This window comes from Agelaius tricolor, unplaced genomic scaffold, assembly GCF_023055355.1.
Source record: "Agelaius tricolor isolate 1412-34295 unplaced genomic scaffold, bAgeTri1.0.p SCAF_35, whole genome shotgun sequence".
In the NCBI taxonomy this organism is placed as follows: domain Eukaryota; kingdom Metazoa; phylum Chordata; class Aves; order Passeriformes; family Icteridae; genus Agelaius; species Agelaius tricolor.
In genome coordinates, this window is record NW_027269295.1 from 2,395,880 (window position 1) to 2,540,058 (window position 144,179).

At 45.8% G+C, this 144,179-nt stretch overlaps 1 protein-coding gene across 1 annotated transcript; it reads left to right on the top strand.

Annotated features, from left to right (window-relative positions):
* Positions 1–17,542: 17,542 nt before the first annotated feature.
* On the top strand, positions 17,543–50,407 carry LOC139602714 (heparan sulfate glucosamine 3-O-sulfotransferase 3A1-like). Its single transcript, XM_071452802.1, has 2 exons — positions 17,543–18,368; positions 49,612–50,407. Exons 1-2 carry the CDS (start codon positions 17,815–17,817, stop codon positions 50,228–50,230), a joined length of 1,173 nt encoding a protein of 390 aa, XP_071308903.1. The 5' UTR covers positions 17,543–17,814; the 3' UTR covers positions 50,231–50,407.
* Positions 50,408–144,179: the final 93,772 nt, after the last annotated feature.

Sequence of the window (144,179 nt, forward strand, 5' to 3'; positions counted from 1 at the left end):
AAGAGGCGGTGGCTCCTTCTGCCAAGCCTGGAGAACACCTGGAGTGGTGCTGCTGGAAGGGCTTTGCTCCTTGCTGTCACCATGATGTTTTATGAAAAATTCCTTCGCCAGGATTTCTTCTCCTGGCAAGATGAGAAGCCTCAGCTTCTCCATGTTTTGCTGTTCTGGAATGTGGTTTAGAGATTGCTTACCCCAACATGTGAATTGTTTTTATTTAATGACCAATCACAGTCCAGCTGTGTCAGACTCTCTGAGTCTGTCATGAGTTTTTTATTATTCATTGTTGTTAAGCCTTCTAATGTCTCCTTTCTCTTTCTTTAGTATAGTTTTAGAATATAATATAATATAATAATATTATATCAGCCTTCTGAGAACTCAGACTCAATTCTCATCTCTCACCTCATCCTGGGGACCCTCACAACACCTTTCTCCTTTTGTTTCTCTGTTCCTGACTTCTGGAATGGCACCCAGAGCTTGCAGTGGGTGCTCAAAACACAAAGCCTCCAGAAGCATCACCAAAAATTTTCCAGGTGAAGCCTCCTGGGATCTACACAAGTTTCTGAGCCCATCAAAGTCTAAAGCTCATGGGAAGTTCAGGTTGGACACCAGGAAAGAATTCTTCCCTGAAAGAGCAACTGGCACTGGAATCATCTGCCTGGGGGGGTGGTGGAATCACCACCCCTGGAGGTGTTTAAAAAAGGCCTGGATGTGACACTCAGTGCCAGGGTATAGTTGATGAGGAGATGTTGAGTCGTAGGTTGCACTTGATGATCTCAAAGGTCTTTTCCAGCCTGTGGAATTAATGAATGAATTCTGTGATTCTGTGCAAGAAATCAGCCCCAGGTTCAGTTGAAACCTTGGTAAACCCAGGTTTAAGGTTTGTTTAGCCTCAGACACCTCATCCTGGGTGAGGCTCCTGATGTGTCTGGACCAGCTCAGGGCCATGCTGCCAGGCAGCAGCTGGGACCTGCTGGAGGATGGAGCAGCTGAGCCCTGGTTTATTTTATTTTATTTTATTTTATTTTATTTTATTTTATTTTGTTTTTCTTCTTTTTTTCTATTTTATTTTATTATATATATATATTTCTTCTTTTTTTCTATTTTATTTTGTTTTATATATATGTCTTCTTATTTTATTTTATTTTATATATATATTTCTTATTTTTTCTATTTTATTTTATATATATTTCTTCTTATTTTATTTTATTTTTTATATATATTTCTTCTTTTTTCTATTTTATTTTATATATATACTTCTTCTTTTTTTCTATTTTATTTTTTATATATATATGTCTTATTTTATTTTATATATATATTTCTTATTTATTTTATTTTATTTTATTTTATTTTATTTTATTTTATTTTATTTTATTTTCCTGCTGACCCACCAGTGAGTGCTCCACTGCCACGACCAGCATGTGCTCCCCAGGTCAGCCACTCACCGGGAACATCACCAGCAAAATAGCAAACAGATGTCATCCAAGATCATTCATAAATATTTGATAGCAGCCTGTGAGCCCTTTGCTGAAAGACAGAGACCTCAGCCCCGCTCCCAGCTAATTACTGAATGCCAACAAATGCTTTTAATTGGGTCTGTGGCAGTGACAATGTTACTGACAGCAGCAGACAGAACAGCCTGCTGGTGTGGATTTGCTTTGCTGAGGATACCCCTGGTAATAAAATGTAAATTGAGGGTGATGCATAGGACTTGGGAACTTCTGTTGTGTCTCACTGAATTACCACAGAAACCTAAGGAAGGATGGAGAGTGAGGGGATGCAGGGAACTGCTGGGAGGACACGGGCAGGAGTCACTTTGCATTTGGTGTTTGCAGCCAGCTGGAGCCAAGCAGGCACCATGGAGTGAGGAAAGGGATAATTTCCAGGATTCTGACCCATGTGCTGCCTGAGTGCACATCCTGAACCAACAGGGTGTTTTCCGAAAGGGATCCTGCTGCAATCACAGCCAAAATCCCATTTTCTTAACTCTTTCTCAGTGACAGAGATGTCAGCAAAGAGGAGATATGAAATGAAGGGGGAGAGGGTGCAGGATTCAAAGAGGCTTCTGTTCCTGGGCTCCATGTATTTGCCACACTCCACTCATTTCCAGAGGCTGCAGAGCTGTCCCCATGTCACCAGGGATGATGTGACACTTGATTTGTTGCTGCTTCCAGAGCATTTTGAGGTCTTTGTTTGAAAGGAGCTTTTATTAAACTTCCTGCATGCTAAGAACTGCCTAAAACTAATAAACAGGGTTTAAAGAAAGTGATTTGGGGACATGACAGCAGCTTGGTTCTGTGTGCTCCTGGGGGTGTGTGTGTGTGTGTGTGTGTGCAAGTGCCTGCAGCTCACAAATTCTCTTGAGAGCCCCCTCCTTTTGGAAGGAAAAGACTCCTACATGAACATAAGACTTGAAATGGCAATATTTGATATGCAAGCATTAATCCCCTCTTCAAGCAGCCCGTTTATGAAAGCCGGGCAAGTTTGGTTTTTGAAGGCGGTTTCTCAAGATGTCATTATCCTCCTGCTGCAGCAGATTAGCGGATTGCTGGGAGGATGCAATTTGAGCTCAATTAATTCTGCTTCAAGTCCCAATTCAGTGGTGCTAAATAGCTCTCAAGGCCTCTCATCAGGCTCTCCAGCACTGCAGGAATGCTGCCCTGGGACTGGGCTTGCACCCCATGCCAGGCACTGTTTGCACCATCACTCCCTCTTTTCTAGAGGGCTTTTTTGCTCAGTTACTCAACCTTGTGTCCAGGGAGCAAACACCGAGCTGGTCTTGCAAAATACCAACCTCAGCATTCGGTTTTTCTTTATTATTTTTTGGTATCACTTCCCTTAAGTCAGTGAAACTGTTGGCACAGTCACTCCCACGTCTGCTCGGATGCAGCGATGAGAGGGAATGGCAGAGCTAAGCAGATAAACTAAAAAGCAGTGAAATAAAAGTCATCACTTCACAAGCAGGGTTTGGTTTGTTGTTTTTTATTCCTTGGGTAAGACTTCTCCTGACTGACATAAGCAGGATTAATGCAGAGCACTGATTTAACCTGCCCTGCCCAGAGCCTGCAGATCCTCGCTCGTGTGCTGGGGTTTGTGTGAGTAGGAACTGGGGTCCTGGCATGTGTGAGGTGAAGAATGTGTGAATCCTTCCAGGCAGGAATTGTCATTTCTTTCTATGTCTTTGCAAAACTGTGGGAACCCAGAGCATCCCCCTGGCTGTCCAGGATGGCCAGGACCCTGCCAGGGGGCTCAGAGACCCTGGCACAGAGCCCAAAACACCTGGGGGTTTGATTATGACCCATGGAGCAAATTACCAACTTTAGGTGAAGATCTGCAAGCCAAAACAGTTTAGGTAGAATAATAGTGAGGTTATCATGGGGTGGAAAAGTAGATTCTGGGGTTTTTGGTATGGGGGTTCAGGGGGACAAGATGGAGGGATCTGGGCATGTCCAGCCTTTCTCCTTCTTCTTCTTGGCCTCCATCTTCTGCTGTGATGCTGGCACTTTTGGATTGGTTTAGAGTAGAAGCTCACTGTCTAACATAGGTGATAGGTATTGGGAAGTTATGGTAAATATTGTACAAGTAGTTTTTAGTGTAAAGACATAACACTGCCCAGGGGCAGGCACAGTGCCTCTGTCTGTCCTGCTGGATGGACCTGGGCAGGGCAGGAGAAAGAATTTTATAGATAAGATACAATAAACAACCTTGAGACTGAGAACTGAAGAGCCCTGACTCCTTCTTTGAGCATTGAGCTAAGAAAAGAGACTTTCCAACTTTCCCAGGGTCACTCTGACCGGCTGGAGATCCCAACACAAAACTTGTAAAACTGGGCCTGGAGCCAAGACTGCCCAAACCATTATTAATCCTGGCCTAGTTTACAAACAGGTATCAAGTCCATTTCCTTCACTCCTGTCCTTCCTCTCTCCTCCTTCCTTGCTCTCCCTCTTGTGCTCACAAACACATACTGCACATCCTCTCTCCTGCCTCCAGCCAGCATCATTACAATGAGCCCACCTTCTTTATTTATTTATTTATTTGTTTGTTTGTTCAATAGGAGTTCAGACCTTACCAGGATATTCAGCAGCCTCCCGGTGTGATGGATTTATTTTCACTGGATGAAAGGAAGAGAGGAGAATTTGGGTACCAGAAGGCCACTTCAAGCATCACCATCAGCGTGAATATGGAGTTGGTGACTCTTGCAGCTGCTTTATTTCTGAGCAGGGAGGATTTCTGCAATGCCTCTGAAGGGGAAGGAGCTGGGGCAGGTGGAGGGGATGGAGCTGTCTGAGGTCCCTTTGGGTTGCAGACTCATCACCCTCCTCTCTCCAAATGCCCAAACTGCTCTGTGACAAACCCAGAGGGGTAAAGCACTGGCTCTGGTTGCCTGGAGAAGCTGGGGCTGCCCCATTGCTGGAAGAATCCAAGGCCAGGGTGGACTTGGAACAACCTGGTCTAAAGGAAAGTGTCCCTGCCCATGGCACTGGATCACCTTTAAAAGCTATTTCAATTCAATCCATTCTGTGATTGCACAGAAATAAACTCTGAATTGTCAGGTGAGACCAGAGAGCCCAAACGATAAAACTTGTTAGGAGAAGTTTTATAGATTTATAGTTATATTTTATCACAATTAAAAGTCAAATATCATGTGTATATATATTAAGGAAGTTTTAAAGATGCATAGTTATTGTTGTATAGATTTAGAGTTATGTTTTATCCCAATTCAAAGGTAAATATTATGTATATATGTTAGGAGGAGTTTTACACATTTATAGTTATTGTTTTATAGATGTATAGTTATGTTTTGTCACAATTCAAAGGCAAATATCATGTATATATGTTAGGAAAAGTTTTATGGATTTATAGTTATGCTTTATCACAATTAAAAGGCAAAATTCATGTATAGATGTTAGGAGAAGTTTTATACATTTATAATTATGTTTTATCACAATTAAAAGGCAAATATCTTGTATAGATGTTAAGAGATGTATAGATTTATAGTTATTGTTTTATAGATTTATATTTATGTTTTATCACGATTAAATGGCAAATATCATGTATATATGTTGAGAAGTTGTACAGATTTATAGTTATTGTTTTATAGATTTATATTTATGTTTAATCACAATTAAAAGGCAAATATCATGTATATATGTTAAGAAAAGTTTTATAGATGTATAGTTACTGTTTTATAGATTTTTAGTTATGTTTTGTCACAACTAAAAGGCAATTATCATGGATATATGTTAGGAGGAGTTTTAGAGATTTCTAGTTGTGTTTTACCCCCCTTGTGTTGCTGTCAGGGGTGCCCTGGTTTGGGACATTTGGGAGGGTCAGATTGTCACTGTGGAACCCCTGAGCTCCAGTCAGGATTTAAGGAATGATCTCCACCCCTGGGCAGGGAAGGAGGAGCTGATGGAGAGAACTTTGGGAGGGGTTAAAGGGTTAAAAGGCAAAACCTGCATGGTGTGGGTGAGCGCATGGTGGGGAAAATCCTTTGCTCCTGGTGCCATAATATTTCCTCTATTCACTCTTCTGTTGTATTTTTGATAAGGTTTAACAACCCTTTTACATTTTTGGAAGTCAGTAGCGTCTCTCCCAGCCCAGATCAGCCCCCTCTGCCTGCAGGGTGCTCTCCATGGCTGGGGAGGTTTGCAGCCATCGATGAAGGGACTGGATCAATGCACAATCTGTCTCTCCTTTGCTGCTGGGAATCCTTCCAAAACCAGTTCAGTGCTGGGCCAGGCCCAAAGGAGGATGCTGCAGCTGGGGTTCATGACCCTGGCAGATGCCTGCTCCTCTCAGGCCACCCTGCCTGTCCCCAGTAACCCCAGGGGTGACTCCCAGCCCTTGGGAAGGATTGAGGGGCACAGCAGGGCTGGGATGCCAGCACAGGGATATCAGTTTACCATCCTGAGGCAGCACAGCCACCTGTACACACCCAGCAGCTCCAAACTGGAATAATCTTCACCCTCAGTGTGATCCCAGCCCCAAGCCCTTGAGAGGAACGGCAGATTTGTCTTTCCAATCCAGCTGCTGGTGGATAAACCAGCGCTGGGAGATAAAAGAAACAATGGGAAGGATTCCACTGAGTGGTGAATGGAAAAAGATATTTGTTTTTACAGATAAACTTTAGTTTTGCTGATAAATGAAACTGGATAGTGAAAGATGAACGAAACAATGAGGAAGAAAAACCTCTAAATTCCATAAGAATTAAAAATTAAAAGGGAGAGTTGTGCATTAGGGGGGAACCTCTGGTGTCAGGTGTTTTGGGAAGTCTGAACCTCTCAAGTACCTCAGCCAATGAAGGTATTAACCTTAACTCCACCAAACCCCTTAAACAGGAGGTTTTAACCCCTTAACTCCACCAAAACCCCTTAAACAGGGGGTTTTAACCCCTTTAACTCCACCAAACCCATTTAATAGGAGGTTTTAACCCCTTAACTCCACCAAAACCCCTTAAACAGGAGGTTCCAAAGGGCTCACCCAAGAGTTTTAACCCCTTAACTCCACCAAACCCCTTAAATAGGAGGTTTTAACCACTTTAGCTCCACCAAACCCCTTGAACTGGAGGTTTTAACCCCTTTAGCTCCACCAAACCCATTAAACAGGAGGTTTTAGCCCCTTATTTCCACCAAACCCTTGAATTGGAGGTTTTAACCCCTTAACTCCACCAAAACCCCCTAACCAGGGGGTTTTAACCCCTTTAGCTCCACCAAACCCATTAAACAGGAGATTTTAACCCCTTTAACTCCACCAAACCCCTTAAACTGAAGATTCCAAAGGGTTCACACAAGAGTGAGGATCGGCTGCACAGCACCATCCAGAAAGAAGAACTACCTGGCACATCTCTAGAGCGATTAAACCCCAAAAGAAGGTGATTTCCTAATGCTCTGGGTGTGTCTGGTTTGTGCAGAAGCTCGAGGGGCCACTGGTGGCCAGCTCTGTCCCACTGCTGGCCATGAGCTGTGCTCAGTGAATCCCTGGCCATGATTCTCATGCAAATGGGCCAGGCTGCAAGAACAGATGTGAAACGTTTGTTTCTGTTCTTGCTGGCTTGTAAAGAAATAATGCAACTGGAATGGGGTTAAAAAGGGGGCCAAGCAGGGTGTGGGGGAGAAAGTTTATAACAATGGTTCTCCCTTGGTGGCCCAAAGTGATGGAGTTTATGTCAGGCTGTGCCAAATTCCTATCTCTGAGTGAATTGGACCAGCCCAGCCGGGCTTTGAGGTAGGGGCAATACACAAATATTATAAATACAGGGAAGTGTGGAAGCTGTGTCATGTCCAGTGTGGAGCCATCAGTCATCCCCTTCCCATCCTCAGTTTATAAAGTGGTTTTTGATGGTGCTTAGGCAGTTTACAGCAGCTGTGTGGACAGGCTGGAAAAGCTGACTGCATGCTCCAAGTATTCCGTGTCTGCTCTTGGGGAGCAGCAGCAATGAGGTGCCCTGGCAGGTTTTGTTGATATTTGCAGCCAGAAAGAAGTAAAATCTATTGAAGCAAAGAGACAGGCAGCTGGAAAGCAGAGCTGACCTGATGGCACTCCTGAGGGGGGTGCCCATCACCTCCCTGCCACTGCATTGCTCAGGGCAGGGCTTGGGGAAACCAGGCTGAGGAGAAAAACCCCAGAGCTGCTGGGGTGGTGTTCACAGGGGTCCCAGGACGAGGGAAGAGATGAGAATGTTGACTCCATGTTTCAGAATATATATATATATATATATATATATATATATATATATATATATATATATTTAGTTATTTCATATATGTTTCAGAATATATATATATAATATATATCATATACATATGATATATAAATATATATCATAAATTTATTATTTATTTATATATATTATATACATTTATATATTACATTACATTATTTATATTATATTATATTATATTATATTATATTATATTATATTATATTATATTATATTATATTATATTATATTATATTATATTATATATTATATATAATATTATATATATAATATATTATATATATTATATATATTATATATTATATATATTATATATATTATATATTATATAAGCGATACTAAAAGAATAGAAGAAAGGTTTCATCAGAAGGCTTGAAAGGAAAGAAAAGGAATGATTGCAAAATCTTGTGACTGACTGGACAGTCCGAGACAGCTGGGCTGTGATTGGCCATTAATTAGAAACAACCAACGTGGACCAATCCCAGATGCACCTGTTGCATTCCACAGCAGCAGATAACCATTGGTTACATTTTCCTCTGAGGTTTCTCAGCTTCTTAGGAGAAAAATGCTGGCCAAAGGGATTTTTCAGAAAATATAATGGCTACAAAGAGTGACACGGTGTGTGGTGATGCTCCATCCTCTCTGAGATGTTCTTCATCGTGGAGCTGTAGTCACTGAGCTGCCCACTCAGATATAAACGTGTTTTCAATGAGAGTGAGGCTCTTTTTCTGCAGATATCCACACAGAGAAACCCCTGAAGAAGCAGAGCCCTCAGTGAGAACATGCCTGACGTGCTCAGAGCTCACACAGTGCAACCACGTGGGTGTCCCCCACAGCAAAACACACACCCACAGCTCTGCCTGTGCTCCTGAGTGCACTGGAACACAAATATTTACACAGAGAGAGGAGAATCCCTTGGCAGCACACATCCTGAGCTTCCCTTTTCCCATCCTGAGCTTCCCTTTTCCCATCTGAGCTTCCCTTTTCCATTCTTTGTCCAACCTGCTGGGAAGGGTTTTCCACCCAGGCATTGGTGCATCCCTGGCTGTTTTTTCCAGCCTTTTGGAAGCCTGATTCAGCCCTCAGTGCTCTCCAAGCGTGACCTGATACCAAATTAAATCCATTTAAAGACTGCCCTTAACTTCAGAGCTGCTTGGTTGAGGCTTCACAGAGAGACAAAGCATTTTATGGAGGAGCAAAGTGAAGCTGGGAGTCAGCAGCTCTCACCCCCATGCAGGGCACACCTTTCCAGTTGCTGGGGTAATTTTTCCAGCTGGAATGTCCATCCTGGCCTGGAGAGACCTTACCATGTATATATCTTCATCCAAGCCAACCCCAGTCCACAGAACACACCACTTTGCCCAAAAGCACATTTTTAACAGAACCAAAACATTTTATCAGCAGTTAGTAGCCAGCCTTCCCTGTGTGTTTAATGAAAAACCATAAATGCAGATTTAGGGTTTAATTTTCCTTGTATTGTTTTCATTGCCTGACTTGGATTTTTTGTTTTTTTTTTGTTTGGGTTTTTTTGGTTTTTTTTTTTGTTTTTTTTGGTTTTTTTTTAATGGAGAATAATATTAAAAAGCACAAAAGGCCTGGAAGGTATTTATTGTTGTTCCACTCACAAGTGTATCAACCCCAGCACAAGGAAGCACGCAGAGCACAAATAAAACGAGACACAAACAAAGGTAATAAAAGAGACAAGTATCTGTTTCCAGAGCACTGGAAGAGCAGCAGGAGTGTAACTACTTCATGTTCCAGCTAATATAGCTGTCTGCAGTGATCCCCAGCAAGCTGCACCAGGCAGCACTTCATAGGTTCCCCTTGGAGAGCTCCTGGAAATATTTGCCTGCAGTGGCTGAGGGTTTTTGGGAACATCCCAGGCTGCCAGCCCCACAACAACCCCACAGCTTGGGGTGTTCAGAGCAGGGGATCACCTTCAGCCAGCCACACCATTGTTTTCCAGTTGTTCAGTAACTGAGGGATCTCACAGCTTGCTTTCATTTCAATCTCACTTATAGTTTCTATATTCTCCAAATCTTTTGCCAGGCAATCATATTTGTGAGGCTTTTTATATTTCATATATATAATCATAATATATAATCATATATCTATACATCTATCTATATCTATATCTATATCTATATATCTAATATATCTATCTATCTATCTATATATATCTATATATCTATATCTATATTTATATATATGATTATTTATTATTTGTATTTATATTTATATTTATTATTTATATCTATATATATGAATATAATCATATATCTATACATCTATATCTATATCTATATATCTATCTAATATATCTATACATCTATATCTATATCTATATATCTATAGCTATATATGTCTATATCTATATATCTATATAGCTATAGATATAGATATATCTATATCTATAGATATAGATATAGAGATATAGAGATATAGAGATATATAGATATAGAAAGATAGAGATATAGAGATATATAGATATAGAGATATATAGATATAGATATAGATATATATACACACACATATATATATAAAATCATATTTATAAGGCTGTTTCATCTTCCCCAGCACAAGGCTGCCCTGCCTGGCTGTGCCACATGCACAGGGGGCCACCAAAGCCACAGCTGGGCTCAGTCAAGAGGGGAGAACACAGAACACAGACCATGGTCGGGCTGGCCCCAGGGCTCCATAGCCCTCTCCAGCCTTTGGGAAACTCTGCTGCTGGCATGGCAGGCTTAGCCCTCAGCCAGGCTCTGCCCTCCTGCATGGCACAGGTGTCCCCTGAGCAGGATGGGCACCTTGGGATGGGCACCTTGGGATGGGCACCTTGGGAAGGGCAGGAGCCCATCCACAGCAGCCAGACACTGTGTGGCTCCTGCCATGGCTCTGAGGCCAATCCAGCCTCCTCCTCTTTCTGGTTCTTATTAATTCATGCTCCTGCTCTGAGGCCTCCCAGATGTCCTCGTGCCCTGTGCCAGCTCTCTAATCAAGCTGGCCCAGTCCCAGCTGGCCAGGAGGTGTCAGGACAAGGTGCATTCACTCTGTGCCATGGCAGGCAGCAGGTACAGGGATAGGTGGCCCCCAGCCCCAGCAGGACTCAGATTTCACTGCCTTTCTGCTCACAGGCCTGCTTGCTTTTGGGCACAGGCATTGCAAATTACACAGCAGACCAAGTCATTCTGTCAGGTTAGGAGAAGGCAGAGTGAAAATAGTCTCTCAAAACTTTTCTTTTTTTCCCTGGTTTACATGGTATTTCCTGTGAGTACTTTTGTCCTTCCAAAAGAAAAAAAAATATTAAAAACCAAAGCAAAATCCCATCCCTACATTTTTAGTGTCTCTCCCTCAATATTTCAAGGTACCTTTCCAACAAAACTACCAGGCCTGGAGTTGATGATCAGGTCTCCATCACTTCTCCATCACCTGTCCCATCTGCTTGAACTCTGTGGATGCTCCTTGGGGATGCAGCTCCTGTTCCCAGTGCCCCCATGGCTCTGCTGCTGCCCTGAACACCCTCAGCACGTGCTGTGCCCAAGGAGCCCCTGCTGCCCCCTGTGCCCCCACAATTCCTATTTTTAATGATTTGGCAGCATTTGACTCTGCCAGGCTCTGGGCATCCACACCTTCTCTGCCCCTGCTGGAGCCCAGGACATCCCTCTGGCTGCCCTGGAGGACTCCAGACCCTGCCAGGGGGCTCAGAGACCCCAGCACAGAGCCCAAGACCCCTGTGCCTTTGATTTTGACCCATGGAAATAACTACCAACCTTATATGAGGATCTGCAAGCCATGAAAGTTCAAGTAGAATGACAGTTAGTTTATCACAGAGTGAAAAATAGATTTTTGAGGTTTTTAAAATGGCGGCTCGGGGTCCCATGATAGAGGAATCTGGGTGTGCCTTGTCCTTCTTTTTTCTTCTTCCTAGCCTCCATCTTTTGGGTGATGCTGGCACTTTTGGATTGGTTTAAGGTAGAAGCTCACTGTCTAACATAGGTGATAGGTATTGGGAAGTTATGGTAAATAAAGTACACGTAGCTTTTAGTATAAAAAGCCAACACCACTGTCACAGACATCTTTTATGAAAAGTCCTTTCCTTAGGATTTTTCCTCCTGAGAAGCTGAGAGGCCTCAGGAACAAAATGTAACCAATGGTTATCTGCTGCTGTGGAATGCAACAGGTGCATCTGGGATTGGCCTCATGTGGTTGTTTCTAATTAATGGCCAATCACAGCCCAGCTGGCTCGGACAGAGAGTCTGAGCCACAAACCTTTGTTATTCATTCTTTCTTTTTCTATTCTTAGCCAGCCTTCTGATGAAATCCTTTCCTCTATTCTTTTAGTATAGTTTTAACGTAATATAGATAATAAAATAATAAATCAGCCTTGTGAAACATGGAGTCAGATCCTCATCTCTTCCCTCACCCTCAGACCCTGTGAACACGGTCACACACCACCCCAAGGGCAGGGACTGTGCCACAACCCAACCTGCTGGACAGACCTCAGCAGGTCAGAGAAAGAATGTTATAGATAAGAAATAATAAACAACCTTGAGAATGAGAACAGAGGAATCCTGACTCCTTCTTCGACTGCCGGGCTGGGAAAAGAGACTTGTACCCATCTCAGGGTCACTCTGACCAAGAAAAAATCCGAGATGCCCCAAAAATCCCAGTGGGTTTGGAAGCCCCTTGGCAGCTCTGGGAGCAGGGCAGCAGCCAGGGTGTTCCTGCCAGCACTGGCAGCCCAGGGCTGGGGACACGGCAGGGCACAGCAGCAGCTCCCAGGGTTTGGGACATGGCAGGGCACAGCAGAAGCAGCTCCCAGGGTTTGGGACATGGCAGGGCACAGCAGAAGCAGCTCCCAGGGTTTGGGACATGGCAGGGCACAACAGCAGCTCCTCCCAGGGCTGGGGACATGGCAGGGCACAGCAGCAGCAGCTCCCAGGGCTGGGGACATGGCAGGGGACAGCAGCAGCAGCTCCTCCCAGGGTTTGGGGACATGGCAGGGCACAGCAGCAGCAGCTCCTCCCAGGCTGGGGACATGGCAGGGCACAGCAGCAGCTCCCAGGGTTTGGGACAGGGCAGGGCACAGCAGCAGCTCCCAGGGCTGGGGACATGGCAGGGCACAGCAGCAGCAGCTCCTTCCAGGGCTGGGGACATGGCAGGGGACAACAGCAGCAGCTCCCAGGGTTTGGGACACGGCAGGGCACAGCAGCAGCAGCTCCTCCCTGGCCTCAGCCTGCCCCAGGGCTCTCCCAGCACACCTCAATGGCTCTCCAGAACAATGTCTGTTCCTACAATCTGAAAGCAAAAAGCCCTTGAACTTTCTGTCTGATTTCAAGGGGGGGAAAGCCCAGGAGATTATTGGGATCAATGGAGGATTTGGGTGGAACGGGAGCTGTCATTGCCTCCTCCCTCTCCCCTGGCTCTCAGATCCGTGGCCACTGCTGGCCTGTCCCCGTTAGCCATTGTTCCTATTCATTTTAGATGAAGGGGCTTTTGTTGTGGGAGCCTATGTGGGGTCACATCACCCCCTGGTTATCAATCTGTTTCCCTCTGCTCTGTCCCATTCTCCATCTCCCCAGCACAAAGGGATGTTTTCTTCAGCAGCAGCTCCCTGACAGGCAGGGCTTCCCTTTCCCTTCAGACCCTATAATCACTTGTTAAGTTGCACTAGCCCCGGGCTCCCGGGCCCTTTTCCACCACAGTCCCAGTTTAACCCCTGATCCCATCTGTGCCACGGGTCACTGGGAAAGGGGAACAAATGCAGCAATCCCAGTGGGGCTGGCACGGGTGTCGGGTCTGTCTGTCTGTCTGTCTCTGCCCCGACACGGGTAAGGTGGTTCTTGGGTGGACGCGTTTCAAAGGACGAGTCTGGACTCTTCAGCTTTTCAATCTTCAGATTGTTTATTGTTTCTTATCTACAAAATTTTCTCTCTGCCCAACAGAGGTCTGATCTGCAAGGCAGCCAAGGGCACTCTGACCACCCACGGGGCGGTCATGTCTTTTTATACTAAAATCTACGTACATGATATTTACCTTTATTTTCCAATACTTTTCACCCATGTTGGCAAGTGCACCTTCACCATAAACCAATCCCCAAGTGCCAACATCACCACAGGACATGGAAGACAAGAAGAAGAAAGAAGGACAAGACACGCCCTGATCCCTCCATCTTGTCTCCATAACCCCCCTGTACCAAAAACCTTAAAGTTTATATTTCACCCTCTAAATGTGTCCCTTTTACACCCTTCACTCTAAAGTGATTCTCATGTCCTCAAGCTGCTGTCACTTCTGTGGATGGATCAAAATCAAGCCACCAAGCACTCTTGGCAACATTCCAGGATTTCCGAGGCCCCCAAGGGTTCTCCTGGCATCTCTGGACATCGGGAACGATGTGCTGAGTTCCCACACACGGGCTGCTCAGAGCCTCTGAGGTGCAAGCCTTTCCCTTTCCCAGCTGTGGGGAAGCACCTGGAAACGTCTGATGGTGGAAGAAAAGCCTTCAGCTCTGGTTTCCCAAGGGGGCAGAGAAGGTTTTGGTTGCTCAGTTGAAGCCAGAGGTCTCTCCTGGTGAGCAGGTGTGTGTTGTTTTCAGTGAAGGGCATCCCAAATCAGCCCATTTGGAGTAGGAAGCCTCGCTGCTGAAAGGAGGATTTTGGCACCAGCCAATGCCAGGAGAGGAGCCCCACTCACCCCCCTCAACACCCCAAAATGACTGGGGCAGGGTGGAGGCATTCCTGAGGGGGAGGCAGGAGTGCAGCGAGAAGCAATAAAATAAATGAATAAATAATAAAACTGCGAATAAAAATAAAAAAAATAATAAACCTGTAAATAGATAAAAGGAGAAAGGAGCAGGGCAAAGTAAGGAGCAAGTGGAAAGAGGAGCACAGAGGAGAGGGAGCCTGCCGTGGCAGCAGCAGGACTGGTGCCAGGGAGCTGAGTCACAGCCAGGGGCACACCCGGGGGTGGCCACAGTCCCCTCCGCCCTGCCAGCACTGTGGGCACAGTGGGGAGGGCCCATGGGGCCAGCACAGGGGGCAGAGCTGCCCTGGGATCCCCCCAGGCTGGCTCTGTGATGGGTGCAATGAGCAGCTCCGACAGAAATTCAAGGGGCAGAGAAAGAGGCTGCTCTGAAAATGTTAACTCGGTTGTGCAAGGGACTGAGTAAAATGAAAAGCAACTTTTGCTGCAAGCTCTAAGTGGTTCAAAACCCCTGAAGTGATCCCTGAGAAGGGTTATTTTTGCAGCAGGGCTAAAACAGATAAGAGGAGTAAGTTCTCAGCACTTGATGCCATGATCTCAGCCACATAATTTTTCTGGCTTTATAGTACACTGTTCATCAAATGCTCTCCGTAGCAAGAAAAACTCATCCAGAAATAAGGTCCAAAGCAGTCTGCTGCTAATAAAGAATCTCAGATTTGCAGCTGTACTAACAGAGCCCACAGCAATACGGGTGGAACTATTTCCCTGTATTGCCCTTTCTAAAGCATTAAGACACCTTCCTTCTTGGAGAGCTGTTCCTGGCTGCAGAATTACTGCTGCCTTCAGCCCCAGGAGGCAGAAACCATGAGTCAGGGTCTGTAAAAATATCACAAGTTTGCCTTAAATATCGTAGGGCTCTTTTAAATATAGATATATTTAGCTTATTGCTTTCTAGACACTGAAACTTTTTATACAGGCTCTGGTCATATTTTCCCCAGTCAGCTAGTGACTCTTTAAAGGAAAGCTGAGATTCACACAAATATTTCCAGGAAAAATGCTGCAAACATAAGGCTTGCAATGCAATCCCAGCAGATACACGCTCCAAGCTCTCTCACACCAATTTCCCTTATCTTTTCTGGTTTTCTCCATTTGAAATGACCATTTTTTTTCAAACAGAAAGCGTAGCACTGTTCTAAGTGTCCAGGAAAAAAGTATCAAAATGAGAATAATAAGAAGTGAAACCACTTTTACCCTTCTGCAGGGCCCAGTCCAAAGCCCATTGATGTCAGCAAAGCCTTTTCATTGATTTCAATGAGCTGGATCAGAGCACAGATTTATAAAGGCATTTAGGTTCCTAATGATGTAAGAAGTTGCCTAGAGGTGTTGGTGGCCTAACCTGCTTACAGCATTTTGTAAATCTGCTTATATATTGGAGCACTGAAATACCTGAAATGCTACAGTATCTTGAAATCACCAAACACACCAAAATCTAGTGGAGTAATTCACTGCAAATAGCATTTGTTATTAATTTTGGTCTGTTTACTATTTGGAAACACATTTTTATTAGCCAGCCAGCTCTGCAGATGGCTGATTATAATTCAGTGCAATTTTTCTCCCCTCTTTTCATTGCATAATTTGTGGATACACCAGCTTTATTTCCAAGCAGTTGAAGTTTAAGTCCTCAGCTAGGTCCACACCAAACAGAAGGAAAAAAAAAAGATCTAAGTCAAGTGTTTCATGTGCGAGTTTGTTTGAAAATTCTATAATCTATGACAAACATTTCAAATTAAGAGGGCATTCCCACAGGCAATGAAATAACGAAGCCCTTAGAATCAGGCAGCCGAGCCACGGAGCTGAGAGCTATTTCCACATTTTATGTACTCTCAAAGGAGAAGAGCAAATTCCAAGAGCAATATCGTGTTGCTTTTGTAGATATTTCTTACCAACCGTGGGCCAGATTCTGCAGCCAGCCCAGGGGCAGCTCGTGCAAATTAGCGGGGGAAAGTCTGATTTTGGGTGTTTCTGTGCTGTGTTCTGCATGGAGCTCAGTGGAGCTGTTGGTTGTGATACCATGAGAGTGTTTTACACCCCTCAGTGGCTTTGCTGAGCTTTAGGGGGGCTGTTCTACTGTGCAAAGGTATTGGTGTCTGTCAGGGTGGATTATTGGGCACATCAGGAATTTGTTCTCAGGTCCGGAGGGATGCGGGGGCGTTAATTAAAAATCTGAGTGGCCGGACAGGCAGGTGGACAGCACGGACAGCCAAAAGTCCTGCAGGGCTCGGCTGCCAAAAGAGGCTGCCCGTGGGCAGCAGGATGTCCCTGTCAGCACCGAGAGGAAAACTAGCAAAGAGTTCCCGGCTCTCCTCCCTGCCCCGCGGGATGGACTCAGGGGCATCCCTGCACCCTCCGCGATAGCTTCTGGGGCATCCCTGCATCCGTGTACCTCTGAACAGCCTCCGGGCCACCCAGGGCATCCCTGCACCCTCCGCGACAGCTTCTGGGGCATCCCCGCACCTCCCAGCACAGCCTCCGGGCCATCCCTGCATCCGTGTACCTCTGAACAGCCTCCGGGCCACCCAGGGCATCCCTGCACCCTCCGCGACAGCTTCTGGGGCATCCCCGCACCTCCCAGCACAGCCTCCGGGCCATCCCTGCATCCGTCTGCCTCCGGAACAACCTCCCGGCCACCCACGCATCCCCCGGCACGGCCTCCCGGGGGCTTCCCGCATCCCCCGGAGCATCCCCGGAGCATCCCCGGAGCATCCCCCGGAGCATCCCCACATCCCCCGGCAGAGACTCCCGAGGGGCTCCCGCATCCCCCGGAGCATCCCCGCATCCCCCGGCACGGCCTCCCTGGGGGTTTCCCGCATCCCCCGGAGCATCCCCCGGAGCATCCCCGCATCCCCCGGCACGGCCTCCCTGGGGGTTTCCCGCATCCCCCGGAGCATCCCCCGGAGCATCCCCGCATCCCCCGGGACAGCCTCCCGGACACCCCCGCTCCCCCCTAAAGGGTTCAGCAGCGGCTCCCCGGCGGGTCCGCCCGCTCCGGGCTTGGCTTCGCCCCCCGCCCCCGCCGCGCCATTGGCCCCGCCGCTGGCAGCGCTCCGCCCCGCTCCCGGTGATGCCTCGGCCGAAGTTTTCCGCGGCGGGCTCCGCACGTGGGAGCCCCGCGTCGAGCCCCGTTCCCGCATCCCCGCCGAGCCCTCCGGAGCGGCAGCGGCTCCCCCGTCCAGCCCCGCCGTCCCCCGCGGGGGATGCCGCCCTGAAGGCGCCGGGGATGCGGCAGCGCGCAGCCCCCCGGCCCCGCGGAGCGCAGCGCGGAGGGGCCGCGCCGCGGGGCGGCCGCGGAGCAGGAGCATGGCCCGGGCTCCCCGCAGCCCTCTCGGGGTAGCATGGCCGTGAGCGCGGCGGCCGCCGCCGAGCCGCTGCCCCGCAGCATCTTCAAGAAGTTCCTGGTGATGCTCTGCTCGCTCCTCATGTCCCTCTACGTCTTCTACTGCCTGGCCGACCGCTGCCAGACGCTGCCCGGACCCATCATCGCCGCCGGCGCCGCATCGGAGGAGGACGAGGGCGGCGGCGGGGAGTTCCTGGGCGGCTCGGCCGAGCTGCCCCCCTGGCAGGCGGCGGCGGCGCGGCGCAAGCGGCTCCTGCAGCGGCTGAAGCAGCGGCGGCGGCGGCAGGAGGCGGCACCGGGCGCGGAGGAGCCGGCGGGGGGCGGCGGGAGCCGGGCCGGGGGCTCGGGCGGCGGGGCGGGCACGGCCGGCACCCTGGCCCTGCTGCTGGGCGAGGGCAGCAAGCGGCTGCCGCAGGCCATCATCATCGGAGTGAAGAAGGGAGGGACGCGGGCGCTGCTGGAGTTCCTGCGGGTGCACCCCGACGTGCGCGCCGTGGGCGCCGAGCCGCACTTCTTCGACCGCAACTACGAGCGGGGACTCGCCTGGTACAGGTACGGCACGGGCGGCGGGACGGGGACGGGGATGGGGACGGGGATGGGGATGGGGACGGGGATGGGGATGGGGATGGGGATGCAGCGGTGGCCGAGCCGCCAGTGCCCCCCGCTGGCCGCCGCTCCTCGCTCCCGAGCCTTTCCTCAGCCCCGTTCTCATTCCTCCGCTCACGGAGCCCTCTTCCCCGCAGCCTCTCGCTCCACCCGTTCTTCCGTCCCTGCTCCCAAATCCTCCAGCTCTCCTTTGCCTGCTGTCCCCATTCCGGAGCGCCCCAGGACCACCAATGCTCCCGGGGTCCCTCCGGCGCTCCCCGCTGCAGCCCGGCTGTTGCCTGCTCGCAAATCCTCCAGCCCTCCTGTCCCCGCATCCCCTTCCCGGTTGTCCCCATTCCTGAGTGCCCCAGGACCCTCCTGTCCCCACATCCCTCTCCCCATTCCTGAGTGCCCCAGGTCCCTCCTGTCCCCGCATCCCTCTCCCCATTCCTGCGTGCCCCAGGACCCTCCTGTCCTCACATCCCTCTCCCCATTCCTGCGTGCCCCAGGACCCTCCTGTCCCCACATTCCTCTCCCCATTCCCGAGTGCCCCAGGACCCTCCTTTCCCCACATCCCTCTCCCCATTCCTGAGTGCCCCAGGACCCTCCTTTCCCCACATCCCTCTCCCCATTCCTGCGTGCCCCAGGACCCTCCTGTCCCCACATCCCTCTCCCCATTCCTGCGTGCCCCAGGTCCCTCCTGTCCCCGCATCCCTCTCCCCATTCCCGAGTGCCCCAGGACCCTCCTGTCCCCACATCCCTCTCCCCATTCCTGAGTGCCCCAGGTCCCTCCTGTCCCCACATCCCTCTCCCCATTCCTGAGTGCCCCAGGACCCTCCTGTCCCCACATCCCTCTCCCCATTCCTGAGTGCCCCAGGTCCCTCCTGTCCCCGCATCCCTCTCCCCATTCCTGAGTGCCCCAGGACCCTCCTGTCCCCGCATCCCCCTCCGGGCTGTCCCCATTCCTGAGTGCCCCAGGACCCTCCTGTCCCCACATCCCTCTCCCCATTCCTGAGTGCCCCAGGTCCCTCCTGTCCCCATATCCCTCTCCCCATTCCCGAGTGCCCCAGGACCCTCCTGTCCCCGGCGCTCCTGGGCTCTGCTGCTTGCCCCGGGGTCCGTGACACCGCAAAGGGAGAAGCGGTGGGTGCCCCGCTGGCCTGGGGACTGCACGGGGATGCTGAGGCACAGCTAAACCCTGCCGTGAAGAGCACAGCTTCTCGATATCTTTACACTCCCCCAGCTCTTTGCAAAACCTGTGGCTGACCGCTGAGTCTCAGCCGAGCCCCGGCTGCCTCCCCATCGCCTCCCGCAGCTCCCAGCCCAGCGCTGCAGAAGCCGCTTTTCCTGTAGTCAGTGTGGACAAAACCCCCCTATTTCCCACGGAAATATTTCAGTATCCCGCTAGTGACCAACCAAAAATGTCACTTTCAGCATGTGTCACCCCACATGCTCACCTTGCCTTTGAAATACTAACAAAGAGTTGATCGCGTGGTTCTTGCAATGAATTAACGTTTTGTTAAACGAGCCACTAAATGTTAAAGCTAAGAGGCTTCTCCCTGAAGTTGTTCAGGTCTTTTTTTGTCGTGTGTTTTAAAGTTAGAGGAGCGTTTTCCCGGCAGCTTGGTTAGGGTGAGAGCGAAACTGCTGTCTCCAGAAGTGTGTCCTGTGTTCGTGGCTTTCTTGAATGAACAAGCAAACAGGAGAGGGTTTGGGTACCCCTGGAGTTTTGTTTTACTTTCACATAAAGCCCGGCTGTTAGCAGAGAGAAGAGGATTTTGGCTCAGCTCGTGGTGACAGTATTGAAATGCGGAGTTGGGTGGTACTGGCAGTCCGAGTGTTGATGTAAAAGTCTTAACACGTGGAAGGGATGAGTTTGCTTGTGTATCTGCCAGTGTCAGAAACACCCTGGGTTCCTGCAGCCTGCAAAGTGTGACTTCTCTTGAGAGGAAAGATTTCCTTTCGTGTGGGCTGAAGCTGTCTACAAAATGATATTTTTAGTCCGTGCTTATCCGATTTCCACATGCTGACCCCGTGGCAGAAAGGAAACGTTAAAAATGAATCTGAACAACCTCAAGAACTCTAATCAGGTCTTGACTTTGAAAAATAAACACATGGCTGTGGGGTGGCATCTACTGAAATTCATGGTGGATATGCAGAAAAGCTCATTTATCAAAGATGCTCTGGAAGCTTTGAGGAGCAGATGGCAGTGGGATAGACCTGCCTCTGGAAGCAGCCCTGAGCCACGAGTGCAGACCTAGACAGAGGAGGAGCCACAGGCATTTAGGGCATAGTGCAGCCCTCGGTGTTGGGGGTATCATTTTCCAGAGGTTTGGTCTTGATCTTGCAACTCTTTTTCACTGGCTGTGCTGCCCCGTGTGCTGTTTGTGCAATCATTATGTTTTAGCAGTTGGCACATGAGCTGTCCCATTAATTGCTGCACTTTGTTTGTTCTGGTATTTGATGTGCTGAGTTGAGTTTCATCTTTTTTTTTCTTTTCCTTTTTTTTTTTTTTTTTTTTTTTTTTTTTTTTTTTTGCTTTATTAGCCCTGTGGAGGCTGAGGTACAGTGAATTCTTTGTGTGGGATTATTCCTTTGAGACCTAATCTTGCTGGCTTTGCTTGTATGAGTAATCTTTGCTCGCACAGGATGGCAGAGCCGTGGTGCCAGCACGCTGGTCACCACTCACAAATACTCATTTACAAACCTACCTGTCTGTCTGCAGGCTTTGTTGTGCTCTTTGATGAGGGTTCAGGGCTGGGGAAATGGCCAGATGTTTGCCAGAGGTCCCCATTCCTTATCTTTGCCATCAGAGGCTTAGGTTTCATGTGTGCTGCTGTTTCCCAGCAGTCAGACTAAACAGGTTTAGGGTCATTACAAGGTATAAACACTTGGGTTTGTTTTCAGTGCCCCAGGAAGGCAGCCAGTGCCCAGGGAACAAAAAGCTGGTGGCTGTTGCAGAGATTGAAGGGGCAGCCAGCCTGTGGAGCTGTCACAGGCACACAGAGGTGGCCGTGGCGTTTTGGGCATCAGGAAAGCCCTGATTTTCCCTGGAAATAAAAGAGCTGCTCCCCTAGCAGCTGCTGTGAGCAGGGGGAATGGCTGGGCTGTGCCTGCAGCAGGGGGGGACGCTCCTGGAGCAGCCAGCCAGGTGCACCTGTGAGGCTTTGTGGTGCTGTTCACAGGGGTCTTATGTTGAGGGAGGAGATGAGGATCTGACTCCATGTTTCACAAGGCTGATTTATTATTTTATGATATATATTGCATTAAAACTATACTAAAAGAATAGAAGAAAAGGTTTCATCAGAAGGCTGGCTGAGAATAGACAAGAATGAATAACCAAGGCAGCTCTCTCAGACTCTCTCTCCGAGCCAGCTGGGCTGTGATTGGCCGTTAATTAGAAACATCCAAGATGGGCCAATCCCAGCTGCACCTGTTGCATTCCACAGCAGCAGATAACCATTGGTTACACTTTGTTCCTGAGGCCTCTCAGCTTCTCAGGAGGAAACAATCCCAAGGAAAGGATTTTTTTATAAAAGGATTTTTTTATAAAAGGATTTTTTATAAAAGGATTTTTTATAAAAGGATTTTTTATAAAAGTTGCCTGCGACGAGGTTTGGTGCCATGCAGGTCACCCGCTGGGGTGCGTGGAAACATCACCCAGGAAAGGAACGGAGCAACAGCGCAGCCCCTGGTCCCCTGGAGAAGCTGACTCTGTAAAAACCATCTGTGGGATTTCCTTTGGTGAGTGTGACACCCCCGTGTGTGGGTTGGACATCAAGGGCAGCTGTGTGCCCAAAGGAGCTTTTTCTGGTTTGGGTTGGAGTCCCCTCGTGCACAAAGGGAGGGAGGGGGCAGCCCACAATGCTGGCATTGACTTCAGTGCTGAGCTTGCTGCCGCAGCCCTGAACAAGGCTATTGAGCCAGCAGGGTTCAGTAGCAGGTGAGCACGGGCTTTAATAGAGTTCAACTGCCAGCCCCCACCCCAAAATGGCTGCACAGCCTGGGGAAAACTCCCAGGAACAGGGGCTGAGCCAGGCATGTAAAAAAAAACCTCTGGATTAAAAGGAAATATCTGTGTTTGAGGGTGATACTGCAAACGTGGCTCTTTCCCTCTGATCTTTTGTTAGTCTGCACTGATTGAGCTGCCTGTTGGAATGCCATTATACTGTCACTCAGCCCAGGAACATTTATTTCATATGTTTTAATCTCCCTGCCTCTGTAGCACCAATGCCACTTTCGCTAGAGTGAAGCCAAGTTAATGTCATTAGATTACATCTGATGCAGGGGAAGATGAAAGATAATTCAAAGTTACTCCGTCAGGTTGGGAGTTGAAATATCTCTCCTCCTCAGTGCTTCCAGAGCTGGGGAGTTCTGACTCCTAATTAATGTCCTCTTGGGATTTATTTCCAGGGGTTTTTTTTGTGGGTTGTTTTTTTTTTTTTGCTTCTTTGTAATCTAGATAATGACATTTCTGAGTCAAAGGGAACAGAGAACATCTCAGGTGCTGAGGGGGTCTGAGATGGAGGAAAAGGGGGATTTTGGGGAGGGGAGATGCTCCCAGCAGGAACAGAGAACATCTGAAGGGGTCTGAGATGAAGGAAAAGGGGGATTTTTGGGAGGGGAGATGCTCCCAGCAGGAACACAGAACATCTCAGGTACTGAAGAGGTCTGAGATGGAGGAGAAGGGGGATTTTGGGGAGGGGAGATGCTCCCAGCAGCTGTGAGCAGCTGCATCCCTCCTCGAGCTGTGTCCCATCCTCTGTGCCTCAAACCAGGGTGGAATCAGAGCCTGATGGGGATGGAGGAGTCAGGCTGCTCCTGGGGCAGGGGTTTTGAGGCCTTTGTAATCCAGCAGAGCGTTCTGTGACTGAATAAGTGTGGGAGGGAGGGGAGCAGTGCGTGGGTGATGTTGGAGGGACATCAGGGCAGTCAATGCAATTTATGGAAGGTGCAGCAGGACTGGGTGGCCTTCAGGAGGAAAAGCCCTTGTTCAAACCCCCTGTGTGAGGGAGATGCTGTAGCAGGAGTTGCCTTGAAGTGCTCATCTCCCCACCTTCCTTCTGCAAGCAGCAGCAGCCCTGTGGCTGTGTTCAGGGTGTGCCCAGCACAGAGTGTGGCTTATGGGATTGCACATTCAACCAGTTTGGGTTTTCCACTCCCTGCTGCAGGTGGGGCTGGTTTAGCAGTGCCTTCTCCTTGTCCTGGGAACATCTCATCTCATCTCCCAAACACATTTGACTCACTAATAGCACCAAGCACAGCCTGAAGCAGTTTCCCTGGAAATTGCAGCCTTGGACAGCCAGATGCTGAAGAGGATCAAGGTCCTTGTTTATTTATTAGCTGTGTAATCAAACACCTCCTGAACCGAGCTGGCAGGGCCAGGTACTGTATAAAAAGGAAACAAAAGGTGTTTGTGGCCCCAAAGTGCAGCTAATTCACTGTAAACAGCAGATGGAGATGGGCTGAGCCTGTGCTGGCTGGGAAACCTGGCTGGGCAAGGAGTCCCTGCAGATGGAGGATGAGGAGGGTCTGTGGGTGGCTGAAGGGACCTTTCTGTGCTGGGGAAATCAGGGCTGGTAGGACATTAACTGGTTCTGGTGCTCATGTGCTTTGCCACTGCCTGGAATTGGATACTCCAAGGATCTTCAGCAGAGATCTGAAGCAGTTTGGAAGTCTGGGGAGGTGTGGTGGTGTGCCTCAGTTTGCCCAGGGGTAAAAGGAGGAGTCACTGCAGGGCTGGAAGCAGCAGGGCTGTGCTGGGACACCTCTCTGCAGCACAGAATGAGGAGTCACAGGCGTTCTGATGGGTTAAATATGGGTTAAACCCCACCCAGGGCTGCTGGCAGAGCAGCTGCAGCCTTGGCACAGCTTTGGCTGTGCCCTTGCACCTGGAGGGACTCTCCAGGGATGGCACTGCCCAGGCACTGCTGGGGCTGGGCTCTTTCCCCTCTTACTCCTTAAACAGACCCCAAAGGATTATTGTTTTATGGTGTTTTTTTCCCAAGCATTTTGTGTCTCTACATCTCCCTTCTGTTCTGTGTTAGTGGGGGAGTCCATATCTGGGGTTTGTGTCTGCTCCTGGTGATGGAGTGAGCTCTTGTGGGAGCAGCAGGGCTGTGCTGGGACACCTCTGCAGCACAGAATGAGGAGTCCCAGGCACTCTGATGGGTTAAACACCACCCACAGCTGCTGGGCTGTATTTATCCCATCAGGAACCTTGGCACAGCTTTGGCTGTGCCCTTGCACCCAGAGGGACTCTCCAGGGATGGCACTGCCCAGGCACTGCTGGGGCTGGGCTCTTTCCCCTCTTACTCCTTAAACAGACCCCAAAGGGTTATTGGTTTATGGTGGTTTTTTCACCCATTTTGTGTCTCCTTCTGTTTTGTGTTAATGGAGGAGTTCATATCTGGGGTTTGTGTCTGTTCCTGATGAAGGAGTGAGCTCTTGAGTTGGCATATGAGGAGAAGTCAACCACATTCCTATCAGAAAGCACCAAAATAAATACTTCAGATTTTACTGACTCTTCTTTCCAGATGCTGTGGTCTGAACAGGGGGGTTTCAGAGCTCTGTAGCCCATGCTCCTCTTCAGTGCTGCTTCACACCCCAGTCCTGGAGGGAACAGCACCTTCCTCACCCACCCTGTGGCCCTGCTGAGATGTTTGCAAATAAAGCTCCCCTGGCCCTGTCTGCTGGTGCTGAGCAATTGGGAAAGCATGGCCTTGGCTGTCCAAGAAGCTGTCAGTGGAATTCTCAGAGCCAGCTCTCGTGGAGAGCAGCACAAAGCTGCAGCTGGCTGGGGTGAGAGCTCATTCATGGCAAAAGTTGGGATAAACTTTAGAGAAGCAGCAGATTCACCTGCTTTAGGCACTGTGGTTGGATTCTGTGAGTGTCCAGCTGTGCTCCCAGCCTGTCCTGCTGCCCTGGGGGGCTCCTGGAGCCATTCCATGGGGGCTGGACACCATCCCCACCAGGATGTCCTCACCACAGCCCAGCTTGGGTTTCACCTTTTGAAGTTTGGAAAAGGAGCAGTGAGGTCTGGGGAGGGGGAAGGGAGCTGGTGCACTTCCAGAGAGTTCAGGGCAGACAAGCAGCGATCAGAAAACCTGAGAACAGCCCCCCATGAGCCCCCTGTGGGACACAGGCATTGAAACTCCTGAGCTGCTAATGATGCTTTTCCCCTGGAGAATTCTGAGGTAACCCAAACTGCTTTCACAGCGAAACCTCAGATGCTGGAGAGGGGCAGCTGGGGCAGGGTGTTGTGGCCATAAATCTTTACAAATTCTCATTATGTGCAGGTATGAGGGGAGGGGAGTGAATTTAGGTCAGTTCAATTTGTGTTGCTGGGGTTGGGTACTGGGGTCCTGCCCTGTTCATGCAAGGCCTGGAGTCACCCCAGGGATTTTTGACAGCGTTTCTGCCTTTCTCCTGCACGAGCCACCTCCTGGGAAATTCACTTTTTCATGGCTTGGGGTTAAACATGTTCAGCTTCACACCCTCCTGAGCCCTGTGAGCAGGATGGTGCTCACAGTGAGGGTATAAATAGAGCTGCTCGAGGAAGTGAATTATTCCTGCCATTCCTTCCATGGAATAATGTGATTCTGCAGCAGGAAATCTTTCAGCAGAAGGAATTGCTGCTTCCCTTCATGCATGGCAAGAGCATCCTTCTTGCTTCCTGCAAGTGAGGAGCCTCGTTTTGTGCTCTTTCTCTTGCAGCACCATCTGTTGCAGGGTTTGAAGATCCCTGCTCAAACTCCCCCAGGCTGCTGGGGATGTCTCTGGTGGCAGAGAGAGGAGGAATTTCTCCCTGCTGCCCCAGGGCAGCTTTGGCAGCCTCCTGTGGTTGTTTTCCCCTGGCTGAGCAGCTGTGCCCAAGTGTCACATAAGGAAATCCCCCTGGGGTCATTCCAGGCATCTGGGGACCTTTCTTGCACCAAACTCCTGCAGCTTCAGTGGGATCCTGCTCTACCCCCAGTTCCTGAGCACAGCTGCAAGCTGGGATGTTAACAGCTGGATCATTTCCACCCACAACCACCCTTCCCACAGCATCCCCTGGGGAGAGATGTTCAGGTTCCAGTGCAACATCACCATGGGAAGCTGGCCATTTATCCATTTAGTTATTTATTTCTCTTCTCAATTTGTTAAAAACTGCAGAAAGCCAGGCTGATTTGCTCTGCCATTGCCTGTTGGAAGAGGGCTCCCTCCCATAGACCAAGCTGCCTGGGGAAGCCTTTTATGGAAAATCAGCAGATCAATAATTGTGCCTTCTGTGTTTTTCCATGTGTGGCTCTGTGTGTTCATATCTGCAGCTTTCAACTCCCAGTGTTGCATTTTGTCTTTACCATTTCACTGCTGCCTTTGTGCTCTTGTGTTGTAACTTAGAGCATCTTTTGACATTGTTTAAACACTTTTTCACAGTCTGAACTGGACTGTTTGGGAAGCCTGATTACAGAGAGAAAGCCCAAGAATTGGCTCTGTAGAAGAAGTGAGGAAACATCTGGATTTCCCAGCTGTGTCCTGACTCCTCCAGCTCAGAGTTAGTGAGTGAGAGGGTGGAGATGTGAAGCCCAGGAGAGATGTTGTGCCAAGGAGGTGCCTTAATGTATTTGCAGGGATGCCCTGATGAAGGAAGGAATGATGAATTTGACTCCATGTTCTCAGAAGGCTAATTTATTGGTTTTATATATATATTAAAAATATAAATATATATATATAAAATACATATATATTATATATAATATATAATATATATTTATAATAATAATATATATAATATATATATTTTGATATAATATATACTATATTCTATTAAAAAATGCTAAACTATAGTATACTAAAAATACAAAAAACCTTACTAAATACTAAAAAAAATTAAAAAACACTAAAAAACCCTTACTAAATACTAAAAAAGAAAATACTAAGAAACCCCCTTACTAATACTGAAAAAAATACTTAAAAAAAAAATTTAAAACCCCTTACTAAATACTAATAAAAACTTGTGACTCTTTTTAGACTCTCGACACAACTTAACACTAATAAATCAATAAAACAAAACAACTCACACTAAAATTTAATAAAACAATCACTTGTAAATAAACAATCTCCAAACACATTCCACACATAAACACAACACAAAAAAACCAAATAAAATAATAATTATTTTCTCAGCTTCCCAGAAAAAAAAATCCCAAACAAAAAGATTTTTTTTGAAACATGTGAGTACCACAGGTGTTCAATGTGTGCTGAGCTTCCCTTGGCACCAGGCACATCCTCCAGGCTGCTGCTTGTGCTGAAGGTCAGGAAAAGTTCCCCTGACACCTCTCATGAGGCTTGAGGGTGCTAATCCCCATGTCTGGGCTAAATTCCATCCCTGGTAATCCTGGTCTGTGCCCCTAAAAATGAGCTCTGCTTGTTTCAGCTGGCTCCAGTTCCTTTGTTCCCTGCCCATGGGGCTGCTGGCAGAGCCCCACCACAGGGCTTGGGGTGCTCTGCTTTTGATTGCTGAGATGTGGATGTTCTGAATGCCAATTTGGGTTTTTCTGTGTGCAAAACTGCGTGTCACAGCAAGGCACAAAGTGAATATTGCACAATTATCCCGTCCTCCTGCACTGCTGAACTCTGCCGTGTGAATGTGAATATTTGCCCTTAAATGTTTGCCTGGTATTCTGCATTCTTGTGCGTGTGTGGCAAAGGTGGTTACAGCCTTCATCACCTCTAAAAGAGGATAAAAACACAAAAGGGAAAATCTCAGTGCCTGCAGCAAGCAGAGCACAGGCAGTGACATGCAGAGCTGGGGTTTGGGGCTGACAGCTGGCACAGCCACCCCTGTGCAGGGCTTGGGGAGCCTTGGCTTGTCCTTGTTCACTCCTGGGGGATTTCATGGGGTGGTTTCTGAGGCACCCTGGCCTCCCCCTGTCCCTCCTCCTCCTCTCATTAATAATATAATTATTAATATAATAATTATTATCTTATCATTTACATTTTATATATAACATTATATATAGATATATATTATATTGTATATAAAAATATATATTATATATAATATATCAATATATAAATATGTAATATATTATGTATTTATATATAAAATATATAAAATATATTTTTATATATTTTATATATAAATATATATTTATATATATTTATATATATAATATATATTTATATATATAATATATATATAAAATATATATATTATATTTATATATATAAATATATATATTTATATATATATAAATATATTTTTTATAAATATATATATTTTATATATAAAATATATAAAATTGGATATTAGGAAAAAGATAGTATTTTAATTAATTTATTTATTTATTTATTTATATTTATATAAAATATAAATCAGCCTTCTGAAACATGGAGTCAAGATTCTCATCTCTTCCCGTGTCAGGACTGGGAAATTCCCACATAAGATCATTGTGTCCAACCTGTGCCCCAACACCTCAGCCAGACTCTGGCACCAAGTGCCATGTCCAGTCTTTTTTTAAACACACCCAGAGATGGTGATTCCACCACCTCCCAGGGAAGAGCATTCCAGTGCTTTATTATTCTTTTGGTGAAAAATTTTTTCCCAATATCCAACCTACATTTTCCCTGACGTAGCTTGAGACAGCAGCACCTCCTCTGGGACAGCCTCCTGTGGAATTCAGCTGGCAAATCGGAGAGGCTGGGGCAGGGAAGGGCTCCCAGGCTGACCCAGATGCAGAGCAGAGAATTAACGCGGAGTTAATTGAGTTTGACCATGCCCAGTGCCCCGGGGGGGTCAGCCCTGGAGCTGCTTTGTTTGCTGTGGGACAGCTTGAGCTCTGCCCTGCCTGCACGGGGGCTCGTGGCCCCTGTCACCCCCGGGACCTGCTGTCCCCATGGTGTGCTGTGACAGGGTCAGTGAGCTGTGAGCTGTGCCCTTGGGGGATGCACTGAGCAGCTTCACCTCCTCCCAGCCCCCTGATTGCACTCGGGCTCTTGGGCAGTGACAGCGTCTCGGGATTGCTGCTGCTCACAGTGACCCTGGGATGGGTTACAAAGTCTCTTTTTCCCAGCCCAGCAGTCGAAGAAGGAGTCAGAACTCTTCTGTTCTCGTTCTCAAGGCTGTTTATTGTATCTTATCTATAAAATTCTTTCTCTGGCCTGCCAAGGTCCGTTCAGCAGGACAGACAGAGGCACTCTGGCCGCCCCTCTGGCAGTGTTATCTTTTTATACTAAAAACTACATACACAATATTTACCATAACTTCCCAATACCTATCACCTATGTTAGACAGTGAGCTTCTACCTAAAACCAATCTGTAAGTGTCACCATCACTGCAGAAGATGGAGGCCAAGAAGAAGAAGGAGAAAGGCTGGACATGCCCAGATTCCTCCATCTTGCCCCCTGAACCCCCATTCTAAAAACCCCAAAAAATCTTTTTCACCCCGTGACAACTCACTATTCTTCTGCTTAGACTTTCGTGGCTTGCAGATCCTCATATAAGGTTGGTCATTTTTTCCATGGGTCATAATCAAAGGCACAGGGGTCCTGGGCTCTGTGCCAGGGTCTCTGAGCCCCCTGGCAGGGGTTTGGGCAATCCAGGACAGCCAGAGCTTTGGGGAGTGATGAACAGCTCAGCTGGGGCAGGGCTGTGGGTCAGAGAGGCCCAGTGATTTCCTGGTGATGTTCCTGCTGCAGGGGATGCTAAACCAACGTGGCAGGCACAGATCTACCTGCACCCCCAGCTTTGGAGCAAAGTGAGGGCAGGGGCAGTGGGGACGTCCCCTGAGCCCTGCTCTGCAGAGGGACTTTCAGGCACAAACCTTGGGTCACCCTGGCATTGCTGACTCAGCCATGGGCCCTTCCCTCTGCAGAGATTTCCAGGAATGCCCTCCTTAACATCTCCCACTAGGCAAATCACAGCCAGCATATGGTTAGGGAGAAATTGGATTTACCCTGTAATCTAATCAATGTTAAATAACAGTAATTCTAACTCTGAGCTCCGTGTTTAAAGTGCTGCTGGTCTCTGGGGTTCACTGGAGTTATTTAATCTAATGAAATCCCATTACTGGCTCATGAGGGTGCACCACAGGATGTCTTTCCTAGGAAGGAAAGCAATGGTTAAAGAACTGGGACAAATATTTAGGGACAAATATCCAGTAGGGGAAAGGGGCTGAGTGCAGTAGGTTGAGGGTTTCACCTGGCAGGAGCTCAGAGCACTTTGGCTGCATCATTGCAGTGGTGGCTGTCATTGCTCAGGACATGGTGATGCCCAGGTTCCTCCTGTCACCTCCCTGGGCAGGCTGTACCACCTGGAGCCACCTTTTCCCTTTTCCTGGCCCTAACAGGGGTTGTGTTCCTTAACCCATCCCAATTCTCCACCCAGCATCACACTTGCTGTGCTTCCTGCAGTGTTGGGTTCTCAGCCCTGGCTGTCCTGGCTGTGTTGGACTTGGATAGAATCAGAGAATCACCAAGGCTTTGGTGGGATGGGGCCTTACAGACCAGCTCCTTCCAAGCCCCTGCTGTAGGCAGGGTCACCTCCCCCTAGGCCAGGTTTGTACAAGCCCCATCCAGCCTAACCTTGAACACTTCAGGGTTTTAAGATGGTTTCCCCCAAACCTGCTGTGCTTTTCCCATTTGCATCAAGCAATTTTTCCTAATCTGCTTCATAGAGGGAGAGAGGAGCTCTCCCAGGTCCCATTTCCCACACTGGCTTTGTGACAATTCCTGAGCCTTCAATCAGTTCCATCCCAACAGAGTCAAGCTGAGCCTATTGCACCAGTTGCTTTCCTACATGCTGAGCTGATTGCATTCAAATACCTTGGAATTCTCTCAGCAGAAGGCAGGGACTCTGCTGCTGACAGATCCCAGCCAGGCTGCATCCTGTGTGCTGGGGGAGTGTTCCTTCCCCTGGAGCACGTGCTCCAGTTTCCCTTTATTACTTCTTTAATAAGACTGATATTTACTCTGCATTGCTCATGTGCTGCCAGAATTGGAACCATTAGAGCAGGAAGTGACAATTACCTTTTGAGCAGCGTGGGATAGGAGCCCAGTGGGGTGCTGCCCCAAAGGAGGGGGATCAAACCTGATTTTGGGGTGTAAATTGCTGTCTCACTCTATTCCTCACTTTCTAGGACAGCTGGGATGGCTGTCAGGGGTGCTCAGCATCCTCTAGAGGAAGGATTGCACCCAGAGGTGCTGGGAGAGGACACATCTGGCTCAGTGGCAGTGGATGGGATGGGAATGAGGGGTTGTGGCTCTGTGCTGCTGAGTTATCTTGGGACATCTTCAGAGCTGCCCATCCCCAAGGAACAGCTTGTTTCCTTGAAAACCATCTCTGTGCTGAAAAAAAAAAAAAAAAAACAAAACAAAACCATTAAAAAGGAGCATGTCTGGTAATTTAATCATGTTAAGTGCTCCTAAAATCACGTCTGCACTGCACAGCAGCGTGCCAGAGCTCTCTGGAGGAGCAGATGTGGCAGGGTTAGGTGCAGAGAGATGGGGCTGGTGCCTCAGGTTTTAACTTTTATAATTTTCAGATTCTGTGCTGCTTTACTGTGTGGGTCTGAGCTTCACATCAGGGGATGCTGAGCTCTGTGCACAGAGCAGGGAGACAAAACAATTCCTGCTCCAGCTGGGCACCAAGGACAAATGATCCAAATCTCAGCCCAGGAGCACAAACACCATGGGCTGGAGAGAGAAAAACAAGGATGGGACTGGATGGGCTAAAGCTGGAATGGGACAATGAACTGCAAGATGCAAATGGAGCAGAACTGATCCCAGGGAGAGACCCTGTGTCCGGTCGCGCATTTTGTGACCATTTTGGTTCATCTTGGGTTCATTTTGTGACCATTTTGGTTCACCTTGGGTGCAGCCCTGGCTGGGCTCTTGTGCTGCCCAAGGTGCATCCATGGAGGAGATCCTTTTCATAAATCCCTGCTTTATTCTTTAGCTCTGCCCAGCCTCTGCTCTAACTCAGCCTTCCCAAGGCATCAGGGCAAAGGATGGAGGGCGAGACACTGCCCGTGCTTTGGCAGGCGCTGCAGGAGCAGCCCTTGTCCCCCGAGGGGTGACACTGTGTCCTCAGCCCCTGGGGGAGGCTGGCAGGGTCCCCTGGCCCTGGGCTGGCGTGGGAGCAGTGGCAGAGCTGGCTGTGCTAACGAGGAGCTGCAGTCCCACCGTGGCTGCGCTCATTATGCGCGTCCCTTTCACACCGCCTTCATTATTCCCCTGCTATCTAGTGTCATTAAGATATCAAGTTCATTTAGGTACATCCACATTGGCAGTTTAATTATGTCTGGGTACTACTCTGTATTTTATTCATGGACTATCTGGGGGCGGTTGTCAAACACAAGGCCAGGAGATAAAGGTTTGGTGGCTGCAGAATGCTAATGTCCTGCTGGCTCCCTTTTGACAAATACACATGCCAGTTATTGCCAAACTGATTATTTCATTCATTAACACCACATACATCAGCTCCCTTCACCCAGTATTATTGTGTACATTCATCTTTTCATAAACAATTACCTGACAAAGTTGAGAGGGGCAAGGATTGGGGAACGAATGCTGTGCTGGGAAGTTCCTGGTGTGGCTTAGGAACAAGGTGCTGGGGGTGTGCAGGACGCTCCCTTGGCGTGATGGCTTCATTAATCAAATTAGGGACAATGGCATGTCACATGTGTGCCCTGCTTCCCAACAGCCTGCTTGTGCTCTGCTCCCCCTTGGGCTCCCTCAGCAGTTTGTGGTGATGGGGTGGGTGAGGTGAAGCCCAGGGGACCCTGTGGGAAGGCTTGGAAAGCAGCCAGACCATGACCTGCATTTCTCATTATTATTATTATTTTTAGTAGTAGTATTATCATGATTATGATGAGGAATATTTGCATGAAAACAAACATTCTTTGTTTATTGTTTCTGTCTTTTTTCCAGCCTCCTCATACTGCTTTTTCCAAAACTGGAACCATTAGAGCAGCAGGTGACAATTACCTTTTGAGCAGCATGGGGTAGGAGCCCAGCGTGGTGCTGCCCCAAAGGTGGGGGATCAAACCTGAATTTGGGGTGTGAATTCCTGTCTCACACTGGAGCAGCTTCCTAGGGCCAGCTGGGATGTCTGAAGCTGGAACCCTGTGCAATAGGATTAGAAATGGTAGCAGGAATGATTAGGACATCACGAATATGTAACCAGCTGGGAGCAAAGCCCCCACCCTGACTTCTTTCTACAGTTTTTGACTGTAAAAGCTGGAGATGGAGGAAAAAACTAGCAGGGAGATGAGAGCAGTGAAAAGTAACCAAAGTCATGAAATAAGTGATTCCTGCAGCTTTCCTAGAGATGGTGGTGAGACCCTGTCACAGACATCTTTCCATGAAAATCCTTTCCTTGGGATTTTTCCTCCTGAGAAGCTGAGAGGCCTCAGGAACAAAATGCAAACAATGGTTATCTGCTGCTGTGGAATGCAACAGGTGCATCTGGGATTGGTCTCATGTGGTTGTTTCTAATTAATGGCCAATCACAGCCCAGCTGGCTCGGACTCTCTGTCCGAGACAAAAGCTTTTGTTATCATTCCTTCTTTTTCTATTCTTAGCCAGCCTTCTGATGAAATCCTTTCTTCTATTCTTTTGTATAGTTTTAATATAATATATATCATAAAATAATAAATCAAGCCTTCTGAAACATGGAGTCAGATCCTCATCTCTTCCCTCATCCTGGGACCCCTGTGAACACCATCACAAGACCCACCAGGAGGGACCTGCCCAGGGGAGATCATTCCCATCTCCAGCTCCTCATGTCCAGCACAACCCCCTGTGGAAGGGATCAGACCTGGAGCTGCTCCCAGCCATCCCCTGGAGCACACAGCCCACATGTTTTCTGTTAGGTGTCTTGTTTTATTTCTTCAGATGCTTTGTCCCCTCGGCTGTTCCTGCAGGCAGAGTCTCCCTGGTGTGGAGGAGGAGCAGCTGCAGGAGGCCACCAATAGAGCCAGGATCAATTCATCTTCTCACTCAAGCAGACACGCTCCAGAAGTAATGCTGCGGGGGTCACGCTGCTCCAGTGCACGATTTGCAAACTAAATAAAAGATCTGAGTGAGCTTTAAGTGCCTAACTCCCTTAGGCCCCTTTGGAAAAGCCCCACTGGAGTAACTAAGAAGCTTTCAGTGTGCGTTTGCAGAAACATTAATCCCCCTTGCTATGTCAACTCTCTTTGATCACACTTCAAAATCTTCATCTCCAGGGGTCCTGTCTGGGCTTTCCAAAGTGGCTTAAGAGCAGAAGACCTGTGCTCCCAAGGCTCAGAATCCTTTTGCAAATCCCTCCATGCTGGAATGGAGAGATCACCCCATGCCAGGGGTCCCTGTGTCCCCCTTCCCTGCAAGGTGAGACCCACCATGGCTGATGGGGTGGGTTCTGGGGTTTAAAATCCCTGCTGCTCTCAAGAGTGTCAGCCTTGGTCAGTTCTGCCTGTGCTTCCTTACTGTTCCCAGGGAGGTGTGATGGAAGAGGAAGGGGCTTTTGTCTTTGGGTGCTGAGAAATGAATGGTGAAGGAGGGCTGGTCTTGCTAAGCAGGGCAGGGCTGGAAAAGGAGAGGCTGGAGTCATCTTCAGGAGCTGATCTGAAACCTCCAGCCCATGTTCAGAGCTGGGTGAGGAGCAGCAGTGTTTATTGGCCTGGATCCAAATGACTCGAGTTGACTTATGAACCTGAGGTCAATAATTGGGGTTTTTTTAATCCATCCATCCATATTCTGGAGAGCACTTCATCCCTCTTTCTTTCTTTCTTTCTTTCTTTCTTTCTTTCTTTCTTTCTTTCTTTCTTTCTTTCTTTCTTTCTTTCTTTCTTTCTTTCTTTCTTTCTTTCTTCCTTCCTTCCTTCCTTCCTTCCTTCCTTCCTTCCTTCCTTCCTTCCTTCCTTCCTTCCTTCCTTCCTTCCTTCCTTCCTTCCACCACTTCCGCCACTTCCTTCTTCTCTTCTCTTCTCTTCTCTTCTCTTCTCTTCTCTTCTCTTCTCTTCTCTTCTCTTCTCTTCTCTTCTCTTCTCTTCTCTTCCCCCTTCTCCTTCTCCTTTTCACATTATTGAGCTGTATTCACTCTGAACAACCTCAGTGTCACTGCCCCATCCTGAGCCTCCACATCCCTCCCTGTGACCCAAAGCTGAGCATGGTGCAGACCTGCAGAGCAGAGCAGAGCTGGCTGCTGTGCCATTTACTCATGAGATCTGCATCTGCTGCAAACTAAAACTCCCTGAAACATGTCAGATGGCTCTGATAGTGGATCAGACAGTGATGCATTCCCTGGGAGAAGGTGGAATTGCTGAGCTCAGGGAAGAGCTCTTGCTGCACGATCTTGTGAGGAATGGCTAAATTCCCTGCCTTGTCTGGGGGCTGGAGACACCAGTGTCCATCCCTGTGCAGCTTCCTCAGCACTGCCCCTTGCCTTGCCCAGAACTTGCAGATTAGGGCAGGAAAAATCTTTTTCAGCTTTCTGGAGACTTTTCCCCCTTTTGCACCTGACTGCTTCGCTCTAGGAATGAAAGTACAGAGCCCTTTCCCAGCATTTAAGGTTTCATTTAGCAAAAGGACAAAAAGAATTGGCACAGGAAGGATGAAGAACCACTGCAAGAGTAAACTTGTGTGACTCTATGTATTTTAGATCATAGCCTGAGGTCAGGCTCCCTTTTCTGTAATACAAATAAAGAGTTTGCGGCCATGCAGCAGCAGGAAATGTGTAGTGATACATAAAAAAAGTCACTTCTCAGCATAATTTAAGGAACAACCTCTGCTCTCAGCAGTGAGGTCTTTGAGGTGTCTGGGTGTTTCATTAAACCCCCAGCAGGCACAGATACACACACAGATGTGCACACAGCATCTCCAGCAGCCCAGGGCATGCCACAGGAATTTCCAGAATTTATCATAATCTCTGCTGCACTGTTGAGGACTCCACAACAATATCCTGGCTGACAGATCCTTTTACCCCTGCAGATAAGGGAGCAAATCCATCTCCTTGCTCCCCAAACCCCAGCAGCCTGTTCATAATCTCCAGAGACACCAGGGTGTCCAGAACTCCCCAGGTGTGGCTGTACAGCCCAGTGGTCCCAGCCTGCTGCATCCACTGCCCATTTCCAGGATTATTTCTTTACCTCCAGCTTCAGCTGCCTTAATTTAGCCAGTTTAGTCCCTGCACTCATTTTCAGTCTCTGAGATTTGGTGGCATTTCTTCAGAGGGAAGGAGAATGGAGGAACACTGGGTTTGTTGTTTTTTGTTCTTGGTTGGTTTTTTTTTTCAAAAACCACCTCAATTTATTGTTTTTTCTGTGTCCTTCCAATTTTCAGACAACATTTTATTCCCCTTTACATTGGCTGCAGCTTCTCAACCCCCACCCCTGTCTCCAGCTCCATTTCCCACCCCAGCTCCTCTCCATCCTTCTCCTTTTCCATGGCAGGAGCAGTGAGTGTGCATGGCCTGCCCGGGCACCAAGGAAAAATGAGGCAGACATGGAAAAGGAGCAAATTGCATTATGTATTGCAGGCAATAATGCAGCTCCCAGGGGACAGAGATAATGCAGTGAGAGACAAAGGAACAAGAGTTTTTGCTGGCCTGAGCACTCCTTGATTGTGGCCCTTCTGGAATTATTCCTGACTTCTTCTGGGTGATTGTTTGTGTCCCTCTTTTGACTTTTCACTTTTGTCTGGCTTGAATCGAGCCCCAGGGTATTGTATTTGTGGGGTGCCCCGTGGCAAGAATGATAAATATGACCCCATGTTCTCAGAAGGCTAATTTATTATCTTAGGATACTATATTATATTAAAGAATACAGAAAGGATAATTAAAGAAGGCTAAAAAGATAATAATGAAAATTCGTGACTCTCTCCAGAGTCCTGACACAGCTTGGCCCTGATTGGCCAAAGAGTGAAAACAACTCACAGCAGAATCCAATGGAACAATCACCTGTGGGTAAACAGTCTCCAAACACAGGAGAGCAAAACAGAAGAGAAGCAAATGAGATAATTATTGTTTTCCTTTTTCTCTGAGGCCTCTCAGCTTCCCAGGCAAAAAATCCTGGGCGAAGGGATTTTTCAGAGAATGTGAATGCCTCAGAATGGTTTTTGCTGGCCTGAGCACTCACTTGATTGTGGCCTTTCTGGAATTATTCCTGACTTCTTCTGGGTGATTGTTTGTGTCACTCTTTTGACTTTTCACTTTTGTCTGGCTTGAATGGAGCCCCAGAGCTGATGAGGGATCAGGATGTGGGCAGAGGCATTCCCCAGCACCAGGGATGGGGGCTGTTTTCAAGCTGGCTGTGATTTTTGGGGTTTATCTGTCTGGGGGGACATTTTCTGGAGAACTGCTGGTTTGGGTTCCCGTTTTCTGCTGGGGGCAGATGTGCCATTGGCACTGGGAGGGAAGCAGTGGAGATTCCCTGAGTTTTGGGTGCAGAAAGAGGCGTTAGGGTGAAACTGCTGGCATCAGCCATGCAGTGTGTGTGTGTCCCCAGGCCACATCTGGGTTTGGGGCTCACAGTGGGGCTGGTGATCCATGGCTTTGCAGGACACTGAACTGTCCCTGTGATGGCTGTGGATTTCCTCAGCAGCCCAGCTGGTGAGAAGCTGTCCAAATCAAAGTCCCTCAGCTTTTGGAAAAATCCCATCTGGGATGTTTGCCTGGGGCTCCCCAAGGTCCCCCTGCAGAGACAGCCAAGGCTCTAAGATGTGCTTTGGACCTTCTCTTTTCTCTCTTCTCTTTTCTCTCTCTTCTCTTTTCTCTCTATTCTCTTTCCTCTCTCTTCTCTTTTCTCTCTTCTCTTTTCTCTCTTCTCTTTTCTCTCTTCTCTTCTCCTTCTCTTCTCCTTCTCTTCTCCCTCTCTTCTCCCTCTCTTCTCCCTCTCTTCTCCCTCTCTTTTTCCTTCTCTTTTTCCTTCTCTTTCTCCTTCTCTTTCTCTCCTCTCCTCTTTTTCTCTCCCTCTCTCCTCTTCTTTATCTCGTCTGCTTTTTCTCTCCTGTCTTTCCACCTTCTCTGAGACATAAGCAAATTCCAGGGAGACATCAGTTGTCTTTAACACCCAGAGGAAAAATCGAAGGGAAGGGTTCAATTACCCACATGAAAAATGAGTCTCCTAACAGAGCTCTATCCATTTGCTAGTTGTGCTTGTTTTAAAACTGAATTATAGAGACTGCACATTTTTCCAGAGACAAATGCATTAATTTTTCTCCAAACAGACAAGGGAGAAGCAGAGGGAAAATAAGATAATAAGAGTTTCCACAGTGATTTATATGCCTTTGTGAGAAATAATGGGGGCAGGCAGCAGTGTGCTCCAGCAGCTGGGAGGAAGGGGCAGGGGGGTGGCAGGGACAACTGCAAGGAAAACTGCCAGAAGTCCAAGTCTGATTGTTGGTTTTAGATGATATAAGATCACTTTATGTCTCTTGACTGGCTTGAAAAATCTCTCTTCCTCTCTCTCTCTCTCTATATATATATACACATATAAAATATAGACCATATGATGCACTCAGAGCCAGCCCAGGCTGTGGTGTTTATACAGGAAGGGATTGTGTTTCTGGCCGACCTCTCCCCAGCCCTCCTCCTTCTGACCAAGGATAAACTGGGACCTTTAGAAAACAAAGTGGTAGCTGCAATTTTTAACAGATTTGCTCTTGTATATATTTATACAGGGCAGGCAAGCCCTTCCCCAGGGCAGTCTGCTTGTGCCTGTGGGCAGAAACCAGGGGGGTTGAGTTTATTTTTTTTTTTATCTGTTCACTTGGGTTTGATTTATATGGTAAAAGAGATATTTTTATTATAGTGCACAGTAAATTGGGTTTCTTTATTGCTCATGAGAGCTGTTTCCCAAAATTGGACTATTTATATAGTACACTGATTGCAATGTATTTCTGATCTTGATGTCTAACTGTAGGGAATAAAAAAAAAAATTACAGAAAATCAGATGTTTTTTAAGAAAACCTGTAACTTCTCTTGAAATAAGATTAAACTTTTTCCTGAGATGATGATGTAGCTCTCAGCAGCTCCCAGGAAATCATCTTGGTTTGGTGACTAAAGACTTTTGGTGGGAATTGGAGGCTCTGGGAGGCTTTGAAGCAGTTTTGTGGTTTGTCCATTGGTGTAATCCACAGGAAACACATCCGTGGGGCCAAAGGCCACCCTGGCTGTGGTACCTCCACTGATGTTTCTCTGCAATTATGGGAATGATTCAATGAATTAATTCCCACTTGGTTTCCCAGCAGAAAATCCTGCAGCGTTCAGATGGACGTGAGAGTGGAGGGAAATGATGCTTTAAAGCAAATCTTAAATCTGTTCCAGGGCAGATGGTTAATTGTGGAGTTCAATTTATTTGCCTAATGCAAATCATGTCCCATTTGCCCATGGCGCCAGGAGAACCCAGATTCCTGTTTGTTTTTGCTAAAAGCTGAATTTTCAGGGAATATTCTGCAGCTACCACATGATCCTCCCATTTATGGCCTAGGGGAGGATGATTTGCACACAGGACAAGCAGCATGGAAAGGTGCTGAGATGAGAAATAAGAACCCAGATTCCTGTTTGGTTTTGCTAAAAGGTGAATTTTCAGGGAATATTCTGCATCTCCCATATGATCCTCCTGTTGGTGGCTCCAGAGGGTGACTTGCACACAGGACAAGCAGTGGTTCCCTTGGAAAGGTGCTGGGATGAGAAACTGAGAAATAAGAACCCAGAATCCTGTTTGTTTTTGCTAAAAGCTGAACTTTCAGGGAATATTCTGCAGCTCCCACGTGAAGCTCCCATTTATGGCCTAGGGGAGGATGATTTGCACACAGGACAAGCAGTGGTTCCCTTGGAAAGGTGCTGGGATGAGAAATAAGAACCCAGATTCCTGTTTGTTTTTGATAAAAACTGAACTTTCAGGGAATATTCTGCAGCTCCCACATGATCCTCCCATTTATGGCCCCAGAGGAGGGTGACTTGCACACAGGACAAGCAGCATGGAAAGGTGCTTGGATAAGAAATTAGAACCCAGATTCCTGTTTGGTTTTGCTCAAAGCTGAATTTTCAGGGAATATTCTGCAGCTCCCACGTGAAGCTCCCATTTATGGCCTAGGGGAGGATGCCTTGCACACAGGACAAGCAGGGGTTCCCTTGGAAAGGTGCTGGGATGGGGATAGGCTGCCTATACCCTGTTGGTTTGTAAAACTCAGCCTCCCATGCTCATGGCTCCAGACCTGAGCAGGTGATTCAGCCTCCTCTTTTCCCATTCCCAGTGTCTGTGGGGCTGGATTCCTGCCCTGGGCCAGGAGGGTCTTTCTCAGGGAACTTCCCAAAAGGGCCTAATTGAAGCCTGTAGAAATTTTTTTTTCACAGATTCATGGCTTTTCAAAGGAGAAATTTGCATATTAATAAGAAGCTGTTCAGACTGATTGGCTTAATGTGTTTGGTGTAAGTATAATTAAATGTCAAGGGAAATATATCATGAAGTAATGGAGCTGGAGTTAATTTATCAAAAAAAAAAAAAAAAAAAAACCAACGAATCCTAAAGAGGGAGACACTTCCAATAACAAACAGTTCTTTAACCTTCCTCCCTAAGATGATTTGCTTAGTCAGGGCTGAAATGTGTGGTCTTGGAGATCCTTGAGTGAGAGAGAATGAAGTTGGTTTGGGGATGGAGGTTTTTCCACACTCTCCCATTTACAGAGCTTTCTGTCCTGGATCAGCCAGGATGGATTTTTTTCAGATCCTGCACTGCATTGGTGCCTAACTCTAAACTCCATATAAAGTGTCAGCTTCTGCCTTCACATTTTGGTCAGACAAAACAATCCCTCTAGGCCTGAGATCCAAGGACACCCTGCAGCCTCAGGCCCCAAAAAGTACAAACAAAAGTGAATTTGGAGGGGAGAGCAGACTGAGGGAATAGGACTTCATTACCTGAAGCTGTAATTGGAGAATTAACCCCTGATATGTAAATGGGCCAAACTTAAAATTGTCTGAAAAATTCATGACCATCATCCATCCTGGCTGTAGCCCCTCTGGGAGGCTTTTGAGTGCCCAAGGTGTGTCTGTTGAAGGCCTTTAATAAATACCATAATAAATTGAAGGCCTTTAAAAAGAGGGTTCCCCCATGTCCAGGTGGGGGAAGGTGCAATCCTGCTCCCTCCAAGCCCAGCAGCATCTCCTGTGAGGGTTTGTGGGTGGGTTTACCCCTGTAAGACTTCAGGGGTGCCCTTAGGGAGGAAGAATGAGATTGAGATTCATTTATATCAGGTGCTGGGCCACTTGTACCCATTTTTTGGTCGTCCCTCAGTCTTTGCTCTTTGAACTTTTCAGAGCACGTGCCATCTCCTGCTCTGCTCACATCCTGGCTGGGCACAAACCCCACACAGTGGGGTTTAAAGCTGTGCCCACACAGGCACAGCTTTAAAACAAACAGAAACTGCCATGCAGGTGCTGAAAGTGGATGGTTTAAGATTGTAATTGAGGAAGGTGAGGTGCAGGCTGAAGGCTGTGCTGATCTCTTCAAGGCTGTGGCTCCTGGCATCCTTTGGTGTGGTGGAAAGAGGCTGGGAGCTCCCTCCCCATGGTGCAGTGGACAAACAGGCAAGGACTTCCCAGCAAAACTCTGCTTTAGGTGGGTGCTGGGTTCATGGATTCGTGTCCAGCCACGTGCTCTGCTGTCCTCTTCCAGCAGGGACTGTCCCTCCTGTGTGCTGGGATGGCAGAAAGGAGCTCTTGATTCGCACTTGCAAGGCATGCAAAAGGATCATGTCCATTGTTTCAGCTGGAAAATCCTCCTTTGGCGTGGCAGACATAGAGGGGAGTCAGCAGGCTGTGATGGAGAATCCCTTTTCATTTGGGAATGGCATTGAAAATATGACGAAATCACTGTGAGCCTGATTTTCAAGATTTTGGCAAAAGGCTCCTGCCTTAAGTGTGGAGCTCTGCTCACTGCTGGGGTTAAATGAACGTGGTGCTGGGGACACCAGAGGTGATGAGTGTTGGGTCCAGCTCTGATGGGAGAGGAGAAGTTTCTCCTTCCCAGTGCTTGACTGGAGCTGCTGGGAGTGCTCTGAGGTTGGCTTAAAGAGCTCATGGCCAGCCCAAGGGGATGTCACACCAAGGGCAGTGACACCAAGCACTGCAGAGGTGGCTGATGAACCCAGCCCCAGCCCTGGCACAGAAAGATCCTTCAGAAGATGCCTGGTGGTGTCTCCATTCCCATACAAAGGATGGACACGTGTTGAAGGGGCTGTGACCAAGAGCCCTGGGGCTCTTCATCTGTTCCTGGTAGGCAGAGGGCCGGGATTTACCAGCAGTTAACCATTGGAGAGAAAACAATCTGAAACACCTTTTCTCCAAAGGCCAGCTGGACAGCCCAGAGGAGCTGGTGGTGCCACCTGTGATTGCCTCAGCCTCGATGAGTTTCTTGTTCCAGCAGAGAAAATCAATGGCTTGCAGGGCTAATGACACCAGGGAGTTTCTGCTGTCAATAGCACTTGGGCACTGCTGCTCTCCAGATGTGCCTTCCAGCAGGGTGGGTTTTTTGGGAACCTCTTGGCACAGTTTCCTCTCCCAGACTGGTCACAGGATGCTGGGACATGGGGGCCACCTCTCAGCACAAGGAGGCCCCAGGGCACTGTGCTCCCCACTACCTGCTGCCCTCAAAGTAATTCATTTATAATTCATCAGAGCAATTAGACAGAGGGTTTGCGTGCTGTAATGAGCTCTGATCCACACGCTCTCCATCCCAGGAGAGCAGGGGGGCAGGAGCTGAGCACGGGAGGCACAGCAGGGAACGGGGTGGAGAGCAGAGCCCCCTCCTTGTGTGCAGCTGCTGCCCCTCACGGCACTGCCCCGAGGCCCTGCAGACAGGGCAGGGACACCAAGGGCAGGGACCCCAAGGGCAGTGACGGCAAGGGCAGTGACACCAAAGGGAGTGACACCAAGGGCAGGGACCCCAAGGGCAGTGACGGCAAGGGCAGTGACACCAAGGGCAGGGACCCCAAGGGCAGTGACGGCAAGGGCAGTGACACCAAGGGCAGGGACACCAAGGGTAGGGACACCAAGGGCATTGACACCAAGGGCAGTGACACCTGTCACCCTGTTCTCTAAGTTCTTCCAAGCCTTCTGATGTTTGCATTCTCGTAATGAACTTCCTCACACGCTTTTCTGTTCCACGTTCTTTTCTGGAGGAGGAGAAATGTGCTGGACTGTTGGTTTGTCCAGTGTCATTGGAGAGGTGGCACTGCCATCCTCCAATCCACTGTCACTTTCAGAAACCTATAAATGTTGGAATCAGAAATCAAACTGCCCTTCTTCTTACCTTTGAGATTCCAGTGTCCGCATCATTTTATTTCATGTCATTTAGCGACAGACCCTAAGAGCAGTGACCCAAGTGTAGGGACCCCAAGGGCAGTAACCAAGGGTAGGGACACCAAGGGCATTGACACCAAAGGGAGTGACACCAAGGGGAGTGACACCTGTCACTCTGCTCTCTAAGTTCTTCCAAGCCTTCTGACGTTTGCATTCTTGTAATGAACTTCCTCACACGCTTTTCTGCTCCGCATTCTTTTCTGGAGGAGGAGAAATGTGATGGGCTGTTGGTTTGTCCAGTGTCATTGGAGGGGTGGCACTGCCATCCTCCAATCCACTGTCACTTTTAGAAATCTATAAATGTTGGAGGAAGAAATTGCCCTTCTTCTTACCTTTGGGATTCCAGTGTCCGCATCATTTTATTTCATGTCCTTTAGCGACAGACCCTAAGAGCAGTGACCCAAGTGTAGGGACCCCAAGGGCAGTGACACCAAGGGGATTGACACCAAGGGCAGTGACAGCAAGGGCAGTGACAGCAAGGGCAGTGACACCTGTCACTCTGTTCTCTAAGTTCTTCCAAGCCTTCTGATGTTTGCATTCTTGTAATGAACTTCCTCACACGCTTTTCTGTTCCGCGTTCTTTTCTGGAGGAGGAGAAATGTGATGGAGTGTTGGTTTGTCCAGTGTCATTGGAGGGGTAGCATTGTCACCCTCCAATCCACTGTCACTTTCAGAAACCTATAAATGTTGGAATCAGAAATCAAGCTGCCCTTCTTCTTACCTTGGAGATTCATTCCAGTGTCCAAGTTGTTTTATTTCGTGTCCTAGAGCGACAGACCCCAAGGGCAGTGACCCCAAGGGCAGTGACCCTGAGGGCAGTGACACCAAGGGCAGTGACACCTGTCACTCTGCTCTCTAAGTTCTTCCAAGCCTTCTGATGTTTGCATTCTTGTAATGAACTTTCTCATGCGCTTTTCTGTAAATAATTATTGTTTCGCGTTCTTTTCTGGAGGAGGAGGGGAAATGTGACAGACTGTTGGTTTGTCCGGTGTCATTGGCAAGGTGGCACTGCCATCCTCCAATCCACTCTTAAAAATCTATAAATATTAAAGTCAGAAATTAAACTGCCCTTTTTTTTAACCTTGGAGGTTCCAGTGTCCACATTGTTTTATTTTGTGTTCTAGAGGGACAGACTCCAAGGGCAGTGACCCAAGGGGGTGACACGAGGTCACACTGTGCTGCTCTGACAGGGTCTCCTGGGGGTGTGTGACCCCCTTATCTCAGGGACCCTGCTGTTTCCTGCCTTGGCTCCCTGAGGTGCAGGAAGGCTCTTCACCTCTGGAGGGATCAGCAAACAAGCTGGATTCTCCATGACATTCCTTAGATGGATTTCCCAGCTCCTCAGGAAGGGATGAGGCTGTGACCTTGGGACAGGATGGTGGCAGCTGTGACCTCCTGGGAGCTGGGTGTGCCAGGCCATTCTGGAGGCAGTGAGATTCCTGCAGTGGGCTGTTTTTAAATGCTGAGGTGGTTCCAGCTTCCAAGCCAATGGTGGAAGGAGTGGAGGTGCCCATGGCACTGGGTGTGCAGCGGGGAGGGTCTGCAGAGGACCCCTGGGTGGGAAATGGATTTGTGGGAAATGGATTTGTAGGAAATCCCCAAAGATTTCCTACAGAAGGCTCACACAGTGTGCATCTGTGTGCAGATCTTGAGATAAGAAATGCTGACTTAGAAATGCCATGGGATAGGACAGACATTGCTGAGACAGAAATGGAGCTAGAAACAAGTTTCAAAGGATAGCCTTGCACAAAACCCCATATATATATATGATATATATCATATAGATATACATGTATGGAGAAAAAATCCTGGGCAAAGAGGATTTTTCATAAAATATGACACTGACAGGAGGGAGCTCACTGCCCAGGGCACAGGAACCATGGCAGGGGGCAGGACAGCCCCCTCAGCACATCCTGAGGGAGCCAATAATCCAGGGGTTGTTTCCTGACAGTGGGAGTGAGGCAGTGCTGCTGGAAGCCTTTCTGACCACAGGCAAGGGAAAGAAACCACAAATATTTCAGCAGGTGACACCCTCATCCTGCATGGCTTGCAATGCTTCCATGGGCATGGAAGAGCAGAGACAAAGGAAATTCCAAGGCCCCTGACTTGTTGTTTGGGAGGGTGCAGCATCCTCTGAGAGATGGCAGTTGTGTCACAGATCCCTCCAGTAACACCAGAATTTCCCTGAGCTTTATCTTTGTGCAGAGAGAATTCCTCTGCAGCAGGATGGGCAAGGAGAGCAGAGCCCCAGGGCTCCTTGTCCTCTCCCAGGGCCATTCCTGCCTCTTGTTTTGCTCCAAGCTCAGCTTAATCCATCCTCATTAAAATCAGTGGCAAGAGTGTCCTTTTGCTGTTGGGTTTGATTTTACATCCCACACCACAATGAGTGATTTTCTTTTTTCCTTGCAGACCTCTCTGATCTTTTGCCCCTCTCCTTTCAGCTTCCTCAGTCTCACAGCTTTTCTTGGAGGGTTTTTTGTAAACTTCTCTCCGTTTCCTGAAATGCATCTTTCCCTGTATCGATTCCACCTGAGATCTGAAGGAAGGCAGAGCAGGAGGCTCAGCTGACTCCCATGCACACTCACAGCTCATCAAAGCAAACACGGAGCCTTGTGAGAGCTGCTGGGGCAGCACAGCCCCTGGGCTTAGCAGCTGGCCTCATGGGAGGGAGGAATTAATCTCTTTAGGCAGCATTTTTGAATTTATATCTCCATCCACGCTCCTGGTTACATGGAGTTATCACTCTTGCTAGAGCATCTTTCTTTTCAATCATCTCCTGAACATGCTGTAATGGCACTTCTGGGAGTGTGGGCTGAGCTGGGGGAAGGGGAGTGCTTCTGAGAGCTGGTTTGGGGTTTTTTATAAATTCCTCTTGCAGAGTCACTGCTTAAAATGATTTGGAAGAAAAAGAGAGATGGTGGAGTGTGGGAACCCAGGACATCCCTCTGGCAGGGGGCTCAGAGACCTTGGCACAGAGTCAAAAACACCTGTGCCTTTGATTTTAATCCATGGAGAAAATTACTCAGCTTATATGAAGATTTACAAGCCATGATCGTTTAATTAGAATAACAGTTAGTTTGTCACAGGGTGGAAAAGTAGAATTTTGGGGTTTTTAGAGCAGGGGTTCAGAAGCCAAGATGGAGGGATTTGGGCATGCCTTGTCCTTCTTCTTCTTGGCCTCCATCTTCTGGGTGATGGTGACACTTTTGCACTGGTTTAGAGTAGAGACAGACTGTCTAACATAGGTGATAGGTATTGGAAAATTATTGTAAATAAAGTACAGGTAGTTCTTAGTATAAAAAGCCAACACCACCCCAAGGGCAGGGACTGTGCCACAGCCTGAGCTGCTGGACAGATCTCAGCAGGTCAGAGAAAGAATGGAACAGATAAGAGAAAACAAACAACCTTGAAAAGCAGAACCGAGGAATCTCGACTTTTTCTTTGGTCACAGGGCTGGGGAAAAGAGACTTTGTGACACCTCGGGCTCATCTTGGCCACAAAACCCCCGAGAATGGGAGATGAAGAAGAAGAAGAAATGAGTTGCTGATGGCAGCAGTGGCCCAGGGAGCAGCACACAGCCCTGTGGGGCTGGGAGTGAGGTTGCACCAGGCCAGGATGCTGGCTGTGCCTCAGTTTCTCTGTCCTGCTTGTCTGGTAGCTCCATGGTGCAGGAGGCTCTGTGTTCCCCAGGGCTGCCAGCCCTGTCACACGCCTGTCACCACCGTGGCTGGCTCCTGCCTGGGCACAGAATTCTGGCTCTGTTTCTGGGGAGAAGTCAGAGATGCCACAAGCCCCCTCGGACAGTTCATTTTCCCTCTCTGCCCTGCTGCTCCACCCTGTGACCTTGCTGCATTTCTGGGAGCAGATCTGGCCCTTCCTTTCCCTTTTCCACAGCACCCAAGGCTGATGGCATAGCTGTGGGGCTCTTTCAGAAAGAGCAGCGTTTTTTTAAAAACAATTTCCCCAGCAATGATCCCTTCAGTGGCACCTCCTTAAAACCAGCACTTGCCACCAGGACAGATTTCCTTTCCCACCACCGCCTCAGGCTGGGGTCTCCAAATCCCAGCCAGACCCTGGACATTTCTCCAGAAGAAACTCAAGCTGCAGCAAAGCAGGGGAAAGCTAACAGAGAGCAGATTTCTCCTTTTGCAGTTTGCTTTAAGGTGTTTGTGATCACATCCGTTGGCAGCTCATCCCAAGCCACAAAAGCAGGAAGGTGCTCTCACACCACATTATTGTCAGTGGTGATTCCCTTTGTCTTCACATCTTCAGGATGCATGAGAAACCTTTCCTGCTCCTCAGCTTGCTTATTCCTCAGCCTGAACGTCCCAAATTCTTGGAGTTTCCCCCAGACAGAAGCCCTCAGCAAAGGTTTGACTTCTCTGGGAGCACATCTTTGCTCAGCCCCTGCGTAAGGGGGCTGCAATTGCTTTAGGAAGGTCCATTCCTTGCTCTCTCATTTGTAACATAACAGCCTGGGGTTTGGTTATTATTGCTGTTTTTAGCTGCTGTTGGCTTTCCATTGTTGCTTTTTTGATAGATGGGTTCAATTTTGCTGGCAGATTGCTCAGGTTTGCAAAGCAGATGCTGCTGCTGCTGCAGTTTGGTGGCAGCGAGGCGGGCAGGGAGCGTTCGCCCCACACACGGGGTCAGAGCCAAGGGGGCAGCGTGTGGGGGGCTGCAGCTGCCAGGGGAGCTGCTGGTGGCAGGGGGGTGACCCTCAGAGGGGCTCCAGCCACCCCCCAGTCCCCCTGGGAAGGATGGGACCGTGGGAGGAGCAGCTGTGGAGAGGGAAACGGCTGAGCATGGATTTGTGTGTCACCACGTGATGGGGTGGGAATCTGGTGTTTTGTAGATGCTCTTGAGAAGGCTGAGCTAGAACAGAGGCTGGGCAGAGTTACAGAATAAAGCAGGGGTTTATTAAAAGGGTCTCCTGAGTGGATCCACCTTGGGCAGCACAAGATGAACCAAAATGGCCCCAAAATGCACGGCCGGGCACGGGGTCTCTCACTGTGATCAGTTCTGCTCCATTTGCATCTTGCAGTTCATTGTCCAATTCCAGCTTTAGCCCATCCAGTCCCATCCTTGTTTTCCTCTCTCCAGCCCACGGGGTTTGTGCTCTTGGGCTGAGATTTGGATCACTTGTCCTTGGTGCCCAGCTGGAGCAGGAATTGTTTATTTCCCTATTCTGTGCACAGAGCTCAGCATCCCCTAATGTGAACCCCAAAATTACTCACTAAAGCAGCACAGAATTTGGAAAACATAAAAGTTAAAACCTGAGGTGTCACTGGGTCTGGGTGTGGTGTAGCAGTGATGTGTGTGAGGGATGGGATGTGGTGTGGCATGCAAGAGGGATGAGGAGGACAAGGAGAGGAGCTGGGAGTCACCTGCTCCTGTGGCTCCTACACCTCACTTTGGGTAAGCAATCTCCACATTGCATTCCACTTTAGCACAAGCACAGCAAGTGAGATAAGAATTGTGTTTTCCTTCTTCCTTTCCTTTCCTTTCCTTTCCTTTCCTTTCCTTTCCTTTCCTTTCCTTTCCTTTCCTTTCCTTTCCTTTCCTTTCCTTTCCTTTCCTTTCCTTTCCTTTCCTTTCCTTTCCTTTCCTTTCCTTTCCTTTCCTTTCCTTTCCTTTCCTTTCCTTTCCTTTCCTTTCCTTTCCCTTCCCTTCCCTTCCCTTTCCTTTTCCCTTTCCCTTTCCCTTTCCCTTTCCCCTTCCCTCCTTTTTCCTTTATCCTTTCTCCTTTCTCCTTCCCTTCCTCCAAGAGATAAGAATTGTGTTTCCCTTCCTCTCCACTCGTCTCACAGCTCCTCTCTGTTCAGAGGGCACGTGAGCACCACACATTTTGGCCCTGACGTGTCCCTCGTTCCCCCTCTGCAGGGAGCTGATGCCCAGGACACTGGAGGGGCAGATCACCATGGAGAAGACCCCCAGCTACTTTGTCACCAAGGAGGCCCCAGCCCGCATCTCCTCCATGAGCAAGGGCACCAAGCTGATCGTGCTGGTGCGGGACCCCGTGACCAGAGCCATCTCGGACTACACCCAGACCCTCTCCAAGAAGCCTGACATCCCCACCTTTGAGAGCCTGACCTTCAAAAACAGGACTACAGGCCTCATAGACACCTCGTGGAGCGCCATCCAGATTGGCATCTACGCCAAGCACCTGGAGAACTGGCTGCTGCACTTCCCCATCGGGCAGATCCTCTTTGTCAGCGGGGAGAGGCTGATCAGGGACCCCGCGGGGGAGCTGGGCAGGGTCCAGGACTTTCTGGGCCTCAAGAGGATCATCACGGACAAACACTTCTACTTCAACAAAACCAAGGGCTTCCCGTGCCTGAAGAAGGCGGAGGGCAGCAGCAAACCCCACTGCCTGGGCAAGACAAAAGGCAGGACCCACCCTGACATCGACCAGGAGGTGGTGCAGAGGCTGAGGGACTTCTACAGGCCCTTCAACATGAAGTTCTACCAGATGACAGGGCAGGACTTTGGCTGGGACTGAGGCTGAAAGAAATAATTTAAGAAAAGGAAAATATAATATAATATATATCTATTTTTTTTACGTATCAGTAGAGAGGCGGGGGGGAGGAAAATACGGGGAAAAATAATAATAATAGCTGTGCTGAAACACACTTTGGTTTTTTTCTTTTTTTTTTTTTTACACTGCTTTGTATCCTTTCTTCTCTCAGAGAAGAGGTGCTGTGTACACCCAGAAAAGGAAAGGCTGTGGAGAAACAGCCTGGTCCTACTGACATGAGCAGCTTCCCTCAATGGGCCCAGGGTTTAGCACAGCCTCTGTAAAAAAACACAGGTGCAAAGTTTCCAGCAGTGACAGGGGTGCTTGGGGTAGCTCAGAGTCTTCCTGAAAGTTCAGCCAGGTTTTGGCTTGCAAGGGCCATTTTGGCCAGACCTCACCACTTTTGACAATAAAACAAAGGTGGCTTAATACCTAATTTGGCTTTCCAAATGTTACTTTAGGGGATTTTTTTATTGCATGAAACATTTGGTGAATTTCGCTTCCACTTATCCAATTTTTTTTGTTTTACTTTTACCCCCCTTAAATCAAGCTCTTTTCATCAGCCAAGCTTATTTTTCCTCTTAAGGAAGCCAAAACCAATAATCCTTTGTTTTGTTTTGAGAGAAAATAATTTTGGTAGCCAAAAGTGAAAGAACACAAATGATTCTTTTGACTCTCTAATGAAAATTGCCAGGTAGTCAAAGGCCTCATTCACAGGAGCTGGCTCTAACCCAGGGCTCCCTATTGCATCCCTTTTGCTACTCTGACAGCAAAATGGGTTTCTAAGGGGTTTTTTTTCCCTAAGGGGGGGCCCATCTGAAGGGATTTTGGGGATGGGAAGGAGGTTCCACACTGAGATGATGCTCATGGCACACCCTGAAGGTGTTGGGGGGACCAACCATCCCACCAGTGACATGGTTTAAGCCATAATGAGGAATGTTTTAAGTTGGGCCGGTCTTAAGTAGACTGGAGGAAGGGTTGGTTGGGAAAAGGTGAGCAATAATCATGTCCAGAAAGAGGAATAAGAAAACAATTGTTCTTTCCTGAAGGAGAACTGAGGGGAGACCTTGAAGGTTGTGAAGGGCACCAGGCAAAACCTTTTTCACGTTTTTTTAGGTGGTGGAAATGATTCAGTGACAGAAATCTGTTAATGAAGCAGAGTCTTTTATTACCATGGGCTCATTTATCTGCTGGCTCTTGATCTTCAGCATTTCTGAGCTCTGGGAGTACCCAGTTACACCTTGGTGCATCAAACACATGGAAGGGCTCCCTGTCCTGAGCCCGGCTCTGAAGGGGTAAAACCTGAGGGGGTAAAACAAACTGTGTGGGGATCCCCCAGGAATGTGGTTAGGAAGGAGCCTGGGGATGAAGTTCGCTGGCTGCCTGCACACCAGAAAAAAATATTAACAAAATCCCAGCAGAGCAATTTCAGAGTCCAGAGAGAATTGGATCAGAAATTACGATTTCACCTGAGAGGGAGGCAGTTCCACCTTGGAAAGTCAGGAAAAGGGTTTGGGGACCCTGTCAGCCTCATGGCACTGAGTTCCTCTGCATGTGCTGAGCCACAGCTGCTCCTGGCTGCCCTGAAGCACCTTCCTGCTCAGCCCTACACATCTCCTGTTCCCAAAAATGTGAGTCCTGGAGCCTTCTCATGCCCTGAAGACACAAACCCAGAGGGTTTTGCCTGCCAGGCCCCTTTCCCAAGGGGATGAAAACAGCTTCATTGAGCTCCTGAGGCGCCAGGAGCTTCTCCCACAGCAGGGCTGAGCCTGAGCCCGGGCTCCCATGCCCCAGCTGGTTCAGAAGTGGTGCTGGGCTGGTGGCACCAAAGCCAGGCTGTGCTCAGCCCTCTGCCCTGGTGTGGCACACTCAGTGCCATCTGCACCCCCTCCACTGCTGCTTTCACCTCTTCCCCCATTTATGTCCCTTTTTAAGGCCTTTTTTTGGCAATGTGCCATGCCACATCTGCACAAACACAACACCTTACAGCAGAAGGGAGGATGAGGCACCACACAGACCCCCAACATCCCTTCTCTTGCCTGCCTCCCTTCAGCCCCTCAAAATTCAGGCAAGGCATGACCTGAGAAGATCAGAGATGGTCACAGAGATGGGACCATGGTCCCTCCCTGCATCAGAAGGTGGGAGAACCTTGGGCTCTTGGTAATGGTGTCACATTATTCCTTCCCACAGGAGGTGAGGGGAGCAATCTGCCTGTGCTGGTCAGAATGGGCATGAGCTGTAGGCAAAAGGATGGTGGGGAATTATTGGGATAAATATTCCAAGAGCAAGGTTTTGGGGCAGGAATAGGGGATGGACAGCCCCCGATGCTGTGCTCTTTATTCACATGGAAAAACCAAGGTGGTAGCAAGGATGAGGCATCAGTCACTCACAGGCATAACCAAACAGTGCCAGAACCAGCGAGGCACAAAATCTGAGGTCTTCCAGCTGAAAAGAAGATTTTAGCATGCCATTTCTTTGGTATTTCAACGAGAATGAAGGCTGGGATATTACAGACATGCCTTTGAAAAGTTATTTTGGTTAAAGCCCAGCTGGGATCTCAGCCCCACTCACTCCACAGGTGAGACAGGGGGGAGAATTGGAAAAGTAAATCTAAGGAAACCTGTGGGTTGAGATAAAGACAATTTAATAGGTAAAGCAAAAGCTACACACACCAGCAAAGCAAACCAAGAAATTAATTCCAGGCTTCCCATGGGTGCTCAGATGCTCATGCCCAGGACAGCAGAGCTCCCTCTCATTTGGAATGGTGACTTGAGAAGACAAACACCATCACTCCAAACATTTCCTGCTCCTTTTTTTCCCCCACTTTTATATGCTGACCATGATGTCATATGGTCTGGAATATGTCTTGCAGCCATCAGGGTCAGCTGTCCTGGCTGTGTCCCCTCCCAGCTCCTTGTGCATCCCCATTTTCCTCACTGGAGGAGCAGGAAAAGCCTTGATGCTCTGTAAGAGCTGCTCAGCCCCAGTGAAAACAGCCCTGGGTTATCAGTGCTGTTCCCAGCACAAACCCAAACCGCAGTCCTGTGAACAAAATGAGCCCTACCCCAGCCAAAACCAGCAGACAAATACGAACATCACTTAGGAGTGTGATGCTTTAAAAAATCAATATAGTGATATTGCTGTTTTCTCCCACACAGTCACATTTGCACCGCCATAAAGCAGCTTTATAGGGCCACAGCCTGGTCTCCCCATATTGCACAAGCTGCAGCACTACCAAGCATTTTTTACAGCTGAATATCTGCACCTGCCACCAAATCCCTGCCATTAAATCAGCAGAGCCTTGATCTGTACACAAGCCCATCAAATGTGCCTTTAAAAACTCTTCCCAGCACATCAAGCTCAGCCACTTAGGAATACTCTCTCCCCTAAATGCTTCAGTGTTTTGCTTCCCCTCATTTCCAGGGGTTTGAGTACCTTGTTGCACACCTTGTAAAGCTATTTAGGGATCTGGGGCTGTGATTGATTGGTTTTGATCTGGGCCGTAAGTAGTTTGGAAAATCCCTCCACATATGAACAATGGCTTTTAAAAAGAGGTCATGCAACCAAATTGCTTTGAACTCTAATAGCATTTAAGCCTCTAAACTCTTTAGGCTTATTTGAAAATCCAGCCATGAAGTTTAGATTATTTTAACCTAAGAAGAATTGGGAGGTAAACTATTGAAAACCACATCCCTCCTGGGCCTGCAGTGCTGAGCACGTGTGTTGGAGGGGAAATCAAAAGTAGCTATAAATAAAAAAAGTGTTTTTCTTAAAAAAAAAAAAAAAGGCAGAAAAATCTAAACATTAACTATGAGAAAATAATTAAGTTATTAAAATGCTTCTGGTCTCAATAATCAAATCTGCCATTAGGCATTGATGAAGCTCAGGCTTACACGTGATACAACGTTTGGATTTTAGAACAAAATCCAAATTTTAGATTTGTTTTGAGGAAAAAAAAAAACTGACCCACACCAACCTTTCTATCAGCATCAAGTGCCAAATGGATCATAAATTTTACACAGTGAGGGTGGTGAGGCCTGGGTTGCCCAGGAGTGGATTTCCCATCCCTGGAAGTGTCTGAGGCCAGACTGGACTGGCAGCATCCTGGGGTGGTGGAAGGTGTCCCTGGAATGAGATCAGCTTTGTGGAGGATTCCAGTGCAAACCATCCCCTGGTTCCATGATCTTTGAGGAGACAGACACAGCCACAAATGGCACCACAGCTCTCCTGCACTGGGGCCACAGGAGTGTGGGCTTGGCTGTGCTGAGCACCAGGATTGCCACAAAGTCCTCAAAAATAATTTTTCGCCCCCATTGCTGTTGACGTGCTTTGGAGCCCAGTTCATTGAAGGTGAGATCTCCCTTTAACCCATCACCAACAGCTTTCAGCCAGACCTGGAGGGTGGGGAAGTCCTTTGCTCTCTGTTTCAACTGCAAAAATTCAGAGAAATGGGGTTTTCTTTACCAGTGCGGTTTGGCATGGCAATGCCAGGTGTGTCTGCTGCTGTGAAACCCATCCCTGCCATTCCTGCCTGGGGCTGCTGTGCCCGTGGGGTCCTTGGTGCTGATTTTGTGGCACTGGGAATTTTATCCCAAGCTGCTGTGGAAGCCACTCCATGATCCACCCAGTTAAAATGAGTTTATTCACCATGGGGGTCAGTGTGCGACACTCCTCTGCCTGATGTCAGGGTGCCCTTTGGGTGCAGCACTAAGGAGTCAAATTTCCAGCAATAATTTGGCTTTTCCTACCCTGCACAGGGTGATTCTGGCCTGCACTGATTCCCAGTTCCCCCTTCACACTTCACAGCACCAAGTCTCCAGGTGAAGGGGAAACATTGCCCATTTTCCCAACCATTAAAGCACTCCTTGGTTGTATACAGCAGTTTCTGGGTTTTCTCTCCTCCCTCCCCTTCACTTGGTGATACTGTCATCCTTCTCCCTTTGGTGCTATTTCAGTATGGAAAAAAAAAAAATTAATTTAATTTAAGAATGAAAAAGCACACATTTAATAAAGTTTACGGGTACTGAGAGGCTGTGCTCTCTTTTTGCTGGTGGCAGCAACCTGGAAAGAGGGGGCAAAAAAGGGGGAAAACCACAAAATTGATGAAAAAAATGGGGAAAACCACAAAATTACCCATTTGTGTCTGATTTTAGTGTTCTAAACCCAACTCACTCCATGGCTGAGCCTTCTGTGAACTCCCCAGTGGCATCACTGTTCCCATGACCTCTTTTCTTCCACCACGTCAAGGTCAATGCCATATTCCTTTCTTTAAATTGCAAAAATCCTCCAAAATTCAGGTCTCCCTGTCTCCCCCAGTGCTCATCCCCTTGCTGTCCCTGGCCCTGCCACGTCCACAGCATTTCTCCACTGAGATGGAAGAATTCCTGCTTGCCCTGACCAGGATTGTCCCAGTTCACAGTGTGTGAAACCCGAGGGGAAAGGAATTCCACAAGAAATATATACAGTGGAGGAACCCCCCCCCGTATCAGGTTTGCTGTGTGGTCAAGTAAAATGATATTCTATTTACTTTTTTAGATGTATAAACAGATTAAGTCCCAGGGAAAATATGCTCCCAAACTTCATAATATTTTATTAAACCACTGAAGTTTAATATAATCTTTTGGCTTCCACAGAAAAATTTTCCATTTCTTTTCTGAGCACCTTTGATTTTATTTTCTTTTAATTACGGTTATCCGGAGTTAACGATCTGGGGTTTGCACTCCACCCAGAAAGGACTATCCAGATTAGGAGCGGGGAATTCTGCTGAAATACAGAAATATCCATGTGGTGGTAAGAAGTCGACAACACCAGGGCAGAAAACTCTGGAGAAGCCAATGTGCAGAATTAATTCTGGCTGCATTCCTCAGTTCACAGCATTTCTTACCTAAAATATTGGCCAGCCATGGCTTTTGTGAAGAGTTATGCCTCCTCCGTCTTCTGCCTGTCCATGCTGCTTTTCCATCCTGGGGAAATCTCTCCTGAGCTCATCTCCAGCCCTGCCCTTGGGCTCAGCACTCATGGACACAGCCCTGGATCATCCAGAAGGCCAACACCACACTGAGCCTCCAGCACACAGCTTGGCCCAGACCTGCCCGTTGTGCTGGCCAAGGAATGCCCCACAGGCAGCCTGGCTCCTGGGGAAAGCTGCTGGGAGCCAAGCAAAGCCCCTCAAGAAAGCCCCAGCACCTGCATTTTTTCCACGTTGTTAATTAGGAATAATGACGGCCATCGTGGTGTTGTGGTTCTTTTCCAGCTGTGTGGCTTCTGAAGGCCAAATTTGCTGGTGTGAGCGTTGCCCTGAGGTGCTCAGTGCTGCAGAGGAACTTCAAATGTTGCTTGTCAGCCCCACCAATGTGTCCCTGCAGCTCAGATCAACTTCTGGGAATAGAGATCAGCTTCTGGGAATGGAGATCAACTTCTGGGAATGAAATTTGCCTTGGAGATGGAGATCAGTCTTGGAAAGGGAGAGCAGCTCCTGGAAAGGGAGATCAGTTCTGAAAATGGAGATCAGCTCCTGGAAATGGAATTAGTCCTGAAGATGGAGATCAGTCCTGGAAATGGACATCAGCTCCTGGAGATGGAGATCAGCTCCTGGAGATGGAGATCAGCTCCTGGGGATGGAGACCAGACCTGGAGATGGAGATCAGCTCTGGAAATGGAATTTGCTCTGGAGATGGAGATCAGCTCTGGAAATGGAGATCAGCTCGTGGAGATGGAGACCACCCTGGAGATGGAGATCGGTTCTGGAAAGGGAGATCAGTTCTGAAAATGGAGACCAGGCCTGGAAATGGAATTAGCCCTGAAGATGGAGATCAGCCCTGGAGATGGAGACCAGCCCTGGAGATGGAGACCAGCCCTGGAGATGGAGATCAGCTCCTGGAGATGGAGACCAGCCCTGGAGACCAGCCCTGGAGATGGGAGGTCCTTCCTCACAGACACACCAGTTTCTCTGAGTTTCTCCATTGGTGCCAAGGCAATGGTGAGGCTGGAGGTCAGACTTGCCTGGCCAGAGTTTCTCCAGTTCATTTCTTTTGTTCTTCCACCAGCTGCTGAGATGTAGGGGTGTGAGCAGCAATCCAAAGGAAATGACTGAGAGGGGTTGGCTGGGGAGCACTCACCTTCCCTTGGAGGAGAATCAATAGATTTCCTATCCAGCTCACACTGGGCACCCCCAAGGCTGGGCACACAGGAGGTGGCAGGGCAGTGAGAACCTTCTCTTGAGCAGGACAGGTCTGAGAGCACAGAGGAAAGAGGCCAAATGCATCCTTTTGACAGGGCAAACACAGCCACCAATGTAATTCCTCGCCTTTCTGCTCACTCACAGAGCTCTGCAGGGCTCTGCCAGTGCACACCAGTGGTGTCCTGGCATCCAGGGCTTTGGGATGTGCAGGGCTGCTGGAGCCAGAGGGAAACATCCAACCAGGGCCCCCAGCAGCATCACCAGACCCGATGGAATGCCAGGAGCCATCTCCCTGCTGGGCTTTAATCAGCTCTGGTAATTTCTGACAGGGGCTGCTGGCCCTACAGTCCAAGAGGTGCAATTTAGGGGCACATCCTCTCCCACACACCTGCCATGGGAGTTATAAGGACAAACCCAATGGCAACGATGCACCACGACTCAAAAACCCCCTCGCTGCTCCCCTTCCCTTTGACTCTGAGACCAAAACTCCTTCATTTTGCCACAAGGGGAAGATTCAAGGTGAAATGAAGGAATGATTTGTATGACTTCTCCTGGGAGCTGCTGGGGCTCAGGGCACAGCCAGCTCTGCCTGTAGAAATTGGATATTAACCCTGAGTGAGCAAGATGGGAGCTCTGCCTGACCTGCAGTGACCCTCGTGTCTGGAAGATGCTGCTGATGGGGAAAAGGGCTGCACATACACATCTGGGATCATACCTGGGCTTGCACCAGCTTGGAAAAGCTTGTAAATGGCAGAATTGACCTTTTCCCAGCAGAGCCTGGTCCTGGATGCAGCATTCCACAGCAGATCCCAGAATTGTTTGGGTGGGAAGGGACCTTAAAGATCATCTCATTCCACCCTCCTGCCTTGGTTAGGGAACCTTCCAGTGTCCCAGGCTGCTCCAAGCCCTGTCCAGCCTGGCCTGGGACATTTCCAGGGATGGAGCAGCCACAGCTGCACTGGGATCCCAGGGAATGGGCACCCAAATTCAGACATTTGATGTCTGAACCACCTGAACCCCTGTGAGACACGATGTGCCCTGGAGGGGAGGGCATGGGGACAGGGAGGGGCTCATGGTGTGTGATGGTGTTCACAGGGGTCTGAGGATGAGGGAAGAGACGAGGATCTGACTCCATGTTTCAGAAGGCTTGATTTATTATTTTATTATATATATTACATTAAAACTATACTAAAAGAATAGAAGAAAAGGTTTCCTCTGAAGGCTGGCTAAGAATAGAATAGAATCAGAAAGAATGATAACAAAGGCAGCTGTCCCAGCCTCTCTGTCCGAGCCAGCTGGGCTGTGATTGGCCATTAATTAGAAACAACCACATGAGACCAATCCCAGATGCACCTGTTGCATTCCACAGCAGCAGATAACCATTGGGTACATTTTGTTCCTGAGGCCTCTCAGCTTCTCAGGAGGAAAGATCCCTAAGGAAAGGATTTTCATAAAAGATGTCAGCGACAATGGTGCGCGTTGGACCCTGGGCATTGTCACCCCAGAGGGCAATGCCACCTCTGGAGGAGCTGCAACCACTGCCTGGACAGCCCAACCATCCCCCTAGCCTGGGAAACTCACCCTGCTTTGACACCCCATATTTTACCAGCTTCACTGAAGGGAAAATTGTCATATGCTTCCACTTTTCGAGGAGCTGAGCTGTCCTTTTGATAGCAGCTGCCAGCATAAATATACATGAGAAACAGGTTTTCAGTTCCTGAAAAATGTCTAAAAATTGTAAACAATCCCCAAGTCATATGGGGATAAACAGTCAGAATTTTAATATTGTTTATAGTTTTAAAAAAGCAACAGTTGTCTGAGTCGAGTCAAGCCAAGTCCTTTTGAATAGATAATTTTCAAACATTTGGTTTCAATTCTCCCAAACCTTCAGTAGAGAAATCCCATTCATGGAATATTTAGCTTACAATTCAAAATGAAGAAGTATTACAGAGTAGAAAACTGGATTTTCTATTTCAAAAAATAAGTGGCCTCAGATACTGAACCATCTTGAAAACCCTTTTTAGAAAAAAAGAAAAAAAGGAGAAACAAAACCACTCAGCCAAGAAGTTTATCCAGGCTGTTCTACTGCTGAAAATTCCAGTTTTGCTGAGTTTGTTGTTTGTTTCACTTAACAAACAGGAATATTCCATCAAAAACACAGTCCTGCTTGTCAGGCTGAGAGCAGACATGGCCCCGTGCAGAAGCACAGAGCTTCTGCAACTGGGGAGAGTGGAAAAGAGAGTTCTTTAATTTCCTTTTTGCATTAGAGTTCATCAGGAAAAACTCCCCTCATTGTGCCTGCATTTGCATGTCCTTGTGGATGTTTAAATTATATTTTCCTGTGGTTGTTTGGTTTGGTTTTTTTTACAGTTTCATGTGCCTTTCTTGTATCACTGATGCTGGATTGCTTCCCTGCTCACAATTAATTCCTGAAATAATTTATTTCACTTCTGTCACTGTTCCTCAGCTGGATGGTTCACACAAACAGAATTTGCTAGTTATGTTGGTGGGAAATTATTTATTTAAGCTATTTGCTGGTATTAGGGAATAATCAGTCAAGTTATATGGCAGGACTCCTCTTCCCAGTCTGCATAAGACATTTCTCAGGAAGAAAGGAAAAGTTGCTAAAAAGCTTTACTGGATGCATTTTGGATGCTTCCCCTCCTGAAATCATAGAGAATAATTAAGTTTGGAAAAGCCCTCTAAGACCATCAAATCCAACCATCAACCCAGAACTGCCAGGCCCACCACTAAACCACGTCCCCAGGGGCCACACTTGCACATTTTTTAACACTTCCAGGGATGGTGATTCCAGAAAAAAATGCACCAGATCTGATGGATTTTGAACCAGAATTTGGTTCTTTACTCAGAGGGTGGGCAGGCCCTGGCACAGGGTGCCCAGAGCAGCTGTGGCTGCCCCTGGATCCCTGGAATGTCCAAGGCCAGGCTGGATGGGGCTGGAACAACCTGGGACAATGGAAGGCGTCTCTGCCATGGCAGGGGTGGCACTGGATGGGATTTAAGGTCCCTTTTAACAAAAACCATTCCATCAATTGTCATTTTGGTTTGGATTATTGTTGTTGTCCTCTGATCCAGATCTCCTGGGTGCACACAAGGGGTGGTTCATGTGGGACACTGGAGCATCTGGAGCTCTGTGCAGAGCATCAGAGAGTTCCTGCCCTGAAACACAGCAGAGGCAGCAGAAAAAGAAAAAAAAAAAAAAAAGAAAAAAAAAAAGAGCTCCCAGATGTTTCACTTGACTTTCTATCAGGCTCTTTGCTACCTGTGTGGCCTTGGCAGAGCCCTGGGGTTTCTTGGATGCGAGCTCCCCTGCTCCTGCTGGACCCATCCCAAGCTGGGAGCTGGCTGGTGCTCAGGGAGGAGAAGCCAAGCTGCAGCTATTTCCTCCTTCCTCTCCCAGCCCATAGGCTGTGCTCCAGCATCTCTGCTGAGAGGAGAAGTTTTTTTTATTGTTCATCAAATGAAATAAAGATTGGAGGGATGAAAGGGAAGGTTCCAGGGAGCTGCAGGTGGGGAGGCCTCACATACCTGGAGTGCAGCAGCTGTCTCTGTAGGGCTCAGTCCTACAGAATTTGTGCTTCACCCCTTTCTCTATTCCATCTCCAGGAATGAGAGATTTTTTTCACCCTTCCTTTTCCCCAGCCCTTGTCCCCTTCACACCCAGGGTTTGGGCACTGGTTTGTCACAGACATCTTTTATGGAAAATCCTTTCCTTAGGATTTTTCCTCCTGAGAAGCTGAGAGGCCTCAGGAACTAAATGTAACCAATGGTTATCTGCTGCTGTGGAATGCAACAGGTGCATCTGGGATTGGTCTCATGTGGTTGCTTCTAATTAATGGCAAATCACAGCCCAGCTGGCTCAGACAGAGAGTCCGAGACACAAGCCTTTGTTATCATTCTTTCTTTTTCTATTCTTAGCCAGCCTTCTGATGAAATCCTTTCTTCTATTCTTTTAGTATATTTTAAATGTAATATATATCATAAAATAATAAATCAAGCCTTGTGAAACATGGAGTCAGCATTCTCCTCTCTTCCCTCGGCCTGAGGCCCCTGTGGACACGGTCACTCTGGCTAATGCTGGGCACACTGCCCACCCACACTCTGCTGGGAGGAAACAGTGACCAAACACTGACCAGACACTGACTGTTCTGTCAGGTACTCTTGGAATCTCTGCTGCTCACAGTGACCCAAGATATGTTAGAAAGTCTCTTTTCCCAGCCTGGCAGCTGAAGAAGGGGTCAGAACTCTTCTATTCTCGTTCTCAAGGTTGTTTATTGTTTCTTATCTAGAAAATTCTCTCTCCAACCCGCCGAGGTCTGTCTGGCAGGTCGGGTTGAGGCACACTGGTGTTATCTTTTTATACTAAAAGCTACGTGTACATTATTTACAATAACTTCCCAATACCTATCACCTATGTTAGGCAGTGAGTTTCTACTCTAAACCAATCTAAAAATGCCAACATCACCCAGAACATGGAGACCAAGAAGAAGAAGAAAACAGGACAAGGCACATCCAAATTTCTCCCTCTTGGGACCCCGAGCCCCCATTCTAAAAACCTCAAAAATCTATTTTCCACCCTGTGACAAGCTAACTATTATTCTACTTAGGCTTTCTTGACTTGTAATTCTTCGTATAATGTTGGTAATTGTTTTTCCAAGGGCTCAATCAAAGGCACAGGGGTCTTGGGCTCTGTGCCAAGGTCTCTGAGCCCCCTGGGCAGGGGCTGGAGCCCTCCAGGGCAGCCAGAGGGATTGCCTGGATTCTGACAAGATAAAGGGCTTTGGGGATTTCCATGCCCAGCCCTTGGCCCTCATCCTTCCATGTGCCAATCACCCAAACCCAGAATGAAGCAGATAAATGAGCTCCAGGGCGTAAAAATTACTCTCTGCCTTAGTAATCTCAGTTCCAATTTATTGGCACACAAACCACCAGTTTCCCTTGGTTACTCCCTGTTGGAAATTCCTTTCCCAAGCTCTCCTTCCTTTCCAGCACCACCACACCCATGTGCAAGCAGACATGACACCAAGAGCTGCTGCAAATCTCCGTGCACAGAGGGTGTAGCTCCATCCTCAGGCTACCTCCTTGCTTTTGTACCTGCCCATATCCATCCCCTGCTCCTCTTCCCTTCAGCTTTTTTTGCTAAACCTACAGCAAGCAGATTTTGGCCATCCCTCCTTGGTGCTGTCACAGTGGAAACCTTCACATCCAGAGGAGCTCAGTGTGCAGCTCTTGCACTGTGTGGAAAAGTGGCTTGGGGGAATGTGACCGTGTTCACAGGGGTCTGAGGATGAAGGAAGAGACGAGGATCTGACTCCATGTTTCAGAAGGCTTCATTTATTATTTTATGATATATATTACATTAAAACTATACTAAAAGAAAAGAAGAAAGGATTTCATCAGAAGGCTGGCTAAGAATAGAATCAGAAAGAATGAAGAAAAAAAGTTTTGTGTCTCGGACTCTCCGTCTGAGCCAGCTGGGCTGTGATTGGCCATTAATTAGAAACAACCACATGAGCCCAATCCCAGATGCACCTGTTGCATTCCACAGCAGCAGATAACCATTGGTTACATTTTGTTCCTGAGGCCTCTCAGCTTCTCAGGAGGAAAAATCCTAAGGAAAGGATTTTCCATAAAAGATGTCTGTGACAGGGGGACCTGGAGCTGCTGCTACTGCTCTGAAGAGGAAGGACCAAGGGATCTTTGTCCCCCTGGAAGGATTGACATCCCCACAGCAGACTTTCAGCAGCATTAACAGCCAAAGCCTGCACAGAAAAATGTCTGTTTGTGGGTAATAAAGGCAGACAGATGCCCCCTGCATGCAAACTGCCAGTGCCTCGGAGACAAGAGGCTCTAAATAAATAATAACAAATCCTAGAGCTGAATGCACAGTTCCTATTTGCATCATAAATAAATGAGGAGGCTTTTATTTACTCATTCTGGGGGCAGAGCACAAACCAGAGGAAATCCTCAGAGCTCCCCAAGATTGTCATTAGCTCAGCACAAGTGCTCTGTCCCCTTCAGCTGCTGCCCCAGGAGGTGCCCTCGGTGCTCATCAGTGAGAGGGAGAAGCACACAGGGCCTCCATGAGGATGGAGAGCTGCTGGGAAGCAGGGAAAGGGGCCTGGGAGTGCTGGCCAGCCCTGGGGATGAGCCAGCAGTGCCCTGGCAGCCAGGAGGGTCAGCCTTGCCCTGGGGACATCAGGGACAGCATTGGTGGCCAGGCAAGGCGGGGATTGTCCCACTCTGCTCTGCACTGGGATGGCCTCACCTCCAATCCTGTGTGCATCACAATAAAATAAAGACATTGAACCGTTAGGAAGCATCCAAAGGAGGCCGTGAAGATGCTGAAGCTCCTTGAGGAGCAGCTTGGTCTGTCCAGCTGGAGAAGGCTGAGGGGGAACCTCAGGCAGCTGCAACCTGCTGGAGCAGGGCTGCCATGGGGGTGGGTGACAGCTCAGCCAAAGCAAACTGGTTTGGTTTTCCAGTAAAACATTCCTTTTCAGCTCCAAAGGAGGTTGGTTTACCTGCTGGGGCATGCACATCGTGCGTGGCCTCTTGCTGTAGGAGGAGGATGGGTTTCCTGTGGGCCCTGGTGGGTTATTTATTCATAGAATTGCAGGAGGATTTGGTTTGGAAGGGACTCCAAAGAAGAATTCCAGTCCCCTGCCATGGCAGGGACACCTTCCACTGTCCCAGGCTGCTCCAAGCCCTGTCCAACCCAGCCTTGGACATTGCCAGGGATCCAGGGGCAGCCACAGCTGCTCTGGGCACTCTGACACACCCCATCATCCTTCCTCCTAACAAACCACGCTCAAAAATTGTTTTATTTTTATATAAAGCTTGACCATCTCCAGCTTTTCTCCCAGACATTGGTTAGTGTGGGATTTGCTGGGTCCCCAGGATGAAAGAGGAGTTGAGAATCTGACTCCATGTTCTTAGAAGGCTCATTTATTATTTTATGTACTTATATTATATTAAAGAATGCTACACTTGAGCTATACTAAAGACTAGAGAAAGCATGCAGACAGAAGGCTTAACAAGAATGATCATGAAAACTCGTGACTGTTTCCTGATACAGCTGGCTGTGATTGGTCATTAAATAAAAACAATTCACATGAAACCAATCAAGCATTCACCTGTTGGATAAACAATCTCCAGACCACATTCCCGAGCAGCAAAACAGGGAGAAGCAATCAGATAATTATTGTTTCCATTCTTTTCTGAGGCTTCTCAGCTTCCCAGGAGATGAAATCCTGGTGAAGGGATTTCTCAGACAATGTGACAGTGACAGGTCAGCAGAGGAGCTGCAGCCTGGTCCCCTTCCTTCCTTCCCTCCTTCCTTCCTTCCTTCCTTCCTTCCTTCCTTCCTTCCTTCCTTCCTTCCTTCCTTCCGCCACTTCCGCCACTTCCGCCACTTCCGCCACTTCCTTCCTTCCTTCCGCCACTTCCTTCCTTCCTTCCGCCACTTCCTTCCGCCACTTCCTTCCGCCACTTCCTTCCGCCACTTCCGCCACTTCCTTCCTTCCTTCCTTCCTTCCTTCCTTCCTTCCTTCCTTCCTTCCTTCCTTCCTTCCTTCCTTCCTTCCTTCCGCCACTTCCTTCCTTCCGCCACTTCCTTCCTTCCGCCACTTCCTTCCGCCACTTCCTTCCGCCACTTCCGCCACTTCTTTCCCTCCTTCCCCACCCTCAGCTTTTGCATGGCAAAGCAGGAGATGCTGAAATGCAAAGGGAGCCTCCATCAGCTGCTCCTCCTCTAACCAGCCACCCCTTGACCCTAAATCTGAACCAGCCAGCCCCTGGGGCAGGCTCATACATTTTTCATGGCTCATGATGTCCAGGTTTCGTCCCTGGGGGTGGTGGCAGTGAGGAAACCCCCAGTGACCAGCACAAGCTTGCCTCTGGCAGCCTGGGCTGTGTTGTGTGAGTGTGTCAGGATTTTCAGCTCCACAGGAAGAAAGCCAACACTGTGCAGAGTGGGAGAGCTCTCAGAGAAATCCCCTCAGCCTGGTGTTTCTTTTACTGTGCCAGACACTGAAACAGCCCTGGGATTTTCCTTGTGAGCGTTGATTTTGGAGGTTTCCCTCGGCTGAATCATTACTTCTTGTGGCACTGAATGACTGCTCTGCCTGGCTCTGCGCCACCTCCATGGCAGTGGCCACGTTCTGTAATGCTTTGGGTTTCCCCATTAGAGGAGAGCAAGCCTGCCCATGTTTCCTTGGCAGAAAAGCAGGCTATGACATGAGATCTGTGGCCAAGAATCACCATAAACCCAATGCTGTTTCATTTTAAATGACAGCTCCATTTACACGGTGCTGGGAGTGAAGAAAGGCCTTCCCCTACAATCCTATTTGTTTATTTTTCCATGCCCATTTCTAACAAGCACAACAGCAAGTTTTTAACACTGGCCATGTCGACCCATCCCATTACAGTAAATTCCTGTGCTGCATGAGCAGCTAGACACACAAATAATTTAACCATGGTTTGAACAACATTAAGCTAAAAGTTTAATCAAGACCAACTATGACTTCTTTCCCTAAAAGAATTACAGACCAAGGCTCTGGCTCTGGTTTCACTGCTCTAGAAGGACACACAAATCCTCAGTGAGGTTTCAAACAGACCAGAGAACATCACCCAGGTACAGCAGGAGGAGCAAGGGGAGAGCCAGGCAGGAGCTTGGTGTTCCCATGCTATGCTTGCTGCAAGGATGGAAATGCCATGGAAAATGCAAGGAAAAGGGGCAGAGTAGCTCAGCTGGTGGATATGAAAATGGCAAAAAACACCTGGGCTAAGCAGAGACCATTGGGAGGAGCAACCATGTGCAGGAGGCAGGAAAATCAGAGCCCAGGCAGGAAAATCAGAGGCCAGGCAGGAAAATCAGAGCCCAGGCAGGAAAATCAGAGCCCAGGCAGTGGGAGAAACCTGGTGAATCAAACAGTGCAGAAAGGGTCATCCCTGAACATAGAGAGGATCATCCATGAACACAGAGATGGAAATACCATGGAAAGATGGAAACAAACACAGATGGACAAACACAGAGAGGACCATCCATGAGCACAGAGAGGGTCATCCATGAAAAAACACAGAGAGATCATCCATGAACAGAGAAAGAATCATCCATGAACACAGAAAAGATCATCCATGAAGAAAACACAGAGAGGGTAATCCATGAACAAAAACAGAGAGCATCATCCATGAACACAGAGAAGGAAATATCATGGAAAGATGGAAACAAACACAAATGAACAAACACAGAGAGGGTCATCCATGAACAAACACAGAAAGGATCATCCATGAACAAACACAGAAAGGATTATCCATGAAAAAACACAGAGAGAGTCATCCATGAACACAGGGATGGAAATACCATGGAAAGATGGAAGCAAACACAGATGAACAAACAAAGGGAGGACTGTGAACAAACACAAGAAAAGATCGTCCATGAACAAACACAGGGAGGACCATCCATGAAAAAACACACAAAGGACCATCCATGAAAAAACACACAAAGGACCATCCATGAACACACAAAGGACCATCCATGAGCACACAAAGGACCATCCATGAGCACAGAAAGGACCATCCATGAGCACACAAAGGATCATCCATGAACACACAAAGGACCATCCATGAGCACAGAAAGGACCATCCATGAGCACAGAAAGGACCATCCATGAACACACAAAGGACCATCCATGAGCACACAAAGGACCATCCATGAACACACAAAGGACCATCCATGAGCACACAAAGGACCATCCATCAACACACAAAGGACCATCCATGAGCACAGAAAGGACCATCCATGAGCACACAAAGGATCATCCATGAACACACAAAGGACCATCCATGAACACACAAAGGACCATCCATGAACACACAAAGGACCATCCATGAAAAAACACACAAAGGACCATCCATGAACACACAAAGGACCATCCATGAGCACACAAAGGACCATCCATGAGCACACAAAGGACCATCCATGAGCACACAAAGGACCATCCATGAGCACCTGCTGGTCTCACCAAAGGACCAGAGAGCCACATTCCTCTCCTTCTGTGTAGGAGCCCTCAGACACCTGAGGTCAAAATATGGCACACCCTGGCATATTTCTAATGCCACCAACACCAGGGAAAGCAGATGCTGACATCCAGCTCCCCTCAGGCAGCATCAGCCTCTTCAGCTGAAATCCACATTTCACCAGAGCATTCTGAAGGAGAAATATTCACCAGTTACAAGCTGAAGCTCAATGGCAGCCAGGCAAATCCTCCCTCTCTGGACCTTTCAAATCACTTTCTGAAGCCCTTGTGCAGCCCAGGCCTCACTCTGCCCAGGATCTCTGATTTATTAAGTGTTTTAAAGGACTTTATGTCTGTTTCTGCAGTGGGAGATCACCACAAAGGCTCAGGCCACACTGCTGGCTCAGGGCTGCATGTTTGTGCCTCTCCAAAATTCACAGCCACGCTGATTCTGTTCCAAGCAGCCAGGGCATCCTGCAGTCCAAATGGTTCATTATCTCCCTTTCTTTAAAAGGTCAAGAAATGCTCTCTGCTTGGCAGATGGACTAGGGTAGGAGTCATGGAGTCTCAGGATTTGTAACATAACAAGGTTATTAAATTGCAAACCCTGAGCAGAGGCAACACCAAAAATTTGCCTGAAGTTTTTAAAGAAAGGGGGAAAAAAGTGATATTTTGAGAAAATTTTTTTACCAAAAACAAAAAAAAGAAAAGTTGGCACTCAAAGCAAATAACTCTGCTTTCCAAGTAACTTGACTTCTCATTCTTTATTTTCTGACCTGTTGCCTCCAGGCCCTTCTTCCCTTTTGCTATATATATTTTTTTCCCTGCTGCAGCAAATGGAGAAAAGAAGGAAAAGACAAGAAAAGAGTAGGAACTCCCTCCCCCAAAAGTTGCCTATTCTACAGCTGTTCAGCTCCCACTGCCTTTGTGTCAGACTGAGAAATTCAAAGCTCATGAGGACCAAGTACAACCCCCAGCTGCAGGTGCTGCAAGGGAGCATCTTTGGGTCCAGGGCTGTTTTGGGATGGATTGGCACCCACGCCCTGTACTAATGTCCCACCTGGGCACCACCCATGGGATCACAAAAACAGAAAGCATTCAAACAGCCCAGCATTAAAAATCCACATCCCATCTTCACCTCTTGGCTACTGAGTCTTGCTGACTGTTTAAGCTGGAAGAAACCAAATGAAGACAAATGCACTTAATAATGATGAGTCCCCAAAACAGAAAACCTCTGGGAGTTTGTGGTGCTCTCCTACTGCTGTGAAATCCAGCAACAAAACTCCTTGGCTGCTCTCAGGTTTCTGTGCTTGAAATGGCTCCTGAGATATTAAAAAGTCTCTTTTTTCCCCAGCCCCACGACTGAAGAAGAAGTTGAGATTGGTCAGTTCTGCTTTTCAAGGTTGTTTATTTTCTCTTATCTGTTCCATTCTTTCTCTGACCTGCTGAGATCTGTTCAGCAGCTCAGGTTGTGGCACCCTGACAGCCCTTGGGGTTGTGTTGGCTTTTTATACTAATAACTATGTGTGCTTTACTTACAATAACTTCCCAATACCTATCACCTATGTTAGACAGTCTGTCTCTACTCTAAACCAATCCAGAAGTGTCACCATCACAGCAGAAGATGGAGGACAAGAAGAAGGAGGAGAAGAAGGACAGGACACACCCAGATTCCTCCATCTTTCCCCATGAACCCCCATTCTAAAAACCCCAAAATTCTACTTTTTCACCCTGTGACAAATTCACTATCATTCTACTCAAACTCTTGTGGCTTGTAATTCTTCACACAAAGTTGGTAATTTGTTTCCATGGGCTAAAATCAAAGGCACAGGTGTTTCTGACTCTGTGCCAAGGTCTCTGAGCCTCCCGCCGGGCTCTCGACTCCTCCAGGGCAGCCAGAGCCATGTCCTGGGTTCTGACAGTCTGGCAAACAAGTTTGGCTCCAACTTCCATGGGCTGGGTGCTCAGGAGCTGTTCCTGTACAACCCTGAGTCCTCATTCCCCTTCGTACCCCCCAGCTCTCCATGGAGCATTGGCCAGGAGCCATGAATGCCAGCCCCAAATTCCCAGCCTGGCAACACTCAGCAGAACTCAGACTTTTACCTCTGCAGAGCTTTATGGAGCCCAAAGTGAGCTTTATTGACTCCAGTAGCTGCCTGGACAAAGCATTCTTTGTAAACCCCATTAAGTTCCTGCTTCCAGCAAACACTTTTTGCCTTCCACATTGTAATTATCTGCCAACAAAGCAGAAAGCAGGATCCACTCCTGGGGCTTGCAGCACCCATTTCTGTGTCACAGGTGCCTTGGCACAGCTGGTGCATTCCTGCAGTCGTGGGAGGAGAAGCAGAGGGTGCAGGGGGAGGTTGCAGGCTGGAGGAAGAGGAGCAGGGTGAGAGGTGATCTATGGGATGAAGCTCCTGCCCAGATTCTCTGCTTCACCTGAAGCAGCACAAAGGGTGAATGTCACTAATGTCACTACAGGACACGAAATAACATGACATGGACACACAGCTCTTTCAAGGGTAAAAGAGTATATTTCATTTTTGACTTTAATATTTATAGATTTTTAAAAGTGACAGTGGATTGGAGGGTGACAGTGGCACCTCTCCAATGACACTGGACAAACCAACAGTTTATCAAATTTCTCATTTTCTATAAAAGAATGTAAAACAATGAGTTATTTACATAAAGTGTGTGAGGAAGTTCGTTACAAGAATGTAAGCATCAGAAGGTTTAGAAAAACTTGAAAAATCAGGGTGACAGGTGAAGAGAGTGGCTGCAGATCCAGAGGTGCTGCTGCAGGCAGGGGTTTTTCCATAACTGGGTTTTCCAGCCTGGGTTGTGCAACCTTGGCAGCCCAAAGATCTCTCATGCAGTCTCAGCTGGGCAATCCAACCTCAGCTTCCAGTTCCCAAAGTGATGAGAGCTGGAAAGGGACAAGAACCACAGCTGGAGAATCTGCACAGCAGGAGTGCAGGTCCTGCCAAGCCCTAGGGCATCCTGGCCTTCAAGTGGCTCCAGGAAAACCAATTCACATGAAACCAAACAAACAATGACCAGCTGGGAAACAATCTCCAAACCACATTCCAAAGCAGCAAAACACAGGAGAAGCAAATCAGATAATTATTGTTTTCATTTTTCTCTGAGGATTCTCAGCTTCCCAGGAGAGGAAATCCTGGCGAAGGGATTTTTCAGAAAATATCACAGTGACAACCTGACATCCTTGTTCCTGTGACCTTGTGGAATTTGCCCTCCTGGATTTGCCCCTCAGGCACCCCAGACTGCCCAGCAGAGCCCAGTGCTGGCTGCTCCTGTCCTGCTGGCTCGGATGAGGATGCAGCAATTCAACCCCACCCTGGACCAAAGGCACCTGTGCCCTTTCCACTGCACTCATTCATCTCCAGGATGGGTCTGTGGTGTTTGAGGGTCCCCAGGAGGAGGTGAGAGATGAGAATTTGACTCCATGTTCTCAGAAGGCTGATATTAATTATATTATATTATATTATATTATATTATATTATATTATATTATATTATATTATATTATATTATATTATATTATATTACATTACATCATATCACATTATATCATATTATATTGCATTTTATCATATCACATTATATCATATTATATTATATCATATTGTAGAAAGTATATTCTAAAACTACACTAAAGAAAGAGAAAGGATATCTCAGAAGGCCAAACAAGAATGAATAATAAAATCCTGTGACTGACCAGTCTGACACAGCTGGCTGGGATTGGCCATTAAATTAAAAACAATTCACATGCTGGGTAAACCACTCTCCAAATCACATTCCTAAGCAGCAAAACATGGAGAAGCTGAAACTTCCCAGAAGAAGAAATCCTGGTGAAGGGATTTTCCATAAAATATCAGGGTGACAGGGTGTCTGTGCTCCCCATCAGCTCAGAGAAGATTTTCCCCTGGGAGCAAGGGCTGGTGGAATCCAGGGAAGCAGCCCTGGGAATGTCCAACCTGGCTCAGGGTATCCTGGCTCCTTTAAACAGCTCTTAAATACCCTCTCCTTGCTCCTGTGCTCACTTTCTTTTTGTCACCTGCAAATTTAGATTAACAAGGAGGTTTGACAAAGTGCTGCTGTATATGTTAATAAACCCATTAGTGTCGGCCTGCCTGACATATAACCTGCAGAGCCTCCAGTGTTTACTAATATGATTGTCAAAGCAGAGGAACATTACTTTTTAATGACATTTCATATCACTTCAGTTGAAGTAATATCCTGGGACACGATAATCAGAAAGCCATTTAGCCACAGAACTATGTGCTGAATCGAGGCTGGTGCATGAAAAAATGCTCATTTTGTCAGAATTAAAACATTTGTGTTTGCTTCATAAGTTGTAAGTGCACTTGTGGAGGAGAAACATGTTGTGAAATATTTATTGGAAGCAGCCAGGCTCAGGTAAATGGGGCTTCAAAATGAAATGCTGGGAAGGGTTATTATTCTAGTCGTTGTCTCTTTTGCATGTGATACATCAACTGACAGTTCAAATGTATGAAATGCTTAATAAAGCAATGAGATTTTAGAACTTCTCTTTAAAGAGCAGTTCTGAAGGGGTATGAGTGGCCATAACCAGCCCAGCTGAATTTATTGCTGCTTTCAGAGGCAGGCAATGGCTGCAAGATGGACTGAGAGGGAGTTTGATTTTATAGTGCACCTCACACGCTCCAGGTGATTCCAAAATGCTTTCTAAAGCAATGAGTGGGGTACAAAGGCAGCAGTGGCACAGGGAATGCAGCCCTGCTGCTCTCCATAATGGTTCTCTCCCCAGCCTGGCTGTCCAGGGCCATCTCTGAGCTCTGCTCTGAGCTTTAGAGGCAGCTGATTGAGGAGCAAAGGAGGAAAGCAAGCTGGGAAACTCCCTGAAACATCCTCAGAGCTGCACTGGAGTCATTGAATAAGACAAAGAAATTAACCTGGTTTAGATATAGATATATAAATTAACAATAAATTAATAGTTTCTCCTTTTTTTGAAATAAAGAACCAAGGGGATCCCTCTTTCAGTGTGGTCAGAGCAATCCTTCTGATAGAAATCAGCAATTGATTTAGTTCAAGTCTCCTGTTGGATGGTGGAGAGAGCTGATTAAAGCTATGCATGTACTCCTAATAGGAGCAGGATGCCTTTCTGTCATTATTATTAATTATGCTACTGTGATTACTATCTGTTCATCCATCCACTCGTTCCCCTTTCTAGCATCCCAGCACTGGCCATGTACGTATGAATACAGATTTTTATTATCTTTTTGTTTCAGGTTTTCCAGGGAGAAAAAAAAAAAGAAACAAACAAACTAAAAAAAAAAACCCACAAAGAATTAAAAAAAAACACGGGAAGAAAACAAACCAAAAAACAAACAAACAAACAAACAAAATCCCCCAAAACAGAAACAAACAAACAAACAAACAAACAAAAACCCAAAAAACAAAACCCCAAAAAACCAAAAAATACTCCCCAAAAAAACCCCAGAAAAACCCCAAAAAAATCACCAAACCAAACACAAGAAACCCCAAAAAAACCCCAAACCAAATGCCTGAATTTACAGGATTTCTTTGCAGAATGTGTGAGCGTGTGAGTGTGTCTGTGTGAGAAAGTGGTGGGAGATGTGTGGGTGTGATGTACGTGGGAGCATTTGGCTGTGACAAATGCACAAAGGGAAGGTTAAGCCAGAAAAAAAAAGAGACTTTGTGTTTAATTTGGACCCACTGGGCTCTTCCAACCTCCCCTGCCACAGAAGAATCTGGGTGTGAGCCCTGGGAACCCTCTCCCACTCTCACAATCCCACCTGGCAGTGAGGTTTTCTCGACTGGCCCCAAGATAGGCAGAAATTCTCCTTCACCAAATAATTAGGCTGTGATAAGAGGAAACAAAGGAGCAGTGAGGGCTGCACTAAGAGATGAATTATTAGGCCAAGATGGAAATCTCTGTTGATAAATGACTGGCCCCAAGCAAGGAGGGACTCAGCAGAACACGGCGACATCCTTGTTGTGACACAAGGAAGGAGCAACATTAAAAGGCACAACAAAGACCCTGTGCTGCCACCTTGACCAGCTGATTAATCAACTGCTATCAATACTTCCCCCTCTTTTTTTGCATCAGTTCCAGCATCCAGATGTGGTGTGCAGGGTGCTGTGTCCAGTTCTGGAGCTGGTTTGAAACCACACAGAGGTCCCTGGCAAATACCACCATGGGGAAGGAGGGGAGAGTGAAGCTGCCAACACATCCCAAGGATTGCTGCCAAAACCCAGTGGATCCTCACAGAACTGCAAAGTTAACACTCCAGCACTGAGCCACAGCAGTCTGGGGACAAAAACAAAGCAGAAATAACCAGGTTTTTCCCTTTCTTTCCTTCAGTAGGGCGGGTGATGCCTCGTCCTCCAAGTGGAAGAGCTGCCACTTATTATTGCTCAATTCCTGGGATATTTAAATCCTAAAATGAACCTGACAGTGAGGCACTGGGTAAAGCACTGAGATCAGCAGGTTTTGACATTGCAGCTACTCCAGGGCTTTGGGAGGGGAGGGTCAGAATGTTTTTATGCCAATAAGGTGCAAGAAGAACCCTGGGATTGATACCAGCCATGATCAATGGCACTATTGAGTTCCCTGTGGTCTGGAATGCTGTTATCCCTGGGGATATTTTTTTTTTTTTTTGTGGAAGAATTAAGTAGAAACGGCCAGCAGAATGTACATGTATGTATACCTACATACACACACCTTTAAAAAACTGAAATTGCTTGATCTGGAATTTCTAAACTTTTTCGTTTTCCTTTTCTTTTTCTTTTTCTTTTTCTTTTTCTTTTTCTTTTCTTTTTCTTTTTCTTTTTCTTTTTTTCTCCTCTTCCAGCAACCACTACCAGAATACACCTCTCCATTTAATGGGATTAGCAAGGTACCATGCTAGATCTTTATTAGTTAAAGCTGACCATGCTGCAGAACTTAGAATTGTAATGAGCTGACTGCCAGAGTGAGGAGTGCAGCCAGCAAGCAGATTTATTCCAAATGGGTCTCTGCCTTAGGGAATATGCTCCCTTCTCTTTAACTCCTGCAAACTGGTAGTTTTCAGGGAAAACCCTGAAAGTTCAGCTCTCCTTGCCTCTGGTGCCAATGCTTCCTGCTCACACTGGTTTTACACAAGCTTAATTGCACTGCTGTGGTGATTTGCATGAACACAAGGTAAGAGAGAAATGGATTTATTTGCTCTGATGGCTCACAGCAGGATTTAGCATTGAGGACAGCTCTACATGGCAAGTCCTGCCTTCTCTGCTTTACTTGACTGGCAAATTGGAGAGACCAAAATATCAAATATTAATACTGTTGGGTGTTGATATCAGCAGCACTTATTTTTACAGCCATCTTCTGCCCTCAAGCCAGTTAGTTTGGATCCCAATGTTTTATTTTGTGAAATGGGGGCAGGGAAGAACAAGTGAGAGAGAGAGAGAGAGAGAAGTTCTGCTATCAAACAAACAATGCTGGCCTGCCCTTCCATGCTGATGTGGCCCATCAGAAACCTTTCAGGAGATCCCATGGCTTTCCCAGGTCATGCCCAGAACTTTCAAAGGTCTCAGGAGGACCAGCACGTGCCCTGGGGAAGGAGCAGAGGCCAAAGCACGGCCCTGGATGAGCCTTTCACTGCTAGGGAGTTTCTTGCTTTGGAGCTGAAATGACAAGCACGTGCAGAGGAGATCTGGTTTCCATCAGGGTGTTATTTATAGCCCAGCTTTCACACCATGGATTACATCCACTCATGCTTGTTCTTTGGGGCTCTGCCTCCTCACCTGAGCAATGAATCCGTGTGTTTCACCCTGCCATGACCAGGCTGTTCACGTCTCATTTAGCTGTGTGTTCACTAAATGTGCTCTGCAGAGCTTGGCTGCCCCTGAAAAGGGGTTTTGCAAGCAGAGTTATCTCCAAAACATCCTTCTGAGCCTTGGACAAGGGTGGTGAAGGCAGACTGGTTCATCAGCTGTGCACAAGGGAGAGGTCCCATGGAGATGCTTTGGTACAGGGGCCCCAGAGGACAAAGTGCCTCTCTGCAGCTGGATCAATTAAAGCTGGCATGGAGGAGAATTGTATTTGCAGGGAATGTCCCAAGGAAGGTAGGAATGATGAATCTGACTCCATGTTCTAAGAGGGCTATTTTATTACTTTATAATATGAATATTATAATATAATACTATAAGATAATACAATACTGTATATATATATATACAATATATATACTATATATTATATATATAATACTATATATTATGCTATAATATAATACAGTAAATTAAATTAATATAAAACTATAATATAATATATATTATATTATAATATATATAATATATATTATATTATAATATATATAATATAATATAATATAATATAATATAATATAATATAATATAATATAATACAATACAATACAATATAATATGTATATTATATATACAATACTATATATAATACTATAATATAATACAATTAATTAAATTAATATAAATTAATTTATAGTATAATAATAGTATAATAATAGTAATAATTTATAGTATAATACTATATTATATTAATATAATACTATATTAATATAATACTATATTAAAAATACTATACTATACTAGAGAAGACATAGAAAAGATCCTTAGTTCCCTAACAGGGTGATGATGATGATGATGATGATGATGATCACAGGCTGATAGGGGCTCAGTATTTCCATCTCCTTAACCAGGCAGACTCTAAACCTTTCCATGTATTGATTTTTATGGTAGCAGTATTAGTAACAGTGCCTTGTGTACTCCACTGTGTGCAGCAGGTGATGAATAAGACCATTAGAGAAGTTTTTACAGTTCAAGAAAGAAGGGGGAGATGTGAGGAATGGGTTTGTGAAGAATTCTCAAAACCTGACAGAAAGCTCCCACAGCCTTGTGCATCTGTGTGCAAACTCTGAGATAAGGTGTGCTGGCTTAGGAAGGACATGGAATAGAGATGACATTGTGGAGAGAGAGAGATTGAACTGAAAAAAAGTTTCAACAAGTTTCAAAATGTAGCTCTGCATAAACACCAGATATTTTAGAGAATTAGAAATGTCAAAGATGCATTGTAGCAGGACTGTGTGAGGAAAAAATAGAGGTGATTGGTGTTAAATATAGGTGAAAATACAGGTAAAAATAGAGGTGATTTGTGTTAAATATAAGTGAAAACATAGATAAAAATAGAGGTGATTTGTGTTAAATATAGGTGAAAATACAGGTAAAAATAGAGGTGATTGGTGTTAAATATAGGTGAAAACATAGATAAAAAGAGAGGTGATTGGTGTTAAATATAGGTTAAAATAGAGGTGATTGATGTTAAATATAGGTGAAAATATAGATAAAAAGAGAGGTGATTTGTGTTAAGTATAGGTTAAAATAGAGGTGATTGGTGTTAAATATAGGTTAAAATATAGGTAAAAATAGAGATGATTGGTGTTAGAGGTAACAGCAGCATTGTGGGGCAAAAAGCTAATAGGCTAAAAAACATTTCTGAGGTATTGTAACCAGGAAATAAGTTGGCTCCTGATGGAATGGAGTTGAGTTTTACATCCCTTATGTCTCACCCTTCATCGAGACTGATAATGGAACAAAATCTTTTTAAATGCTTCTGATTTGCCCCATCTCTGTAAAAACTGGGAAACCCAAGAGTCTGGGAGAGCCCTGCTCTTCCCTGAGCACACTGGAGGAGGCTGTGATTTATCCTGGGGGCAAGTGGCTGATCCTCCAGAGGCTCAGTAACTCAGACCATCTGCACACTGACTGCCAGGCAGCTTCTCCCCATCCCTTTTTTTCCTTTCCATGGAGGACAAGGAGCAGCCCAGATCTGAAGGGAGGTGCAGTTCCAAGCAGGGCTGACGTGCCTCTGTGCCAGCATGGGATGGATTAGAATTAGGTTTTGCTAATTTGCTCCACATGGAGCTTTCAGTTTGAATTCTGTCTCCTGAATCAACAGGCAGACCACCCTCTTGGTATCCTGGCTGCTGTATTTCCCCAAGTGGGGGATGAATTTCTCATCCATTCCGTGCTTCGGGCTGAGCTGTACCCACTGCGCCAGGGAAAGCAGTGTGTGCATTCAGCTCCCTCACACCTCACAGCTGATCCAAACTTGGGCATTCATTTCAGAAAAGTCATCTGGAAGGATGGGACTTCATAACCTGGAGCTGGAATTGGACAATTAACCCCAAGATCTAAATGGAGCAAAACTTATAAAAGTGTGAAAACTCATGACTCCATTTTGGGACCATCTTGGGTGTAGCCCTGACTGGGATCTTGCACTTCCCAAGGTGGATTCTTTGAAGATCTTTTTAATAAATCCCTGCTTTATTCTTTAACTCTGTCCAACTCTGTTCCAGGCAGCCTCTCAAGGCCTCACTGTCACAGGCTGTCCACTTACACTCTGCTTTCCCTCTCCATCTCTAACTGAGCACTCTGATTTTTTTGTTTGTGTTTTACAGCACAAAAAACTCATGCAAGCTGGAAAGGCTTTACCATTATTTCCCCAACACTGAAATATGTGTCTGCAGTGTGGTGCTTTTTAGCACAGCATCCACTCAGATGGTGGGGAATTCATCACAGCCCAGGGTGAGTAATTCCAATGGCTCATTACTCTTTCAATTACAAACTGGCACTTTCTTTGCAGTCTGAATTTGTCTAATTTTGGTTCCAGCCACTGGATATTGATATGGCTTTGTCTGTTAGATTAAAGAGAGTTCTGTTATATCTCATCTTTAGCAAGTGCTCTTCATCTTTAATAAGATACTTCTTCCTCTCCTTTTGATAAGCTGAATTATTAAGCACTTTCAGTATCTCAGTGTGAGGAGCTCTGCTTCACCCCACAGCCCTCAGTCTGCACCCTCATTTTCCTCCTGAATTCCTGCTGGGATGCTGCTTGGTTGCCCACTAAGCCCATCATGCCACCATGAGAGCCCTTTGTGGAACTGGCAGATCTGCCACATCTGCAGGGGCACTAGATGAGGCTATCTGCATTTAGGCACCTGAATCAAGCCCTCAAATTCCAGACAAAGGACAGAAGATCCATCTCCCCTAAACTGAACCACCAACAGGTGTAGCAGTAGACCAAACCTGTCACCTCCTCTCCTGAGGACATCTTGCTCAGTCAAAGCTCATAAGTGTTTTTATTTTGGTATTTAAATTAACGCTGATTTAAGGTGCCAGTGTCCAGAGGGCGGCTGTGATGCATCTTGTTGTGGTTATGGTGCTTAGAACTGCACCTCCCTCAGATCTGGGCTGCTCCTTGTCCTCCATGGAAGGGAAAAAGGGATGGGGAGAAGCTGCCTGGCAGTCAGTGTGCAGATGGTCTGAGTTACTGAGCCTCTGGAGGATCAGCCACTTGCCCCCAGGATAAATCACAGCCTCCTCCAGTGTGCTCAGGGAAGAGCAGAGCTCTCCCAGACTCTTGGGTTTCCCAGTTTTTACAGAGATGGGGCAAATGAGAAGCATTTAAAAAGATTTTGTTCCATTATCAGTCTCGATGAAGGGTGAGACATAAGGGATGTAAAAGTCAACTCCACTCCATCAGGAGCCGACTTATTTCCTGGTTACAATACCTTAGAAATGTTTTTCAGCCTATTAGCTTTTTGTGTGACTGAGAGGTTTGGGCTTCTGTCAGCTTTATCTCTGTGGGTCTGGCAGGAAGACATGGGTGGTGCAGGCCCCTGCCCTGCTTTGCCAGCAAAATCCAGCAGAGTTCAACTGTTTGATGCTGTTAGTTGTGGCCTCAAGGACAGAGTGTCGTGTCACCTTCTGTTGTTTGGTTCTAGGTGCTTAAGAAATCGTCCCAGCCTTTGTGCTGGGGTTCAGACATTGGCCAGGAGCTTCCAAGGACAACCATCAGCCATGTTCTCCACCTGCAAGTCTACCTGGGGGGGACCTGAACAGCACTGCCAGATTTCTCATGGCTCTGCAGAATGCCTGGGCTTGGGATGGCCCCTGTTCCAATGGTGTTTCAGAGGTGTTCCACAGGACTGTGGCTGTTAGTTGTGTAATTTGGGTTTATATACAGTGACTGATCATGTGCCAGGAGTTTTATTGTGGACAACAAATCCCATTCAATCAACAGCAGTGCCCAAACAGCCATTGTTGAACCCCAGTGCTCAGAACAGAGCTGGACGACTCCAGGCAGGCCAGATGGGCCCCAGCACACTCACTGTGCTCTGTGTGAGCAATCAGCATGTGGATGGGCTGCAGATTCCCTCACCAGTTGTGCTGGGCAGGAGCTTGTTCCAGGCCCAGCTGGAGAGTCCTGCTGCCTGGAATGGTTTGAGTGCAGGAGGTTCTGCAGTGTCCAGTGAGCCAGCCAAGGTGGGACCTGATGTGAAGTCCTTGCAGTCAGAGTGCAGCAGAGCAGAGTGCCTGGCTGCCCCACCAGACTGTTCTCTGTGGGAACCCAGGGCACAGGGAACATTCCTGTGTCTGCTCTGAGGGGCTCTGAGCCCCAGAGAAACACTGCTTTTAACCTGCACCCATGGAGAGGGCTTCCAAGGCTTCAAGATAGATTAGAATTTACCAAGGTGTGAAACAGATAATAGAGAGTAGTTAAGTATGTCACTTGGGTGAGAAATTTAGGTTTTGGGATTTTTAGTATGGTGTAGTCCCTGTCTTCTTCTTCTTCTTCATCTTCTTCTTCTTCTTCTCCGTCTTCTTCTTCTTCTTCTTCTTCTTCTTCTTCTTCTCCGTCTTCTTCTTCTTCTTCTTCTTCTTCTCCGTCTTCTTCTTCTTCTTCTTCTTCTTCTTCTTCTCTGGCTTCTTCTTCTTCTTCTTCTTCTTCTCCATCTTCTTCTTCTTCTTCTTCTCCGTCTTCTTCTTCTTCTTCTTCTTCTCCTTCTTCTCCTTCTTCTTCTTCTTCTTCTTCTTCTCTGGCTTCTTCTTCTTCTTCTTCTTCTTCTCCATCTTCTTCTTCTTCTTCTTCTCCGTCTTCTTCTTCTTCTTCTTCTTCTCCTTCTTCTCCTCCTTCTCCTTCTCCTTCTTCTTCTTCTTCTTCTCCTCCTCCTCCTCCTCCTCCTCCTCCTCCTGCTGACATTATGGCTCAAGATGCCTTTACCTTTGAATTCTACTGGAGAGTATAACACACTTTGTTATTTTATACAGTCTAGGAATATAGATTCTGTTAACTGTGTTTTCTGAATCCCAAAAAATCTTATTGCCCAGCTGACTTGTCAGTGACTGTCAGAAGCTGAGAAGCCTCAGAGAAAAAAGAAAACATTATCTCATTTGCCTCTCCTGTGTTTTACTACTTTAGAATGTGGTTTAGACATTGCTCACCAACAGTGCATGTTTTATTAGTTTCATGTAAATTGTTTTAACTTAATGACCAATCATGATCCAACTGTGTCAGGACTCTGGAAAGAGTCAGGAGTTTTTCATTATTATATTTTAACCTTCTGTCTGTATCCTTTCTCTATTCTTTAGTATAGTTTAACATTCTTTATCTATATTATAGTATAACATTATATATATATACATTCTATAGTACACATTATATACATTTCTATATATATAGTATAACATTCTTTAATATAATCTAAATCATGAAATAATAAATTAACCTTCTGTGTATATTAAAGAATGTTATACTATATATATAGAAATGTATATAATGTGTACTATAGAATATAGTATAACATAGTATAGTATAACATTCTTTAATATAATCTAAATCATGAAATAATAAATTAACCTTCTGTGTATATTAAAGAATGTTATACTATATATATAGAAATGTATATAATGTGTACTATAGAATATAGTATAACATAGTATAGTATAACATTCTTTAATATAATCTAAATCATGAAATAATAAATTAACCTTCTGTGTATATTAAAGAATGTTATACTATATATATAGAAATGTATATAATGTGTACTATAGAATGTATATATATAAATGTTATACTATAATATAGATAAAGAATGTTAAACTATACTAAAGAATAGAGAAAGGATACAGACAGAAGGTTAAAAGATAATAATTAATTAACCTTCTAAGAACATTGAGTCAGATTCATTCCTTCCTCCTCCACCCAAAAATACCACACAGCTCAGCAGCTGGAAACGGAGAACTTGCAGCCCTCACCACAAAAGTGCTCATCCAGCTGCCCCAGGTCCTGCCCAACAAGAGAATCCTTCAAACACGTCCCTGGTCCCTGCCTGGCAGGGGGGAAGTGGCACTTGTGGAAGGGCAGAGCCAAAATGGGTGCACTCACTTTCTTCTGCAGACAGAAAACTGAAGAAACACCCAGCTGGGCCAAAATAAATATGTTTGGCATCTTTCCTGCTTTTGCACTGGCACATTTGTGGTGCTGGAACTGAAAACAGGCCTGAGCTTTATTTACACTAAAGTCTCTTTCCATCACTTTGGCAGTAGGAAGGGGCTTAGTAGTGGTACATATTATATTTTCTTTTCAACATGAGAAAATGAGGATCAGGCTTTTTCATGGCTCAAAATAGACGTAAATGACCCTTTATGCTGTCAAAACAGTGTCGAGAGGCCTTTCTGCAATTAAGAAATCAGCCCTATTATGCTTTTATATCATGCTCCATTCATTTAGTTTTAGTATCCCAGCCCTGGGCAATTCCCCTTGACCTTGGCAATCTGTTCTGAGATTTTTACACAGCTCGGGACTAAAACCAGGGGCCTGAGGAAGGTGCATGAGCCCAGACAGAAAGACACCAAAACCTTCAATCTAAACTGAGCTTGAAGAGCCACCTGGAAGACTCTCCATGCCCAAAGGCCATCTGAGCTAGGTTTGTTCTGTCTATTAGTTGCTCTGATGACTCCTTTTGAAAATTTTTATATTTTACTGATCTTTGCAGAACCATGAAAGGAGAAAAAGAGGCAGAGAGAGAACAACAGGACATGCTGGGTTTGGATGGCTCACAGATGGACCTGCCATGCCTCCTGTTCAGGCCCAGGAGGATCCATGTTGAGAGACACAGACCATGCTATGCAAGTAAAACCAGTTTATGACACTGATCATCCATATTTATAGTTCTATAACTTCTGTACGAAATTTTCTGCTCTGAATCTTTTATTCTTGCTCCTTTAGTAGCACAATCCTTTTTGGTTATCAAGTCATTGGGCATTGTTAAGCAGACATGGGGCACATCTGCCCAAGCCTCTGTTTCTGCTGAGTGATGAGTTTGCTCTGTGCACATCAAAGAACACACTGATGAGAAGGGAACTGGCCTTCCTTGGATCTCTTTAATTTTAGGATTAATTTTCCTTGAAGGGGTGTTCTGTGAACGCTGAATAAACAAACACCTGTCTGAGCTACCTGAGTTGGTGGTGGCTGAGATCAGGGATCCAATTCCCATCCCTCCTGTCAGATCAGCACAGAGGAATCCATTAGCCAGCAAGAGCTGACCAAGGAACAGATCCCAGACCAGCTGGGCTCAGGATTTACAGCCTGGCAGCCCAGGGGAAGATCTCTGGCTTAGGCTCAGCCCCTGTCCTTAGGCTCAGCCCTGAAGGGTCTCCAGGCACTCTAAACCTCTGCAGAACTCTGCTTGTCCTCCTCCTTGTCACACTGTACACCAAGTAAATTACTAGAGAGGACCTTAAACCAAGGTCAAATTCCATAGTGGTGTCAGTGAGAACCTCTGGAGCCAAGAAGGGGATGGTTGTTATTGATTATTGACTGATTGATTACTGTGGGTGCTGCTTGCTGCCCAAACTGCCTTCTGCCCTTCCAGCTCTGCAAGAGAAGGGCTTTCATTCTGCCTTCTGGACTGCTAAATCCAGCTGCCACCCACCAAATAATCCCTGGATAGACTGAAGAGAGTGTCTCCAGGCACTCTAAACCCTGCAGAACTCTACTTGCCCTCCTTCTTGTCACTGTACACCCAGTCAATTACTAGGGAGGACCTTAAGACAAGGTGATATATTTCCATATTGGTGTCAGTGAGAAACTCTGGAGCCAAGAAGGGGATGGTTGTTATTGATTATTGACTGGTTGATTACTGTGGGTGCTGCTTGCTGCCCAAACTGCCTTCTGCCCTTTCCTTCTGCCTTCTGGGAAACCAAATCCAGATGCCATCCACCAAATAATGCCTGGATAGACTGCACTGCTCCTTTGAGGTGGCCATCACCTGTGGGGACACCCTGGCAGGTCACCAGGGCCATCAGTCCTGAGAGCTGCAGCAAGTGGCACTCGAAACCAGCTGCAAATTCACTCACTGGAATTTGTGTCAGCCTGTTCCAGCCCACACCAGAGCCACCCTGTGGGCACAGCCCAGCACCCTCTGGATAACCCAGCTGAAGGGCAGAACCTTTACAGGAACTGCAATTTTCTTTTCCTTTCAGAGGAATGCACGAGGGATTCTCAACACTCTCCTTACCCCCCTCCTCTTTTCCCCCCATAAAATCACTCTCCCTCCAGCTTTGCCTGCTGAATGCTGCTTTGCAGCTTTGCTCCAGGAGCAGTTGCAGTTGGAAACACCCAGACAAATCTTATCCAAGAATTTATGAGGCATAGCTCAGAGGCACCCTGAAAACTGCAGCATGCTACCTAGAGTGCTGCAGATTATTATTACTTTTTTAATCTTGGTATAGTTCTGGGGAAGGTTTTAATTGGGCATAGTATTTCAAAGCCAAGGAGCAGGACCTATGCAAAGCACTGGATGGTTTCTGTATTAATTGACCATCAAATCCTTCCCCTTTGCATCTGCATTTTATTATTAGAGAATGTAAAGCTGTTTATAGGGCTTTTAACCTCTTCAAGCAAACACTCTGTGGAAGTTATGCTGCTGCAGGGACCATATTAGCTTTATAGACTTCATTTCTAATCCAAGGAGGAGGGAAAAGTGGAGAAGAGACAGAGCAAATGAATGATTTTTGATGGTATAAATTCAGCTGGCGTAAATCAGCACAACTCCATTAACTTTGGTCGGGTGATGCTGATTTATGCCAGTTTAAAGATCAGGCATTTGATCTGCAATGAGGTCCTCATTTCCAGAGGGCCAAAATGGTATCAGACCAATCTTCACAGAGCATTTGTCAGCCTTCTCAAGTACATTCTTCCCTGCTGCATGGAAAAGCCCTGCTCAGGTGCCAGGGAGCCCTGTGGCAAGCTGGGTTCCAGTCAGGCAGGAAAATCCCCTCCCAGCAGGACCCTTCCATCACCTGGGTGACCCCAGAGCTGGCAGGTGAGGGGTGTCAGAGGAAGGCAGAGCCCCAGCTGAGCCCTGCCACCCCTCACTGCTGAGCTCTGCTTTCCTCAGGCTCTCAGGGCTGAATTCCCCTGGGAATGAGAGAGCTGGGATTTGGAGCCCAAACTGCCCTGGGTTCCTGTGAACAAGGGTGAAATCTGCCCTTACATAACCAGGCAAGACAAGCCATGTTTGAGCTCCTCCTTGAGTGCTGTGCAGCAGGATAAGAAGGAAAATTCTGCAGGATAAGAAGGAAAAATCTGCAGGATAATCTGCACTTCCCTTTTCCCCTGTTTTCTTCACACCCTTGTTCCACCACCCCCCAGCAGGTGGGATTCCCACTTTGCAATTCCCTGCCCTATTTTTTTTGTTCCATAGCAATCCCAAATGCCACCAGACAGAGCCCTGGACAGTGATTATGAGCAGGCAAACAATGGGATAAAGGCCAGTGTAATTATCTCGTTCCTAAGCACTTCACAAGGCTCCCAAATATCTTGTATTGAGTTACTTGGTGAGGTCCTGAACGTCTGACTCCCAGCCACTATGGCTTTATTGCTACAGAATAAGCCAGAAACCACTCAAAAGCTCTAAAAGGTCTTTTTAAAGAGTCAGAATGAATTTACAGTGTTGGCTGCCTGGCAAATGCAACAGGCATTTCAAGTGGAAAGGAACATTTCTTTATTGCATCTGCTCCTGGCATTTAGGGCACCCTGATCACCAACAATTCCTCAGCTCCAGAATCCTGCAGGCTGGGCACAGCCAAGGGGGGAGACAGCTGAGAAAAAAGGGCCTGCATGAAAGGGAAACCTGGATTCAGGGTTAGCTGGAGATTTTCATTATGGTTCATCAGAAAATGATAATTTTTCAATTACGCGTCACAGAAATTCCTTGGTTTCAAACACCTGCAAGTGAAACCTTCCCCAGATTTTCCTGCCCAGCCTCGACTCTCTGAGTGCCACCTCACCTCAAGGGCCCAGGTAAAAGCTCTGGAAGTGATTTCTGAATAGTGCTGAGTCCTTGAGTGGCCCTGCTGAGGACACGGGGCTGAGGGGGACCCCAAACCAAGTGCAAACCCTTCCTCCAGCCACCTTCAGGGCTGCTGACCCCCCCATCCCAGCCACTTCATGGCATCCCCATCATTATTTCACCAATAATTTAACCAATTCAACCAGGGCACCTGGCCTCAAGCAGCATGGGAAAAGGGAGGACCAGCAGATGACTTTCTGACGGTCTGAAAAGCCCAGAATTTTCGATTTTTGATGGTCTGAAAAGCCCAGAACTTTTGATTTTTGATGGTCTGCAAAGCCCAGAATTTTTGATTTTTTGGTGGTCTGAAAAGCCCAGAACTTTTGATTTTTGATGGTCTGAAAAGCCCAGAATAATTTGCGAATTTTTGGTGACCCAGAACAGATTAGAGTGACACAGGACGGAGAGGTTTCTAATTTTATGTCTGGGGTTAAGAAGCCATTAGAGGAGGGGCTGGAACAGCCTGTGCATGTGTGGAGGGCTGAAGGGGGATTCATGCAGCTCTGTGGGCTACAGGAAAGGATTTCTCCAAATCCTCCTGCTCCACTCAGCTCAGAATGAAGCCCAGGGCACAGTTTGGCTCCCACTGCGCTGCCCTGCATCCACACCTCAGGGTCACTCATCCCAAGCTCCAACCAGGTTTCTTCCCTCCCACATGCCTGGGTTCTGGGTTCTGAGGTCCTTCTGCACGATGGGAGCACTGCAAAGTGAATTTCTGCTCCACTTGGCCCCTTCCTGATGCAGATGTGAGGCAGGGGCTGATCCTGATCCCCTTCTCAGGAGCTGTCCCCAACCTCCCATCTCAGGCTTAGGTGTTTCCTGACTTGGTTACTGGTGTTCTGTGGCCACTATCTCCCCATTCTGGGCAGAAATAGGACCATAAAAATTGTATTTCTTCTCCACCAGCTGACAAATCTCCTACATTTAGGAAAAATGTGTAAATATCAGAGCCAAGTCCTCTATCCTTCCCTTCAGAACTTCTGGAAAATGCAGGTTTCCTCGGGGCACTGGAGAAAGGCAATTAGCAAAGAAGAAGGTAGTCAGGAAAATGCTTTAAAAAAGACTAACTAGAATAATTTAAAGGTATTATTATTAATGATGCCTATTACAATACTAGAAAGCTCAGTGATTCTTCAGACAGGACTGAAAAGGAACAAAACAAAGTAAACTCTGCAAGAGATGCATAATGAGCTCTGGAAACCAAACAATTCTCAGGACATTCAAGCCAAGTCCTCTGCTCCAGGACACCAGTGTGGGTTTCCAGGAGTTCAGGGGCTGGGGAAGAACTGTGCTTACCTGTCACAGACACATTTTCTGAAAAATCCCTTTGCTAGGACTTTTTTCTGCTGAGAAGCCTCAGAGGAAAAGAAAAACAATGATTATCTGCTGCTGTGGAATGCAACAGGTGCATCTGTGATTGGTCTCATGTGGTTGTTTCTAATTAATGGCCAATCACAGTCCAGCTGTCTCAGACTCTCTGGTCAGTCACAAGATTTTATTATCATTCCATTCCTTTCTATTCCTTTCAAGCCTTGTGATGAAATCCTTTCTTCTATTCTTTTAGTATAGTTTTAGTATATAATATAATAACATAATATAATATAATATAATTATAATAATATATATAATATCTATTATTATATAATAGATATAATATATATTATATAATATTTATATATTTATATATTTATATATTACATATATAATATATATAATATATATATAATATATTATAATATATAATATATATTATATATTATATATTATATTATATCTATTAATATAATATAATAATATATATAATAAAAGATAATATATAATATATTATATAGAATACACTATGATATAATATAATATAACATAATATATTTTATATGTCTTTTTTATATAATATGTTTTTATATATTAAATATCATATAATGTATAATATATATTAGATGTAATATTAAATATTATATATAACATATAGATATTATATTATATTAATAATAAAATAATAAATCAGCCTTCTGAAACATGGAGTCAAGATTCTCCTCTCTTCCCTCATCCTGGGACCCCTGTGAACACCACCACACTTGCCTCCCTCTGACCAGGGCAGAGAGTATCAAAGCTGAGCTTTCCAAAGAGCTTTTGGGAAGTCAGCTCACAGTCCCTGCAGTTAAACAGACCAAGGAATTCCCTTGAGGCTGTGCCCAAGTCCCTGCTCTGCTGTGCTAACCCAGCCCTACAGGAGCCATCGGAGCAGTGTCACCCACCCTCACACCCTGCATCATTTCCACCTCTCTCCACACCACCAGACTCAGCTTGGGACATTTCTTTAGGCCATTGGGTCTGGAAGTCCCTAATTTTCAGGAAGCACCCACTGCCTCATTGGTAATCACTTAAATATCTTCCCTTTCATAGCACCCAAGCCACAGCCTTCATTACACTTCCCATTAAAGCGTAAATTAAAGTCTTATTTAAGATAACAGGAGGGTTCCACACCCAAGCTGGGCTGCACCTGATGAATACTGGGCCCTGGGGGTGGCTGGATGGCTTGAGCTGGGTTTTACCACCTCCCTCTCCTGTCCCCTGGAAGATTCCCTGCCTATATATCCTTCATGCAAACCTCATTAATCACTGCATCCCAGGTGCACCACAGAGTTATTGGGAAAATACCATTCCAACCCAAGGGCAGAGCACAGCCCTGTGGCTTTTATGAGGGGTGAGATCTACAGTAGGGGTGACTTGGAGATCTGCCAGCCTCCAAAAGTGATTCACCCTGCCTGAGTCTCAATCTTGGATCGTGGCTATTACAGCCAGAGCTGCCTTTGCAGGCAGGCAGGATCAGTCACAGCAGGGTTACATCCCTGGGGCCATGGGAGAGCCCCCAGCTTGAGAACTTGGGCTTTGGATGAGGAACTACCCCAAAATAACCGCAGTGAGGGTCTCCAGAACACAGGCCCATCACATCAGCCAGCTCTGAGCACAGAGCCAGCCTGGCAATTTGCTTCCTGAGACTGCACTAAAAGCTGCAGCCTGTGGTTATCTCACCTGAGTGGTTTTGAGAAAGATCTTATTTGTCTCAGTGATGTATGCTTCTGTGAGCTGAGATTCAGCTCCCAAAACTCCAAGAATTTCTTAGATTTTAAGATTTCTGGTCTGTCAAGTGATTGTTTTATCTCTGATGCAGAATTCTAGTTTGACAGTACCCCAAGCATCTCTAGTTCTCACATTTCCACAGCATTTAGTGTACTCCCAAACAATTTATTCTTATTTACAGCTGTCCAGAATATATTTTCCTAATGAGACCTTTGATCTGCCTGAATGTAAACCCATGAGATACTGTGGAGAAGCTTTCAAGGACTTGTTTTTCAGAAAAGGTAGCATTAAGTTACCAAAAAAAGACCCATTTAAGTCAAGAGTCTTGCAGGTTTGCTGTGGCAGGAGAAAATCTCAGGATATCAAAAAGTCAAGGGAGGAATGTGGTACTCAGCTGAGGCAATGGGAAAGCAGTCAGACACAAAAGCCTTTCTGCAGCTCTGCCTGTAGGGCTTAGTTTAAACCAAAAGGACAGAAAAAGGAGACAAAACATGGAATTAAGGTATTTCCCCTCTGCCACATTAACTTCAGTAATGTGGTGGCACACAATGGCATAAGAAATCTTAAAGTTCATAAGAAAAACTTGACTAGAAAGCTACACAGAGTGGGGATTTTCAATTACATCCTAGAAATGGACAATTTAGGCATTTCAGACCTTTCAAACCACATCACAGGTATTCAAGACTTTATCCACATTCACCACAGGCAGTAAGAACTGTCAGGCACCAGCAACAGACAGCAGGAGCCCAGAGCAGCTCTCAGTGGGTCTCAGGCCCCACAGGGCTGGGGTTCAGCTCTGGTCACAGGTATTTATAACCCCAAAGATAGAGAGGTGGTTGAACAGGATTTATCAGGAGCAAATGGCAACATGGGACTGCTCAAATGCAACCATGTGCCAGCAGCTTGACCCTGCAGTCAGCTGCAAGGAGGTGACACATCTCTTCTCAGGGATGGATGGGGCTTGGAACGACCCAGCGTAAAGAAAGATGTCCCTGCTCATGGCAAGAGTTTTGGAACAAAATTACCTTTAATTATCTTTAAAAAATATATTTAATTTTTGTCTCAGACATCTTTTATCCTTTCCTTAGGATTTTTCCTCCTGAGAAGCTGAGAGGCCTCAAGAACAAAATGTAAACAATGGTTATCTGCTGCTGTGGAATGCAACAGGTGCATCTGGGATTGGGCTCATGTGGTTGTTTCTAATTAATGGCCAATCACAGCCCAGCTGGCTCAGACAGAGAGTCCAAGAAAGAGTCTTTGTTACCATTCCTTCCTATTCTATTCTTAGCCAGACTTCTGATGAAATCCTTTCTTCTATTCTTTTAGTATAGTTTTAATGTAATATATATCATAAAATAATAAATCAAGCCTTCTGAAACATGGAGTCAGATCCTCATCTCTTCCCTCATCCTCAGACCCCTGTGAACGCCATCACAAATTATCTTTAAAAAATATCTTTAATTATCTTTTGGTCACTTCCAACCCAACCCTTTTTGTGATTCGGTGATTTCTATCCTTTCAGGGTGTTGAATACTGCACCTCTCAACACTTTGGGCCAGCTGATGTTCCCCAGACACGGCCCAGGGAGGTCCTGGCGCACCTCTGGCTCCCTGTTACATCCTGACATATAAAAATGACTGGCCCAGAGGTAGCCCAGGAGAGAGCAAACAGGCAGCAGGGACAGAGCTGCCTGCCTTTCACCAAAATGCTTTGACCCCTGCCCTCCTGGAATGAATCCAGCCCCTCCAAGCAGCCGCCAACGAGGAGCAGAAAATCGCAAACGACTTAAAGTGGGGTGGAAAACCCCTGAGCTCGACAATCACAAGCTGAGGCCACTAATCTTCTTGTCATGGGAGCAGACTCACCCAGCAGAAGGGAATTCCTGCCTTTGACCAGACTAATTAGAGACAGGGAACTCTGCTCCCGTTAGGGCTGAAGTGCCTTAATTGGATGTGACGCTCGCCGCGCGCAAGGGACGCGGCTCCCGCTGAGCATCTGGCACCTCCCTGCTCCCTCCCTCACCCCTGGGCTGCAGAAACGCTCATCCCACCCCCAGAGCCACTGCCAGCCCTGCATGGGGGGCTGGAGGCTGTAGAATACTCCTCCGTTTCAAGGGGAGAAGTATGGGCTGGCCCAACTCGGAAAGGACGTTTGGGAAGGTGGGGACATGTTGGAGTTCTGGGCGCTGAGAACTTCAGATGTTCTGTACAGACAGATTCTGATTCCCAGAGAGCACTGTATTTGACCAGAGGCTGTGGAGAAGGCTTCCAAAATTGATTGATAGCACTGGGACTATGGGTGTGGAGTTGGTTAGGAGTGTGTAACATCACAGGGTGGAAAACGTAGAGTTTGGGGTTTTAGAATGTGGTAATATGTACATAAAGCAAGATGGAGGTTTTAGGGTGGAGGCAGGTTGTTGTTCTTCTTCCTTCTTCTTCTTCATGGATTTGGGTGGCATTTTGTAATTGGACAGAAAATTCTGCACTGCAGACTTCAAGGGATCAGTTACTGGGTTAAAAGTGAAAATAATTTAGGTGTCATTTCTTAATTGGATAGTTTAGCCTTAAAAGACCTTGTAACAAGAGACCTGAGGCCATGGAACAGGCCTATCAATTCCAAAATTGATTAACTGGGATTACGGGTGTGGAGTTGGTTAGACGCTTGTAATATCACAGGGTAGAAAACTTAGAGTTTGGGGTTTTAGAATATAGTAATATATATAAAGCAAATGGAGGTTTTGGGGTGGAGGCAGTTTGTTCTTCTTCCTTCTTCTTCATGGGTTTGGGTGATGTTTTGTAATTGGACAGAAAAGTTTGCACTGTGGACTTCAAGTGTTCAGTTATTGGGTTAAAAGTGAAAATAATTTAGGTGTCATTTCTTAATTATTTTGGCCTTAAAAGACCTTGTACCAAGAGACAGTTAGACATTTTCTGCCTTGTTAATGAAGGACTGCAGAACTCAGAGTTGTGAGACTGTAACATTGATAAGAAATAATAAACACCCGAGTCTGAATGCAAACTATTGTCTTAAGTGCCTTTAATCCTGACCCTGATAGAGGTAGAAAAAGGAAGCTGAAAACCAGCAGGGATGGGACTGGGATTCAAGGCTTTGCTCAAGTGAAACCAAGGCAGAAGGTGCTGCAGGAGCAGTGCCTGTTTCTCTCCTGCACACATACAGGAGCAATCAGCTGCTGTGCCTCAGGAGTGCATTGTATTTCCAAGCATGGTGGTACACAAGGCTGCAAAGGTCTCAGATTAGAGAAGATTTAGATGCAGGATGAACCAACTGGGTGTTTGGGTAGAGTGATGTGAATCCTCACCTCCTGCTCAGCACTGGCCCCTCAAAGTCCAGAGGTGAATCATCACACTCTGCAGAATCCTGGTGCAGCCCTGGAAAGAACTTACCTTAGATACTGGTGGGAAGGAGACAAACGTCACATTTCTAAGGCAAAAGCCCTCTTCTCCACAGAGCAGCACATTTTGGGAAGCAGCACAGAGTGCCCAGCAAGGCACAGGACACCCCTGCAGCCCTCTCCAGTCCTGCTGAGCTCTTAGAGAGCAAAGTCTGCCATAGGAAGGGCACTCAGGGCAGGTGAGAGATGTCTGAGTTATTGGAGCACCAGGCTCTGGAGACCTGAGCTGAGACACTGGAAAAAATTAAGCTTCCTCAGTGGCAATGCAAGAAATCAACTTTCCTCTTCAACTATTGTTGGGTTTTGGTTTTTGTTTTTTTCCTGCAAAAGATTAGAATCCCCTACCTCTATTACTTGTACTGTCAACTAGAAGTGTTGGCTTGCTGGGTCGTAGGGCAGCAGGCAGTGTGTTCACATCTGAAGGCCCCAAGTCCATTTCCAGTTAATGATCCATAAGAGGGACTGCAGCATTCCTCCTGCAAGGATTGCCTGGAAGCTCCTGACAGACTGCTTAGTTCAGGGCAGAAAAAAAAGCTCTGAAATAGTTCCATGATTTATGAATCAGGTCAAGTCAGCAATGCTTTATAAGGAGCAGTAATGTTTGGTGCACACTAGTACCGATAGCTGGTCAGTAAAAGCTCCTTCAGAGTGAAAAAAACCTAAAAATAGTGATTTCAGTACAACTGAAATGCAGAACTTCCTCAAATTCATGTATAATAAAGCAATTATTGTTTATTATTGAGGTACCAATTGATGATTAAAAACACATTTATTGAGGCTGGACCACAAGGTAACAGATATGTACCTCTGGCATAGCTGTGAACCCTCAGTAAATAGTGATTATTAGAAACAGATTTATTGAGGCCCAGCGATATGGTAAGATGTGTATCAGTTACAGAGCTCTTAAAACCCAATCAGTCTGTTCCTAAGCCATTTTTACTGAGTTTACAGCTCAGCAGTAGGGCTCCATGCCTTCATCTAAGCCACATCTTATTGCTGGTTTGATATGTAATTAAAGGAGTTTGATGTAATTAAGGGAGTGTTTGCAGGGATAACTACACTGAGCAAGGAGAACCAGGATAAAACAACCTATTCCTGCTTCTAGAAATGCAGAGCAGAGCAGAGTTGCTGCTGCTGGACCTGTGGTTGGATCTTTTCACACATCTCTGACCCCTCTTGCAGTGGAGTGTGCAGATCCTGGGCAGTCTGAGGATGTGGCCCATCCAGTGCCCACCACCACGAGCAGAACTGTCCTCCTCCCCTCCACCATGCAGCTCACAGCTCTGCTAGGCTTGACCAACTCACATCACGCTCCCTTCACCAAATCTCACTGAGTTCTGCTGTTGTAAATGGCAAATCCAAGGTACAGAGACATTGAAACTGGGCTGAGCCCAAACACTGCCTGGGAGGGGAGAGCTGGGCGTGGTGAGTGGCCATCAGAAGGTGCCAATGTGCAGGGTGTGCTTATTCACAGAACGAGTCCCATGATCTGGTCCCATCAGGAATGTTTGAACACTTGCTCAAGAAAGCCAACCATCCATCCATCCATCCATCCATCCATCCATCCATCCATCCATCATCCATCCATCCATCCATCCTTTCAACTGTCCGTCCATCCATCCATCATCCATCCATCCATCCATCATCCATCCATCATCCATCCATCATCCATCCATCCATCCATCATCCATCCATCCATCCATCATCATCCATCCATCCATCCATCATCCATCCATCCATCCATCATCCATCCATCATCCATCCATCATCCATCCATCCATCCATCCATTATCCATCCATCCATCCATCCATCCATCATCCATCCATCCGTCCATCATCCATCCGTCCATCCATCCATCCATCATCCATCCATCCGTCCATCATCCATCTGTCCATCATCCATCCATCATCCATCCATCATCCATCCATCCATCCATCCATCCATCTGTCCATCATCCATCCGTCCATCCATCCATCCGTCCATCATCATCCATCCATCATCCATCCTTTCAACTGTCCATCCATCCGTCCATCCATCCATCCGTCCATCCATCCATCATCCATCCATCCGTCCATCATCCATCCGTCCATCCATCCATCCATCATCCATCCATCCGTCCATCATCCATCTGTCCATCATCCATCCGTCCATCCATCCATCCGTCCATCATCATCCATCCATCATCCATCCTTTCAACTGTCCATCCATCCATCCATCCATTCATCCATCCATCCATCCATCCTCCATCCATCCATCATCCATCCCTCCATCCATCATCCATCCGTCCATCCATCCATCCATCCATCCATCCATCCATCCCTCCCTCCATCCATCCATCCATCACCCATCATCCATCCATCCATCCATCATCATCCATCCATCCCTCCATCCCTGCCAGCCCCATGGCACCCGTTTTTCCATCTCACACACGGGGTTCCAGCCTCCAGCACAGCCACTGGAGCCTCCCCAGTGCTGACCAAGCCTTTCATACATCTGGGATGGATCCAGGAGGCCAAACCCCCAGAGGCACAGCCAGCAAACAGAGAGGCAGTCTGGAAACCACAGACAGAGTGAAGGCAGCAGTTTTGCCCAGATCATGCACAACAGCTCGTGTAAAACTCAGGGCAGGAGAAATCTGCTCCTTTTCTTTTGCCATATCCAAAGACCTCCCAGCCTCCCCACCTGAGGAGGAGGAGGGGAGAAAGGAGCCCAGATTACTGGATAACTCCCCTAGCTCCATTCTCCTCTGCTCAAATTTATATATTCCACTACAAGTGACATCATGACTGCTGGAGTCTGACAGGTGATGCTGTAAAATGCATGAAACTATAAAAATTTCAACAGCAGCAAGCTCCATTGACGCTACATCTGACAGCACTTAGCTGCCCAGCTAACACAAATATTATAAAAGCACTTGGGAAAGAAATCCAACCTGCCTGACCTCAGTTTTGGACTAATAAAGATTACAGCATGACCAGATTTCACCCATGTATAATAAGCAGACATCTTTAAGAGAAACCAAAGCAGGGCTGGTCATAAGGCAAGAGATGAGTTAAGAGTGGGTAAAGTCGTGGCTGGGCTCACTCCAGCCCCCTGCCAGGAGATCTGTCTCAGGAACTGCACAGCCACCACTGGAAAAGGATGCTCACTGGCCTCACTCAGCCAGGCTGTAGTATTCTACTAACAAGATATAAAATGGTTAACCATCTTTTTTTTTTTACAAGGTCTTTCAAGGTTAAACTATTTAATTAAGAAATGACACCTAAATTAATTTTACTTTTAACTCAATAACTAATCTCTCGTGTTCTGCAATGTGGACTTTTTTGTTTAATTACAAAATGCAACTCAAACTTATGAAGAAGAAGGTGAAGAAGAAGGATTAGTCACTGCCCTAAAGCCCCCACCTTAGCTTTATAGATGTTACTATATTCTAAAAGTTTAAACTCTTAAGTTTTCTACTACATGCTATCACACACTTCTATTTATAGATGTTACAATATTCTAAAACTTTACACTCTAAGTTTTCTACTACATGGTATTACACACTTCTATTCAAACTACACACCCATAATCTTAGTTTTATTATTTAATTTTAGAAGCTTTCTCTACAGCCTCAGGACAAATGCAGTTCTCTCCTGGGGGTCAGAGTCTGTCAGCACAGAAAGTCTGAAATTCTCAGCATGCAGGAGTCCAACGTGTGTGAAATGAGCTCTCCCTAAGCAGGACAGGAGAGCAGCTCTGTGTTAAACAATCCCATATCCTGCTGCTGCCAGCCTCTGGATAATTTCCTGCCCCAGACTGCAGCCCAAAGGCAGCAGCAGCTCCTGCCTGGATTCCCCATGGATGGCACTGAGCTGTGGGAGTCCCAGGTGATTCCCATCAAGTCAGGAGATGGCTCTCCATAAAATGCAGGGTAATAATGCCCCAAAACCCCAGAATCACAGAATAATGAGGTTGGAAGAGACCTCTAAGATCATCGAGTCCAACCTGTGCCCTAACACCTCAACTATAGCACCAAGTGCCATGGTCAGTCTCTTTCTAAACACATCCAGAGATGGTGATTCCACCACCTCCCTGGGAAGAGCATTCCAGTGCTTTATTATTCTTTTGGTGAATTTTTTTTTCCTAATATCCAACCTATCCCTTCCCTGAGGTAGCTGGAGGCTGTGTCCTCTGGTTCTGTCAGAGACCAACCCCACCTGTCTGCAGCCTCCCTTCAGGAAGGTGTAGAGAGCAATGAGGTCACCCCTGAGCCTCCTCTTCTCCAGGCTAAACAGCCCCAGCTCCTTCCTCACAGGGTTTGTGTTCCCAGCCCCTCTCCAGCCTCGTTGCCTCCTCTGGATGTGCTCAAGCATCTCCACGTCCTTCCCAAACTGAGGGGCCAGAGCTGGGCACAGCTCTCAGGGTGTGCCCTCCCCAGTGCCAGGCACAGGGGCAGAATGAGCTCCCTGCTCCTGCTGGCCACACCATTCCTGAGCCAGGCCAGGAGCCATTGGCCTTTTTGGCCACCAGGGCACTCTGCTGGCTCATGTTCAGCCAGCTGTCCACCAGCACCCCCAGGTCCCTTCCTGCCTGAACACTGTCCAGATGTTGGAATTTGGGACATCCCTCTGGACCCCTGCCAGGGGGCTCAGAGACCCTGGCACAGAGCCCAAGACCTCTGTGACTTTGATTATGACCCATGGAAAAAATGACCAACCTTATATGAGGATCTGAAAGCCACAAAAGTATAGGTGTAATAATAATTAGTTTGTCACCGTGTGAAAAAATGGATTTTTGGGGTTTTTTGAATGGGGGTTCAGGGGGCAAGATGGAGGGATCTGGGTGTGTCCAGTCTTTCTCCTTCTTCTTCTTGGCCTCCATCTTCTGCTGTGATGTTGGCACTTTTGGATTGGTTTAGAGTAGAAGCTCACTGTCTAACATAGGCGATAGGTATTGGGAAGTTATTGTAAATAATGTAAATAATGTATAAAAAGATAACACTGCCTCTGAGGCGGGCACTGTGCCTCTGTCTGACCTGCTGAGTGGACCTTGGCAGGCCAGAGAAAGAATTTTATAGACAAGAAACAATAAACAACCTTGAGAACGAGAACTGAAGAGTTCTGACTCCTTCTTTGACTGCTGGGCTGGGAAAAAGAGACTTTCTAACACATTTCAGGGTCACTGTGAGCAGCTAAAATCCCGAGATCCAGCCACTCTGTGTGGAGAGCTTTTTGGATAATTGGCTAGCTGAGAAAGGCCACTTCGATGTGATACCGTTGGATAAGGATAGGGGAAACAAGCTGGGGATTAAGTGACCAGTGTCCAATCACTGACAAAGGTCATGGTGACCTTCGCTGAAACAGGAAGATAGGGGAGAAAATCACTTGCCAGAAAATGAAGATAGCCTAGGTAGAGTAGCTATAAGAATGTAAACATAGAAACAAAATAATCATTAGAGCATAGAAGTAGGTGTGGTTGATCTAAGTGTGCTTTAACCAATAATGAGCTCAGTTTTTGCAATATGTATAAGCTTCATTAACACCAATATAAATATGTGTGAGCTATCAATAAACTTTGGGATTTGCTGTTCACGCATATTGTGCGAGGCATTCCTCCGCCGATCACGACAACTCTGTCCCCAGCTTGTAACATTGTGGGGCATTTTTGTGGCCAAAAAAGCCTCCCCTTTGTCCCTGCCAAGCCACCCTTTCCACCCCTCAGCATCCAGGTGGATGCAGACCTGTTCACCAGGGAGGTGACAGCCACCACAAGAAGGGGACACAGCCACCAGGCAAGACCAGGCAGCTGTGACCAGCCCTGCTCCCACCTGCAGCCCTCCAGAGGCACCATCTGGCCGCCAGCAGCTTCATTTTGCAACCTTAGGGTGCCTTTAATGCATCCCCCCCCTTCTTTTTTTATGGAATAGGCAAAAAAAAGTCATAGTAACTGATCATAAAATTTCAAACTCATTTACCTTTCAGGAGGCAACTCAGCACAGGCTGTTACAGGGCAATTTGGTACATCATAAAGTTTCCTATTAGAACAGAAAATAGGGCTGCTTGCATGAGCTGCCAATTGGAAATAAAATAGTAGTGGGGTCATGATCATTAGCACTGCTTTTTCTGTTAGGTTTGCTTTCCACCAGGGTGGGAAGAGGAGGGAGATTTAGATGCAGGTGAAAACAGATGAGAAACAAAAAACAGAAAGAAAAGAGAAACAAAACAGGTGAAAACTCGTGGGAGAGGAGAGGAGAGGAGAGGAGAGGAGAGGAGAGGAGAGGAGAGGAGAGGAGAGGAGAGGAGAGGAGAGGAGAGGAGAGGAGAGGAGAGGAGAGGAGAGGAGAGGAGAGGAGAGATGGGGTTACTCCATCAGAGTATGATGGGTCTGTTCCTGCACATACTGAATTTGTGAGAGAGATTTTTCAGAGCTGCTGAAAAACATCCTTTGTGATATTTTGAACACAGCATATGTTTTCAAAAACAAAACCAAAACTTACCTAAGCTGAGGTAAAGACAGGCCAGAGTGAGAGTGAGCCTGTTGGTACTGCAACCAGACACTGCTGTAAATAAAACCAGCTAATCCAAATTTGTCTTTCAGTCAGAAACCATTCCCTCTTTTCCAGTCATTGGACAACTCTCAAGGACATCCTGAGCTGTCCTGATGCTGTCATCCCACCCATGGGGACAGTGCTACAGGAGGAAGGCTGAAGCATTTTGCTCCAGGAAAGCAGCAAAATAATGTTTTTATTTCTGTGAAGGAGGAAAAAAGCTTCTTTCCCCTATGCTTTCCTTATGCTGTTGCTCAGGCTATCAGCATGCTGCCCCAGGTGAGAGGCTCAGCTCACCTCCACACTCTGACTCAGCCACAGATCCCCATCCCAGAAATCAGAGACACCCTGCAAGAACCTGGTCCATGGAAATCAGAAGGTATCAGCTCAGAGTTTGGGGCACTGAGGCCACAAATAGCTGTGAAGCCCAGGTCACAAAGCAATAACAACATGATCTGTTTGTTAATATTCATCCCATGGCTCCCATAAAAGCTCTCATGCCCTCTTGAGAACTCTGTCCTCTTGCATGATTCCTCACAATTTATTGAGACAAATTGTTGCTACACCACAGTTGGGAAACAACCAAAACCAGCAGCACTGTCTGCATCTCGTGGGGGAGCAGATCCCAGCTAGGCCATCTCACTGCTCACCAAGCTGGGTTTGCTTCCTTCTCACCCTCCCCTTGGCTTTTGGGTGGTTTCCTCTCAGTTGCACCCTCCAGCTCCTCCTGTCCTGGCTGTGCCACCATCCCTGAAGCATCCCTGAGGCATCCTAGCCCTTCCTGCCCTGCTGCAGCTTCTCCTCCTTTGTGGGGAGTCCAACCACAGCTGGGCAAGACCAAGGGCACAAGAAATCCTCCCAAAACTCTGTAGGAAAACACTTTGGCCAGCAGCAGCATCTGGACAAGGAGAGGGTGCTGCAGCTGGAATGTGTGACAATGCACCCATGGCACAAACCCTGGAGAGCCCCAGGCTCCCACTGTGCTCTGCACAGCCCTTTAGGGGCTCACACCAACACCATTCTGGGGAGCACTGTGGGGAACTGCTCCTCTTGTGGGCAGGAAGCTGGGCCAGGGTGGTGTTTTTGGGGTCCCCCAGACAGAGGAGGAATTGAGAATCTGACTCCATGTTCTTAAAAGGCTATTATATTACATTATATTATATTATATTATATTATATTATATTATATATGTTATATTATATCATATCATATCATATCATATTATATTATATCATATTATATCATATCATATCATATATCATATCATGCTATACTAAAACTATACTAAAGAATAGAGAAAGGATACATTCAGAAGGCTTGACAAGGTACTAATGAAAACTCCTGACTCCTTCCAGAGTCCCAACACAGCCTGACCATGATTGGTCATTGAGTCAAAACAATTCACATGAAAACAATGAAACAATCACCTGTTGGACAAACAATCTCCAACCACATTCCAAAGCAGCAAAACCCAGGAGAAGCAAATCAGGTAATTATTGTTTTCCTTTTTCTCTGAGGCTTCTCACCTCCCCAGGAGAAGGATCCTAGGCAAAGAGGATTTTTCAGAAAATGTCACAGTGACAGGCCAGCTTCTCTTCCTGCAGAGCTCTGAACACCAAACACCAGCCAGGTGTGACACCCACATGGGCTCAGCTGCTGCTTTCTCGGGGTTTCTGTGCTCGAGATGACCCTGAGGTGTCACAAAGTCTCTTTTTCCCAGCCCAGCAGTCGAAGGAGGAGTCAGGATTCTTTGGCTGTGGTTTTCAAGGTTGTTTATTCTCTGTTATCTGTTCCATTCTTTCTCTGACCTGCTGAGATCTGTCCAGCAGGTCGGGTTGTGGCACAGTCCCTGCCCTTGGGGTGGTGTTGGCTTTTAATACTAAAAACTACCTGTACTGTATTTACAATAATTTTCCAATACCTATCACGTATATTAGACAGTCTGTCTCTACTCTAAACCAATCCAAAAGTGCCACCATCACAGCAGAAGATGGAGGCCAAGAAGAAGAAGGAGAAAGACTGGACACACCCAGATTCCTCCATCTTGCCTCCTGAACCCCCATTCTAAATACACCAAAATTCTACATTTTTCACCCTGTGACAAACTAACTATTATTCTACTTAGACTTTTGTGGCTTACAGATTTTCATATAAGGTTGGTCATTTTTTCCATGGGTCATAATCAGATTCACAGCTGTCTTGGGTTTTGTGCCAAGGTCTTGAACCCCCCGGCAGGGGTTTGAGCCATCCAGGGCGCCCTGAGGGATGTCCTGGGTACCAACACTGCTCTGAAGCCAGACAAGTCAGCCCCAGGGCAGTGCTTGGTTACAGCAGGTGGCTGAGGGCTCCCCAGGGCTCTCTTGGAGATGGCAGTGAAAGCTTCATGGAGTGCTGGTGGGTGCTCCTGACAGCGCTGAAGACAACACAGATTTAGCACAGACTGCAGCAGTGTTGTCCCCTCACCATCTGATTTCCGAGTTCCAAAGGCTCGGGGTGACAGAATAAAGCTTTGCTGCACCATATTTTTAGGTTTATGTTCTACCAAGTAGCTCTTCACATTTCTTCTGAATGCTCTCCTAAGAGATTTTGCTCCCAATAATTCACTGTCATGGATTTGATAGCCTGTAGCAGAGCTATCAGCCAGCAGCAGGTAGCCCATGATGGAACTTTAAGTCACAGTCATCTTTTATAACCAGGATTCATTCCTTAAACCTTTTCTTTTCCTTCTGGCTTGCTTTGATTTGGGCTTTTCTTATTAATTAAATGGCAAGTTGCAGTAGCCTGAGATTGAATTAGAAGGCTTGTTTGGAGGAAGGAGGATGATCAGAGCAAAGGGTGGAAGCTATATATGTAATATATACATGCACTTAAGACATGGAACTTTGCTTCCAGACGTTTGGAACAAATTAAATAGAGGATCAAATTAACTAGTGATTGAATTAAGTGGAAAGCATCTCATTACCTAAAAGATGGAAACATGTGTCATTTTATAACAGCTAAAAATAAAGCAAGAATGGGTTGAAATGAAAAGCAGGAACCTGAAAATGTCAGCCAAATTTGGGGTCTGGTGAGCCCTCCAAAAGGGAAGGCTGTAAAGAAGGTGGGTTTTCTGCACAGTGCTGGGAAATGATGGGCTTGGAAACCAGATGTTGTGAAAAAGGAGCTGCTACACATCTGTGCAGGCAAAGGAAGGTGTGCAGGGGGAGAGGAGGGGAGAGGAGGGGAGAGGAGAGGAGAGGAGAGGAGAGGAGAGGAGAGGAGAGGAGAGGAGAGGAGAGGAGAGGAGAGGAGAGGAGAGGAGAGGAGAGGAGAGGAGAGGAGAGGAGAGGAGAGGAGAGGAGAGGAGAGGAGAGGAGAGGAGAGGAGAGGAAGAAGAGAGGAAGAAGAGAGGAAGAAGAGAGGAAGAAGAGAGGAAGAAGAGAGGAAGAAGAGAGGAAGAAGAGAGGAAGAAGAGAGGATGCCCAGGACACCCTCTTCACCCCTGTGCAGAACCCTTGGGTCTGGTTCCTGCATTTCAATCACTCTGCATTTCAAGTGTTTCACAATGAGGAGCAAAGTTAGGGGTGCAAATGTATCTTTTCAACCCAACATTAAGACATCTTATTGCTGCCTCTATTCAGCACCTTCATCAGAGGGCTCTCTCTGCTGTTTTCCAGACATTCAGTGTCCTTTGAAATAGATGTGAAAAGCAGAGGGAGGGCTCAGACCCAGGTTTTGGTTTCACTGTTAGAACAGGGAGCGTTTCACACGTCCCTTCCCTCCTGTGACACTGATGCTCATCTTCCTTCCTGCTCATCTGGACCTTACAAATTCCAGTCACTTCTCCTCCTGACACCACATTTCACTCAGGGATGCATGGGATGGAAATTGCACTGAGCTGCCACGGAGTGCAGGAAATCAGTTTTTCACTCCACCAAACTCCAGCCCCAAATCCAGGATAAGGAATATGGCCTGAGCCCTCTCCTATCTAATGTTGTATTTTTTCCTTTTGTTCCACTTACAGATATATATATATATCATGTCCTGACAAATGAAAGTGGAGCTTTTCCAAGATAAATAACATTATCTTTGCAGAACCCTACAGCACCCCATGGCAACTCATTATTTCTCAATTAAATTTACTGCTCATTGGCAGTTGCTCTGCTTTAATTTTCTGCTATTTGTTTACTGAAGACCAAAATGCATAACACAAAGCCCTATAAAAGTCAGCCTAAGTTAATTAAATGTGAAACTGGGAAACCCTAACTTTGCCTCCTGAGCAATTTTGTCATGAGATCTCCTTAAAAATGTCACTTTTCACAGAAATTTATTTAGACATATGTAACCACGATTAATTAAATGTGTGGTCCCTCCACAACTCACTCCAAAAGACACTTAGCTGTATTTTGTAAGCACTGGTTGGAGAAACAGGAGTTCAAAGGATTCACAATGCCACGGGAAGAAAAGATATTTCAGTCAGACCAATATTTTTAGACTCCTTATGTGTTTCTGAGTTATTTTGTCTGAATGCAGGATGCCTGAGTACAGCTTTGAAAGAGATGCACCACGTTATTTTCCTGGTTTCTTTCCTTGATGGGACCATGGATTTGATAGATTGCAAAGCAGTCAAGTATTTAAGTTTATATCATCCATTTTATATATTAATAAAAATACTCTGGTCAATGTCCACTACAAGCTGTCCTTCATGTGGATCAAGAAAGGATAATAAAGGTAAAAAACTAACAAAGATACAAACCTTGGCTGATGATGCTCCTGCAGCACATCAGAAATAATTTTTTCAATATTTGCATTCTCCTCTCCAACTGAGCTAGGCAGACCCTGTAAATCCTGCTTTCCTACCATGTAAATCCTGCTTTCCTACCATGTAAATCCTGCTTTCCATGTACTTATTTCTCTGCATGGGTGATGGAGATCTTGAAATCATCTCAGACATGGTGCAAATGATGCAAATCATTGTTTCTGTTCAGGTCAATTCCATCCTCATGGTCTCAGGGTGGGGTGTCCATCACAAACCCACACTCAGACACCTTTGCCAACCATGGAAACACAAACCTTCCTCCAGCCCTGAGAAAGGAAGGTAAAATAGAGACCAACCACCACCTGAAAATGCCCATTTTCCACCATTGTTTGTAGCAACAGCCTGTAGAATTTCCTAAGAGAAGCCACCAGATTTTAGGCTGATATCTGGAGGCAACTTATTGAAATCTAAAAGCAGAATTTAACATGTTATAAACACTTTCTAGTGTTAAAAGATTCCCAGCTTGGAGTTTGAAACTCCAGATTTATTTCCAAACCCACCAGTCATTTGAAGGAGGAGAGGAACAGGGCAAACTTTTCTGAGAGTCACAAATCAGAAACAACACAAATAATGAACAAAGGATCCTGAAGATGGATGAAAGTCTCCATTTCACAATCTCCAAGGCTTCAATATTCTGAGACAAATTCTTTCAAAAGGGAGATGTACAAAGCTGGGGGTGCTCAGCCTGGAGCAAAGGAGACTCAGGGGTGCCCCCATCACTCTCTACAGCTCCTGAAAGGTGCCTGTGCTCAGCTGGCCCTGGGCTCTTTCTCCAGCAGCACTGACACAACCAGAGCACACAGCCTCGAGCTGCACCAAGGGAAATACAGGTTGGATAGCAGGGAAAAGTGTTTGACACAAAGGGTGATAAAGTTCTGGAATGGCTGCCCAGGGAGGTGGTGGAGTCCCCATCCCTGGGTGTGTTTAACAAAGCCTGGATGTGGCACTGGGGGCCAGGGTTTGGGTGAGGGGTTGGGGCTGGGCTGGACTCGATGGTCTTGAAGGTCTCTCCCAACCCAGTGATTCTGGGAATTCTGTGAATTCTGTGATTCCATGGATTCTTTGGATTCTGTGGATTCTGGGATTTCTGTGGTTCTGTGAATTCTGTGCATTCTTTGGATCCTGTGATTCTGTGAATTCATTGATTCTGTGAATTCTGTGATTCTGTGGATTCTGTGATTTCTGTGGATTCTGTGGATTCTGTGATTTCTGTGGATTCTGTGCATTCTGTGCATTCTGTGGATTCTGTGGATTCTGTGGATTCTGTAAACTGCACCTCTAAAGGTCTGGCCAAGGTTCTCGTTGCAGGAACGAGCAGCTCAGTGGGAAGAAGGTTTGTCCCAGCAGGATCCACAATCAGAGGCCTGGCCAGAGCCCATCAGAGGCAGCAGAGCATGTGCTTGGTCCTGGCTGCTGATCCCAGAGCTGTGCCTGAGGCAGGGGAGCAGCAGGGTGATGGTGCTGAGGTGAATTCTGCATCTTGGGCAAGGTGAGAGAAGCACAGTGTCAGCAGCTAATAAGTTTATAACAGGATTTCTTCCTCAAGCCAAAACCAGCCCAGATTTATAACTCTCCCAGAGCACTCTGAACTTTCCGACACTCCTCCTGAAACATTTCATTATTGCTCAATTACTGTCATGTTCTCTTAAAGAGCTGCAGGGGGAAGGTGGGCTCCATTTGGAGGCCAGATGCCATTTCCATTTCCTCAAAAAACTGCTCAGTGCAATAAATAACCCAGTCACCCTTCAGAAACTGGCTTTGAGGCTACGATAAGTTTGAAAAAAAAAAAAATAGTGAAAAGCGTGACATGTTCTATGTGTAATGGAAACTAACCAGAAACTAAGATGTTAAATTAGTGGCAGGGCACCTTTGTCTTGTGGCTGGGCCAGACTGTCTGGCTGGCTTGGAGGCAAGAGCAGCAGAAACTCTCCCCAGCCTCAGCACTGATGCTGTCTCACTGTGCTGGGCTTGCCTGGAAAGGGTTTTTTTGTGTGGGGGCTACAGAATTGGCTTCTCTGGAAGCTGCTGGAACCTTCTCCTGTGCCTGACTGAGGCAATCCCAGCTGGCTGCAGGATGGACCCACCACTGGGGGAGGGTAAGGCTGAGAACAAGGACCTGAGCCCACTGTCCAGGACAAAACCATCACCTCTGCACAAGCAGCTGCTCAGCACCCACCTAAGAGGAGCTTTGGAAAATGAGAAATCAAGGATTTTCCATACTGAAAAGCAGGTTTGACTTCTTGTTCCGAAGGTCTGGGCAGACTGGACTTCAGACACTACAGCCCACTCCAACATGGGAGGTCTTAAATTCTGTAAAATGGTCTTAAATTCTGCAAAATTCTTAAATTTTCCTTAACCAGAAAAGCAGAGGCCCTGCTGTGCTCAAAACCCATCCCGGAGCCCAGGCTCTGTCACAGGGTTTGTGAATCACCTGACAGCTCTCATGCCTTCACTTCCACAGCACATCATCATCCAAAAGCTCTTTTCTGCCTTGATACGAGTCACAAGTATCTGTTTGTACATATGGAAACCACATTTTGTATTCCAGATGGAAATTCATCCTCGATTTCAGAGAAGGAAACGAGCTATTTCGTACGAGATGCATAATTTGTTGTGCGAATATGAAATATGTGACTGCCTCACATGTTGTGAGCTAATCATAAAAAAAAATTAGATTGGAAAAGGCCCCATCTGTCTCTAAATCCTATGATAGCTGTTCTCAGCTAACTCCAGCTCTGCCAGTACCTGCACACACACACAGCAAGGAGAGGTTTCTGTGCCAGGGATTTAGGGAAAAACACAGGAGCAAATACAAAGCTGCAGCTGAAGTTACATCCGAGGCAGTGAGGAAACATCTCAGAGGGAATTGAGACCTTATGAGACCTTATGACACCTCTCCAGCTGACTGAAGTCATTCCCCAACTCTTCAAATTGTTCCTGACCTGCCTTTTTTATCCAGGCTCCCCTGCAATTATCTTCTTAACATAATTTCCCTGCAGTTCCCTGAAGAGCCTTAATGGGATCACTGGGAGGGATCCAGCTGCTGAAAGCGTGGGGGCAAAAAGATGATGGGAATATTGCCACTCTCCTTGGTGAGGCTGCAAGTTCAGCCTGGGGCTTGCTGGCCTCAGCAGCAGCTCTGCCACACAAATTCAGTGGCTCTGACTCAGGCCTGACCTGCTTTGCTCCTTCTGTCATGGTCTCATTTATCTGCACCGGGTTCCTGAGCCTGACATTAAAGCTCTGCTCCAGTATCATCACCAAAGGAGCTCCTCCCCTGGCATCCAAGGAGCAGTTTAAGGAGATTATTCAATTATTATTTAATTCATTATTATCATTCTATTCAATTCATTATTATTATTCAGTTGGAAACAGCAATATTGGCCTGTTCCATTCAGTGTGTTACTGAAAGCACTTCAGCTTGGGTGCCTCAAAAAATGAGACAGGTTTGAAACAGCAGCACGAGGTGGTACCAGGTTCCCAAACCTGATAAGACATTTTCATATAAAAGAAAAAGAAGCCCCAGGTCTCAGCTACCAAAGCAGTGAGACCACTGAAACCAGGTCAGCCCTGCCCATCCCTCTCTCTCTCTCTCCACTGCTCAGGACAATGATGCTCCACCTTAGATGCCATAGCTGAGTCCCCACGTTTAATGAGATGAATCTTTGCCATCCTACAGGTTTAACCCACTTACAGGATTACATAAAATTGCCTGGATTAAGATAATTTTGTGTCTTGAATCCATTTAGCTAAGAAATGCAGATCACTGTAGATGAATCTTTGGTCCTTGGAGATTTATCCAACCTGGATTTTACCAGCACAGCCCTTTTACCCCCCTTTTGGAGGGTTCCAAACTGGCAGTTCCTTCAAGACTGGATTCAGAGTCAATTAAAAACTTAGATACACTCAGCAGGGTTTAGATCTGCTCCTTTTGGACCTTTATTAGTTACAAACCATGTCCATGTTTTAATCAAGAGACCATGCATTAATGATTTAAGATTTACCCTGTCTTGGCCAGCCAGACCTCATGGACATCTTTCTGACAGGATCTGTCTTCCATCACACCCATGAATTCTACCATCTCTGTTGAGAGAAAAGCAAATTAGCAAAGGAGTGAATTTAGACTTCTCACAGAGAAGTTCCCAGAAGAATTCCCAGAGATTTCTCCAAGTTTTTTACCTTGTGCTTCCCATGCCTCCTCCGGTGGAAATCTTTCTGCACTGGGATGTGTCTGCTGACTGCTGACAGCAAAAATGGTGTTAGAAAACACCCAGAATGTACAACCTGGAGAGGAAGGGGGAGGTGGGAAAGGTGCAGGAGTGGCTGGGCATCTCACACAGCTTTGGGAAACTGCTCAGCTCTGGCTGTCAGCTTCAGCTGAGATTCTGAGATCCACAAAGGACAGCTGCTGCCTTTTCTGTGGCCCCCAAGTCTCAGCAATGGCCACAAGTGCTCAGACAGAGCTATTCAATACAGAATCACAGAATGAAACAGGTTGGAAAATACCTTTGAGATCATTGAGTCCAAACTGTTACCAAACACCTCCTCAGCACCTAAACCATGTCCTGAATGCCATGTCCAGGCTTTATTAAACAAATCCTGGGATGGTGACTCCACCAAGTCCCTGAGCAGACAATTCCAGTGCCCAATCACTCTTTCAGTGATGAATTTTTCCTGAAAAAAAATCCCAGCATTTGCTCGGATGGGCTTTACCTCTGGCTCTGTCACCTTTTCTGTGGACTTGGTTGTAAATCCCTCCTGGATCCTTTACAACAGGAGAGGCAGGGAGAGGGGAGAATCGCCTGGCTTAAAACAAAGCAGCTCATTCAAAAGCAGTTGTTTGCCTTGGGCAGCAAACACTGACTTTTACAAACAGCAGACACGTCCTGGGGATTTGGGGTGACTGCTGCAACGTTTTCAGGCTGGATAGTAAACAGCTAGGTAACCACTGACACTGCCCTGCTGCAGGGTTTGAGGTTCCTTTCCTCTTCCCTGGGGAACACAAGCCATGATCCTGCTAGAGAAACAAATGATTCATCATAGCAGGGCTACCTCATTAAGATTTATTACAAACCCTTCTGATAGCTCAGGAAAACTGCTTCCAGGAGTCATCCAATAAAGCAGAATTAACAAGACAGCCCCTCAGATGGAACTGTGCTGCCCAAATCCCTTTCCATGACCTGCAGCCAGAACCGCTGTGACAGCCACAGAGAGCTCTGCAACCTTCAGCAGGAATCAGGCACAGAGCTATAAAGCTGATGAACAAAGAGAAAGGGGGGAAAACACAACGTTATGCCATTTGGTTGTGATCTATGCCCCATTCCACCTTGCCTTTTAGGGGGAAAACACCTCATATTGCACAGGAGTGGCCTTTGGTGTCGTGTGTGCAGCCCTGGGCTGCAGACTGCCCTGCCAGCTGATCCCAGAGCTTGCTCCCACCAGGAACTGCTGCATTGTGATTTCAGGGTTTACCTCAGAACCTCGGGTCCCTGCCCTGATAATTCCCTGCCAGGTGTGTCAGTCACCTCTCCTTTCCCCTCCCAGCACTGTCTGTCAGTCCTGGCATTCCAGAGGGGTGGAGTGATTGGGCAGATTCAAAAGGTGCCCTCTACCCCTGGAGGGCATTGGGCCATCCAGGTGTCCTTTGTCCCTTGAGACCTCCTTCTATGTACCTGCTTGGTGCCTCCCTGCCCCTTCCCTGCCCCTCTCCCCGGGGTTCAAAGGAGCAGCAGCCACGGGCTCAGGGAGTTCTGTGGGAGCTGGTGCTGCATTCAGAGGCCTGAGGGCCAGAATAAAGCTCTGGATCCAAAGCCTCCATCAGAACCGACTCCTTTCCTTCACCATCGCCTCAAAGCTTCTCTGCCAGAGGGAAACCTGAGGAGCAGCCCCTGTTATGGGGGGAAGCTCCATCCCAGCAGCACCAGAGCTCCTGCAGGCCTGGACTTGTCCCCACGTACCAACTGCAGCACCCAGCCGGCCAAAAGTGTCTGTGGGGTGAAACACCACACACCCAAAAGTGTCTGTGGGGTGAAACACCACACACCCAAAAGTGTCTGTGGGGTGAAACACCACACACCCAGCCAGGCAAAAGTGTCTGTGGGGTGAAACACCACACACCCAGGCAGCCAGAAGTGTCCCTGGGGTGAAACACCACACATCCAGCTTAGCCAAAGGTGTCTCTAAGGGTGAAACACCACACACCCAGCCAGGCAAAGGTGTCTCTAAGGGTGAAACACCACAGTGCTGCTGTTTGGTCCAGCACCAAGGGCCAGCCAAGCTCAGGCACGTCCTGCCTGCAATATTGGTAACTATTCCAATAAGGAAGGACCATAAGCAAGCCTTGGGTGCACTGATGGCACCTGCATGGCCACACAGCTGCCCACACACTTTGGGGTTCTCCACAGCCTGGAACAGTCTGCAAGACAAACCACAGCACCAGCTCCCCTGAGAGACTCAGCAGCAGACTCCAGCTCCAGCTGGAGGAAAGAGCAGGACACACCCAGCACAGACCTGACACCCAGCATTCTGCCAATCCTCAGAACCAGGCTTTTTGCTGTTTCCTTTCAAAGTGGAATTTTTGTTTGCTGATCGCGTTTTAAAGAAAAGTGGATGCACACAGAAGACAAATAATCCCAAGACTCAAACTCAATATTGGGGTAAAATTAAACATTCCAGTTGTCCCAATATTATTTTGTTTTCCAGGAAAAAAACCCCTTCCAACAGGCAACCAGGTCTCCCCATTTAAGGAGAGTAAACCCAGCACCCTGCATTGCCATTAAAGTAACTCAAAAGGTGCAGAGCCCAGAGCAGCCCCTTCCAAAGGTGAAATATCTGTTTCTGTGCTGAGCTCAGTGACACGAGGGAAAGCTGCCCAGTGTGTGAAAAGATCCAGGACAACATTTTTCAGTTTGTTTCCCCCATTGGTGTGTAATGTTATCCAGCTCACACACAGCTGAACTAGATCATGCCTTCCAGGAGGATCTCCAGGTCTGAGGTGAAGCATCCCAGCTAGAATTAATTTCCCTCTTGTCCTGCTCAGCTGGGTAATTATTGTATTGTTCCATAGTTGTCTTTCCAACCTAATTTCAACATCCACCCTCTAGATCTTCTTCTAGTATGGTAAAATCAGGGTGCCCTCAACAAAGGAATGATTGGCATCTGACTCCATTGATACAGAATGCTGAACAATTGCATTATATATTATATTATATTATATTATATTATATTATATTATATTATATTATATTATATTATATTATATTATATTATATTATATTATATTATATTATATTATATTATAATTGATGCTCTGCTACAAAGAATACTGTGACTGTCTGAGACAGCCAGGACACAGCTTTGAGTGATTGGCCAAGGAAACAAAACAATCCTCAGCCGAATCCAATTGACAAATCACTTCAGGTAAACAGTCTTCCTAACACATTCCACATGTGCAAAAACAACAGGAGCAGAGAATAGAGATAAGAATTGTTTTTCTCTTCTTCTCTCTGTGCTTCTCCAGGAAAAAACGCTGAGAGAGAGAATTATGTCTCTCTGTTCAGAGACTGTGAATGGCACATTCTAGTGCAGGGAATTGCCTTCCACTACCTGCCACACTGCCTCCAAACTTCCTTTTCAGCAAGCCAAGCAGCCTGAGCTCTTTTAGCCTGACTTTCACTGCAGACCTTTACATCCCCTTACAGCTGAGTTACCTTCCAACCTGTATCCAAGAGAACAAAATGCTCTTTGGAGGGTCAGAAACTTTGTGCTTTGCCAAAAAGTGCTACCCACTGGAATTGCCTCAGATGCGAACACCAGCCTGGGAAAACTGAGGGATGTGAGAAGGGCAGCCTTGGAATGGGCTGCCCACACAATCACTGTCCCTGGAAGTGTTCAAAAAATGTGTAGATGTGGTGCTTAGGGACACAGTGTAATGGTGAATCTGGCAGTGTAGGTTGCACTCAATGATCTTGGAGGGTTTTTCCAGCCTTTAATGATTTTGTGATGCCATGAAGGAAATCCCAGCCTCTATAGCTCCTCCAAGGCTTTCATGAGCAGCCACTTGTCAACATTCCCTGATTTCAGTTTTCCCTCAGCTCATGCATGTCTGGCAATCCCCACTCTGTTAGGGAGCCCTGAAATCTCTTCTGTGCCATGGGGCTGAGCAAGGCCTGCGAGTTGTGTGTGCTGTTTGAGATGTTTTCACTCAAAATGGCACCTGCCCATGGGGAAGAGAGAATTCTCCAAACAAATGGCTCGTTATTATTTCAGCACTTGCATGGGAGGGGTCCAAGGAACGGTTTTCATCAACAAAACTCTCTCTGGGTACCACTGACAGCTAGAGCTCCCAGTCAAGGCATGCTGAGGTGAAAATCCAGGGAATGCCATTCCCTCTTGGAGCCAATTCCTTCAGTGTCAAATCAACAGCCAACGAAAACACATTAAAATCAATGCCCTCAAAAATGACAAGCTCCAAAAAACCACCCCGAAAACAGAGATGGTCAATCCAAAGCTGTTCATGAGGCCGCCTCCAGCTGCCAGGCTCCCTGTCACAATATTCCCCCACAGTTTTTCCCCAGTGAAATATGGTTCTCCTGGCTGGAGCCTGTGGGCTGCTGCCCCTTTGCTGAGGCAGCACTGCAGGAGTGTGGAGCAGGCTGTGCCTCACTGTGTTTGTTCAGCCCCAAGGAAGGCAAATCTCTTCCTTGACTCCCAGAGTCACTCTGCTGAATGAACATTCCTGCATGGAGGGGTCTTTGTGTTCCCCCCAGGCTGTGCTGGTGGTCTCCCAAACCAGGCTGTGGTGTCTCAGCAGCAGTTCTAATTATGGAGCCCAAGGAAGCAGATAAACAAGAAGCTGGATGGTTTTGTGAGTGAATTTAGGCTTGTGATAACAAAGGCAAGGCCTGCAGCCAGGCAAAGCCTGTGGGAACACCACAGTTTCTCGTCTAGTTTGATTAAGGCAAGCCATCAGAAACTGCTCAATCAGCCAAAAGAAGTGAGCTGCCATCCTCTGCAGAGCTCCAGTGACTCCCAGGGCCTCATCCTGCTCTGCCAGCACCCCTGAAATCCCCTGGGACAGCAGCACTGAGCCCTCAGTGAGCCACCAATGAACCCAGCACCACTGCTCAAAACATGGTCAGGGTCCTGCAAGCTGACCCTGACCCTGGGGCTCCCTGCATCCATCCCCTCCACCCAGACCCCCTCCCTCCTGACCTGCAGGACCCTTCCAGCTGAGCCCAGAGCTCCACATGTGCAGGCTGCAAAGTGCAGTGAGCCACAGGTCAGGTACAGCAGGAGCAGCAGGGATAATTACTGCTCCAACTGGAGACATTAAAAGAAGCTGTTAAGGGTAATGGTGGGTTGTCCACCTCGTGGTCTTCCCAGAGAGTGGAAAAGATGTTTCAGGCAGAAATGAGTTAGGGGGCTCAGTGTTGAGGTTAATGGACAGAAGTTTACAGTCTGCTGTTCACAGCTTTAGATGTTTCCAGCACTGGTGTGTCCATGTCTCTGGACAAGCAATAAAGAGGGTCTGTCTCCCAGGCCACCCCACTTGTGAGTTCAATTATTGAAATTGAGGCAGGTTGATAACACAGCCAGACTTTTTGACAGAAGGGGAACCAGCCCTTCTGTGTATATCCAACACCCTGCATGACATTCCAGCACTTTCTGAGATGCATCCGCGTCACTGCAGGGACCAAAACTGTGCCCACCAAGCACATCCTCACTCAGGAACAGTGGCTTGAGCCCAGGCTGTCCAGGAAACAGTGGAGAGGGGTGATGTTGGTGTGAGCAAATATCTGCTCCTTATCCCAAAAAACCCCACAGGGATCACACCCTGGGCAGGCAGCAGCAGCTCCATCTGCTCCCCCTGTGCTGCCTCAGCCACAGCACAGCTCCTGCAGCACAGGAATCATCAGCTGGGCACAGAGAGCTCCTGCCTCAGCAATATTTCTCTGATGCCTGTGAAGTAATTACCAACAGCTCTTCCCACTGTCCTCTAATGGAAGGTGGCCTCATTAATTACATTACACTGAGTCAGCTTAGCTTGCTCAGAGATAGTCAAAACACTGTTAGTACTTCTTCCAAAATAAACAGCAAACTTGCTACAACACCTTGTGTTAAAATATTTTCCACTGTGGCATTCACATTCTCTAAAAATTACTTTGCTCAGGGATTTCTCTCCTGGGAAGGTGAGAAGCCTCAGAGAAAAAGGTAAACAATTCTTATCTCATTTGCTTCTCCTGTGTTTTGCTGCTTTGGAATGTGGTTGGAGATTGTTTACCCACAGGTGATTGTTTCATTGGATTCTGCTGTGAGTTGTTTTGACTCTTTGGCCAATCTGGGCCAAAATGTGTTGAGACTCAAGAAAGTCACGAGTTTTCATTATTATCTTTTTAGCCTTCTGTAAGTATCCTTGCTGTATACTTTAGTATAGTATAGTATTCTTTAATATAATATAGTATATAATATTATATCTATAATAACGTATATAATACATAATAAAGTATATAATATAATATAATATATATAATAAAGTAATAAATTGGCCTTCTGAGAACATGGAATCAGATTCATCATTCCTGCCTTCGTTGGGGCATTCCCTGCTAATACAATATTCCACCATGCCTTGAACTACCTGAACCTCATTTCCTATGAGAATCAGTTCACCCACTCCTGAACTGCCACAGAATGTGCAGAAATATCTTCTTGAAGATTCCACCCTCTTCTTTGTTTCCAGCAGGAACAGCAGAAGAGGATGGAACACCCCAGTCAGATTCCAGGGAGGCTTTGGCAGTGAGTCAGACATGCAGCACCCTGAAAGCACAGGAGCCCTCAGCAGTGACCATATTTCACTGTGTGACCTCTCCTGGCCCCTGCAGGATGCTGGTTCTGAGGAGGAACCTCCTGTGCTGGCTCATCAACTCCACTTAAATTAATGTGGTTGTTAATATTGACTAATCTACATATTGCTCCTGGTGCTAATGCCTTTCCCTTAGCAGCTCCACTGTTTCTCCTTGCCTCTGCTCCGTGGCACAGAACATTTACACCCTAAATGTGCAAGTGAGCCTCTTTAAACACTGCACAACGTAAGCTGGGCTTAACAGAACCCATCTACAGGCCCAGGTTTGTCCTTTCCCTTAAATATATGAAATAACATCGTTTAGGTGACATGATTTGTTAAATAATGTTATGTTTAATCCCTAATAATGTTTAATCCCTGTGGTTATTAGAGAAAGGCAAAAGGGCTGGATCACCTTCCAGAAACACCTTTTCCTTTGATGTTATTTTAGGGAACCTACAGGAATTAGGAACAGGAACCATCTCATAGGAACTACTGCGTGGTAAGGAAGAGAGCAAAGCTTCTTTAAGGGAGGAAGTATGGAATTTAGGAGAAATGGTCATATTTGAGGAAAAAAAATGTTTCTGCTTAGCATCTTGAAGATATTTTGAAATGTTTAGGTTTTTTCCTTCCTATACATTTGTTTCAGAAAAATCATCAGTGTTTAATTTCTAAGGAGGGATTTAAATGGTCTCAGAGCATGTAGCTGAAGGAAAATGAATCAAACTGAACATTTAGGGTCCCCTATTTGTTCTGCTGAATAATCTTCCTCTTAGTGCTATCAGAAAGAAATTAAGAAGCATTTTTTAGTTTAACAACTAAAAGTAGAAATCAATTATTCAGAGTTCTAGTTCTGAGCTGTTTTGAAAAATCTACCTTTTTGATATGCTTGAGATCATTTAAAGATATTAAGAAATATGGTTGCGTGCACCAAATTAAAGGAAGCGTCAAAATATCAGATGCAAAAGAAAAGCTTTAAAACAAATCTCCATAACCATCAGTGAAAACATTTGACAATTATTTATATTTCAAATGAAACAGGTGATTTTTTCAATTAAAATGGAGATGCAATCTTTCTTAAAAGTAATGAAAATGCAAATACTCAGTACTAGATAAATTAGTCTGGGAAAATGCATATATACAGAAAATAGGTCATGCTGCCCTGAGTGAGAGAGGGAGGGAAAAGCAGAAAATTGAAGGGAAAAGGCAAATTGAACTCAAGTTCTTATTTCTCAACAGCATCCTTTAACAAAACCCACTCTTTATGTTTTCTCTACAAACATTGAACCAACAAGGAAAAGGTCACTGGGATCTGACCTCCCTTTAATAACACATTGGCAGTTTTTCCTTTAGAGGGAAAAACATTTTGTAAGAGCAAAGACAAATAATCCCAACTAGATTAATAAATTACTTAAAAGAGAGAGAGCTGAAAAAGAAAGCCCCACAAATCAGGACAGTCCTTCTGCTTTTATTTTAGTACCTTTTGTTTTAGCACCTTTTCTTAAAAAAAAAAAAAAAAGAAAAGAAAAAAAAAGAAAAAAGGTGCATAAAACAATATTTGGAAATAATATTTGGAATACCAAGGGGTGCTAGGGAAAACAGAGGAGCTGTTTTCCCACTGGGCAGCCAAACAACGAAGCACTGAAGAGGCAAAAACACTGCAGGGAGAAAAGCCACTTTCCTCCTCTCCTCCTTGTTTTCAGCCCAGTCTCAGAGGTCACTGGTTCATTTATTTAATTAACCAAGTGGCACCTCCAGGGCTGCAGGGTTTGTTCCCCTCTTGGTTATCCCACAGGAGAAGAGCTGCAGGGAGATTCCACTGTGGTGTTTTCTGAGATCCCCGTCGTTGGAGGGAATGATGAATCTGACTCCATGTTCTCAGAAGGCTAATTTATTATTTTATGATCTGCATTATATTAAGAATACCATACTAAAGAATACAGAAAGGATACAGACAGAAGGCTTAAAGATAATAATGAATTTCGTGACTCTTTCCAGAGTCCTGACACAGCTTGGCCCAATTGGTCATTAAGTCAAAACAATTCACATGAAACCAATGAAACAATCCCCTGTGGTTAAACAATGTCCAAACACATTCCAAAGCAGCAAAACACAGGAGAAGCAAATCAGATAATTATTGTTTCCTTTTTCTCTGAGGCTTCTCAGTTTCCCAGGAGAGAAATCCTGGGCAAAGGGATTTTTCCAGGAAATATGATGGTGACATTCCACAGCTCTGGAACCAAAGGACATCACCCAGATCTGCCTTTCTGGCAGGGATGAGACCCTTTTAAAATAAACCTTCAAGGTTTTAGGTCATGTTTTTGGAGGAAAAGGGGGTGAAAAGTCCAGGTCAGAAAAGGGCATTGCTGTCAGAGGGGTCAGACATCCCTGGCACGGGGGCAGGCCCTTGAAGGCCCCGGGCAGACACGAGTCCTTGGTGTGACCTTGGTGTGACATTGTGGCTCTGTGACCTGCACCATCAATCCACCAGCAGTCTGGATGAGGCACCAGCCCAGACTTCCCACTACAACACCAAAAATCCCCATTTGCAGCAGCAGTTTCACTCCTCAGAGAGGAGTCCTGCCCCAGCAATGTCCATCCTGAAATACACCAGAAGCAAGAGGAGAATGGAACACTCTGAGCTCAAGGGAACAGATTTAACCACAGACATGAACCATGAGATGAGCCAGGCACAAAACTCCATGGACAAGTTTCACCCTGGCCCCAGGAGAGCTCATCCTGCCCTGAGGTGGAGGCTGCAGCACCTTTGGCATCCCCTGCTCTCTGATTTTGTGCCTTTGCTATGAGTGTTTTTGAAAACAAAAAAAAAAAATCCCAACCAACCAAAATGCAGAAATGAATTCTCGCTGAAATTCTTTTCATGATTACTGTGTAAATAATATTCCAATAAAATGAGAGATGCAAATCTCCTTTAAGGCCTCATTCACCAGATTCCTGCTCTTGCCTTTCAAACCTCAGCATCAGCAGCTCAGTCTTTCGTCTCCCACCCATCAATTGATACTTAAATAATGCATAAAACTGTCTTATTAAATGCATGTTGAATATTTATTTGGAAGCTCATCACAAGTTGAAAGATAACCTTCATTTTCAATTCCCTTTGGGATAATCAGCTAATTGGGTATCAGCTGAAGCTCAGCCCCTTCAGCCTGCTGACAGTCAGCATGGGAGCCTCTCCCAACAATGCCTCAGCAGCCCTTGAGGGGCTGTGGGGCTTTGTCCAACCCCAGCTAAGCCACAATTTCCACCTAAAATCAAAGATAATTCACATGGTCACTGTCCAACCCCAGCTAAGCCACAAGTTCCACCTAAAATCAAAGATAATTCACATGGCCACAGTCCAACCCCAGCTAAGCCACGAGTTCCACCTAAAAGCAAAGATAATTCACATGGTCACTGTCCAACCCCAGCTAAGCCACAAGTTCCACCTAAAAGCAAAGATAATTCACATGGTCACTGTCCAACCCCAGCTAAGCCACAAGTTCCACCTAAAATCAAAGATAATTCACATGGTCACTGTCCAACCCCAGCTAAGCCACAAGTTCCACCTAAAATCAAAGATAATTCACATGGTCACTGTCACCCACACCTTCAGTGCTGCCTGTGCTTTGGATTTGGGCCAGACACAGGACAGAGATGACAATTTCCTGGAGGCCACTGCTTGAACCATGTCCTTAAATCAACTCTGTGGGAACTCCTGGCAGAAATGCAGCAAGATCTCAGGTTTGTTTGGTCCTCACACACTTTGCATTAAAGCATCTTGTGATAAATTCAGTTTTCAGGATTAGAGATGCTTTAATACAGCCTGGGCTGTTTCTGGTCTGACCTGTGGAGTTGTTTCCTGTTCATCACCATCAGATAAATGTTAAGGAAGTCAGGAGCATAGGCAGAAACAAACACTATTTTCTGTTGGAGAATCCTCTCTCCTCTCAGAAGAGCACACTAAGGTGTGGAGCCCCTGCCTCAGCCTCACCATTGAAAGGCTGTTGGTAAATTGCCATTTATTCTGTTTTGTTTTGTTTTATTTTATTTTATTTTATTTTATTTTATTTTATTTTATATTGTTTTGTTTTATTTTATTTTAATATTTTATTTAATTTTTACTTTTATATTTTATTTTATATTTTATTTTATTTTGTTTTATTTTATTTAATATTTTATTTAATTTTTACTTTTATATTTTATTTTAATATTTAATTTTATTTTTATATTATAAAATATATCTTTTTATATATTAATATTTTATTTTTAATTTTTAAATGTAATATTTTCTTTCTGAAATTTATTTTTTCCTTATTTTATTTTACTATTAATTTTATATTCTATTTAATATTTCATTTTATTTTTATTTTAATATTTTATTACATCCCATGGGACACAAAAACCCTGCTCAGCATCACCTGCTCCTACAGGATATCCCATGGGACACAGGAATCCTGCTCACTTGAGAAAGTAAAAGCTCAACCTTTCTCATATTTTAACTTTTTCTAAACTGCTCTGAGGAACCATTTCTTCCAGGCAGGCCCCAGGTAGCCTTTGGCACGTTTGAAAAACTCAATGCCTGTAGGTCCCTAATTCTGTATTTCCAGCACCAAAGGTGTGAGCTGGTTTGAAATAAAGCTGAGCCTGCAGCAGCTCCCAATAAATTTCACATCCCTGCAAAAGTCCTGGTGTTGGGAGCTGCTTTCATCCTTTCATTTGCAAGTTGCCTTCATTACTCCCTTCCTTTCCATCACAGAAAGGCTGCTGGTGACACCTCCCATGTACCAGGTGCAGAACTATAAACTCAGAGTAACTCCACTAAATTTAATGCGCTTAACGTGGCTACTCTGGATTTGTGCTGCTGCAAATGAGATCAGAGCCCTCCCAGCCACAGGAGCCAGAGGGAGGTCAAGTGTTTGCCATGCATTACCTCCCTGTCAGCATGCTAATGCTCTGCAAGCCTCAAACGCCTCTCCCCAGACACCACAGTTCCAGGAATGGCACTAAAAGCACACTGAGCTCAAGGCAGAGCTCACACCAGAGCTGCTGAAGCCTCCAGCTTCAACAAACTTTAACTTTGTGAGCTGAGAGAGGAAAAGATGCAGCAGCTTCCAAAAGACGGCAACAAACCAATGGTTGCTGATGCCACCGCCACAGAATCACTGAATATTTGGGTTGGAAGGGACCTCAAAGATAATCTAGTGTCACAGACATATTTTCTGAAAAATCCTTTGCTAGGATTTTTTCTCCTGAGAAACTGAGAAGCCTCAGAGGAAAAGAAAAACAATAATCATCTGCTGCTGTGGAATGCAACAGGTGCATCTGTGATTGGTCTCATGTGGTTGTTTTTAATTAATGGCCAATCACAGTCCAACTATCTCAGACTCTCTGGTCAGTCATAAGATTTTATTATCCTTCCATTCTATTCCATTCCATTCCATTCCATTCTATTCCATTCCATTCCATTCCTTGCAAGCCTTCTGGCGAAATTCTTTCTTCTATTCTTTTAGTACAGTTTTAATATATCATTTTCTTTTAATATAATATATATCATAAAATAATAAATCACCGTTCTGAAAAATGGAGTCAAGATTCTCATCTCTTCCCTCATCCTGGCACCCCTGTGAACACCACCACAATCTAGGAGAGCAAAACAGAGGTTTGGTCAGTGCATCTCAGCCTGTTTATATTTAAGGCAGTGAAGGTTGTTTGCTCCAGCTGGTCTGAAAACTGGAGACTGCCCTAAAAATGATATTGATGCCTCAGGTTTTAGCTTTTCTATTTTTCAGGTTCTGTGCTGCTTTAGTGTGTGGGTCTGGGTTCATATCAGGGGATGCTGAGCTCTGTGCACAGAGCAGGGACACAAAACAATTCCTGCTCCAGCTGGGCACCAAGGACAAATGATCCAAATCTCAGCCCAAGAGCACAAACACCGTGGGCTGGAGAGAGAAAAACAAGGATGGGACTGGATGGGCTAAAGCTGGAATGGGACAATGAACTGCAAGATGCAAATGGAGCAGAACTGATCCCAGGGAGAGACCCCGTGCCTGGTCGCGCATTTTGGGACCATTTTGGTTCACCTTGGGTGCAGCCCTGGCTGGGCTCTTGTGCTGCCCAAGGTGGATCCATGGAGGAGATCCTTTGAATAAATCCCTGCTTTATTCTGGAACTCTGTCCAGTCTCTGTTCTAGGCCAGCCTTTTATGGCATCAATACAAAAAACATCACAAAACTCCTCTGCTTTGCCTTCTTATTGGCACACATAGCTGTGAGGCATGATTATGGGTGCTCATCATTTCCATTGTAATTATGAGGAATTATTTGTAACACCATTTTAAATTTGCCTCTCAGTAATTCAATGAAGAAAATCTGATTTATTTTGAGTTCATTATTGTGTTCTTGGTGTCAGAGAACAACAGAATTGGTTTATTTTCACTAGTTGAGCAGACCCATTTTTTTTTGTGGGGCAAAAGGATTGCAATGACTGCAAAAAAGAGCAAGAAACAATTAAGGTTTTCCAAATTCATTAGGTCCAATATTAATCACACAGTTTGGATTTAAAAAATAAAAAACACAGTTTTGCAGGTAAAGCTGCCTCTCACCTCTGCTACTCTGAACTTCCAGGATTTCACCAAAATGTGCAAGAAGTTTCTTCAGGTCAGTTTTGGGACAGCTTTGCTTTTGCAGTGAATCACAGAGCTCCAGATCTCAGAGGTCCAAAACAAATACATTCTGAATTTTAGCATATATCTGGCTTATTACATTCCTGAGAAAGAGTCCCAAGATGCTACTGACAGTGAACTGAACAGTTCTTCTCAGGGGCAGCATAAACATCTGATTTATTCAGGCTGTTCCCCTCTTACCACTTAATGCTTGACAAGATTCTGATAGGGTATTTGAAAAAAAAAATAGTGGGCAACCATGAAATGAAAGGCAATCATATCTACATTTATACACAAGGCACTAACTTAAATTCTGGCTTGCTCAAATCATAAATTTTCTTAATATTGGTTAAAACTTTTTATTTTGATGTGATGTAATTGCCTGTGAATATCTGCAGTACAGTATCAAGTTTTAAAGCTGCTGAATGTTTCTTAGCCTCAGTTGTTTATACAGCTTTGCCAAACTTTAATGATTTGAGATGAGATTTTACAGGTGAACAATCTGCCTTCAGCAATATTTTCTCTTTAATTTATATCTAAAACGACCTGCCTCTTTCTTGGATGAGGGTAGAAACAAAAATAACTTTAAGCTGAGTTAAACAGTTCAAGCAAATTTTTCCTTAAAAATTCTCCCCTGCCTTTTCCAATTTGGACCAGGCCTTTTATTGGGGATGTCCTTTAAAAAATATGAGGAACCTACAAGCTTTGTAATGTCAGGCTTTGCATGAGCTCAGAAAAAAGTGAGCACTTTTGCAGCAATCTCAGCCCATTTTGGGGCACGTTGAGCCCAGAGCACAGGGATGGAGCTGGGCTGCTCCCAGCCCCAGTGACCACTGCAGTCCACACCAGCCTGGGGGCTGAGGATGGTGCTGGGGTCTCCTCTTGGGAGTCATTCTGTCTGAACTCACCATCCCTCAGCAGAGCATTTAAAAAACCCTTGGATCCTGCTGATGCCTTGAGTTTGAGCTTTCATATTCTCCAGATTCTGTAGTGCATTAGTGTTGTGGTGTTGGGGGTCCCCAGGATGGGGTGAGAGATGAGAATTTGACTCCAAGTTCTCAGAAGGCTGATTTATATTATATTATATTATATTATATTATATTATATTATATTATATTATATTATATTATATATTATATTGTATTATATTATATTGTATTATATTGTATTATATTTTAAGAAATTATATACTAAAGCTATACTAAAGAAAGAGAAAGGGGATATCAGAAGGCTAAACAAGAATGAATAATAAAAACCTGTGATAGACTCAGAGAGTCTGGCACAGCTGGACTGTGATTGGTCATTAAGTAAAAACAATTCACATGCTGGGTAAACAATTCTCCAAATCACATTCCAGAGGAGCAAAACATGGAGAAGGTGAAGCTTCCCAGCTTCCCAGGAGAAGAAATCCTGGCAAAGAGATTTTCCATAAAATATCATGGTGACACATCAGTGTAAAACTCTGAACTGCACAGAAAGTGTCAGCAAGGTCTCCTCCCAGCTCAGGCACACAGAACAATCCTTTTCCAGCCCCAGAACCAAGGACACCGCTGCAGCCTCAGCCCCAAAAAGTGCAAACAGCAGGGAATGGAGGAGAGCAACCTGGGAGGGTGGGACTGCATCACCTGGAGCTGGGATTGGGCACTGAACCCCAGCGTGGAAATGGAGCAGAACTCATCAAAGGGTGAAAACTCCTGACTCTGAGTCCATCCTGGGTCCACCTTGGGTGCACCTTGGGCTCTTGCCCTGCCCAAGGTGGATCCTTTGAAGGTTTTTTAATAAATCTCTACTTTATTCCGATACCTCAGGTTTTCACTTTTCTATTTTTCAGATTCTGTGCTGCTTTAGTGTGTGGGTCTGGGTTCACATCAGGGGATGCTGAGCTCTGTGCACAGAGCAGGAAGACAAAACAATTCCTGCTCCAGCTGGGGACCAAGGACAAATGATCCAAATCTCAGCCCAGGAGCACAAACCCCGTGGGCTGGAGAGAGAAAAACAAGGATGGGACTGGATGGGCTAAAGCTGGAATGGGACAATGAACTGCAAGATGCAAATGGAGCAGAACTGATCCCAGGGAGAGACCCCGTGCCCGGCCGTGCATTTTGGGACCATTTTGGTTCATCTTGGGTGCAGCCCTGTCTGGGCTCTTGTGCTGCCCAAGGTGGATCCATGGAGGAGATGCTTTGAATAAATCCCTGCTTTATTCTGTAACTCTGCCCAGCCTCTGTTCTAGGGCAGCCTCTCAAGCATCTCTGCTAACACAGAAGTTTCTGTGACCCATCCTGCTCTGAAGGGCACCAAGATCAGGTAAAGATAAATCAGTGCTCCTCATCACTGGACACATGGAGGAAAGATCTTTATGAAACCTGCACCAAATGAACCCTCCTTGCTCATGCTAATGACAAAACCCAGGACATGATTTCCATTGGATGAGGACATGAAGTGTGGAGCTTCCAGGCTGTGGTGGGTTCAGTGTTAGCTAATCACTAGAGTACTCACTAGAATGTATTAATTTCTTTCTTGTTGTGATATAGGATTAGGAGAAAGGTAAAGCAGGCTCAAAACTTTAAAAGGGAGTAAAGAAAAATTTATTAACAATAACTAAAAGAAAGAGTAATAAGAATTAGGATAAAACATTTAGGACACTTCTCTCTACAACCTTTTCTTTCTTATTGACAATGTAAAGAGACAAAACTTAAACACCAGCACCCAAAGCACAGCATGGCCAGGGCCAGGAGCTCTGATACCCCTGTCCTGAACCACCCACCTGAATCCCTCAGAGGGACATCAACAAACTCAAGGCCAGGCACTTCCCATAAGTCAGCCCCACTGACTGTGTCAGGGCTTTGGCACTAAGGAAATCAGAATGCCTGGCTCGGAAACCCAGCTCAGCAAAGCCAAAAAGAACAGACTGACCTATTAAACCTCCTCCAAACAGCACTGCAAGAGCCTTTCCATTCCCTGAATGTCTGGCAGACCCTGAGCAAGCACTGGAGTCAGGCTGGAGTCTGGAATCTGGCAGAACTGGGGGGCTCCTCCAATCCTGCACACACCCACAAGGACTTCTCCTGCTATCTGAGACCATGGTCCCTAAAAATAAAGCACATGAGAGGAGCTGATGGACTGGAAAGCAGCTGGTTTTATGTTGCAAGGGAAGGCACTGAAGCATTTTTCCTTTTTTCTTCTGCCTTCCCTCTGCTTTTTCATTCCCCAGTTGCCTCTGTTCTCAACCCAAATCCCTTAATCTCAGTGCTGATAATTGTAATTACTCTAATACCTCGCCATCTGAGCAGCTCAGAAATGTCCATCCTGGGCTGGTCCGTTTTGTGGTGAGGAAGAATGAATATGAAAAGCACATGGGCTCCTGCAGAATTTTAATTTAAAACAAATATGGAGTCAGGTCCAGATTAATGACATTTCCACCAAAGGCTGCATTTTTGGGGGGGTTTCTCAATCCACGTTGCTCTTTAATCAAAGAAGGAAAATGATGATGGGGGGTGACAGTTGGAAAAGCTGATGGAGGAAGGCTGGATTTTCTCCAGGCTCTACTGTTCTGACCCACACCCAGAACTGTGGTTAACAAATCAAGGACATGATTCTCCCCTTCAGCTGCTGGACTTTGCCAAAATATTCAAGGATTGTGGGTGGTCAGCACAGAAATCCCTGCACAGCCTCTTCCAGGGAGAAATGGCACACAAAAAGGCAGCTCAAAAAGTGACACTGAGAGCAGGGGCTGCAGGGTGGGAACTTCTTTCCCAGGGCAAAAGAAACCTGTTTCACAAGCAGCAGAGGGGTGATGAGCCTTGGGAGGAGCTGATGGGCTCATTAATGCTTCAAGTGCATCAAAACTTTGAAGTCTTTGTTGGGCAAGCCAGGATGGGAATTAAAAAGCAGCAATTGCAATCTGAATTTGTGCTGCTCTACACCTCAGCTCCACGGGACATTGGCTTTCCAGTCATGTACCCAATTAGAGATTGTAATTTTTAATTAATTTCCTTAGCAGTTCCTGAAGGACCACAAATTTGTCTAACAAGACAACCCACTTACTATACAGCCCAGAATGTTTCTGACTGCAAATATTCAGGGCTGGCTCCTTTTTCTGTCTCCATAGCGGTGATTCTGAGTCCCCCAAATGTACAACAGGTGAGACAGGTTTGGCTGGAAATGTCAGAGCCACAAGTGGAGCTGGCTCGTAGTTTTCCAACTTTCAGACATCAGCTTTCTAATTTACTTCACATGGAGTTTTCTGCACTGAGTTCTTCGCTCACTCCTACCAGATCTGGGGGGGAAATGCTCTAATTGTTCTTTAACCATGAGTAAAGCACTAGTGAGAGATGGTTTACCAATTAAAGGACTTTTAATTGAGTATGTAAGCCCAGCAAGGCAGCCACCAATGGTACCCCACCCTATCCATGCCCAGGAGTGGAGCAGCTTCACCTCCCCCAGCAGTGGGGATGTGGAGCCCACAGCTCATGGGAAAGCCAGAAGCACAAACAAATGAAAATCCAAGCCTAAGAAAATGTCCAGCCCAGGATGAGAATGAGGTGACCCACTGCAGGAACAAGGTGACCTGTTTTCACCCATTTCTGATGGTTCTGATCCTCTGAGTCCCCATGCAGCTGCACTGTGAAATCCATTTGAAACATCAGAGGGAGTTTGTGCATCAAACTAAAATGAATTCTTTTACCCAGCCAGCCCCTTTACAGGCCAGCAAAGGGCTCCTGCTTTCTCTGCTCCACCATTTCACTGCCCTTTGCCTTGTCAGCTCACGTTCTCCACGGAAATCAAGCAAGCATTTGATTCCCTTGAAAATCCAAATTGAGATGCTCGGGTTTATTTTATTCCATTTTCTTAAGCCCAGATAGAAAAAATAGCTTTATCCACATAAATAAAAAAAAATAATAAGCTGCCATTTAAATCCTGTTCAGTCAATTAGCTCAGTGCCTCGCTCTGAGCTAATGCAATCGTCTTTCTTTGTTTGCTCCTATTTATACTGCTCTTTAAAGTTCATGAAAATCATTGCTGCTATCTCACACAGAACAACTGTTCAAAACATCAGTGTCATGCAGCTGAGAAATTTATGCTTTGAAGTTCCCTCCTTTACTCATTTTTATTCAGCTTTTTTCTCTTGTTTTTCTTTTTTCTTTCTTTCGCTGTATTTCCCCCCCCCCCCTTAATGACTAAACCAGTTTTATGCTCTTCACAGTTATTCCAAAATCTGTTCCTCCTGACACAGAGCTGATACATCATTCCTTGCTCATAGCTCTTTTTTCTCATTTCCATCATTTCTCCCCTCACTCGCTTTGGCTCTCTGCTAAGTCCATCACAGCTTTGTTTTTATCTCCTCCTCGCTGAATTTTACAGCCCAGTAAAACCTAGAAAGCTGCTTCAGAAAAACACCCACATGGCAGCCCTTGGATGGCTGGGTTTGTGTGGCAGCTTGCTGGAACGTGATGGAGGCAAAACCCTGCAAAACCACCAGCCCTGGATGCAGCAGCAGGGCAGGGACAGGGACAGGGGGACAGGAGAAAAAGGGGACAGGGACAGGGGGCAGAACAAAGGGACAGGAGAAAAAAGGGGACAGGAGAAAAAGGGAAGGGAGAAGAGGGGGCAGGAGAACAAGGGGACAGGAGAACAAGGGACAGGGACAGGGGGAAAGGAGAACGGGGCAGGAGAACAGGGGACAGAGCAAAAGGGCAGGAGAAAAAAGGGAGAGGAGAACAAGGGGGCAGGAGAACAGGGGGGCAGGAGAACAGGGGGAAAGGAGAAAAAGGGGACAGGACAAAAAGGGGGCAGGAGAAAAATGGGACAGGAGAACAGGGGACAGGAGAAGGGGACAGGAGAAGGGGGCAGGAGAACAGGGGGACAGGAGAATGAGAGGACAGGAGAAAAAGGGGGCAAGACAAAAAGGGGAGAGGAAGAACAGGGGACAGGAGAATGAGGGGACAGGAGAAGAGGACAGGAGAAAAAGAGGACAGGAGAACAGGGGGACAGGAGAAAAAGGGTCAGGACAAAAAGGGGACAAGAGACCAGGAGAAAAAGGGACAGGAGAACAGGAGGACAGGGGGAAAGGAGAACAAGGGACAGGAGAACAGGGAGACAGGAAAAAAAGGGGACAGGAGAACAAGGGACAGGAGAAAAAGGGACAGGAGAAAAAAGGGACAGGAGAAAAAAGGGACAGGAGAAAAAAGGGACAGGAGAACATGGGACTGCCCTGTTTTAACCAGCAGCCTACTCTCTCTTCTGCTGGTCTTCAACAGATTTTCGAGGCTTACAAAGACAAAATAACCTGTTTGGTTATTCAGCAACACATCAGTAGATCATCGTAATTCAATATACTCCAATTTTGTTTTGAATAAAACAGTTAAAAACACTGCTCAAGCTGTACATAGGTTATACCACTCTGTAATCCTATGCCTATGTCCTTTAGAAAGTGAAATTTCCCACTCCTCCAGAAGAACTGGAGAAACTCCTGTGCTGAGAATGAGCAGAAGAACTCTGGCAGGAGCCAGGGCTGGTTTTCAGCCTGCAGCAATTAACGAGTGCTGCAGACCATCACTTAATATGATACAAAGAGCACTGCCAAATCTCAGGATTAAATCTGGAGCTTTACTCTCAGGTCCTCTGTGTCTGGAAACATGTGATTCCAAGAAAATCTCAGCTTTATTTATTTTGGTTTTTTTATGTTCTTCTGAATTTTATGTCTGCGGATCCTAAAGGCCATGAAAAGCAGAACAAAGAGTTCTGCATTAATATTTTCTGTATTTATATTATATAGTATATATTCAGTGTTTATATTAATATTATATTTCCTGTATTTATATTCTATATTATACATTATGTACTTATATTTTCTTTGCTAATATAATATATAATATACAATATATTACATATAATATATTGTATATAATATAGAATATATAATTTATATTATATAATATATATTATATAATATATTACATAATATATAATATATATTATATATTATATAATATATTACATATTATATATTATATTACATATATTATATTATATATTAATTTTTATAGTAATATTATATTTTCTGTATTTATATAATATATTATTAATATATTCTGCATTTATAAACTTTACTCTCAGGTCCTCCGTGTCTGGAAACATGTGACTCCAAGAAAGTCTCAGCTTTAAATTTTTTTTTCAATGTTCTTCTGAATTTTATGTCTGCAGAGAAAATCCTGAAAACATGAATAGTAAAGGCTATCAAAAGCAGAAAAAAGAGTTCTGTATTAATATTTTTGTATTTATATTCTATATTATACATTCTGTATTTATATTAGGTTTTATATATTCTGTATTTATATTAATATTATATGTTATGTGTTTATATTATATTATAAATTCTGTATATATTATATATTATATATTATATATATAATATATCATATTCCATTTTCTGTATTAATATTATATATTATTAATATATTCTGTATTTATAAAGTTTTTCTTCTAAGCACTCTCTACAGTCTCTGCAGTCGAGGACCTGTTTCATGGTATTTTGGTGACCAGTGGATGCTGTGAATTGTCCCTTAGCAGTTTTAAAAAGAGTCCTGCCTGAAAGGTCAGCAGGTGGCTGGGACACTTCAGCCACCACCATGCACAGATGAGACACCATCCAAATTTGCTGTGGCTTCTGAGAGATGAAAACACTTTTATCACCTCTAAAACTTGGGTCACACAAGCTGGGGGATTCTCTGATTTGTCTCAGCTGAACACAGCAGGAGTTAAACAGCTCCTGGTGCCCAGGTTCTGCCTGCAGCTCTTTCAGCTCATTCACCTCAAATGATGTAAGAATTTAGAGGGCAAACTCACCTCAAATGATGTAAGAATTTAGAGGGCAAACTCCTTTCTGGAGAGCTCAGGGACCCTGAGTGTTGGAACCCAAGAAATTCCTCAGGCTGCCCTGGAGGACTCGAGCCCCTGCCAGGGGGCTCAGACACCTTGGCACAGAGTCCAAGACCCCTTTGCCTTTGATTTAGCCCTTGGAAAAAATTACCAACCTTTATATGAAGAATTACAAGCCACAAAAGTTTAAGTAGAACGATAGTGAGTTTGTCATGGGGTGAAAAATGGATTTTTTGGGGTTTTTAGAATGGAGGTTCAGGGGGCAAGATGGAGGGATCTGGGCATGTCCAGCCTTTCTCCTTCTTCTTCTTGGCCTCTATCTTCTGCTGTGATGTTGGCACTTTTGGATTGGTTTAGAGTAGAAGCTCACTGTCTAACATAGGTGATAGGTGTTGGGAAGTTATGGTAAATATTGTACACGTGGTTTGTAGTACAAAAAGAACAGAGGGACAGGAGAACAGAGGGAGGCACAGTGCCTCTGTCTGTCCTGCTGAACAGACCTCGGCAGGCCAGGAGAAAGAACTTTATAGATAAGAAACAATAAACAACCTTGAGATTGAGAACTGAAGAGTTCTGACTCCTTCTTCCACCACCAGGCTGGGAAAAAGAGACTTTCTGACACATCTTGGGGTCACTGTGAGCAGCAGAAATTCTGAGACCTGAGGAGCCTCCCTGCCCAGCAGTGCCACACTCAGCCCTCCCCACGAGCTGCTCTTGTCTCACTCCTCTGATGACAGCTTGGGAGCAGCAGAGAAATCTAATTTCTCACCATCAGATTTACAGCTGGAGTGGGCCCCTCTGACAAGGGAGGGCATTGTGCTTATTCAAGCTGATCAAGAACCTGAGAGCAATTTCTATGGGGAGAAAAAAAAGGTCTGCTTTAATAGAAAGATATTGAAAGTGAGCTCACAAATTGCTTTGGGTTTCAGGTGAACAAAGCACATGAAGGATTTGATTTTCAGCTGCTTCTCCTTTCTTCTTTCCCCAAAAGCACAGTGCTCTCAACAGGAGTGTGGTACACAAACAGCTCTGAGAGCCACAAGACACTGCCCAGACCTCTGTGCTCCTCATTTTCACACAACAGGGAAAGCTGCTGGGGCTTGATCCAGCTTGTACAGGAAAAAGTGTCTCCCACACAATGCCCAATAAAAACTCAGTGCCACCTATTACACCAGACTGCTAAAACACAATGATACAGCAAGAAAGCAGCAGAATGCATCTCCAGGAGCTCACATGGGCCAGCTCAGGCAGCAGCACCCACCTCAGCAGTTCTGGAGGCCAAGGGCATCCAAAAAACCCCAGCAGACTTGGTGCCTTTTCCATACAAAACTCATCCCATCTCATTTTTCAGGCTGCCACGCACCCAGCAGGACAGAAAGGGTGAACATGGCCAGAGGTTTCTGATGACAAAAACGCTGCACTCTGACAGAAAATGGACCTGGATCTTTCATGGCAGCCCAGAGTAAAAAAGCTTCCCAATGCTGCTCATAAAAGGAACATGAAAACTGCTTTTCAACATAATTCTCCTACTTTTCCCCCTTTCACCTGTCATGCTCTGAAGAGTGAATAACTTCAGGTTCAATGGAAGAATGGAGAGAAGGACACCAGGAATGATTCACTTACTGCTGCCATTCTTTCCACTGAGCTTTCCTCCCTTTTGAACATGGTCCTGGCTGGTTTCCCAAGCGAGAACTGAGTGAGCTGACTGTTCATCCATCTCTTTCTAAATTACTTCTGCACTGCATTGAATAATTGTGCCTCCATTTTACTCCAGGGCTAAAGGTGACTAACTTAAAGGTGATTATCTTTTGTTAATAGCCTGCATTACTGAGAAAGATCTCAGAATTACCTTTGTAATCCTTCCCCACACTTTAATGTTGCTATTATTATTAATACTGCTCTTTAAAACATTTTTCTCCTGTCATGTGGAAGCGGCAAGTGCTGCTTCTCAAAGAGATGGTGGAAAGGCTGCCTGATACTATCAAGCAGAAAGAATCCAGGGTATCACACCACATTTTTCTCTTAAAAGTGGTGGGATTCAAGTCTAGTCATGAACTAGAGGCATCATTTGATCAAATTGCTGCAGAATGGCTGCAGCCAGGTTTCCACAGTCAGTATGGATACCCCTGATCTGGGAGCATGGAGGATTTGTACAGTACATTTTCTCTCTTAAATAAACCCATTTATTATTATTTTATCTGTTAAATAAACCCATTTACTGCTGCCCCACTGACAGCCCTGAGGGCACTGGTAGCTTTTCTTCCACCTGCTCCACACATTCCCATTTGGGAATGCCATCCCAAATCAAGAGTTTGCAGGCCCAGCTTCAGAGGCAGCATCAGTGACTGCAGGTTTTCCTCTCCTCAGGTTTCAGAGCACACCAGCATTGCTCCAGGAGCTCCTCAGCCTGGCCAGGTCACCCAGGACTCCTCAAACACCCCATCAGGAAATCCCAGCACACCATGAATAATCGGTATTAGGCTTGCATTTTTCATGGCTCTGACTCTCTGCAGTGTCTGCTCTAACAAATCTCATTTGTCAAGCTTTCTCCACATTGTCTGCTGAGCACCGAGCCCCAGCATGGCTGGATTGGTGTTTGTGAGCACTCAAAGGGAGGCTCTGCCCAGCACCACCCTTGCTGTGAAGAAATCTAAAATCTAAACCCTGCTTGGTGCAACTTGAGGCTTTTTCTTCTTGTCCTGTCTCTTGTTCCCTGGGAGCAGAGTCTCACCCCCACCTGCCCCACCATCAGAGCCAGAGGGTCCCTCCTGAGCCTCCTTTTCTCCAGGCTGAGCCCCCCCAGCTGTTCCCCATCAGATTTGTGCTTCAGCCCCTTCCCCAGCTTTGCTGCCCTGCTTTGGACACGTTCCAGCTTAGCCCAGGTCAGACTGGGAGAGGAGATTGTGTGGGGCTACTGGAACCCCTGGAAATGCAATTTCACTGCTTGCACTGACCTGGCTCTGGGCTGGAAACCAAACTCAAACTCCAGAATGAAAATGTGCCCCACCAGGCACTGTCTGCTCCTGCCATCTCCCCCTCAGCCTTCCCATGCACAGGGAGCCAGCGTCAACCTCTGCCAAAAACAAAAAAATACCCTGTAAGCAACACCCTAAAGGAAAAGGAGCTAAGGGAAAGAACCCCAGCCTGGAGAAAACAAAGGCAGCAGCACTGGGAAACCCAAAATCCCACCTAAATTTGTGGAAATCCCACATGTCCCAGCCCAGGGTGGCTCTGAGGAAGGGAGAGCCCTGTCACCATGATATTTTCTAAAAAATCCCTTCACCAGGATTTCTTCTCCTGGGAAGCATCAGCTTCTCCATGTTTTGCTGCTCTGGAATGTGATTTGGAGAATTGTTCACCCAGCATGTGAATTGTTTTTAATTAATGACCAATCACAGTCCAGCTGTGTCAGACTCTCTGAGTCTATCATGGGTTTTTATTATTCTTGTCCAGCCTTCTGGTGTCTCCTTTCATTATATTATATTATATTATATTATATTATATTATATTATATTATATTATATTATATTATATTATATTGTATTATATTATATTATATTATATTATATTATATTATATTTTCCTTTCTCTTTCTTATATTATATTATAAAAATATAATATAGTATAGTTAGTATAATTAGAATAGTTTTAGTATAATAATATAATATTATATTATATTATATATTTTATATTTTATATATAATATTATTATATATTATTATATTATAGTATATAATATTATTATATATTATTAGATATATTATATAATATATATTATTTATATATATAAAATATTATATTTTCCTTTCTTATATTATAATAATATAATATAGTATAGTTAGTATAATTAGTATAGTTTTAGCAATATAATATAATATAATATAATATAATAATATAATATAATATAATATAATATAATATAATATAATATAATATAATATAATATCAGCCTTCTGAAAACTTGGAGTCAGATTCTCATCTCTCACCTCATCCTGGGGACCCTCACATCAACAGCACAACAGAGCCCCACTCCAGGCTGGGGGCACCTTCCCCTGCCTGATGAGTTGTGCAGTTATTGAACAGCTCATGTCTGTCCCTGCTAACAGCTTTCCTCACATCCACAACTTCCCCAGTCTGTGCACATCCTGGCCATGCTGCCAGCAAACCAATGGCCATGGCTGATGGCCTCATTTCTAAGCAAAAACTCCACTCTGGGACTGACTGGAGAATATTTAAGATTAATCATTGCACTTGTCAGATGATTAAATCCACTCAGCATTTGGCCTCTCATCCTGTCATACCCATTTGTATTAAAATCATCAGGGCTTCCCCTGCCCAAAGCACTGGATCAAAGGCTGGGCTCAGGTGGATAAAGTGCTGCTATATATCTCAGCCCTGAAAATAACCTTTCAGCTGGCTTCCACGGTGAAAGCTGCACTTTTGTGGCTGCAGTCAGGCCAGAGAGCTCTCCAGGATGTTTGTTAAACTGCCCAAAACAGTGAGCCAGGCAACAGAGCCAGTAACACAAAACCCCATTTCTCATACTGGTTTTCAAGTAGGGTTAAACAAGTCAAGGGAAATGGTCTGAGAGGCAAGAGGGAAGAAAAATATATGAGAAACGAGATGTAAAAATGTTTCTTTGAGAAAACAGTGCTTAGTTCTGAGAATAAAAATCTTACTGGAGTCAGAATAGTCCTTCCCTGAAGCAGAAATTTTTCCAGTGTTCCCATAAAAATGAAAGCCATAAAACAGATTTTCAATTCCAAAACATACACATTTTCAACTGAAAAGCTTTCAAATGTAAATAGTTCTGTTGAGCCATGATGTTCTGGCTTTGAGTTACTGCTAAGGCATGGATGCTTTTTGAAAGCAGCAGATATATTCCACAGAAACTTGTATTTAATTAAAATACTTCTTTTATTTTATATTTTTTTATTGAAAAAAAGTTTTGGCAGGGAAGTTTGAACAGGCTTAGCTGTGGTAAAGACATTTGAGTGTGTCCAGGACTGACTTTTCTCCTCTGAATGATATCTGTCCTTTGGCTTCAAAGGGACATTGCCCTGCACAAAAGCGGTTTTAACCCACAAAAACCCCATTAGCCCCAAGTTTGACACCCAAATATACTATTAGTGACAGGAAATCTTCAAGTAGTTCACTAATTCAGTTCCACATCTACATTTTGATAAGTTGTCTAAAGCTGCAGGAGCTAGAAAGCAAGACTGAAAATCTCGAGAAATATTCCACATGACTTCCCCTGAAGCTTGTAGCAAAACCACAAGAACAGATTTTCTTCAAGGTATTTGGAAACCTCAGCTCCCAGCTGGATTGGAGAAGGGCAGAGGCAGAAGGAAATGAAAATCATCTGGGGAAATGTCAATGTTTTATCTGCTTGAGGCCTGGTGGAAGCCTCTGTCTGGATTTGAGTGGGAGAAAGAGGCAAGGGCAGGTTCAGGAAGGGAATGAGATCAGAGGCAGAAATGCTGTTTGCATTTCAGCAGAAAGCTTCAGCAATCTCGGATTTCTAAATGGCTGAGAAAGGTGAAATGAGACCAAAGATTGTCCCACCAGCAGCTGTGCTGGTCTGAACTGGTAAAAGCTCTAAAGCAGCTGAGTTTGAGGTGGATGAAGAATGATTCCCAGCTCAATTCCTGTCTCAGATCCCGTCTTTAACCTCAGCATGCTCCTGGGCAAATTGAACAAATGAGCAAAATTCTCTCTGAATGGGGTGCAAAAGGAGAGTTGAGTGTCCCTGTCACATTCTCTGGAAAAATCCCTTTGCTAGGATTTCTCTCCTGGGAAGCTGAGAAGCCTCAGAGAAAAAGGAAAACAATTCTCATCTCATTTTCTTCTCCTGTGTTTTGCTGCTTAGGAATGTGGTTGGAGATTGTTTATCCAACATGTGAATTGTTTTGACTTAATGACCAACCACAGCCAGCTGTGTCAGGACTCTGGAAAGAGTCACAAGTTTTTCATTAGTATCTTGTTAAGCCTTCTGTAAGTGCCCTTTCTCTATTCTTTAGTACAGTTTAGTATAGTATTATTTAATATAATATAGTATCATAAAATAATAAATTAGCCTTCTGAGAACATGGGGTCAGATTCATCATTCTTCCCTGCCACGAGGCTCCCTGCAGATACAACACCCAACAATGATGGGAGGCCACAAACTGTCCCCAAAATGCTGGCAAAGCCCATCAGCTCCCATGGAACAAGCCCAGCTCACACTGGGGCAGATCTAACTTTCCTCCTGCACAAGACAGAGTAGAAAAATATGAGAGCCTTGTTCATAAATCAGTGTCAGCCTGTGATGAGGCTTGTCCAAGCTGCAGAGAGATGAATTGCTGCAGCCGTGATTCCCTCTCCAATCCCCTTCCTGCCCTCTCCAGAAGTTGAAGGATTTGGAAGCCATAATCCAGCAAACGTGGCTTTTCCTTTCCTTTAACCTGATGCTATTTCATGTGGATCAGCTGCAAAAACATTTCAACCCCCTGCACAATCTTTCAGAAACTCATGGAGGGGGCTCAGGGTCTCCTGGGGAACAAATCCTCATTATGGAGACAAAGTTGTCCTGCAACACCATGACCAAGTCACTTTTATGTGGTGGGCACCCCTCACAAATGACTCCTGCTGCTGATTTTTATATTTTTCTCTGTCTAATCACCACATGCAGCCTAAAACAGAGCAGCATGTAAAAAAATCAATGCTGTGGAGGAGCAATGAGACTCCACATCAGGGCAGGAACTCACATGGGGAAAGAAGAAAATACTGCAAAGTTCATCAATAGCAAAAATCAGCCCGCTATGGTTCCTTTTTGACTTTAAATTATTTAATATACACCTTAACATTCTAAAACCACATCCAGTTGTTGCAATTTCCCTTGTGGATAATATTCCAGGTCCTTCTACTGCTTTCCAGGAGACAGGTAACCTGCCCTGAACTGCATCTGTGACTGTCTTAAAACAACCAGAAAGAGATGAGAAACTGGAAACAACTCCAATGCATCTCAGTAAGTGAGAGAAAATCTGATCTGCTTCAACCTGAGCCCAGGTGTGACAAAGCTTTGAGCAGGAACCAAGGTGAGGATCTAAAATGCAGTGCTGTACAGCGATGTACCACAAATATTTGAAATTATTGCTGTTTCAGCCATTCCCTCTCTTCCCACCCCAACAGCTCAGCTGTTTCCCAGTGATTTTTGCTGTACAGTGATTTTAGACTGCAACTAGAAACATCTGATGGCACCAGAGGCGTGGAAAGCACAGGTACAGACCAGTGTGATTGGCCTGAAGCCTTGCATGAACCCTCCTCCTGACAAAAGGAGGAGACAGCAGCAACTTCTCTCCATGCAAAAGGAGACATCAGCTCCTCAGAGCCCCAGGTTTGGGAATGATGCTTCAGGGGTCCCCTCCATTTTCCACAGCCTCACAAAACTGCAGCTGGCAGGCAGGCAGACAAAACTCCAAACCCAACACAAAATGTGATTCTCTCCGAGGAAAATTTTACCTTCTCAGCCAAAAAAGAGCAAACTGTGTCCCAGAGTGCTTTGAATTTAATAAGGCGTGTTATTTTTAGCTTTTATAGATGAAAATGTCATTAAAAGCAAACATATTTCTGGGGGTGGGGGAGAAGAAAGCTAAATTCCTTGCAGTTTGGAATCTTTTGAAGGCCACATCTACTTTCATGTTGGGTAATAATAATAATAATAATAATAATAATAATAAAGCCAAACACATTGGGCACGTTTTTCCTTTCCACACAGAGTGCTCCAGCATTGCTTCCAAACAGATAACAATATCATTTCCTCCCATTTAAAAATCCATTTATTGCCAGCATGTAAGTGAGAGCCTGGCCTTCTCCTGCCAGGAGGACCATCTGAGGTCTGTGGAATCCCAACACCAGGCAGATGGCTCTGAACCCACTCAGGCCCAGCAGTGACCAGCCCAAACCCACACTCAGAAATTGAGATAAAGGAAAAATTCTCTATCAGCAAGGAGGTCAGTTCATTCTGGGGTCATTTATTTGTCCTAAGGGCTGCTGGCACAGAGGGTGAGTAGGAAACTTGAACTCAATCTTCACAGAAAGCTTTCACACCTCATGAAAACATCCATGAGACACGTAGTTTGTAGGAAAAAAAAAATCATCTGGTGCCTGGGTTTCAGTTGTAGGAGCACAAAGCTGGGCTCTGACTCCATCTCTGGGCACTTAGGCTCTCAGCAGCACTCACAATTCAGAGATGCAGCTCTTCTGTGCCAGTAGAAATCAGTTTTCTCTCATGACAGGACCTAGAGCTGGATTTAGGAACCATTCTGGGAACCACATGGGGAAGGTTTTCGCTCAAATCCTTGTCAATCTGGAAATCTTCCAACACTCCTCAAGAAGTATCTGTCAAAGCAGTAGTCTAATGACTTTATCCATGTGGGCCTTGCCACCTCCTTGCTCTGGCAGATTTGGGTTCTCAGGACTCACAAGGTGAGGAATGTGGAATTTTCTCCAGGACAAACACATCCACCCAGCAGCTCAGGGGAACATGACTCAGCTGTAACATTAACAAAGCCCCTCTTGGACAGGTGTGAAGGTGGACAATCAATGTGGACAATCAATGTTCTTCCCTGGGTCTAATCTGCTGCTGATGATCCAGAATCCATCCCAGCAAGGTCATTGCATGAGGTGTAGCTGGAGGAGGGTGAGAGGCTCCAGCTCTGCCTGGCAAACCTCTCACTACATAAGCTGAAACCCCACACAACCAAAAACTTCCAGATTCTGCTGTCCCTCAGCCCCCCAAATCCCTGGAGGATATAATTCAGGGTTTACTTTACTGCAAAATTAAAAATATCACTGGGAAACCTTTAAACCAAGCCCACATTGCATTCTCAGGTGTTTACAGTGAGGGCTCCATGATCTGTTTGCTCTTTGCAACCAAACTCTCCAGGATCCAAATATTTATCCAGGGTAAAGCAAATGGGAGGGATGGAAAGAGCAGCAATTCAAAAACTCACAGAACCTGTACATCCATGTGCCCAGGGAGCCTCAAAATGTTTATGGCTTTCTCCTGAAAGAGCCATGCAATGCAGTCTGCTCAATATGAGCTCAGGAAAATATACTTTCTGACAAGGGTTGGCTCTAAACCAGAGCTTTAACACTATTCATTTTAATCTCTGCCTCTCTGGACTGTCTTGATGAATTTATTCTAAAGACCAGAATAGATTCCCAAATGGCGCCAACCAGATTTTGTTGGCCAGTGGACCTTTGCCAGCCTATGCTGACTCCATATTTACAAAGTTCTTTAACAGGTAGAATTCAGATTTGTTGAGAGGTCCAAATACCAAAAAACAGCACTAAACTAGGGGACTGAAAAAGGGGACAATGGGCTGAGAGATTTCAGAAGCCCATTCATGAGCCTTTGCTTTGGAAGGACATGGGCCAGAGTCAGAACAAAAGCTGCACGTCCCCACAGCCTAATTCAGAGAAACCACAGTGAGGTGACAGACCTGATTTATCAGTGTCACAAGCAGATGAAGATCCAGAGGATGCTTCAAGAGACAAAACCCTCTGATGTTAAAAGGGAAACTGCCCTCAACTTCCACCTGTAGCATTCATATTATCTGAAAAAATCCCTTCACCCAGGATTTTTCTCCTGGGAAGCTGAAAAGCCTCAGAGAAAAGGAAACCAATTCTTATCTCATTTGCTTCTCCTGTGTTGTGCTCACATGTGGAATGTGTTTGGAGATTGTTTACCCACAGGTGATTGTTTCATTGGACTCTGGTGTGAGTTGTTTTGACTCTTTGGCCAATCAGGGCCAAGCTGTGTCAGGGCTCTGGCGAGAGTCACAAGTTTTCATTATTATCTTTTTAGCCTTCTTTAATTATCCTTTCTGTATTCTTTAGTATAGTTTAGTATAGTATTCTTTGATATGATATGATATGATAGAATAATGTAATAAATTAGCCTTCTGAGAACATGGAGTCAGATGCATCATTCCTCCCTGCAAATGCAATATTCCACCCTCTGTGGAGCAGAGGAATAATTTTTTTAGGAGTACTGGGGTAAGGAGCAGGCAGGTTTTGAGATCAAGCAGCTCCATGTCTGCAGGACTGATGGGCAGTTGTGGAAAACCCTTCCCTCCCCTGAGTGGTACCAGGCAGCCAGAAATGGCTGAGGAAAGACCCCAGAGCACCCAGCCTGCTTCTGCTGCCACTCAGCTCCTTCACAAACCCTGACCTCCACCACAGCCAAGGGAGAGGCAGTTCTGCTATGGGACAGCCTTTTTATGGCCACACAAATAGGACAGGAGAAATTTCAGGCTCTACCTACCTTTCTAAATAGCATGTAATGGGTAGAAAGAGTCCAACTCACTTTTCAGTCTGCTTTCAGTGCAGATTAACTCACAAATTCCCTCTCTGAGCATCCCAGCATGTCCCAAGCTTTACTGCAGGCAGAGTGAGTTCAGCATTTACTTGATGTGGTTTTCCAGAAGGGAGGAAAAAAATACATTTAAGGATTCTATTCAAAAAGGGGTCAACAATACAACAAAATAGGTCATGTCATCTTAATTGGGAAATCATAAATTTGGGGCTGTCCCCATCCTGGTAACACAGCAAGGATCTTTGTTCCAAGCATGAGGCAAAGGCCAGCACCCTTAGCCAAAATAACTTTTCAAGCAAACTCTCATTGAATAAATCTTTCACACCGAAGGGAACATTTTTCAGTACTCTGTTTCTTAACACCATTAACTTTAACTGTCAAGCCTGACAAGTATGGAAAACTGTTTTCTTACAAAAGTTAACACAAAAAACATTTTCCACTAAAAGGAGTTTTATTCAATACACATTAATTCTCCATTTTACCATTAAACTCTAATTGCTATTTTTCTCCATTCCAAATTTCTTTTCCTCTCCAAGATCTGGACTTTAAAGAGTCCAAGCAGCCAGACATCAGCACTTGTTTATAGAAGTTCTGTGACATGGCTGTGCTGTAATGAAGTAATTATATTAAAAAGAAAGATCTGGGAATAACCATGACCCGTTAATCACATTCATTTACATGCTGCTATTCTTTTTTTCCCTACTGTTTCCAAGTGTCTAGGTGAATTCTTGAGAATATTTAGGAGATTAAAAACATTTGCTCACTTTCAGAGCTGAATCAGAACGTGGATTAACAGCCACATGGGTTGTAAATTCCATTAGGGAAGCAGTGGGGTGTGGACACAAGACTTAGGGGGAGCTCATCTCTCCTCACTTCACCTTCTGAACATTACATTTAGTCCTGGGCATCTCCTCAGCCAGTGGAAAGCATCAGCACCTCCTGGGGAGGGAGTGGAGCTGTCTTTTCTCTGTGGATCCAAAAAGGGGAAGGAATCAATCAGAAGCTGAGTGAATTAATCTGTATCCACAATGCCTTAGTAAGTAACAAGGTTTTCAGAAAACTCCATCAGGTTCATAGCTCATTTTCTTAAAATCTTTATTTAAGCTGGTAAGGAACAAAAAACTCCTGAATTTCTTGTAGATCAGCCTGGTTTTGTGAGCCCTCCCTTGTGCTGGACACAGCTGGGCTGGAGCACACATCATGTCAGAGGGCCTTGGAGCAATCAATGACAAAACCACTGGATTTTGGCTTCTGACCCTTGGATAACACAGGTCACCAGACTTCCCAGAACTGATTCCTTCTAAAACCAGAGCAGAAACACCAGGACAAGAAAAACCATGTGAAAACTTCCAATGAAACAGAGAGCTCCGTATTTCTCAGTGTGCTGTTGTGAGTGGTTAATTGCTCTCACTGCTGACTGCGGTTTATGTCCAGCCTGAGTTCCTCTACCTTTGGTTTCTCTCCACTGGGGTTTATTGCCTTTATTTGCTGGTCTGAACTCAGCTTTTTCACTGTGTTTATGTTTCTGTCCATCAGAGTGATCAAACTCTCTGTTGGATGATGCAAAGTGTCTCCTCTGGTCTCCAGAGGGCGGATGTGCCTTCCGACCATTTAACAAATCCTTGTTCTCCATTCTCTCCAACTGCTGATGACAACATTTTCCTTGAACTGCCAAAGTCACAAGTGGAAACTTCAGGAGGAGTGAGTCCCTTCCTCCTTATCTCAAATATTCCTGGGTTTATACCCCCAAAAATGACATTTTTCTTCTCTGTCACACTCTCACACAGGGGTCTGTGTTTGTTGATGGTCCCACACCTCCACAGGTCTTTTCCAGGGTCATCAGCTCCCCGGACATGGCTCAGCCCTACCTGGGTCCTACTAAAACATGTTCCTTGATTTAATTTAGGTTCTAATGGGACCCAAATCATTCTGCTCTGGTGATCTATCTTTTATTTCAGTGATCTTCAGATGCTGAGCTCACCACAGAGGTAGATCTGTGATAACCTCCAGGACTCCATTAGAAGCATGTCCAATCACTGATGAATTTCCATTAAAACTGGAGAGTGCAGCAGTTTCTTATCTATTCCAGTGGTGCCTAATTGGTTTTCTATCATCCCAGACTTGTGTAAGAAGTTATTTGTAGCCAAAGGCGATTCTTGCAAGGGACCATTGGGTGTTCCAGGGTGGAAAGGGCCTCAGGAGGTCACCCAGTCCAACCTGCAGGGTCAGCCTGAGATCAGATCAGGATCCTCAGGCCTTCCCACAAGTTTATCATATCAATACTATTACATTTATCAACACAATTTGTAATCTTCCCTGAAAAAAAAAAGAAAAACTAATTAGACAAGAACTATATTCTATAAGCCCATGTTGATTGACACTACTTGCATTAATCCTTTTAATTCTTTACTAATTACATGCCCTATCAGCAATTCCATTATTTTGTCTAGGATTAATGTCAGGCAGAGAAATCTGTAGTTCTGTGAGCACCTTGTTTATCCCTTAAAAAATAATGGCACACAGCTAAAATTCTTGCACAGAGATGTAACTTGCTGGTACTTATTATCTCTAATTAAGAGCTGCTATACAATTCTCATCCAGTATAAAAGGTGTTTTATTGTCAAAGGACATGATCACACAGTCTCTCCTTTTCCCTTGTAAGGAACAGAAATATTTATTGAACTCTTCAAAATTCTGTTCAAGATTACTAACAACACTATCATTTTCATGTAGCACTGAGCTGTTGTAAACACAGTTATTCCACTCAAGAAAAAGAGCTGCATTTCTATGGGGATTTCATTTTGAAAGCCATATGTTGGAGCCTTGTGCTGCAAATACTAAAAATGTGCTTGGAATTCCTAAAATTATACTTGAAAATATCCAGACACAAAAACAATTGCATCTAACATAGAAGAAATTCTATATTAGACCTCATTTTTGCAGATCAAGGGGAACTGATGACAGAATGTAAAAATATAGCAGCAGCTTAGGTACAAGAGACTGATTTGATTACATTTGTTATGTGCAAATAGAATAAAGTCCAAATGAGTAATGTATCTACTTGATGATTTCCAATTCCAGCTTAACAAAGCTGAAAATAATTACAAAGCAAAACAATTGAAAGAAAGAAGTTGAGCAGGAATATGTGACTGATAATTGGGAACTGCTCAAGATCATTTTCCTCCCTGCACAGAGGAACCACAATCCCATGGAAAAGAAAGAAGGTTGAGCTGGCAAAAAGCTGCTCTGGCTTGGAGGACAAGCAAAAGCCAAATCATGAAGTAGAAAATAAATGGGAAATTCTTCTCCACAGAAAACAAGAAATGGTAATGGCAATGAATAGAAGACAGCAGTGAGAAATTTCACAAAACATATAAGGGTGCATGGGTTGAAGGAAAATAAAAATAGGGAGGAGGAAGAGGAAACGGAAGGTTTGTCTTCTGTGTGCAGGTCACAGATTCAGATCAGTAAAAGCATTCTCCATGAATGAGGGTCAAAGCCAGTGCTCCCCTGGGGCTCAGGGCACCCCAGAGCAGACACAGAAACATTCCCTGGTGTGCCCTGGGTTTGCACAGAGCCTGAGGAGGAAGGAGGTGCCTGGAGCGCTGCTGGCCTGGCTCCTTTCCTGAGCCGTGCGCCGTTGTTGGTGATGCACATCATGATTCAGCCTCCACAGCACCCCTAATTAACCCTGGAGGAGGCAAGGGCTGCGTGGCACCGAGGTAAATTTAGCCCTGGAGCTGAGCAGAATCCACAAAACAGCAGCAGAGGAGAGGGGTGCATCTGGAACCAGGGGAAGGGGGCAGTGGATGCACCTGCCCAGCAGCACCTCAGGGCCAGCTCCAGGTACCACAGAGAACACCTGGGATGGGACAGAGCCTCTCAGCAGAGCCCAAGGGGAAGGTTCAAGCTCTTCAGAACCTTGCCCAAAATCCTTATAGATGAAAAGACTGCATTAAACTCCTCAAATTACTGCCTTAGAAAGTCCTTCTTGCCTTTTCCGAGAAGCAGGGAGGGAATTTAGGGCCACATGAAGTTTAAATGCAGGACTTGGAATCAAGGGAACTTGTTTGGGTTTAGATTCACAGATTCTTATCTCTTCAGATGTGGTAGCCTGAGCTCCCGCACCATCCAGGTCATGGCAATTACATTTTTTAAAAATCTGCATTGAGCCCCTTAACTTCTGTTTGAGCTATGGAGTATTTGAAGAAATACTCCATACTGCATTCTTGATTTGAAGAGATCAAACCATGTAGAATCCATCACATAATAAATCCTGATAAACTGTTCCAGAGTTTAATTACTCTCACTGTTAAAAATTTGTACCTTATTTCAAATTTGAATTTTTCTGGCTTCAGTTTCCAGCCATTGGGCCTTGTCGTGCCTTTGAGAGCTCAATTAAACAATGCTAAAGCATCAGATACCATTTCCATCTGTCAGTGCTTAAACACAGAAACCTCAGTAGCTGATTCTCATGAGGTTTTTGGCAGGATCTGAGCTACCAGCAGTAACTTATCTGCCTGTCTTCAGGACTGACGTGGAAGCCAAGTAAAAATGGTGAATGAAATTGGTTTTTCATAACTAGTGATTGTTGAGAAAGCTGGGAAATGCATAGATCTGATTAGAACATCTTGAATGAATCTTGATTTTTTCAGAATTCTCTCTTTTCTTTGCTGAAATGTTTCGCTGGAAGAGCTCAGCTCCAAAGGATGGCACTGAAGGCTTCATTGCACCCTGGGAGCTGAGTGTGCCATGGAGCCCAAATCCCTGTGGCACTGACACTGGGAATGAGGGAGAGCCAGACATGTGGTGTGGTTGAAAAGCTGGAATTGGACAATTAAATGCAAGATGCAAATGGATCAGAACTTATAAAAGTGACAGACATTGTGTCCATTTTGGGGCCATTTTAGTTC

Bases quoted from the DNA above. Each gene is read 5' to 3' on its own strand.
- LOC139602714 (XM_071452802.1), top strand. From the start codon at position 17,815: ATGGCCGTGAGCGCGGCGGCCGCCGCCGAGCCGCTGCCCCGCAGCATC. The intron at 18,369-49,611 runs GTACGGCACGGG...CCCCCTCTGCAG, and splicing joins CGGGGACTCGCCTGGTACAG to GGAGCTGATGCCCAGGACAC.